Below are 141,949 nucleotides of genomic sequence, written 5' to 3'. Positions count from 1 at the left end.
TCCAGCCGCCCGATGACCTCGAAGGAGAAGTCCACGCCCCCGTCGGTCAGTTCGACCAGCACCTCCTGGATGGGTTTCTTGAAGTCCTGGGGGTTGACGCATTCGGTGGCTCCCAGCTCCTTGGCCTTGGCGAACTTGTCCTTGTTGATGTCCACGGCGATGATGCGGGCCGCCCCGGCCGCCCGGCACCCCATGATGACCGACAGACCCACCCCCCCGAGGCCGAAGACGGCGCAGGTCGAGCCGGGGGTCACCTGAAAGGAAAGAGGGCGCGGGATGGGAAGCGCGAGGGATCGCTCACTCACCCACAGCCCACGTCTCGCTATTATTACTACAGAGCCGTCCGCAGCTGCTATTTCTACCCTTCCCCTCTCGGGGTGGCACCCGGAGAGTTTCCGGTACTCTGCCAGTCTTGGGCTCCGAAAAGAGCATTCAGCGGGGATTTTACGGATCGGGGGTCGGGGGCCGGTGTCGTGAGCTGTGAGCTTTGCCCTCCTCTGGGGCCTGATTCTTCGGCTTCCTCCGACACAGAACCTCAAGCCCCCGGTCCGCGGCCTCGGGGGAGGGCCGAGTGTGAGATCGGGGCGGGGAGGGCGGGGGGAGCGGGCGGTCGCCCCCAGCTCCGACGCCCTCTCACCTTGGCCACTTTGATGGCGGAGCCGTAGCCGGTGGAGAAGCCACAGCCGATCAGGCAGACTTTCTCCAGCGGGGCGGCCGCGTCGATCTTGGCCACCGAGTGCTCGGGGACCACGGTGAACTCCGTGAAGGTGCTCGTGCCGATGAAGTGGTGGACGGCTTGGCCTCGACAGGTGAATCTGGTAGTGCCGTCCTGCATGACTCCATTCGGGGCTTCCAGACTATGCCGGCCGACATTCACGGGCACACGCACACAGACACACACGCGCGGAGGCCAGTGAGACAGAAATCTTGACCCGAGGTCAACTGCCGTCAGGGCTCGGGATGCTAACGGGAAGCAGCGTGGCCCAGAGGAAAGAACGTGGGGCTCGGAGTCAGACCTGGGTTCTCATCCCGGCTCCGCCGCTTGTCTGCCCTGTGATCTTGGGCAAGTCACTTCGCTTCTCTGGGCCCCAGTTTCCTCAATCGATCAATAGGGGTATCTACTCCTCCAAGAGGCTTTCCCAGACTGAGCTCCCCTTTTCCTTCTGCTCCCTCTACCCCCCCTTCACCCCTCCGCAGCTAAACCCTCTTCTCCCCCCTCTCCCTCCGCTCCTTCCCCTCTCCCGTCCCGTCCCCTCGGCGCTGTACCCGTCCGCTCGACTGTCTGTATCTTCATCACCCTATTTATTCTGTTAATGAGATGTACGTCGCCTTGATTCGATTTATCTGCTATTGTTTTAATGAGACGTCCTTCCCCTCGATTCTATTCACCGCCGTCGTTCTCGTCCGTCCGTCTCCCCCGATTAGACCGTGAGCCCGTCGAAGGGCAGGGACCGTCTCTATCTGTCGCCGATCTGTACGTTCCGAGCGCTTAGTACGGTGCTCTGCACATAGTAAGCGCTCAATAAATACTATTGCATGAACGAATGAATACCGAGCGCTGACTGTGTGCGGAACACTGTACTCGGTACTTGGAAGAGCATATCTGTAATTTATTCATTTATATTAATGTCTTTCTCCCCCGCAAGACTCTAAGTTAGTTGTGGGCAGGGGAATTTGTCCGTTTACTGTTATACTGTACTTTCCCGAGAGCTTATTGTAGTGTTCTGCACTCAGTGGGCGCTCCATAAATATGACCAAATGAATGAATATTACGGAGTTGGGAGACGTTCCCTGGCCACAGCGAGCTTACGGTCATCCGTAAAACGGGGATTCAATACACGCTCTCCTTCCCCCTAAGACTGCGAGTGACACGGGGGATGGGGACGATGTCCGACCTGATTATCTTGGATCTAACCCGGCGGCTCGGGACAGAGTAAGCTCTACACCTCGCCGGTATCGCAAGTGATTGAGACGAATGGTGGAAACGTACCCGCTTTTAAGGCAGAAGTTGCCCTCGGGATGCTTGCAAACGTTGCATTCTCTACATTGCGAAGTGAAGAGAGGAATTACTTTGTCTCCTAGAATTAAAAAAAGGCCCAGTTGAAAGTCTGAGTGTGGCCCGAGATAGATTATAAAAGCTTCAACATCAGTAATAATAATAATAATAATGTTGGTATCTGTTAAGCGCTTACTACGTGCAGAGCACTGTTCTAAGCGCTGGGGTAGACATAGGGGAATCAGGTTGTCCCACGTGGGGCTCAAAGTCTTCATCCCTATTTTACAGATGAGGGAACTGAGGCACAGAGAAGTGAAGTGACTTGCCCACAGTCACACAGCTGACGAGTGGCGGAGCCGGGATTCGAACTCATGACCTCTGACTCCAAAGCCCATGCTCTTTCCACCGAGCCACGCTGCTTCTCAGTAGAGTCGCTCTTCCAGCCAGAATCGTGAAGACACAACTCTCCGGGTCATTCATTCATTGGGTCGTATCGATCGAGCACTTACTCTGCGCAGAGCACTCTACTAAGTGCTCGGGAGAAGGCCAGACACATTTCCTGCCCACGGTTAGCTTCCAGTTTCTAGGTCTCATTCAACATCCTTATTTTATCGTGGGGCAGATTTCGTATTTTGGCAATTTTTAGGGAGCATTAGACCTTGAAAAGAGGAATTGAGGAGGGTAGACGTTTACCTCATTTACCTCATCTGGAAAATGGGGATGAAGACTGTGAGCCCACGTGGGACAACCTGATTACCTTATCTCTACCCCAGGGCTTAGAACAGCGCTTGGCACAGAGTAAGCGCTTAACAAATACCCTCGTTTTTACTAATAGTAGTAATAACAGTAGCAGTGGCACTCTTTGGGGGGGTCACCCACTTGGTGCTGTACACCGCACTAAGCACTTGGGAAGTACAGAATGATAAAGTAGCGCCTGCCCTGCCCACAAGAAGCCTCCACTCTGATAGGAAACAATCACAAACACGCTCACGACTAAAGCGATCTAAAGTAAATCAACGAAGATTCCCTTGATTTGTCTATGTCTCTTTCTATCATCGATCTAGGATGTATTTATGCGCCGAGGATGGCATAAATAAGTCCGTAAATCCTGGAGTTGGCCGAAAGAATGATATGGTTCAAGCTGCTGGGGAATAAGTGGGAAGGGCTGTTGGTTTGGGAAGGATCGGAAGGTGGGAGGGTTGTGGTGTCTCCGGTGTGGGGAGGGAGGGAGTTCCAGTCTGAGGGAAGAATGGAAGAGCGAGGAACAGCTATAGCAGGTTGGCTGAGGAGGAGCGGAGAAGGCAAGATGGGGAAGAGCGGGGGAAGAGAGAGGACAGGTAACGTAAGGCCGCGGCTGGGGTAGTCTGGAGGCCACCCGGGCGGGGTTTTCGTTCGATGAGAAGAGAGACCCCCCCCCCCCCAGGGAGCCGCCGGAGGGTTTGAGGAGAGGAGAGATACAGGGCGAGAGACGGTTCCTGAAGGTGATCGGGGCAGCGGCGGCCATCACGGGTCAGAGGGGGCAGAGGCCGGAGTCGGGAGACCCGTGAGGAGGCTGATGGAATATTCTAGCAAAACAAAGGACTCTGCTAGGACGCAGAATCCCTTGGCTTTGGTATGAGGAAATGGGGATTTTCCCCAGAATGACAGATGATTTTCAAGAGATGCCAAAGAAAAGAAACCTTTCTCTGGGTAAAAAACAAAACAAAACAAAAACCCCTCAAAATGAGAAGTGAATTTGGGCGGTTTGAGAGCCTGATCCCTGTGTGCTGGGTATTTGGGATGGACAGCGTTAAAGCTTCTGTCCTCTCCTCTCTCTCGCTCTTTCTCTCCATTTGGCCCATTTGATGTCGCCACCAGAATAAGAGAAAGATTACCTTCGCGAATGACTTTTTTATGGTATTTGTTTAGTGCTTACTATGTGCCGGGAATTATAATATGCACTGAGGAAGACACAAGATAATCAGGTTGGACACAGTCCATATCCCACATGGGCTTAATCCCCATTTACAGATGAGGTAAGCGAGGCCCAGAGAAGTGACATGACTGGCCCAAGGTCACACGGCAGATAAGTGGTGGAGCTGGGATTCGAACCCTTGACCTTCTGACTCCCAGGCTCGTGCTGAATCTGTGAAATGAGCATTCAATTTTTGTTTTCCCTTCCATTTAGACTGTGAGCCTTGGGTGAAGCTAGGTCTGTGTCCCCTCCGATTATCTCGAAGCTGCCCCAGTGCTTAGCAGAGTGCATGGTACACAGGAAGTGCTAAATAAATAGTATCGTCATTATTATTATGGGAACAGCCCGGTGTCCCTGTGGGAAACACAGTAACCCAAGAAATGGACCACGCCAACCAGGAACAACATTGCTTGTGCAGCAAGTCGCTTAAATTCTCTCTGCCTCAGTGGTCCCCATCTATAAATGGGAATTTAATACCTAGTCTCCCTCCTGCTTAGACAGAACGGCTTAGTGGAAAAAGAACAGCCTTGGGAGTCAGAGGACTGGGGTTCTAAATCCCGTCTCCCCCACTTTCCTGCTGTGTAGCCTTGGTCAAGTCAAGACTTCCCTGTGCCTTAGTTACCTCACCTGTAAAATGGGGATTGAGCCCAATGTGGCACAGCAACTGGGTCCAACTTGATTATCTTGTATTTACCCCAGTGTTTATTATAATGCCTGGCACATACTAAGCGCTTAACAAATACCATAAAAACAAAACAAAAACAAAACCCCGAGCTCAGTGTGGAACAGGGACTGAGTCCAATCTGATCGTGTTTTTTTTCTTAAATGGCATTTCTTAAGCGCTCACTTCGTGCCGAGCACTGTAAGAATAATAACCGCGGTCTTGGTTAAGCCCTTACTATTTGCCAATCACTGGGCTAAGTCCTGAGGTAGGTACAAGGTCAAGTGACTTTGGATACAAGCAAATTGGGTTGAACCCAGTCCCTGTCCCAGGTTGGGCTCACAGTTTCAATCCCCATTTTACAGATGAGGTAATTGAGGCACAAAGAAGTGGAGTGACTGGCCCAAGGTCACATAGAAGACAAATGGCAGAGCCAGGATTAGAACCCATGACCTACTGACTTTCAGTCCAGTGCTCTAACCACTCTGCCATACTGCTTCTTGACACTACATTGAACACTGGGGTAGATACAAGTTTATCAGGTCAGACGTAATCCCTGTCCCAAATAGAGCTCGTGAGCTTAGTCTCCATTTTACAGATGTGGTAACTGAGGCCCAGAGAAGTTAAATGGCTTGTCCAAAGTCTCAAAGCAGACAGATGGCAGAGCCGGGATTAGAATCCAAGTCCTCTGACTCCCAAGGCTGCTTTTTTTCCACTAAGCCACGCTGTCTAAGCGGGAAGGAGACTAGGTATTGAATCCCCCAAACCTCCTTCCTTCTAGGCCATGCCGCTTCACCGTACTTATTACCTTGTACCTACCAAGCACAGTGCTTGGCACAGAGTAAGGGCTTAACAAAGACCACGATTGCTCTTATTTTCCTTCTGAACCATCCGCTCCTGCGCGTGACGGCTTCCGCTCCCACGTACCCGGTTTCACACTGGTGACCCCTTCTCCGATACTCTCCACAATTCCAGCCGCTTCGTGGCCCAGGATCACCGGAAAGGGGACCTTCAGTGATTCAGTTACCACGTGGTCGTCCGAGCGGCAGATTCCCGAACTCACAATCTACGGATGAAGGAGGAGAGCTCAGCGAGCCGCAAGAAGGAGCGTGGTGGCCCGAGGGACCTGTCCAGTAGCTCTCCCTCCCCTCCTGCTAGGGAGTCCGGGGGCTTGGTTTCTTCTCCTTTCCCGCCGTGACTGGGGTAGCCAGTCGCCACGCCGCCAAACAGTCTCTCGGACGCTTCCTCTTGGACGCTTCCTCTCGGTCTCTCCCTTTCAGGGGGAACAGGAATGATTTCCGGCCACCTGCCTCCCACTCACCCAACGTGGTGGCCAAATTCGGCCGGGACTCTCGCCTGACCGCTTTTCTCAGGGTTGTGTGCAGTGACTGTGAGCCTCAGGCGGGATGCAGCTTGGCCTAACGGATAGAGCACGGGCCTGGAAGTCAGGAGGATCTGGGTTCTAATCCCGACCCCGCCACTGGTCTGCGGTGTGACCTCGGGCAACTCATTTCACTTCTCTGGGCCTCAGTTCCCTCATCTGAAAAATGGGGATTAAGACGATGAGAAACAAGGGCCATGTCCAACCTGATTATTTCGTGACCAGCCCAGCGCTTAGAACTGTGCCTGGCATATAACAAGTGCTTAATAAATACCATAAATATTATTATTTGTGATATTTGTTAGCGCTTACTATGTGCCAAGCACTGTACTAAGCTCTGGGGTAGATACAAGATCACCAGGTCCCCCATGGGGCTCAGAGTCTAAGTAGGAAGGGGAACACGTATTGAATCCCCGATTAAGACTACGAGCCCCACGTGGGCCAACCTGATCACCTCGTATCCTCCCCGGCGCTTAGAACAGTGCTTTGCACATAGTAAGCGCCTAACAAATGCCATCATCATTGTGCAGATGAGGGAACTGAGGCACTGAGAAGTGAAGTGACTCGCCCCAAGTCACACAGCAAACAAGTGAAGGAGGCACGATTAGAACCCTGGTCTTCTGACTCCCAGGCCCGTGCTCTTTCCACTAGGCCACACTGCTTCCTCTCATGCGACTTGGCTGCATTTTCCCCCAGAAGCTGGCTCTGAAGGGACCCGTCCAGCCTGGAAGTCCGGAAAATAATAATAATGATAATAATGTTTATTAAGTATTTACTATGTGCAAGGTACTATTCTAAGCACCAGGGTAGATCCAAGATAATCGGGTTGGACACGGTCCCTATCCCACACAAGGCTCACACGCTCAATCCCCATTTTCCAGATGAGTGAACTGAGGCCCAGAAAAATGAAGTGAGTTGCCCAAGGTCGCACAGCAGACAAGCGGCGGAGCCGGGATTAGAACCCAGGTCCTTCCGACTCCCACTCTAGCCACTGGGCTACGCCGCTTCTCTCCTTCGGTTCCTTCGGCTTCTCCGATGAGGATCTAATCATCCCGATCTCTGAGTTGTCCCCTTCTTCCCCCCTTCCCTCGCCGGCACCATCCCTCCCCACCCCTTCAACCGGGGCTCCCCCAGACCCCGTGAGCCGGAGCGGCTTTCTTGAAGAGTCAGCGGGGCAGCTCAGGATGGGCAGCGACGAGAGGCAGGGTGACCCTGTGGGAACCTCGAGGGCATTGGCCGCCGGGGAGGGCCAGAGGACTCTGACCTTCTGCAGTAGCAGGAGGGGAGAAATCTGCGTAATCCTGACTCCTCCTCTTGTGATTTTGGATGAGTCCCTTGGCCCCTCTGGGCCTCTGTTTCCTCATCTCTAAAACGGAGGATTCGATCCCCGTTCTCCCTGCCCCTTAGACCGTGAGTCCCAGGTGGGACCGGGGACTGGGCCGGACCCGATCGTCCCCTATCTACCCCAGAGCCCAGCACGGTGCTTGGCGCGTAGCTTAAAAGACGGAAAGCGTTTAGAGAATCCCGTCCAGATCGTTATTACTGAAGCCCCCCTTGAGAGGCTCCAGCCGGGGCGAGGGGACCGGCTGGTGGGGGCGGAGGACACGCTCACCTTGATGCGGACCTCCAAGGCCTTGGGGGGAGCGACTTCCACCTCCTCGATGGAGAAAGGCTTCTTGGGCTCCCAGAGCACGGCTGCCTTGCAGCGGATCACCTGGGGGCAGAGCACAGGCAAACCGGGGGGGGGTGACTCTTCTTCCACTCACCTCAGAGAAACACCGATTTCCAGGTGCGAGCCCATCCCTCCCCAGCCTACTTATTCCCCCTGTAGACCGCAAGCTCTCAGTGGGCAGGGATCGTGTCTGCCTTCTCCGTTGTATCGGAGTCAATCAGTCGATTGTATTCATCGAGTGCTTACTCTAGTAAAAATTGTGGTCTTTTTTAAGCGCTTACTATATGCCGGGCACTGTGATAAGCGCTGGGGTGGATACCAGCAAATCAGATTGGACACAGTCCCTGCCCACGTAGGGATCACGGTCTCTATCCTCATGTTTCAGATGAGGGAACTGAGGCCCAGAAAAGCGAAGTGACTTGCCCAAGGTCACACAGCAGACAAGTGTCGGAGCCGGGATTGGAACCCATGACTTTCTGCCTCCCTGGGCTTGGGCTTTATCCACTCTGCCATGCTGCACACGCTTATTGTGTGCAGAGCACTGTTCTAAGCCTTTGGGAGAGTACAATAGAACAATAAATGGACTTATTCCCTGTCCACGATGAGTTTGTGTTCTAGAGGGTCCTCTCCCAAGCGTATTGCGCAGTGCTCTGCCCACAGTAAGCCCTCGATAAATACCGCCGATTGTAAAATTCATTCATTCATTCAATCATATTTATTGAGCTCTGACTGTGTGCAGAGCACTGTACTAAGCGGTTGGAATGTACAACCGGGCAACAGAGAGAGACAATCCCTGCCCAACAGTGGGCTCACAAGCTAAAAGAGGGAGCCAGACAGCAAAACAAAATTCTATTGAACTCTCCCAAGCACTTAGTGCAGTGCTCAGGACACAGTAAGCGCTCAGCAAATACCATGCATTATAAGGTTCTTGAGGGCAGGGACCCTGTCGACTTATTCTGTTGTACTCTCCTAAGTGCTTAGCGCAGTGCTCTGCGTGCAGTAAGTGCTCAGTAATAAACACTGAGTGTAAGCTCCTTGGGGCAGGGATCAGGCCTATCAACTCTGTCGTATCTTACTCTCCCAAGCGCTTAGCACAGGGCTCCGCGGGCAGTAAGCGCTCGGTAAAATTCCACTGGCTGATTAGCAAAGCCACCTAGGTCATGGGCCTTATGCAAAACACGCTTAGGATATCGACGGCCAATTTTTCCTTTGGAAGAGAGTCAGTTCCTCAGAAATGTCAATACTTGGGACGATTCTTTGCCAGCCTCAACCCCGGCCCCATCCCAGCCCTCTGGCTCCTGGTGGCAAACAGAAAACTCTCCTTGACAGTGAGGTAGGAAGATAGCGGCTATCAACAAAGGCAGGCAGTCGGGCTTCTCATAAGGTTGCGAAAGCTTTTTCCTCCAGAGATGGCCCAGTTCCCAAGATTCCCAAAAGCCCTGCAGGACTTGGTTGTTCTGAAACCCATGCTCAAAAATAAATACCGATAACTTTTGTTGACAGATTCGCTGTTTGAGCTGCTGAGGTCCTGGAATCCTGATGCGACACATCCATTCTGCTCCCACCCTGGAGAAGAGGATCGTTCCGTCTTCCCTTCCCAATCGATCAATCAATCAGTGGTACTTATTGAACACCTACTCTTTGCAGAGAGCTTGGGAGAGTCCAGTGGAGTTAGAAAAGATCCCAGCGCTTGAGGAGAAGGAAGCTCCCTTTTCCCTTAGATTCTAACTCGAGAGCAACAGCTGCTCTATTGTATTTTCCCTAGAGTTTAGCTCAGGGCTTGGCTCACAGTAAGCGCTCAGTTAATACCCCGTTGAGTGATTCTAAGCCTGGGCCTCCATTCCGGATGGGTTAGGGATACCTCAGGTTCGGCCGAAAGGGGCATTTGGACCGGGGGAATCTCTTTTCTTTCATTCCTCCTTTCTCTAGAAACTTTCTGGGTAGGGGGAGGCCAAAGACAAGGGAGAGGGATGGGGAGAGGCCAGAGACGGAGAAGAGATTCTCGGATATTCCTCCTGGGCAGAGTAGTGAGTTTTGGTTGAGGTCAGAAAGGGGACCCCAACTTTTCTGAATTAGAAGGCGGCAACCGTCTGAAATTTGAGGGGGTTCCCCACCCTCGGGAACTCCCGTTCCTCAATTAATTGCCAACACTCCAGTAATGTCAACCGACCACCCACCCACTTATGTATCGGGAAACAGCGTGGCCTCGCGGGAAGAGCACAGAACTAGGGGTCGGGAGACTTGCGTTCTAATTCCAGCCCCACCACTCTCCTGCTGTGTGACTTTGGACAAGTCATGTAACTCCTCCACGCCTCCGCGCTCTCACCTGTAAATCGGAGATTGAATACGTTCTCTCCCTTAGCTTTGAGCCCCATGTGGGACAGGGACTGTATCCAACCTGACGATATTGTACCAATGATCTGTAATGTGCTTGGCTCAGAGAAAGCACCTAACAGATAGCATTATTATTATGATTAGCCTCAGCACTTATTTACCTGTGATTCAATGTGTGCATATCTTTATGCGTTTGATTATTTATTTTACTATTTCATCCTGAGGTATCTGCGGTTCTTCAAAATTTGTATTCTTCCTCCGGCTTCCAGCAACGTGAAATCATTTTTGTCGGTCTCTTTCGTTGAAATGCAAACTCCAAGGGCAGGAAACGTGTACCTGACTTCTGCTGTACTCTCCCAGTAGTGCTTTGCATTCAGTAGGTGCTCAATACATACCGTTAATCGACTGATTAACTGAGAGTTCTAATCTGCTCTGACTCAACATTTAAGTAAGAGGCTTCCATGTTTTTAATGGTATCTGTGAAGTGCTTCCTATGTGCCGAGCACTGTTCTAAGAGCTGGGGTAGATACAAGTTAATCACGCTGGACGCAGTCGCTGTCCCACAGTCTAAATAGAAGGGCGTACAGGTACTGAATCCTCATTAGAGAAGCAGTGTGGCTTAGTGGAAGACCGCGGGCTTGGGAATCAGAGGTCGTGGGTTCTAATCGTGGCTTCGTCTCTTGCCAGAGGGTCGTGTGTTCTAATCCCAGCTCTGCCGCCTGTCTGCTGTGTGACCTTGGGCAAATCATATCACTTCTCTGGGCCTCAGTTCCCTCATCTGCCAAATGGGGATTCGATACCCGTTCTCCCTCCTACTTAAATTGTTTGCCCCTCGTGGGACCTGATCACTTTGTGTCCAACACAGTGCTAGGCATCTAGTAAGCACTTAATAAATCCCATTCTTAAAGGGAAACAGCATGGCTTTTTTGAATGGGCACGCGCCTGGGAGTCAGGGGACCTGCATTCTAATCCGGGCTCCACCACTGGCCTGATGCGTGACCTTGCACAAGTCACTCTATTTCTCTGTGCCTCAGTTTCTTCATCTGGGACACAGCTGGTTCTAGGTCCCTTTTCTTTGGTCTCCCTCTCCTTTACCCTCTCCTTTACCCTCTCCTCTCTCTTTCCTTCTCATTCCCCTTCTCTGTCCTGCTTCCTCTCCCTCTCCATCTCTCCCTCAGATTTTCTCTCTCTCTCATTCTCCCTCTCTCCTGATTCCTCTCCTTCTTCCTCCCCTTTTCTATCTCCCTCGGTCTCTTTCCCTCCCACTCAGTCTCCTTCTCTCTCCTGTTTCCTCTCCCCTTCCCTCTCTATCTCTCTTGGTCTCTCTCTTTCTTTCCCTCTCCCTCCCTCTCTCAGTCTCTCTCTCCCTCTCAGCTCTCCCCTCTCAGTCTCCTCCCCTCTCCCTTCATTCATTCGATTGTATTCATTGAATGCTTACTGTGTACTAAGAGCTTGGAAAGTATAATTCCCTTCCCTCTCTCCGTGCTATCTCTCTCTTTCTCTCCACCTGCTTTTCTTTCTCCTTCTCCACTGCCCCATCCTGTCCATTTCAGCCTCCCTCTCCCTAATTAATTAATTTAATTATGGCATTTAAATTCTTACTTCACATTCAGAACTGTTTTAAGTGATGAAGTAGATGGGCAAGTCACTTAACTTCTCTGTGCCTCAGTTCCCTCATCTGTAAGATGGGGATTAAGATTGTGAGCCCCACGTGGGACAACCCGATTCCCCTGTGTTTACCCCAGCGCTTAGAACAGTGCTCTGCACATAGTAAGCGCTTAACAAATACCAACATTAAGTTAATCAGATCAGACACCACTCCGATCCCACCTGGGGCTCATAGTCTAAGTGGGAGGGAGAAGCGGTATTGAAGCCCCATTTTACAGATAAGGAAACAGAGGCAACGACACGTTAAGTGATTTGCCCAGGGTCACGCCATGCCAGAATTGGGACTCGGATCATTTGGCTTCCAGGCCCACACTCCTTTCACTATTCCATGCTGCTCTCCTTCTCCATCTCTCCCTCTCTGTCTCCTTCTCCCTCTCTTCCGCTCTCTTGCCTCTCTTCTATCTTCCCCTCTCTCTTTTCCCACTCCCTCTTCCCTCTCTCACCCCTCTTTTCCACCTCCCTCTCTCCCACCCTTACCTGTGATTTCCCCTTCCCTCTTTCCCTTCCCATCTATAGCACTCTATCTCCCCCCCCACCCACACTTCGTTTATAGCTAGATATAATAATAATAATTGTGGTATTTGTTAAGCGCTTACTTTGTGCCAGGCACTATACTAAGCGCTGAGGTGGATACAAGCACATGGGGTTGGACCCAGTCCCTGTCTCACGTGGGGCTCCCGGTCTCAATCCCCATTTTCCAGATGAGGTACCTGGAGGAGTGAAGTGACTTGCCCAGGGTCACCCAGCAGACAAATGGCAGGCTCAGAATTAGAACCCAGGTCCTTCTGACTCGCAGGCCCGGGCTCTATCCGCTAAGCCAGCTGCTTCACGCGGCTACTGCAGACTGCTCTATCTGCTCTGGGACCCTTCCGATCCTGGGCCAATGTCCTGACCTTTCTTTGAGCAAGCAAAGTGAGAGACAGATCCAGGACAGTTCAGGCAGGGTTAATCATCCCCCCACCCCCACCCCCCGCCGACCCCATTCCCCGCCTCGTGTCCCCCTTCCCCACCCTCGTCCTGGCTCGAAACCCAGGTCTCTCTCCTTCCTGACCGTTTATACGCTTTTAACTCTCCCCCGGATCATCTCGTCTCCTCTGTCCACCTAGGGAGGACTCGGCGGGACGAGGAAGCCTCACTCACTTTGCCTGCGGTGCTCATGCTCTCTCCGTCCCGTCTCCGGTGCTCCAAGCCTTGGAGGGGGAACTCCTTCGACGAAGCCCAGGTCCGTTGTGCAGGGATCCTGGCTGTTTTCCCGGTAATCCGGAGCTCCCAGCAAGTGACGCGGAGAGGGGCAGCCAGCCAGTCAGTCACGCCCACCCATTTATTACTCCTGTTCCTTGACCTGTGATCGGAGCCCGGTCGCCACCCGAGGACCGAGCAAAATAATCTCTGTGGGCACCTGAGAAGAAGGCAGGACTCTCCACCCCAGGCCCTCTGAATTTCCCGGGGCCTTCGTCTTCTCTTCTTCGGCCCCGGGAGAGTCACCTCCCCTTCTCCAGTCCTAGCCCGGCTGCTCTGCCTCAGACTGGAGTCTGCATCCGCTTGTATCCTCTGTTCGTCTCCCTGGTCGGAGGTGGAAGTTTTCTGCTGAGCCGGGAAAGCCAAGGGGGAGAGGGAATCTAGACCGGAAAGAAAGGAGAAGGGAGAGGGAGGAAGGAAGGGTGATAATAATAATAATCATTGTGGTATTTATTAATAATTATATTTGTTAAGCACTTGCTGGGTGCCAAGCACCGTTCTAAGCGCCGGGGTAGGTACAAGGTAATCAAGTTGTCTCATGTGGGGCTCACAGTCTTAATCCTCATTTTACAGATGAGGTAATTGAAGCACAGAGAAGTTAAGTGGCTTGCCCAAGGTCACGCAGCAGACAAGTGGCAGAGCCGGGATTAGAACCTACGTCCTCTGACTCCCAGGTCTGGGCTCTATCCACTAGACCGCACTGCTTCTCAGAAGGGCAGAAGTGTGGCCCAGAGGAAAGAGCTTGGGGCTGGTGGTCAAGAAACCTGGATTCCAGTCCCAGCTACATCACTAGCCCGCTGTGTGATCTTGGATAAGTCCTTTGACTTCTGGGTGTCCCCGAGTTCTCATTTGAAAAAAGGGGATGATAACACTAATAATTGTGGAATTTACTAAGCGCTTACCTCGTGTCAGGCACTGTACTAAGCGTTGGGGTGGTTACAAGCAAATCAGGTTGGACACAGTCCCTACCCCACGCGGGGCTCACAGTTTCAATCCGCATTTTATAGATGAGTTCTCTGCGGCCCAGAGAAGTGACATGACTTGCCCAGGGTCACCGAGCAGATAAGAGCGGAGATTAGAACCCATGAACTTCTGACTCCCAGGCCCATGTTCTATCCACTAAGTCAAGCTGTTTTTCCCTGATAGGGATGAGGAGCCTTATCCTGATAAATATAAGGATAAGCATAAGGATCCCCGATTTCTTAGCTAGCTTCCGAGCTGATTTTCTTGTAACTAACTACCGCAGCACTCAGTACGGAGCTCTGTCCCATAAGAAGGGCCTAATAAATAGCAGAAGAGGTATTATTCTTGGAAACTCTGAGCAGAGCGGGATGGCAAGGCCTTTCCCTGATCTCAATTTCGCCCGTCTGCCCCATTAATTAATTCTGATATTTCTTAAGCACTTGTTAAGCATGTGCCAGGCATGGTATGGATGCAAGCAAATCGGGTCGGACACAGTCCCCGCCCCACCTAGGACTCCCTGTTTTACAGATGAGGTAACTGAGGCTCAGGGAAATGAGGTGACTTGACTAAGGTCACACAGCAGACCAGGGGCGGAGCCGGGATTAGAACCCTTGACCTTCTGACTCCCAGGCCCGTGCTCTATCCGCTATCCCGTGCTGCTTCTCTAAGGGCATCCTCATGCCCTTCGTCCGCCCCCGGCCCGGATACGCTGTGTGGGCGGGAAAACCCCTTCCCAATGAGCTCTAGCAACACCTCCAAAATCTCTCGTGGCACACTCCCTTCTGGTACCACGAGAACACCAGCCTCTTCCTTTTCCTCCACTGCTCTATGAGCTCCTTTAGGGTAGGGATCATCATCAATCAGTCCTATTTATTGAGCACTCGTTGTGTGCAGAGCTCTGTAGTAAGCACTTGCTGCACAACACGACAGTTTCTTTTTTATTGGATTGGCTAAGGTCTACTATATGCCAGGCACTAAGTACTGAGTTAGATACAAGATAATCAGGTTGGACACAGTCCCTGGCCCACGTGCGGCTCGCGGTCTTAATCCCCATTTAACAGACGAAGTATCGGAGGCCCAGAGAAGCAAAGTGACTTGTTCTAGGTCACAGAGCAGACAAGTGGCAGAGCCGGAATTAGAACCCAGGACCTTCTGACTCCCAGGCCCGTGTTCTTTCGACTAGGCCACGCTGCTTCTCAGTGGCGGACATGTCCCCTACCTACAACGAGCTTACCATCTAGAGGAGGAGTTTTCAGTCTAGTCCATGCTCTGCACACTGTAAGTAATCAATAAGTACTATTGATTAATTTATTGCTTAGTCCTACTAGTATTCCTGGAGGGAAGCAGCATGGCTGAGGGGAAAGAACACAGGCCTGGGAATCAGAGGACCCGGGCTTTCGTCCTGGCTCCGTCACCTACTTGTCTGCTGTGCGATTTTGGGCAAGTCTCTTAACTACTCTGGGCCTCAGTTCCCTTCTCACGCTCTTGGAGAAGCGGTGTGGTTTAGTGGAAGGCGCACCGGCCTGGGAATCAGGAGACTTGGGTTCTATTCCTAGCTCTGCCATCTTCCATCTGTGTGGCTCTGGGCAAGTCACTTCACTTATCTGGGCCTCGGTTACCTCACCTGTAAAATGGGGATTGAGACTGTGAGCCCCACGTGGGACAATGGGCTGTAACCAGCCTGATTTCCTTCTATTCATTCATTCATTCATTCATTCGTACTTATTGAGCGCTTGCTGTGTGCAGAGCACTGTACTAAGCGCTTGGAAAGTACAATTCAGCAACAAAGAGAGACAATCTCTGCCCACAGCGTATTCACAGTCCACCCCAGTGCTTAGTACAGCAGAGAAAAACAAAGGTTGAGAGACAAAGAGTAGACAAGGGGAGAGGTAAAAACAGGCTGGAGGTGCAACTTCTGTGATTCTATTTATTTTATTAATAATGTGTATATAGCTATGATTCTATTTATCTATTTTGATGGTATCGATGCCTGACTGCTTGTTTTGTTTTGCTGTCTGGCTCCCCCTTTTAGACTGTGAACCCATTGTTGGGCAGGGATTGTCTCTATCTGTTGCCAAATTGTAAATTCCAAGCACTTAGTACAGTGTTCTGCACACAGTAAGCGCTCAATAAATATGACTGAATGAATGAATGGGGAGACACAGAGGGGAGAGGGAGAGATAGAGAGAAACTGAGGGAAAGACAAAGGAGGAGAGAGAGAAAATAAGGTTTAGGCAGAGAGAGACAGAGAGATGGAGATGGAGAGACAGCAGAAGAGGCAGAGACCGAAAACTAGCTAAAAAGAGATAGAGGAGAAAAAGATAGAGATGGTAGGGAGAGACAGCGGGAAAGAGGGAGAGACAGGGAGAGATTGAGAGACACAAAGCGGGGGAGAGAGCCAGAGAGGCAAAGGCTGAGACAGAGAGAGGCAGAGAACCAGAGCCAGAGAGGTAGAGGGAGACAGTACTGAGGCCCAGAGAAGGAAAGTGACTGGCCCAAGGTCACACAGCAGACAAGTAGCAGAGCCAGGATTAGAATTTATAGCCTTCTGACTCCCAGGCCCGTGGTCTATCCACTACACCAGGCTGCTTCTCCTCCACCTCCTCCTCCTCCTCCTCCTCCTCCTTTTTGTCCTCTTCCTCCTCTTCCTCATTCTCCTCCTCCTCCTCTTCTTTCTCTGCCTCACCCACCTCATCCTCCTCCTCCTCCTCCCCGTCCACCTCATCCAAAGTTGTCCCAACCGAACAGAAGTACATCCACGTCCTTTCTACATAGTTGGCTTGTCAGGGACTCCTGGTTCTCATTTCCTCGCTACACGCCACGAGACAGAGGTTGGAACGAGAGCTCTGATTCTCTGTCCTTGCTGCCACAGCCCCACGCATCAGTCACATCAAGCTTTAGGGAAGGAAGAGAGAGATGCAGAGCCAGAAATGGAAGAGACGGAGGGGGAGAGAGACAGAGAATGAGGCCAAGGGAAAGAGAGAGACAGAGAAAAAGAGAGAGACTGAAGGTGAGCCAAAGGAGTAGATAGAAACTGAGAGTGAGGCAGAGACAGAGAAGAGAGATAGTGACAGAGAGACGGGGAGATAAAAAGGGGAAGAGGGAGGGACATAGAGAAACTGAGGGAGAGAAAGGAGGAGGCCTCAGTATACTTACTTGTAAAATGGGGATTGGGACTGTGAGACATGGGACAGGGACTGCGTCCAACCTGATTTGCTTGTATCTACCCCAGTGTTTCGTACAGTGCCAGGCACATAGTAAGCACTTAACAAATGCCATCATTATTATTATAAGGAGGAGAAGGAGGATGAAGATGAGGAGGAGAAGGAAAAGGACGAGGAGGAAGAGAGGAGGATGAGGAGGAGAAGGAAGAGGAGAAGACTGTGGAGGAGAAGGTGGAGTTGAAGGAGAAGGAGGAGTAAAAGGAAAAGGAGTGGACGGAAAGGAGAAAGAGGAGGAGGAGAATGAAAAGGAAAAGGAGTGAACAAAAGGAGGAAGAGGAGGAGGAAGAGTTGTGATTTCAGAAAGGCTTCAAAGATAGGGTGAGCTGGAGTCCGTTGGATTTGAAAGGGGAGGAATTTCCAAGCGGGGGAGGGGTGCAACAAGAGGTCGGTGACAAGAGAGCCGAGAGGGAGGCTGCTGCGCTGTCGGATATGGGCACCCGGGGGTCTTTATCGTCCCACCCCACCACCTCCCACAAGGCTAGAAGATGTGGCCGCTTAAGCAGCTCACAGCCTTCCGGAGGCCGCGTCCACATCCGGAACCGTTTCCCTGTATTCCTGAGCCCGTCTGCCGTGTAGAATGACATTCCACATTTGAACCCTGTCCTCAAGTCAGATGACCCTGAATAACCAAGTGCGGTTGAGCCCGAAGAATGAGAAAGTGTTTGGACAACCACTCAGGGATGGATCAGGAGTTTGCCAGGCTTGTCAGCAATACCCCGAGGCACCCGTGAGCACATGAATGAATTTCGTCTGGTTTTAGGACTCGTGTTTTTACATGACGCCGATCATCAGTTTGGTATTAAGAGGACGCCCAGGTAAGCTCCAGATGAGGCACCTCGAAACTGGTTTATTGAAAAAAACCTGAGAAAACAAATAATTTCTTAGCGTGAGGCTGAAGAGGCCACTTGAGGAAACAAGTTGCGGTGAGTAAAGGGAAGAAGCTTGTGAAACGTTCTGGCGTTTGTCCCAAAGAACGAGTAATCTAACCCAGGCCAGGCTCAGGCACCCCTACCTGGTAACTAGGAATCTAGTCAGGTTTTTCTGTTGTTGTTATTTTGGGGTTCTTTTTCCAGTATTCGTTAAGCACTCACAATATGCGAGGTGGGGTAGATACGAGGTAATTGGGTTTAACACAGCCCCTGTCCCACACAGGGCTCACGGTCTTAATCCCTATGGTCATGGTTCGAATCCTGGCTCTGCCACTTGTCAGCTGTGTGACTGTGGGCAAGTCACTTCACTTCTCTGTGCCTGTTACCTCATCTGTAAAATGGGGATTAAGACTGTGAGCCTCCCATGGGTCAACCTGATTACCCTGTATCTACCCCGAGCGCTTAGAACAGTGCTCTGCACATACTAAGCATTTAACAAATACCAACATTATTATTATTATTATTACTATTTTAGAGATGAGGTAAGGAGGCCCAGAGAAGTTAAGTGACTTGGCCAATGTCACAGAGCAGGCAAGTGGAGGGACTGGGATTAGAATCCAGGTCCTCTAACTCCAAGGCCCGGGCTCTTGCCACTGAACCATACTGCTTCCCACTGGTCTGCTTTGGGAGATTATGGTATTTATTAAGTGCTTACTATGTGCCAAACACTGCATTAAACCTCTCTGGGCCTCTGTTTCCTCAATTTTTTTTTTAAAAATGATGTTTTTTAGGCACTTACTGTATTCCAGACACTGCACTGAGATAGGCACATGATAATCAAGTTTGATACAGTCCCTGTCCCATATAGGGCTCACAGTCTTAACCTCCATTTTTCAGATGAGGGAACTGAGGCACAGAGAAGTGAAGTGACTTGCCCAAGGTCCCAGAACAGACAAGTGGCAGAATCATAGAATCCAGAAAGCCAAGCTCCCCAGCTCACAGGAAACGTAGAGTCAACTAATTAATGGTATTCACTGAGCACTTACTGTGTGCAGAACACTGAGTCCTTGGGAGAATTCGATAGTTTGTAGACCCAACCCTTACCCACAAGGAAGTTATAGTCCAGAGGGAGAGAAATGGGTGTGGGAGAAGAGAAGAGCACCAGAGAAAAGGAATTAGAACTCTCTTTGAACATAATCCGTATTTAAGAAGTGACATTCAAGGTGCCTGTTTCCATAACTTGCAAAAACACCCTTGTAATTTTTTTTAGTTAATCCATTATTAGTTATTACTGGGCGTCCTGTTTGATCCTTCAGATTTGCTTCCCGTGACTAAAAGATTTGTTCGGAACAGCTGTTGACAGCACAAAATGTCGAGAAGAAATCCCAGAGTTTATCTAATCCCAAACAGGAAATCGATACTCAGGGAAAAACTCTGAAATCTGCTCTCTATTAGATTTCCAAGAAACCGAAACCCACCGAGGGGCCAGTGCTCTGGGGGAAAAAATAAAGCCAACAACCTTGGAAATTGGCTGAATTTCCATGTGTGGGCAGACCTGTTGGAGATGTGTCTGGTTGGGAGAAATCTAGGTAAAAAGCAAGGGCAGCAAGAGGATTACAGTGACCGTATTACAGATACGGCAGGTGAACGAGATCCTGGGAAGGATAATAACAATAATGATAAAAATAATGGCACTTGTGAAGCACTTACTATATGCCAGGCACTGTACTAAGCACGAGGGTGGTTACAAGCAAATCAGGTTGGACACAGTCCCTGTCCTACGTGAGGCTCACAGTCTTAATCTCCTTTTTACAGATAAGATAACCGAGGCCCAGAGAAGTGAAGTGACTTGCCAAAGGTCACAGAGCAGACATATGGCAGAGCCAGGACTAGAAACCATATCCTTCTGCCTCCCAGACCCGTGGACTATCCACTAGGCCACGCTGCTTCTCTCTGTTGTTCATTCAATCGTATTTGTTGAGTGCTTACTATGTGCAGAGCACTGTACTAAGCGCTTGGAATGTACAATTGGGCAACAGAGACAATCCCTGCCTAACAAAGGGCTCACATTAGCTCAGAGAAAACAGGCAACACCGGGCGAGGGATAGGGCAGTGACGTTTTCCTGAACACAAAATGGGATAGTGGGGAAGGCTTCCGGGCTATGTGACTTCCAGGGTGTGTGACTTCCGGCGTTGTGGCATCTAGGGGTGTGGTTTCCTAGAGATGTGGCTTCTGCGTTTTGTTTGTTTTCTTATGGAGTTCGATAAGTGTTTACTATGTGTCAGGCACTGCACTAAGTTCAGGAGTAGTTACGAGATAATCGGGTTGGATATAGTCCTTGTCCCACACGGGGCTCACAATCTTCATCCAAATTTTACAGATGAGGAAACCGAGGAACCGAGAAGTTAAGTGACTTGCCTAAGATGACTCAGCAGACAAGTGGTGGAGCTAGAATTAGAACCCAGGTCCTCTGAGCTGAGGTGTGGTTACCTGGGGGTATGAGTGCTCTATCTGCTAGGCAACTCTGTTTGTCTGTCCTGAGCTCATAGACAAGAGACAGGGCTTCCAGGCTATGGGACTCCCAGGGGTTCGGGGTTCTTGGTGTGTTGTTTTCTGGAGGTGTGGCTTCTGGGGTTTTTTATGATATTTGTTAAGTGCTTACTATGTACTAAGCGTTGGGGTAGATACGAGATACTTGTACGCTGGGGTAGATACTTGGGGTTCGTAGTCTTAATCCCCATTTTACAGATAAGGTAACGGAGGGCCAGAGAAGTTACGTGACTTGCTCAAGGTCACACAGCTGACAAATGACACAAGTGGAATTAGAACCCAGGACCTCTATCCTGAAGTGAGTGTGGCAACCTGGGGGTGGCTTATGGGGGTGTGGTCTCCTGAGGGTGTGGCTTCCGGGGACGTGGACCCCTGGGGATGTGGCTAACAGGGTGTATGGTTTTTCAGGGTCGTGGCTATCCTAGCAGTGTGGCCTAGTGGATAGATTCTGGGAATCAGAAGCACCTGGATTCTAATCCCGGCTCTGCCATTTGTCTGCTGGGTGACCTTGGACAAGTCACTTCACTTCTCTGGCCCTGTGTTACTTCATCTGTAAAATGGGGATTAAGACTGGGAGACCCATGTGGGACAGGGACTGTGTCCAACCCGATTTGCTTGTATTCGCCCCAGTGAATAATACAATGCCTGGCACATTGTAGGCGCTTAGCAAATACCGCTATTATCATTATTATTATGATTATCTCTGGGGGAGTGATTTCCAGAGGAAGGGGTTTTAAGGCTAGGACTGAAGCAGAGAAAGGAAGGAAAAGGTCCAGAGGGGTGGGGGGAGAGAGAGAAAGAGATCCAGTAGCGAATAACAACAATGTTGGTATTTGTTAAGCGCTTACTCTGTGCAGAGCACTGTTCTAAGCGCTGGGGTGGATACAGGGTCATCCGGTTGTCCCACGTGAGGCTCACAATCTAAATGCCCATTTTACAGATGAGGTAACTGAGGCCCAGAGAAATTAAGTGACTTGCCCACAGTCACACAGCTGACAAGTGGCAGAGGTAGGATTCGAACCCATGACCTCTGACTCCCAAGCCCGGGCTCTTTCCACTGAGCCACGCTGCTTGGCAGACACACTCACATCAACATATTCACCCCAGCATTTAGTACAGTGTTCAGCACATAGTAAGTGCTGAACGAATACCACAGTTTACAGCTCCTGTAATGGAGAGAGGAAAGGAGTGGGAATTTGTTTTGGAAAAAGCGGATTTCTGAAGTATCTCCTCAGGGGTTTTTCAGTGGGGCAAGAAGAGGTACTAAGGCACTTCCAAGGATCCCTCAGGATTATTTATTTCTTCAGATTTCACCACTCACAAATGATTCTATGACTCACTCTATTATTATTATTAAGTGTTCAACAAATACATTACATCATTATTTACATTAATAACAACAACACTAATAATAGAACATTTGTTAAGCACTCACCACGTGTCAAATAAATATGATTGAACGAATGATTGAAGCACTGTTTTTAAGCTCTGGGGCAGATTAAAGTCAATCCGGTTGGACATATAGAGCTCACAGTCTAAGGAGGAGACAGGGAGGATGGTGGCATTGTCTACGGTGAGGGGAAAGTTGTGAGGAGGAGAAGAGTTGGGTGGGAAAATGAGAAGTTTTGTTTTGGACATTTGCTCTGTTAGACTGAAAGTTCCTTGTGTTTCTGTTGTACTTTCCCAAATGCTCAGCTCAGTGCTGTGCACTCAAATGGTGCTCAATAAATTATTACCATTATCAAATGTCAAGTGGTTTCCGATTCACGGCGACCTTCTGGATACATTTACTTCAGAACGTCCTGTCTTCTGCTATAATCTGTAACCTTAATAATGTAATAATGATAATGTAATGTAATTATAATGTAATTATTAATGCAATTAATAATGTAATGCCGAATTGTACAGTCCAAGCGCTTAGTACGGTGCTCTGCACACAGTAAGCACTCAATAAATACCACTGAATGAATAAATGAATAGCGGTTCTTCCGTTAGCGTTACGTTCTCTATCCATCTAGCTGCCGGTCAGCCTCTTCCACATTTTCCCTGGACTTTTCCTAGCATCGGTGTCTTCTCCAACGAATTAGTCCTCCTGATGACGTGTCTGAAATACGCTAACCTAAGTCGAGTCATCTGGCTTTCCCAAGACCATCTTGGCTTCCTTTGCTCCAAAACCCATTTGCTTTTCAGGCAGTTCATGGGGTTGGCAAAAGCCTTCTTCAACACCGCGTTTCAGAAAAAGCAGATGCTCTTTCTACGTTTCGGATCCACACGCTGTCACTGGAATCATCATAGAATTGACAATTTGCATTTTCTGGCCATTGTTACATCAGCACAATTCATGTTTTTTTTCAGGCTCTTCATAGTAAATCCTCCTAACATTAATCTTGGGCATATTTCTTGACTCCTAGCTCCTTTCCTATTGATTATCGCTTCCAGGAGAGAAAAACTGTCAGCTATTTCAATCTTCTCTCCATCTGCTATAAAGGCGTTAAAACTTCTACTTCTCGTGATCTTTGTTTTCTTGACATTCAAATGCAGAGGAGTCTTTGTGCTCAGCTCCTTACCTTTTAATAATAATCTCTTCTTCACTTTCTAGTACTAGTAGGATAGTATCATCAGCACTACAGAGGTTATTTATATTCCTCCCTCCAATCTTTACTCCCCATTCATCTTCATCCAATCCGGCTTCTCTCGTACGTTTTCGGCATAAAGGATGAACAGATAAGGTGATAAGAGACATCTTTGTCTTACACCCTTACAATCACTTTGTCCGTATTCTGTTCTTATTGTAGCCTCCTGCCCGACATACAGGTTCCATATTAATGCATGTAATTGGTCCGGCATGCCCATTTTCCTTAATATGCTCCAGAGCATCTCATGATCCACTCAGCCAAATAATAATGTTGCTATTTGTTAAGCGCTTACTATGCGCAGAGCACTGTTCTAAGCGCTGGGGTAGATACAGGGTAATCAGGTTGTCCCTCGCGAGGCTCACGGTCTTAATCCCCATTTTACAGATGAGGTAACTGAGGCACAGAGAAGTTAAGAGACTTGCCCACAGTCACACAGCTGACAAGTGGCAGAGCTGGGATCCGAACCCATGACCCCTGACTCCCAAGCCCGTGCTCTTTCCACTGAGCCATGCTGCTTCTCTTCAGTCAAAGGCCTTACTGCAATCTATAAAGCCCATGCTGATTTCCTTTCGTTATTCTCTTGTCCTTTCAGTTATCCAACGGACATCAACAATAATATCTCACGTCCCTTGTCCTTTTGGGAATCCCGATTGAACATCGGTCAGTTCACATTCCACGCAGGCCTCCGTTCGATGCTGTTTAACTTTTCGCGATACCTTGCTGGTATGTGAGATCAAGGAAATCGTAGAGTAATTGTTGAATTCTTCCAATCAGATGGCCACCGAGTGGTTAGCCGTGCCTGTTGACATAATTTGGTAAGGACTTTAACCGATTCCTCTCCAGCTGCCTGAAACACCTCAGTAGGAGGCCTATCAGGTGCTTTGTCTTTGTCTAGACAGTACGAAGCTGATCTAACTTCGTTTTCCACGACGAGTGGCTCTGATTCATAAGGAACTTCTTCAAATACTTCTTGTACAGTGCTATCCTTCTGGTATGGTTCCTGGGTGTATTTCTTCCGTCTCTTTTTGATTCCACTGGGATTATTTATCATCAGTCCATCTTAGCTTTTAACAAAGCCGATGTAAGGATGAAATAATAATAATGGCATTTGTTAAGCGCTTACTATTCGCCAAGCACTCGTCTAAGCGCTGAGGTAGATACAAGGTAATCAGGTGGTTCCACGTGGGGCTCACAGCTTTAATCCCCATTTTACAGGTGAGGTAACTGAGGCACAGAGAAGTAAAGTGACTTGCCCAAAGTCACACGGCTGATAAGTGGCGGAGCGGGGATTAGAACCCACGACCTCTGACTCCCAAGCCCGGCCTCTTTCCGCTGAGCCAAGCTGCTTCTTCAGATGTTCCCTTAATTTCCTTAATCTTCTGAAATAGTGATCTTGGCCATCCACAGTTGTTATTGACGTCCATTTCCTTACATATGCTGGGATAATATTCCTGTTTGTCCTCTCCGGCAGAGCGCTGGAATTCTCAGCTCAGTCCTTTAACTAGGTTCTCTTGTCCTCTGCTTTTTTGCTTTCTTCCTTTTCCTGGATACTTCCAGAATTATGTTCGGTATCCATTTTGGCTTCTTCGGCTTCCTGACCTTTTGCAATGCTTTGTGGCTTTCTTCCTCGGTGACATTTTTGATCTCCATCCACATTTTCTCTGGCTCCTCGTCTTTGAGATTAAGTGCCTCTAGTTGGTTTTTCACATGATCCTTAAATGCAGGGGGAATATCCGGGCCACTCTAAGGCATGATTGATTTTCCTAACTTTTAGCCTGAGTTTACACATTAACAGCTCATGATCTGTTTCACGGTCAGCTCCGGGTCATGCTTTTGCTGCCAAAATAAGATTCCTCCATCTCATTCTACAAATGAAATAGTCTGATTTCTATATAGTCCAGCTGGTGAAATCCACGTGTACTGTCATTTAGGATTTTAGACTGTGAGCCCGTTTCTAGACTGTGAGCCTGCTGTTGGGTAGGGATTGTCTTTATTTGTTGCTGAATTGTACTTTCCAAGCGCTTAGTACAGTGCTCTGCACACAGTGAGCGCTCAATAAACACGATTGAATGGCAGGTTGTTAAAGAAGGTGTTGGCAATAAAAGAGATATTTGATTCACAGAAATCCATGTAGGTCTCCAGCTCGATTCTGATTTCCAAGGCCATATTTTCCAACAACCTTCATTTTTATTCCTTTACCAACTTTTGCTTTCTAGTCCCCACTGATAATCAACTCATCTCCCTTGCAAGTTTTACCTCTCTTTCTCTGCACTTCATCGTAAAAGCTATCTACTTCTTCTTGTTCTGCTTGTTGAGGTGGGTGCCTGAAGTATTGTCATGTGGGATATTTTTCCTCTGAATCCGACAGCTGTCTCTCGGCCTCTGACAGCATTACATCCGATAACTGCCTTAGCAATTTTGTCCATCACAGTTACCGCTCCACCATGTCTTCTTTTCTCGGAGCGTGCCGAGTAGCGGGGGATGTGCTCGCTCGATTGGAAATGGCCAATACCGGTCTTATTCCTAAGATGCCGATCTTCAATCGGTCCATTTCGTTCCTGACTACTTCCAGCTCTCCCTGGTTCGTACTCCGCATGGTCCGTGTTCCAGGAATCTATCTTTACGGCTTTGGATTCTCATTTCTTGCGTGGCAGCTAAGCAACCGGGGGTCCCAGAGGTTTTATTCTAGCCAAGTCATAAACACGCACGATACTCTGAGACATCATTGGCTCGTCTGCTCGGTAAATATCTCTATTTCTACTGCCGTTGCTTTCAGCTCCGCTCTGCTCCGGTGAGGATTTCTCAGTGTGCATGTGCGTATGCACTTGTGTGTATGTGTTTATGTGTGTGCATCTGTGGGTGGGGAAGACTGTGTGTCATTCGATTCATTCAATCGTATTTTTTGAGCACCTACTGTGTGCAGAGGACTGTACTAAGCACTTGGGAAAGTACAGAGGACTGTACTAAGCACATTCCCTGCCCACAATGACCTTACATTCTAGAGGGGGAGATAGACATTAATATTCATTCAATTGTATTTATTGAGTGCTTACTGTGTGCAGAGCACTGTGCTAAGCACTTGGGAGAGTAGAATACAACAATAAACACACACATTCCCTGCCCATAAAGAGCTTTCAGTCTAGAGAATAATCATGGTACTTGTTAAGCGCTTACTTATGTACACTATGTGCTAACTATGAACTAAGCCCTGGGGTGGATACAAGCAAATTGGGTTGGATACAGTCCCTGTCCCACGTAGGGCTCCCAGTCTCAATGTCCATTTTCCAGATGAGGGAACCTAGGCACAGAGAAGTGAAGTGACTTACCCAAGGTCACCCAGCAGACAAGTGGCAGAGCTGGGATTCAAACCCATGAGCTTCCGACTCCCAGATCCATAAATAAATGACAGATACATACATGCCACCGGTGCTTGCCAGATGGGAGTGGGGAGAGATGGAAAGATGGGGAACGAATTGGATGGTAAAGCTCCTTGAGCTGAAATCTGACACTCCTGACTCACAGTTTCCACAAAAAAGTCCAAAAACACCTTCGCTCCAGCTGACGAACGGATCGGATTCTTATCTGAGGATCAAGGGCACAGGTAACGGAAGAACGTGTTCCCTCTCGTAGGAAGAAGAGCACTGCACGCAGATTCAGGTCAGAGGTGGAAGGGTAGGCGGCCCCCCCGCCCCCGAGATACACGATCAGGGTTCTGTCCCGGATGGGTCACCCAGAAAGTGGGTCGGAAGGCGGGTCGAGCCTTGGGTGAGAGCGGAGAAGAAAGACTAAAGTGAAATGTCTGCAGGCACCTAGAGGCGCAAAACTGATTCCGTATTAAGGGCTGAGGGGAGAGCATCTGTAAAATGGGGATTGGAACTGTGAGCCCCACGTGGGACAGGTCTGTGTCCAACCCCATTTGCTCGTATCCACCCCAACACTTAGTACAGTGCCTGCCACATAGTAAGTACTTAAATACCGTAATTATCTCCAGACTGCGATCGCCTTGTGGGCAGGGAATGTGTCTGTCGCACTCTACTCTCCGAAACACTAAGTACAGTACTTTACACACAGTAGAGCTCAATAAATACAAGTGAGTGAATGAATGAAGTGCTTAACAAGTACCACTATTATTATTATTATTATTATTAATTATAATAATTAATGTCCAGGAGTGTGAGGCTTCCAAGAGGTGTGGTTTCCAGGGGGCATGCTTCCAGGATCGGCTGTCCATGAAGGTGCAGTTACTTCATGGACCCTCTAGACTGTCAGCTTGTTATGGGCAGGCAAGTTGCCTGCTAATTCTGTTAATAATAATAATAATTGGTATTTGTTAAGCACTTACTATGTGCAAAGCACTGTTCTAAGCGCTGGGGGATACAAGGTGATCAGGTTGACCCACGTGGGGCTCACAGTCTTCATCTCCATTTTACAGATGAGGTAACTGAGGCACAGAGAAGTTGTGACTCGCACAAGGTCACACAGCTGACAAGCGGCGGAGCCGGGATTAGAACCCAAAACCTCTGACTCCCAAGCCCAGGCTCTTTCCACTGAGCTGCTTCTGTTATATCAGGCTCACCCATGCCGTAGTACAGTGCAGAGGCACGTAGCAATTAATACCACTGATTGATGGATTGATTGACTCCTCCCCGACAGAAGTTGGCCTAGAATTTTAATAATATTTAATTTAATAAACGCCGAGGGTGTGGTTGAATAAATCAATACGGGCTAGAGACGGCTAGTGGATTTCTGCAGCTTGGGGGCCTGGGAGTTAATCAGAGAAGGCTGGTTAGAAGAGGGGGTTTCAGGAGGGATTTGAATTCAGGGCGAGCTGTGGTCTCTCCGGTGTGGAGAAGGAGGGAGTTCTACACTGGAGGACCAGAGTGGGTGAAGGAATGGATCAAGGTGAATGGAGAATGAGGAATAGCTATAATAATAATAATAATAAAATGAGGAATAGCTATAATAATAATAATAATAATTGTGGTGGTGTTAAGCACCTACTATGTGTCAAGCACTGTACTAAGTGCTGGGGTGGGTACAAGCAAATCGGGGTGAGCACAGTCCCTGTCCCTCATGGGGCTCCCTCAGAGTCTTAATCCCCATTTTACAGATGAGGTAAATGAGGTCCAGAGAAGTTAAAGGATCTTCCCAAGGTCACACAGCAGACAAGCGTAGGTTGGGAAGGAGAGGAGACAGCGGGCTGGGAGAAGAGAGAGGACAGGACAGGAGGGGCAGGAGACGGGCAGATCCTGAAAGTCGATCGGAAGGAGTCTTGGCGGGACGCCACGTCGACCGAGGGCTTTCGGTTTTCTCAGTGGCCAACCTGGGGCCCTCCCCGAGCTGAGTCCCAGAGACGGAGCAAACATTATTTTTCCATTCCCACCTCATCCCCAGGCTCAGAAAGCAGATAAAACCGAAGCCGTGCTCTTGTGTAACAGCTCTAATTGATTCACGAGTTGTTTGAAGGCATAAACCGGATCTTGGCCAGACTGGTAATATAACGCCCCTGCGTCCAAATACTCTGTCCCGAACTGGGCCTCCTCTTCTCCCTCCTCCTTCTCCTCTTCCCCCTCCTCTTCCCTCACCCCCCTCCTTCTCATTCCTCTCCCCCATCCTCCTCTCCTCCTCCTTCTTCTCTTCCTCCTCGCCTCCCCCTCCACCTCCTCTTCTTCCGCCTCATTCCTCTTCTTCCCCGTCCTAGTCCTTTTTCTCCTCCTCCTCTTATTTTTCCTCCTCCTCCTCTTCTTCTTTGTTCTCCTTCTCCTCATCGACCTCCTCCTCCTTGTTTTCCTCTTCATCCACCTCCTCATCTTCTTTCTCCTCACCCTCTCTTTCCTCCTCTTCCTCTCCTTCTTCATCCTCATTCTCCTCAAGCTTCTTTTCCTCCCCCTTGCTTTCCTCCTCTTCTTCTTCCCCATTCATCTTCTTGTTGTCCTCCACCTCCTCTTCATCTTCCTCCTCTTCCAACTCCTTATCCTCTACTTCTTCCTCCTCCTCCCGTCCTCATCCTCTTCCTCCTTCTCTTCCTCTTCATCCTCCTCCTCCTCCAACTCCTTGTCCTTTTCCTCTTCTCTTCCTTCTCATCCTCCTCCTCCCCATCCTCCTTCTCCTACTCTTTGTCCTCCTCCTTCAACTCCTCTTCCTCCTCCCTGTCCTTGTCATCCTTCTCTCCCTTCCTCCTTTTCTTCCTCTTCCTTTTCACCCTACTCTTCCACTTCCTCCTCCTCCAACTCCTCATCCTTCTTTTCCTCTTCATCCTCCTCCTCTTCACCCTCCTCCTCTAACTCTTTGTCCCCTTCCTCTCGCCTCCTTTTCCTCCTCCTCCTCGTCCTCCTGCTTCTCCTCCTTGTCCTCTTCCTCCTCCAACTCCCCGTCCTCTTCCTCCTCTTCATCCTCATCTTCCTCCTCGTCCTCATCCGCCTCCTCCCGCTCCTCTTCATCCTCTCCATTCTCCTCAGCCTGTCCTCCTCCTCCTTCTCAGCCAACTCATCCTCCTCCTCTTCTTCCTCCAACGCTCGGATCTCTCTCCCCCTTAGACCGTGAGCTCCATGTGAGGCAGGGACTGTCTGTCTTAATTGTCTTGTATCTGCCCCAGCGCTTAGAACAGTGCTTTATATATGGTAAGCGCTTATCAAAGCCTGTAAAAAAATGTGCTTCACAGAATGGCTAGTTATTATCGGGAGCTCATCCACCTCTATGGCTTCAGCTCCCTCCTCTCTGAGGATGACTGTCAAATCAACCTCTCTCCAGTCATCTTGGATGGCCACAGTGGCTCTCCACAACTCTACGCCTCCTTTTCCGTTTATTCATTCATTCGGTCGTATTTACTAAGCGCTTACTGGGTGCAGAGCACTGGACTAAGCGTTTGGGAAAATACGATACGGCAATATACGGTGACAGTTCCTGCCCACAGTGACCTCACAGTCTAGAGGAGGGGAGACAGACATCAGTACAAGTCAAGTCGTGGACTGTCAAGTGTAGATTGCCTAATTCACGAGAGGCAATCCGTTCTGTCTTCTAGTTTATTGGCTGCTGATTACCTTTTAATAACATGCTAAGCCCCTTCCCCTTCCCCTCCCCTTCCAAGCCCACCTCCTTCCCTGATCCAAGTCTCCCAGGGTGAACTGAGGCTCACAGAGGGAAAAGCTAAGTCCATGGACCGTATTTTGCATCGGGAGCGGCCAGGCAACCCAATGTAGTTAGGGATGTTTTGGGTTTCCAGTAGATAGCAAAAACTTTGACAGTAGATTTGGCTTCCTCTACAACGTGGTGACAGACGGGATTTGTAAAGTCTAGTCACAGCCCGATCGGCAATGGAGAAGGCAGGGCCGGCTAAAAGTAGTAAGAGAAGTTAGCCGTCACCTCAGGGTTGCCTGTGGCGGAAATAGTGTAACGCCCTTGGCCTAGCGGATAGACCACAGACCTGGGAGTCGGAAGGACCCGGGTTCTAATCCCTGCTCTGTCACTTGTCTGCTCTGTGGCCTTGGGCAAGTCACTTCTCTTCTCCGTGCCTCAGTTACCGCATCTGTAAAATGGGGAATTAAGCCTGGGAGTCCAATGTGGGACAGGGACTGTGTCCAAACCAATTACCTTCTATCTACTCCAGCACCTAGTACAGCGCCCGGCACATAGTAAGCGCTTAACAAATACCACAACTATTATTATTATTATTATTCCAACCCACCCAGGACGGCCACCACTACCGTTCAAGATGGCACCCGTATTCATTCATTCATTCAATCGTATTTATTGAGCGCTGACTGTGCGCAGAGCACTGTACTAAGCGCTTGGAAAGTACAATTCGGCAACAGGTAGAGACAATCCCTACCCAACAACGGGCTCACAGTTGGCCACCGCACATGTGTAGAATGACTTCTGCCTCCCCACCACCCCAGCCCACAAGTGTGGTAACCATCTTTAGCTTTGTTTTTACATAGATCAATCAGTCAATTATTCAATCAATTGCATCGTCATCCTCGTACTTAGATTTCTACCCTTTATTCACCCTTCCTTCAGCCCCCCGGCACTAACGCACATATCCGTAATTTTCTTATTCATATTTCCATCTGTCTCCCCACCCTTATATTGTAAGCTCATTGTGGGCAGGGAACATATCGGCCAACTCTGTTGTAGCGTACTCTCCCAAGCACTTAGCGTACAGTAAGCTCTCAATTAATTCAATTAATTAATTGACTGATATTTATTGAGCGCTTACTTTGGGCAGAGCATTGTATGTACATAGATCTTCTGTTTCCCCACCTTCAGGAATAAAGGAGTCTTTTTAAAAGGTGTGACTTTTTAAGTACTGGCAAGTTTTTCCATCCTTCGGTCTGTCTACCTTCCTATTTCCTTGGACCTCTGGGTGTTGGTTTATTTTATGGTACCTGTTAAGTGTTTACTATTTGTCCAACACTGTACTAAACGCTGAGGTAGGTACAAGTCAATTAGGTCAGATACAGTCTCTGAGAAGCGGCGTGGCTCAGTGGAAAGAGCACGGGCTTTGGAGTCAGAGTTCATGGGTTCATGGGTTCATGGGTTCGAATCTCGGCTCGGCCACTTGTCAGCTGTGTGACCTTGGGCAAGTCACTTAACTTCTCTGTGCCTCAGTTACCTCATCTGTCAAATGGGGATGAAGACTGGGAGCCCCACGTGGGACAACCTGATTCCCCTGTGTCTACCCCAGCGCTTAGAACAGTGCTCGGCACATAGTAAGCGCTTAACAAATACCAACATCATCATCTCGGTCCTGCATGGAGTTCATGGTCTTAAGTGGGAAGGAGAACAGTTATTGCATCTCCATTTTACAGTTGAGGAAACTGAGGCACAGAGAAGTTTAGGTTATTATCATTATCACTGTTATTACAGTACTCCCAGGCCTCATTTTTCTCTCAGGAGTGAGGTAGGGTCCGTCCTTTTTTCTTGAGCAAGGGATGATTCTGAGGTGTCCCGATCCCTGTCCCCCCTCCCACACACTCACACATTTTCCCCCTCTGATCTCCCATCCCCCCGTCTCAGCTCAGCACATTGCTCTGCACACAGTAAGCACTCAATTAATGTGATGGAGTGACTGAATCATCCATAAAGTGGGGGTTAAAAGTGTGAGAGCCACTTGGGACAGGGACTGTGTCCGAACTTGTTTTTACTGCGTGGAAGCAGGCCAAGGTAAACCACTTCCATTTGTTTACCGAGAACACTCTATGGATACGAATACCGTAATGACTTCATGGCAGAAGATGGGGTGTTCTGGAGAGGGGGTGTCCGTGGAGTCGCTATGGATCGGAAACGATCCGACGGCATTTGAAGAAGATCCCAGTGCTTAGAAGAGCGTCTGGCGCATACTAAGGGCTTAAGAAGTACAATTATTATCATTATTATCATTGTCATGATCACTGGCATGGACCAACTTATTATCCAGCTAATTCTCAGGGGCTTGGCAACTAGAAGTCAGTGGGAAGGCTGAGGTTGGGCACTTTTAGATAGAGTGGAGCCGGTGTCTGAGGAGTGTTTTGGGTGCTTCATCACAGGAAGCCATACAGCTGCAAATATAAAGAGCTTCAAGAGGGGTGGGATCCATTTCTGGACACGAGGGAAGCGTCGGGGCGGAGAGGGGAAAGTTCTAAGTGTTGGGTGACGCCTCCCTAGTCACGAGGAGGGGTGACCGAGGGGTCAACTGTCACATTGTTCCGGGGTTCTAATCCTGTCTCCACCATTTACCTGTTGTGCCACTGTAGGCGAGTGGACCTCAGTTCCTCATCTGTAAAATGGGGATTCAATACCTGTCCTCCCTGCCCCTCAGCCAGGAATGATGTCTGATCCGATTGTCTCGTCTCTACTTTATGGTGCAGTGGATAGAGAATGGACCTGGAACTCAGAAGGTCATGGGCTCTAATCCCAGCTCTGCCACTTGCCTGCTGTGTGACCTGGGGCAAGTCACTTCACTTCTCTGGGCCTCGGTTACCTCATCTGTAAAATGGGGATTGAGACCCTGAACCCCATGTGGAACAGGGGTTGTGTCCAACCTGATAACCTTGTATCTACCGCCGTGCTTAGAACAGTGCTTGGCACATAGTAAGCACTTAACACATACCATGCTCTGCCACTTGTCAGCTGTGTGACTGTGAGCAAGTCACTTCACTTCTCTGTGCCTCAATTACCTCATCTGTCAAATGGGGATTAAGATTGTGAGCCTCACGTGGGACAGCCTGATTTCCCTGTATCTACCCCGGCGCTTAGAACAGTGCTCTGCACATAGTAAGCGCTTAACAAATATCAACATTATTGTTATTATTATTATTATTACCTCAGCGCATAGCACAGTGCCATAGCACAGCGCTTGACACATAGTAAGGACGATTGAGATTGTGAGCCCCACATGGGACAGGGACTGTGTCCGACTAGATTTGCTTGTATCCATTCCCAGTGCTTAATTCAGTGCCTGGCACATAGTAAGTGCCCAAGAAATGCCATAATTATTATTATTACTATTAGTAAATGAACACTACAATCAATCAATAGATGGTCTTTATTGAACGTTTACTGTATGATTGTGATTATTAGTAATATTAGTCGTGGGGCTTCTTTTAGAGACAGTAACCTGGGGGTATGACCTAGATTGGGACTGCTGATAGTTTTACTCAATTAGGATCACTTCCTCCCACCTGCTTTCTGTCCCCAGATTGACTCTTGATAAAATCTCCCAGAGCATTAAGAACATATCCACCATTTATGTATTTATATTAATGTCTGCCTCCCCCTCTGGACTGTAAACTCCCTGTGGACAGGGAACACGCCTACCAACTCTGGTATATTGTACTCTCCCAAGCGCTAAATATAGTGCTTTGCTCCCAGTAAGCGCTCGGTAATGGATTAATCTGCACCCAGCAGGTTCAGTTAAGGCTCTTACTGTTGGTGCTCTGTCACCCCGGCAACTGTATAAATAGAGCAGTCCTGGCTCCGGGAGGTGGAATTTTCTGGTTTAAAAAGATGAGATATGTGGATAACGCCGGGTCTTGATCATTTTGCTCTTTTTAAGTTGTTGAAAATTGGGTGAAACGTTCGAAATTTGGCTCCGTTATTGTTTTTTGTTTACCTGATTCATAAACAGTGACATCTGCCCCATAAGGGTCTCTTTGGTGTCACTGCTCTTTCTCGCCATTTCCTAATGATGCAAATACTTAAAAAAAACCCTTGACATTCCAACAACTGTGAACCCAGATAGCAGTGCCGGGTGCCAAGTCTGAACCTCGAGAAACGGGCGTGGTCTAATGGTGAGAGTACGGGGCCGGACATCAGAAGGACCTGGGTTCTAATCCTGAATCTGCCACTCGTCTGTCATGTCACCTAGGACATGGTACTTCACTTCTCTGGGTTCAGTTCTTTCCTCTGTAAAATGGAGATTCATTCATTCAGCCGCATTTAGTAAGCGCTTACTGTGTGCAGAGCACTGGACTAAGATCTTGGGAAAGTATAATACGACAGTAAACATTCTCCTGCCCACAACGAGCTCGCAGTCTAGATGGGGGGAGGCAGACATCAATACAAATGAATAAAATGACAGATCGATAAGTGAGTTCTGTGGGTCTGGGAAAGGGTAAAAGAGCAAAGGGAGCAAGTCAGGGTGACACAGAAGGGGGTGGGAGATGAGGAAAAGTGGGGTTTAGTCTGGGGCGGCCTCTCGGAGGAGATGGGCCTTCGATAAGGCTTTGAACCGCGGGGCGAGTAATTGGTGGATCTGAGGAGGGAGGGCGTTCCGGGCCAGAGGTAGGACGTGGGCCAGGGGTCAGCGGCGAGACAGGCGAGATGGAGGCCCAGTGAGAAGGTGAGCGGCACCAGAGGAGTGGAGTGTGCGGGCTGGTTTGTAGAAGGGGAGAACTGAGGTGAGACAGGAGGGGGCAAGATTCTGGACTGCTTTAAAGCCAGTGACGAGAAGGTTTTGTTTGATACGGAGGTGGATGGGCAACCACTGGAGGTGTTTGAGGAGGGGGTGACATGTCCTGATCATTTTTGGAGAAAGATGATCCGGGCAACGGAGTAAAGTATGGACTGGATAGGTTAGAGACAGAAGATTAAGACTAAGAGCCCCCTGTGGAACATGGACTATGTTCAACCTGAGTAACTCGTATCTACCCCAGTACTTAGCCCAGTGCCTGGCCTACGGCCCTTAACAAATGACTTTATAAAGCATAAAAACAAAAAGGCTTCAGCCCCAAACCTAAACATAGCCAGAACCTTGGTGGGAGAACTTCACGAAGCTGACGGTGCCAGAAGAGATCAGCCAAAAAATTGGCAGAGGCCTCACCCAAGGAAATTCCAGACTCTTTTTGGAATGGGGACAGGAGAAGGTAATTAATGACTAATTAATTATTTCAAACAGAACATTAGGGCAGCTTCCAAGTTGACTAATAAATATGACTTCAGTAATGAGTTATCTTGGAAGATACCCCAGTGCAAAGTGCATCTTGGTTCTACGGGCTGAAGTCAAGCTAGGAAGAATTCATCTTGCCAGCGTAATCACGGACATAGGAATTAGAACAGTTTGTAAACATCGATGGAAAATGTTGAGAACAGCTAGCCAAACTGAGTTTTGTGGTTTAACTCTAATATTACAAAAATGATTTGGGAGATAAAAATGAGATCAAATGAGGGTAAAATCCTTCAAGTTCAGTCCCTGCTTATAAGTAGGGGGTAGGAGGGTTTGCAGCAATCTGGGCCTTTACTTCCTCTTTCTCTGCTGACCATAGCATATTATATGATTGTATATTATATACACTATTAAATATATTTATAACAATAATGATGATGATGACGCTGGGAATGCCGCTGTTAATTCTGTTGTCTGTGCTCTCCCAAGCGCTTAGTATGGCGCTCTCCGCATACTAAGCACTCAATAAATATCTTGTCTATCTCTCCGCCAACCTCTCGCCCGCATCCTACCTCTGACCTGGAATGCCCTCCCTCCTCATATCAGACAGATAATTGCTCTTCCCAGCTTCAAAACCTTATTGAAGGTCCATCTCCTCCAAGAAGCCTTCCCGGACTAAGCCCTCCTCTCCTCTTCTCCCGCTCCCTTCTGTGCCACTCTTGTTTGCTCCTTCATTCACCCACCTTCCCATCCCCACAGCACATATGTATATATCTGTAAGTTATTTATTTTTTTATTTCTATTAATGTCTGTCTCCCCCTTTAGACCGTGAGCTCGTTGTGGGCAGAAATGTGCTTAGAACATTGCTTTGCACACAGTCAGCGCTCAATAAACATGTTTGAATGAACGAATAAATACGACTGCATGATTGATTTATACCTCGTGAAATACTTACTCTGTGCTTAGTGCTGGGGTTGATGTAAGACAACCAGTAACTGTCCCTCACGGGTATCACAACCTAAGGGGGAGGGAAGATAGATTTTAAAGATGGAGAAACTGAGGCATAGGGAAGCAAAGTGACTTACCCGAGATCACACGGCAGGCAAGACAAGGCCTAGTGAATAGAGCACGGGCCTGGGAATCAGAAAGACCTGGGTTCTAATTCTGGCTCCGCCACTTGTTTGCAGTATGCCTCGGTGTCACAACCGGGGCAGGGTACGTCTGGGTATCGAGATGGCAGGAGCCAGGATAATGGAGGTCCGTGAGTGCCTGCAGATGCGGTAACAGCCACAGCAGCAAGTTGATTCGCAGTCAGTCGTATTTATTGAGCACCGTACTAAGCTCTCGAGAGAGGACAATATAACAATAAACAGACACTTTCCCTGCCCAAAGTGAGCTTACAGTCTGAGAAAAGCTTACGGTCTAGAGAATTTTCTTTGAACAAGTGTCAACAAAAAAACACACCCAGTAACCAATTAATCAAGGATCTCTGGGGAATTATGAGGACCTCCTGGTAAGTGTAACCCTAAGGCAATCTGTCAGGGGAAATCTCTCCAACCTCTGAAGATAGGAAACCACCAAACCTTATGCGGAAGATTCAGGGCAGGGGGAAGGGGAGTACTCACCAAAAAACCCACCAGAAGACGTCAAGCGGGAGTCCCTGAAGGTCCCGCATTCGGTCACGGAGTCCCACCGGCAGTCCCCGAGAGTCGAATCAGAGCCGACCGATCACCCAGGGGTGCCCAGGGCCGGCCCCGACATGAGTCTACAGGAGCCTTATAAACCCTTGAGAGGGAACCGGTCGTTGAGACTAAGAGTCGTGGTAGCTCCTAATTGGTTGGCCACCAAAGAGGTATCCCCGTTTTTGAGGAACTCAGAAGGTCCGTTCCTGCTGTTTCTAACTGCCAGGGAAGGAGGTTTAGCAAGCCCGGGGGACCGTGCCTGCCTTTCCTTCAGTCATTCATTCATTCAATCGTATACATTGAGCACTTACTGTGTGCAAAGCACTGTACTAAGCCATTGAGAAAGTACTACACGATAGTGAACAGATACAGAGACACATTCCCCGCCACAGGGAGCTTACAGTCTAGAGAGGGAGACGGACTCGAATATAAGTAAATAAATAAATTACAGATAGGTACGTAAGTGCCGTGGGACTGGGAGGGGGGATAAATATCTGTCCCTTATCGGGTCCTGAAATGGCAGCCTCTCTAAAATGGAGTCAGTCGTGTCAGACTAACACTTGGGCAAGCCACTTAACTTCTCCGTGACTGAGTAACCTCATCTGTAAAAGGAGAATCCCCCTCTCAGGGTGGCACCCGGAGAGTTTCCAGTCCTCTACCAGCCTCGGCTACGGGAGGGAGAGTCGAGCGGAGGCCTTTCCGTTCCGTTCCTAGTTTGGGCAATGGCTAGCCAGCGGAAGGCCATCTGCCTCTTGTCAAAACTCACCCGTCCCGGGCAGCGGTGGCTCGGGAGAGAGTCGAGGGAGGAGGCTCGAGTTTACCGTGCAGAAGGAGGGGATGGTAAACCTCTTCCAGATTACGACCAAGAAAACTCTACGGCTACATTTACCAGAATGATTGCAGATGGAGGTGGGGCGTTCTGGGAGAGATGTGTCCCACGGCATCGCTATGGGTCAGAGACGACTCGACGGCGTAAGACAAGACTTCCTTCCCTCCACTTCTTCAGCACAGGAAACCGTTCGGTCTTTGAGTTTTTATATTATTTTCTGTTCTTCGTCTGATGGTCTGTCCCCACTTCTGTCCTCCGGCCCTCCCTTTCCCTTTATTCTTAGATTTTTGAGTCCCTTGAAGGCCAGGGAGCCTATGTTTAATCCATGTATTTCTTCCCAGCACTCGAAACTGTGCTTCGCACTTTGTCTAGTGATTTCCTACTACAGCTCAGTCCTCACACATCGCTCCTCTATTACCAACCTTCTCACTGGACCTCGATCTCGTATATCTCTCCGCCGACCACTTGCCCACAACCTGCCTCTGACCTGGAACCCCGTCCCTCTTCATATCCCGCAAACAGTGACCCTCCTCTCTTTCAAAGCCTTAACGAAGGCACGTGTCCTCTGAGAGGCCTTCCCTAAGTCCTCACTTCCACTTCTCTCACTCCCTTCTATGTCACCCTTGTTCTTGGATCTCTTCATCTCACCCTCAGCCCCACAGCCCTTATGTTCAAGTACGGAATGCATTTTAATGTCTGTCCCCCCCTCTAAGCTGTAAGTTCCTCGTGGGCAGGGAACACGTCTACCAACTCTGTTTTGTTGTACTCTCCCGAGCACCGAGCGCAGTACTTGGCACATAGTAAATGTTTAATAAATAAGGTTGATCGAGTGCACGTTGCAAGCATTTAATAAACACCAAGGCTACCTGTATCAGTCGATCGATAGTATTTATTGAGCAATTACTCTGCTCGGAGCTCTGAATTAAGCCCTTGGGAGAGTACGACAGAGTTAATACTCCCTTGCTTACAATCTAGGGAGAGAGCAACAGTCATGAAATAAATTACAGGCAAGGCAAAATAACCAGGTTCAAAAATATGTAAATAAAGGCTGAGGGGGTGAAGGAACATCCAGTAACTAGAGGCTTAGATGATACTTAGTAAGAAGCAGCATGGCATAGTGAAGAGAGCACAGGCCTGGGAGCCAGAAGGTCACGGGTTTTAATTCTGGCTCTGCCACTTGTCCGCTGTGTGGCCTTGGCCGAGTCACTTCACTTCTCTGAGCCTCAGTTACCTCCTCTGGAAAACGGGGATTAAGACTGCGAGCCCTACGTGGGACAGGGACTATGTCCAATCCAACTTGCTTGTATCTACCCCAGCGCTTAGCAGAGTGTCTGGCACAAAGTAAGTGCTGAACAAATACCATAATTATTATTACTGTTACTTAATCCCTCCATATTGCTTGGGAGAGTTCAATAAACTAGACATGAAAATAATAATGATCATTGTGGCAGTTATTAAGCACTTACTATGTGCCAAACACTAAGTGCTGAGGTAGATACAAGATAAGCAGGCTGGGCATAGCTCACAGTCTAAGTAGGAGTCAAGCCAGTCAGTTAATTGTATTTATTAAATATTTACTGCATGCAGAGTACTGTGAGAGTAGAATAAACATAATAGACATAGTCCCTGCCCACAACGAGCTTACAGTATAGAGGGGGAGGCAGACATCAATAGAAATAAATTATGGATATGTACAGAAGTGCTGTGGGGGAGGGCAGGGGTCGGTGAATAAAGGGGGCAAGTCAGGGTGACGCAGAAGAGAGTGGGAGAAAAGGAAATGGTGGCTCAGAGGAGGCCTCTCGGAGGAGATGTGACTTCAGTATGGCTTTGAAGGAGGGGAGAGTCATTGTTGGTCGGCTAGGAAGAGGGAGGGCGTTCCAGGCCAGAAGCAGGACTCGGGTGAGAGGTCGGCAGCGAGATAGAGGAGATGGAGATAGAGGAGATGATGCTAACCTTCCCATTAGCATTGGAAGAGTGGAGTGGTCGGGCTGGGTTTGGGTAGGAGAGTAGTGAGGTGAGGGAGGAGGGGGCAAGGGGATTGAGGGTCTTAAAGCCGATGGCTAGGAGTTTCTGTTCGATGCGGACGTGGATAGGAAACCACCGGAGGTTCTCCGAGAGTGGGGAAAAGTGGCCTGAACGTTTTAGTAGAAAAAGGATCCAGGCAGGATAGTGAAGTATGGACTGGAATTGGGTGAGGCGGGAGGCCGGCAGGTCAGCAAGGAGGCTGTTACAATCATCAAGGCGGGATAAGGTAAGTGCTTGGAGGAGGGAGAACAGATATGGAATCTCCTTTCTGCAGTTGAGGGAACAGAGACACAGAGAAGTTAAATAAGTTTCCCGGGGTCACATAGCAGGGAGTCCAAAGGCCAGTTTACCCGTTTTAGAAAATGCTCGGGCTTTATTTAAACTTGATGCTATTATTCTTAAAGGGTTTGGGGTTTTTTTTTTAGCAAGCTCAAGAGCCTCTCTAGTGTGGCAGGGACACGTCTGAGGGAGCTGGCTATTTGCAAAATTTGCTTCAGCAAATATTTGTCTCAAGAGGAAATAAAAGAATGTCTCCACAGCAGTTTTCTCCTACTGCTTGCATAAGCCCTTACATCCATGGAGTCATCTCTGGTTTCGATAGGGTTTTGGTGTGCTGTTTACTAAAATACAGCTCCGTTGTGCAATCGGACCGACCCTTCTGGAAGACAAAAGCTCACCAATACAAACATTACGTGTTTACTGGTAAAATCCCAAGGGAGGCCCGGACATCCAACGGGCTTTCCTATGCGCTAGAAAAAGTGCCTGTCTCGAGCAACCCAGGAGATCACAATTCACCCAGTTCCTGTATCCCAACTGTATCCTCTTTTTGACTTTTCAATCTGCTTTCCTAAGAATCTTCCTTTGGCTTGTCAGTTACAGAAAGGAAGAGCTTTAAAGCAGGTGTGAAAATGGCAAACGAGAAGGCTGGTTTGGGAAGAGAATCGACTTACTTCTGAGTGAGGGGTTTCTCTCTCTCTCTCTTTCTCAAGGGCCCGGATAACCCTAGTTTCCATCCCAATGCCTAGGCAACCATGGAGATTTTCCCAAGTAAGGAGTCTTCGGGTAACCATGGCAATGGCAGCCTAGTCCGGGGATGCCCAGTTGTAGACACTCGCAAAGACAAGACCGGTTTCTGATGGGAAAAGTTCCGATTTTCACACCGCGCATTCAAAAACGAAATCACATCCTGGCCTAGCGGAAAGAACCCGGGCCTGGGAGTCAGAGGACCTGGGTTCTAGTCCTGGCTCCGCCACTTACCTGCTGCGTGTCCTTGGGTAAGTCACTTCACCTCTCCGTGCCTCAGTTCTCTCATCTCAACTAATCAATCGTATTTCTTGAGCTCTTACTGTGTGCTGAGCACTGCATTAAGCGCTTGGGAGAGTACAGTATAAAAGAGTTGGTAGACACGCTCCCTGTCGTAGGAAAACATCCTCCAGTTACTCTCCCTGCCTTCCTAACCTAATTTAAGACACATCTCCAAGAAGCCTTCCCTGACTAAGCTCTCCTTTCCTCTTCTCCCACTCCCTTCTGTGTCGCCCTGACTTTCTCCCTTCATTCATCCCCCCTCCCAGCTCCCACTTACGTATTTATCTGTAATTTTATTTACTGATCTATGTATCCACGTACATCAATGTCTTTCTCCCCCTTTAGACTGTGAGCTCGTTGTGGGCAGGGCATATTTCTGTTGATTGTTATATGGTACTCTCCCAAGCGCTTAGTACAGTGCATTGCACACAGAAAGCGCTCAGTAAATACAATTGAGTGAATGAATGAAACGAACAAGCTAACAGCTTGTCAGCTAAGCTACTACGTCAGTGAGTTCCATGTGGGAACTTATCTTGATTCTATCCCAGCGATTAGTATTTGACACAAACTAAGCACTTGATAAATGCCACAATAATAATAATGTTTATTATTGGGATACTTCTCAAGAGCAGATTTCAGAATGCCTTAGGTTATACCCACGCTCTATTCTGGATACCTCCCCTGAGCACTTCTCCCTGTACTTTTCTCCACTTAAGATTTGCTTACTTTAGCAATAAATGAATCACACCATACCGTCCTTTGGCCAAATATTCTGTGTCTATTCGCATAATTGCTTAATTCCGAACCCCACCCCCCAGATGGATTTTTGAGCAGGAAATAAAATATTTTTTATTTATGTAGGACATACTGTAAGCAGTGAGAGACGTGTGGGTCCGTTTAGGGAGCAAAGAAGGGTGAGTACAGAGAAATGGTCAAGAGGAGCATCTTCTTTAAAATGAGAGAGCTTCAGGGGAGGGAGAAGAGAGAGAAAGGGTTATTGTAATTCACGGAACATCTGTTGTGCTTAGCACTGGGAACAGAACAATAGAAGAAAGAGTAGCAGGTTCAAGAGTTCTCTTACCTTGTCTTTCTTACCCTCCTTTTTTTTCGTCTCCTCTTTTCTCCCGATCCCCTTTTTGCTAGGCTTAATTTCCAAGTTTTATCCCCTCCTTTCTTTGGGGTATTTATATTAATGCCCGTCTCCCGCTCTAGACCGTAAGCCCAATTTTTTTTAATGGTATTTGTTAAGTGCTTACTATATGCCAGGCACCGCGCTAAGCACCGGGGTGGATACAAGCTAAGCAGGTCGGACACAATCCGTGTCCCACACGGGGTTCACGGTCTTCATCCCTATTTTTCAGATGAAGTAACTGGGGCAGAGAGAAGTTAAATGACTTGCCCAAGGTCACACAGCAGAGAAGTGGGAGAGCCAGGATTAGAAGCAACATGGCCTAGTGGATCATTTAGACTGTGAGCCCATCGTTGGCCAGGGATTGTCTCTATCTGTTGCCGAATTGTACATTCCAAGCGCTTAGTACAGTGCTCTGCACATAGTAAGCTCTCAATAAATACGATTGAATGAATGAGTACAGGTCGGGAGTCAGTAGGACCTGGGTGGACAACCAAGTAGAAATGTTTGGAAGACAGGAGGAAATGTGAGACTGGAAAGAGGGAGAGAGATGAGGGCTGGAGATGTAGATTTGAGAATCACCCGCGTAGAGGTGGCAGTTGAAGCCATGGGAGCGAATGGGTTCTCCAAGGGAGCGGGCGTAGATGGAGAAGAGAAAGGGACCCAGAACTGAGCCTCGAGGAACCCCCACAGTTAGGGGGTGGGAGGCAGAGGCGGAGCCCGCGAAGGAGACTGAGAATGAACGGCCAGAGAGATAAGAGGAGAGCCAGAGATGGTGTCAATGAAGCCGAGGTTGGATAATGTTTCCAGGAGAAGGGGGTGGTCCACAGTGTTGAAGCCAGATGAGAGGTTGTTGGATTTGGCAAGAAGGAGATCATATGGGACCACTGAGAGAGCAGTTTCTGTGGAGAGAAGGGGGCGGAAGCCAGACTGGAGGGAGTCACGGAGAGAACTGGAGGAGAGGAACCTGATCAGAGGGTGGAGACGACGCGCTCAAGGAGTTTGGAGAGGAAGGGTAGGAGGAAATGGGGCAAAAACTGGAGGGAGCCGGGGGTTCAAGGGAGGGTTTTGGGGGGCTAGGGGAGACATGGGCACGTTTGAAAGCAGTGGGGAAGAAGCCACTGGATTGCAAACAGTTGAAGATGGAGGCCAGGGAGGGAAGAAAGTAGGGGGTAAGCGTTTTGTTAAGGTGCAAAGGGATGGGGTCGGACGCACAAGGTGGAGAGGGTGGATTTTGAGAGAAGGCAGGAGTCCTTCTCTTGGGATACTGCTGGGAAAGATGGGAGGGTTGAAGGAGGGGCAGGAAGGGGGAGGGATTGGGGATGGGCAGCAGAGATTTTAGGGAGATAATAATAGTAATAATAATGTCGGTATTTGTTAAGCGCTTACTATGTGCCGAGCACTGTTCTAAGCGCTGGGGTAGACACAGGGGAATCGGGTTGTCCCACGTGGGGCTCACGGTCTTAATCCCCATTTTACAGATGAGGTAACGGAGGCACCGAGAAGTGAAGTGACTCGCCCAAAGTCACACAGCTGACAAGTGGCCGAGCCGGGATTCGAACCCATGACCTCTGACTCCAAAGCCCGTGCTCTTTCCACCGAGCCACGCTGCTTCTCTGCTACTCAGATCACACCTGAGTTTCAATTTTCTCGATAAAGTAGGTGTCCAGCTCATTAGGGGCAAGAGATGGGGGAGGCAGGGAGTCAGGAAGTTTAAAGAGGGAGTTAAATGTCTGGAACAACTGGTGAGGGTGATGGGCTTGGGTGTCACTAAGGATGGAGAAATCATTTTGCCAGGCAGGAGAGAGCAGCAGAGTTAAATCACGTGAAGATAAAGTTGAAGTGGACGAGGTGGGCCCGATATCTAGATTTCTTCCAGCAGCGCTCTGCAGCTCGCGCAAGAGCGAAAGGAAGTAGACGGTGGGGGTGAGCCAGGGCTATAGGTTTTTGCAACCAGATCGACGAAGGGATAGGGAAATCACGTTCCCTGCCCATGACGAGCTTACAATCTAGAGGAATTGTAGGTAGATACTCCTGCAGGTAGTCACTCCTGTAGGTAGATACTGTATCGAGGCTGAGGCTTTTTCACACGCCAGAGTTCATTTTCCAATTTGGCCCGATCTTAATCACCAGGAGGAATCAGAAACACGGGCCTACTTTCCCTGCGGGGCTGAGCTTATGTCTCTCCCGTCTCTGAGGGTGAGCAGCTTGGTTCTTCTTGCCCTGCTTCTCTGCTGGAGGGTAAGCAGTGTGGCCTAGCGGCTAGAGTACGAGCCCGGGAGTCAGGAAGACCTGGGTTCTAATCCCAGCTCTGCCACTTGTCTGCTGTGTGACCTTGGGCGAGTCGCTTCACTTCTCTAGGTCCCAGTTCTCCCCTCTGTCATATGGTGATGAAAAACGTCAGCCTTATGTGGGACGGGGGCCGTGTCCAACCTGGTTGTCTTGTAACCACCCCAGTGCTTAGAACGGTACCTGGCACATAGTAAGTGCTTAACCGATACCACGATTATTATGATCGTTTTTATTATTATTAACTCGGCAATCCATACGTGTGGATAAATAGCCCCCCAGGAAAGCCTCGCCTTCTAAAGCAGGAGCCGAGAGTGTCCAGGGCCTTCTACAAATCTGCCAGCCCCCCGCCCCGGGGCTCTGGCAAAGCCGTGACGAGATGGAAAAGAACATCATGTCCTCCTGGGTGTATCCAGCAGGGCAGGGATGGGGCATGGGAAGCTTAATCGTGCCAAGGTGAATAAAGCATAGGGAAGCAGCGTGACCCAGTGAAAAGAGCATGGCTTAAGAGTCAGAGGCTCTGGGGTCTAATCCTGCCTCTATTACTTGCCTGCTGTGTGACCTGGGGCGAGTGACTTAACTTCTCTGGGCTTCAGTTTCCTCAAGTGAAACACGGGAATTCAATACTTAGACCGTGAGCCCCCTTCATTCAGGGGTATTTATTGAGCGCTTACTGGGTTCAAAGCACTGGGAGAGTACAGTATAACAACAAACAGACACATTCCCTGCCCAAGATGAGCTCACTGTCTAGAGGGGGAGGGCCATGTGGGACAGAGACTACGCCCTACCTGATCGGCTAATATCCTCACCAGCGTTTAGAACAGTGCTTGACACATAGTAAGCGGTTAACAAAAACCATTACGAAGACTAAAATAAAGGATACCTCTTCTCCTTCCTACTAGACTTCGAGCCTGTCGTCCTGTGTTTGACCCCATTATCATGTATCTATCCCAGAATTTAGTACAGTGCTTGGCACATAGTAGGCGCTTAACAGATATTACCGTTATTATCAGTAATTATCAGTATTATCCCTCCAAGACTGTAAGCTCATTGTGGACAGGAACACATCTATCGAGTCTGTTGTAATGTACTCTCCCAAGTGCTTAATACAGAGCTCTGCACCCAATAAACCCTAATAAACACCACTGATTTATGTCTGTAAAAAAAAAAAAGAAGGTACGTTAAGCACTTACTATATGCCGAGCACTGTACTAAGCTCTGGGATGGATACCAACAAATCAGGTTGGATACAGTTCCTGTCCCACGTGGGGCTCACAGTCTCAATCCCTATTTTACAGATGAGGTAACTCAGGCCCAGAGAAGTGACTCGCCCAAGGTCACGCAGCAGAATTATGGCAGAGCTGGGATTAGGAGCCGTGACCGTCTGAATTCCGGGCCCGTGTTCTACCCACTACACCGTGCTGCTTCAGTAGTTGTGGTAGAAATAGTCGTATTTACAGATGGATTGTTTCCCGCAGAGCCGTATCGCCTGCTGTGGGCATCCGGATACTTGGGGGCTTTCAGTGGCTGTGAGGAAACGGCAGAGTCCCCCCAACTTCCCGCCCTGGAGCCTGGAGGCAGGGGGCTGGACCAGATGATTTGGGGATGGGTCTCTCGGGTCTGGAATCGGTCATTCCGTGGAGTCGTTCATTCCCGGGAATGTGAATTCCGGGATCTCGTTCCGCTGTTGGGATGTGGAGGGCTGGTCCAGGGGGCTGGACCGGTTGATTTGGGGACGGATCTCTCGGGTCTGGAGTCAGGGAACCTGAATTCCGGGATCTCGTTCTGCCGTGGGATGTTGGGATGTGCAGCTGTTCTCCTTCGGGCGGGGATCTCCCGGCACCGTTCCCGTCCCCGTCTCCGGGCCCAAAGGGGAGAGTCCCAGAAGCCTTCAGCGGGAGGACTAATCGGGAGAAAGCTGAGCGCCGGGGTCCCCGCCCGCTCACCCACTCCGGCCCACCCATCCCTGGCCCAGTACCATGGTCCCTTCAAGGACCCTATATGACTACCCCTCCTCCCTGGATTTAGGAACAGGCTGAGGATTATGGACGGAGAAGAGCGGCAATGGGCGGTGTTTGTTAAACCCTCGCTGTGTGCCGGGCACCGTACTAAGCGCTGGACCAGATACAAGCTAACTGAACAATGTGCCTGCCCCGTGTGGGGCTCGCGATCTTAATCCCCATTTTACAGATGAGGGAACTGAGGCCCCCGAGAAGTGAAGCGACTCACCCGAGGTCACACAGAAGACGAGTGGCGGAGCCAGGATTAGAACCCAGGTCCTTCTGACTCCCGGGCCCGTGCGCTCTCCGCTAGGCCTCGCTCCTGGGGGCAGCTGGCTACTACGTACCTCCCCCTTCCCCCACAAAGCTTCTGCGTCTCCACAGAGGTCTGTTTGCTAAAACTGTCCTTTTCTCGTTATGGTATTTGTTCACACTCGATTGACTGACTGAAGTACAGCCACAGGCTACGCACATGATTTTCACCTTTTGCAAAGTCATCCTGCCCCTACAGACTGGTCGAAACCCTAAAGCGGGCGGGTTAGGTATCAACCACAAGGTCTTTCATCAGAAATACAGAGAAGAAACACGGCTTGATGGAAAGGGCAAAGGCTGGGGTCCGTGGGGTTGAGGCGGGAGGAGGGAGGGGTGGCGGGAGACCTGCATTCTAATCTCCACTCGGCTACTTGCCTCGGTTTCCTCAACTGTGAAATGGGTGAGCCGTCACCGGGCAGGGATCGTCTCTACCTGTTGCCGAATTGTACATTCCCAGCGCTCGGTACAGTGCTCTGCACATAGTAAGCGCTCAATAAATACTACTGAATGAGTGGATGAATACCTGTTATCCCTCCCGTTTTGACTGTGAGCCCAGGGTGAGCCAGAGACGGTGCCCAAGCAGATCGTATTGCATCTACCCCAAGGTTAGGATGGGGCTTGGCACATAACAAATCCCGCTATTAATCGATCCATGAATCGTATTTATCGAGTGCTAACTGTGAGCGGAGCGCTGTACTAAGCGCTTGGGCGAGTACAATATAACCGAGTTGGTAGTAGTATTACAAATGGCGCGGGTGGATTCTGTTATTCAGGCAGCACATTTTCCAGTCATTTTTTTGTGTGTTTGTTTATAATGATATTTATTACGAGCTTACTATGTGCCAGGCACCGTTCTAAGCGCTGGGTTAGATACAGGGTAATCAGCTTGGACTCTGTCCCTGTGTCATAAGGGGTCCACAGTCTTGATCCCCATTTCACAGTTGAGGAAACTGAGGCTTAGAGCAGTAAAGTGAGTCGCCCGAGGTCGCCCAGCGGACAAGTGGCGGTGCTGGGATTAGAACCCAGGTCCTTCTGACTCCCAGGCCCGGGCTCTAGCCACAGGGCCACGCCGAATAGTATTTATTGAGAGCCCCATGGGGGACGGGGACCCAGTCTAACTTGATCCCTTTCGTTTGAAGATCCTGAAGGGCAGAGAGCCTAACAACTCTATCGCTGTAAGCGCGTTGTGGGCAGGGAACGTGTCTGTTTATTGCTGTACTGTCCTCTCCCAAGCGCTCAGTACGGTGCTCTGCACACAGTGAGTGCTCAGTAATGAAGCAGTATGGCGTAGTGGATACCGCATGGGGTTGGGAGTCGGAAGGCCATGGGCTCTAATCCTGACTCTGCCACTTGTCTGCTGTGTGACCTTCTGCAAGTCGCCTAACTCTTCTGTACCTCAGTTCCCTCATCTGTAAAATGGGGATTTCAGCGTGGCTGGGGAAGCAGCGTGGCTCAGTGGGAAGAGCCCGGGCTTGGGACTCAGAGGTCGTGGGTTCCAATCCCGGCTCCGCCACTTGTCAGGTGTGTGACTTTGGGCAGGTCACTTAACTTCTCTGGGCCTCAGTTCCCTCAGCTGTAAAATGGGAATTAACTGTGAGGCTCACGTGGGACAACTTGATTAGCCTGTATCTACTTCAGCGCTTAGAACAGTGCCCTGCACATAGTAAGCGCTTAACAAATACCAGCATTATTATTAAGACCGCTAGCCCTGTGTGGGACAGGGACTGTGTCCCACCCAATTATCTTGTATCTGCCCCAGCACTTAGAAGAGTGCCTGGCACATAGAAAGAGCTTAACAAATGCCATAAGTATTATTATTATGATTAATAATAATAACAAATCCAATTGAATGAATGGATGTTGTTCCCTCCAAGTGTTTCGTACAGTGCTCTGCATCACAGAAGGCACTCAATAAATACAATTGATTGATTGACTGATTATCTCGTATATATACCAGTGCTTAAACGCAGCGCTTAGCATGTGGTAAGCACTTTCCTTGCTTAATAATACAGTCCTGTAATAATAATGTTGGTATTTGTTAAGCGCTTACTGTGTGCAGAGCGGTGTTCTAAGCGCTGGGGTGGATAGATACAGGGTCATCAGGTTGTCCCACGTGAGGCTCACAGTCTTCATCCCCATTTTCCAGATGAGGTAATTGAGGCCCAGAGAAGTGAAGTGACTTGCCCACAGTCACACAGCTGACGAGTGGCAGAGCCGGGATTCGAACCCATGACCTCTGACTCCAAAGCCCGGGCTCTTTCCACTGAGCCAAATGTCTCTACAGGATGTTGGGATAAAATGGGGAATAGAGGGTGGGGAGGAAGAAGAGGGGGGAAGAGCTCCCGGAAGCTACAACAGCGATTTCTCCAAACAGCTGGAGATGGTGGCTGATGGGCTGCGGTCTGGGTCGCTGCTGCCCAGAGTGCCCGGGCCTGGGGATCAGAAGGTCATGAGTTCTAATCCCGGCTCCACCGCTCGTCTGCTGTGTGACCTTGGGCAAGTCACTTCACTTCTCTGGGCCTCCGTTTCCTCATCTGTCAAATGAGGATTGAGACCGCGAGGCCCACGTGGGATAGTATCCTCAGCTCACAGAAGGGAAATCCAACCCGATCTGCTTGTATCCACCCCAGCGCTTAGAACAGTGCCTGGCACATAATAAGCGCTTAACAAATACCACTTGACTGGTCTCAGCTCCCTCCAACCCGGCCCCCTGGGGGGGGGGGGGGGGGGGGGCGGCGGGAAGGCCAGTGACGTTTCCTCTGGAACAGAAGGGATCCCTGACGGGGAAGAACCTGTGAGGGGAGAGGTCAAGCTTGAAGGAGGAGAATTCTGAGACTCCTGAAGTTTCAACGGGTTAATTCTGCCTTGGCAGGGAGACAAGTGGCCTGGAGCAAGGATTATCCACAGGGGCAAGGGCAATATTTCCCAGCATTTCTAGGGTTGGGAAAGAAAGAGTGTGTTAGGGCTTGCTCCGACTAGATCTAGATTTTGGGGGCAGGGATGCGAGACAGACTCCGCCTCCCTCTCCGTCTTCTGTTTACACTAACACGGGCACTTGAACCCTCCGGGAAGCCGCAAAAATCGACAGTGCCAAGCTGCGTGGTCCCATTAGTCGCTTGAACAACTTTCTATGAAAACATTCGGGACACGTCACACTCCCTTCCTCAGAAAACTCCAGCGGTGCCCATCCACCTCCGTATCGAACAAAAACGCCTCACCTTTGGTTTTAAAGCAGTCCATCACCTAGCCCCCTTCTACATCACCTCGCTTCTCTCCTGCTACATCCCAGCCCACACACTCCGCTCCTCTGGTGCCGCTAACCTCCTCACTGGGCCTCCATCTCGCCTGTCTCGCCTCCGGCCCGTGGCCCACATCCTTCCTCTGGCCCGGAAAGCCCTCCCTCCTCAAATCCGACAGACGACTCTCCCCTCCTTCAAAGACTTATTGAAGGCCCATCTCCCCCAACGGGTCTTCCCAGACTAAGCCCCTCCTTTCCTCCTCTCCCACTCCCTTCTGCGTCACCCTGACTTGCTCCCTTTGCTCTTCCCCCTCCCAGCCCCACAGCACTTATGTCCGTATCTGTCATTTTATTTATTTGTATCGATGTCTGTTTCCCCGACTCTAAACTGTGAGCTTATTATGGGCAGGGAATGTCACCATTTATTGTTGAACTGGACTTTCCCAAGCGCTTAGTTCAGCGCTTAATAAATACGATTGAATGAGTGAATGAATAAAGGATGATGATGACGACGTCGGTATTTGTTAAGCGCTTAAGACGTGCCAAACACCGGGGTAGACGCAAGGTAATCAGGTTAGACACAGTCCCTGTCTCACATGGGACTCGCGGTCTTAATCCCCGTTTTACAGATGAGGTAACTGAGGCCCACAGAAGTGAAGTGACTTGCCCAAGACCACCCAGTAGACAAGTGGCAGAGGCGGAATTAGAGCCCAGGTCCTTCTGCCTCCTAAGCCCCTGCTCTTTCCACGAGGCTTCTTCCACGGGAAAGCAGTGTGGTATAGTGGATAGTCACTTCACTTCTCTGGGCCTCGGTTACCGCCTCTGTAAAACGGGGATTGAGACCGTGATCTCCACGAGGGACAGAGACTGTGTCCAATCTGATTTGCCTGTATCTATCCCAGCGCTTAGTGCAGTGCCTGGAACATAGTAAGTATTTAATAAATACTATTCTTCTTCTTCTTCTTATTATGCTACACTGCTTGCGGTGGCTACATGAACTGGTGCTGTCCGTGGCCTCCTCGGGGGCTCTGGTCCCAACTCTGAAACATCCAGTCCTCATGGGTACAGTGGGATCAGTAAGTAGTATGTATGGAGCACCTACTCTATCCTCAAGCTCTTGCTCACACCCTCCCTTCTGCCTGAAACTCTGCTCTCCACTTCTTCAAGCGAGAAGCAGCACGCCCTAGTAGAACGAGCAAGGGCCTGGGAGGCAGGAGACCCGGGTTCTGCTCTCACCTCCACCGCTTGCCTGCCGTGTGACTTGAAGCAAGTCACTTAACCTCTCGGTGCTTCAGTTTCCTCATTTATAAAAATAGAGATGAGAGGCTTGTTCTTCCTTTCCCGTCGACCGTGACCTCAGGTGGGTTGGGGCTGTGATGAATCTGCTTACTGTATCTATCTCAGTGTTTAGTGCAATTCTTGGTGCGTAGCAAGAGCTTAACAAATACCATTATTTAAGCCCTTCAGAGTTACCATCTCCAGGAGGACTTTCCTGCTAAACTCTCATCTCTGCATCCTATTTCTCCACCATTTCAGCAGTTTTTCCTACACTTACTACTTATTTCAATGCTCAGTTGCTTCCTTCTACCGGTAATTGTTTTCTGTCAGTCTCTCCCACTAGACTACCAGCTCCCTAAGGGCGGGATCAGGTCTTCTAACTATTGTATCATCCCCATCACTTGGTACAATATTACGCATAGAGAAATATGTCCGAAAGAGAACTCCTCTTCTCATCCAAATTCCGGCCTTCCCATAACTCTCCCATCACTGTAAACAGCCCAGCTATCCTCTTTTTCTCACAGCCTGTAACTTGGGTGTTATCCTCCTCATCTTTCTCATTCAACCCGCGTACTGAATGTCACCCAATACTGTAGGCTCAACCTTCACAACGTTGCTAAAATCTGCCCTTTTCTCTCCGTCTACGCTGTTACCGCATTAATCCAAGCACTTATCCTACATCTCGATTGCTGCCCGTGCCAAGGTGGACCCGGGCACCGGCTACCCCAAGGTCAAAATGCCACCGGTGACGTAACCTCTCTGGCCAGAGGGGTGGGGCGGGAAGATAGGTGCCCTTCACCTCCGTGCCGACCCAATAAGGCGTGGAAGGGGACGGAGCGGAAGGGGCGGAGATCGAACGGGACGGGAGTTGGGACCACCCAAACCCCAGGTAATAAATACCTGTCGCCTCTGGTGCTCTGGTCTCTTGGAGGATCACAGCAGTAGCAACGGCCACCCACGTGTCTTTCACTGCCCAGAGCGCCGGACGCTCATTCTGCCACCGGGACCAACGCGAAGAGACGGGGTCGCGGGACGGGTGAGTGTAACGTATAACCGGGTTTAATGCATGAGTGGGTAACGTCTAAGTGAGTGTAACGCATATGTGAGCTCAGTGCATAAGTGGGTAATGTGTAAGTGAGTATAACGCACATGTGAGTTTAGGGGGTAGCGTATAAGCGAGTGTAGCGCACGAGTGAGTTTAACGCAGACGTGAGTGTAACGCACAAGTAAGCCTAAGGCATAAGCGGGTCCAGCGCATAAGTAGATTGAACGTTTAAATGGATTCCTCCCAAGTGGGTGCGCACACGGTGAGAGCCAGCCGCCTCACCACGTGCAAGCAGCGCATCCGCGAACTTAACGCATAAGTGGGTCTTAACGTGCAAGTGGGTTTAACGCCTAAGTGGGTTCCTCCTGAGTGGGTGCGCGCATGGTGGGAACTAGCCGCCTCACCACGCTGTGGGTAAACCATAAGCGAGCTCTGCCTGGGCGGGCCCTGGTGTCCGCCCACACGCGAGTAACACGCCAATGTAGTCTTCCCTTTAGGGAAGCTCTAACTCCATATTCCTCCCAAAAGGGAAGCTTTAACACCATATTTCCCCCCAAAGGGAAGGCCGATTGTCACGTCTAAATAATTAATTCATTCGGTTCGCCCCGCGGAAGAAATTCTATACAAAACTCAGGTTTTCCATCTCCGGCCTCTCTCTCTCTCGCCGCGCCGATTCCGAAAGAACCCGTCCCCGGCGACGGGTGACACTACATCAGCCACCTTGCCGATCTCCCTGTCTCCTGTCTCTCCCCACTTCAGTGCATACTTCACTCAGCTGTCTGGATGATTTTTCTACAAAAGCGTGCAATCCATGTTGCGCCACTCCTCAAGAACTTCAGGTGGTTGCCCGGCACACGGTAAGCGCTTAATAAATGTGATCGAATGAATGAATGAAGTAATTATGACGGGGGTATTTGTTCGGCTCTCACTAGTGCTAAACCGTGTCCGGAGTTAAGCACAGTACTCAAGTCAGACAGATTATCACCATCATCAGCATCATCATTATCGTTAATAATAATGATGGTATTTGTTAAGTGCTTACTATGTGGCAGGCACTCCACTAAGCTCTGCGGTGGAAACAAGCAGATGGAGTTGGACACAGTCCCTGTCCCACGTGGGGCTCACAGTCTCAATCCCCATTTTACAGATGAGGGAAGTGAGGCACAGAGAAGCGAAGTGACTTGCCCAAGGTCACACAGCAGACAAGTGGCAGAACCGGGATTAGAACCCATGACCTTCTGCCTTCCAGGTCCGTGTTCGATGCACTACGCCATGCTGCGTTTTGTTATTGTTATTGTCATTATTATTACACACTAGCCCCAATTCTCATGGGCTGGAAACAATAATAATCATGATATAATACTGGTTTCTATTAAGCATTTGCTAAACGCCAAGCACTGGGATAGATACAAAGTCCCACAGAGGGCTCCAGTTTAAGTAGGAGGGAGAGCAGGTATTGAATCCCCATTTCGCAGGTGAAGGAAGTGAGGCGCGCAGAAGTGAATCGACTTGACCGAGGTCCCACAGCAGATATATGGTGGAGCCGGGATTAGAACCCAGGTCCTCTGATTCCCGGGCCCGTGCTCTTTTCACTAGGCCACATTGCTATGGCCTAGTGGAAAGAGCACGGGCCCGGGAATCAGAAGGACCTGCGTTCTAATCCCGGCTCCGCCACTAGACAGCTGTGTGACTTTGGACAAGTCACTTCCCTTCCCTGTGCCTCAGTTAGCTCATCTGCAAAATGGGGATTTAGATCGGGTGCTCCATGTGGGACAGGGACTGAGTCCAACCTGATTAACTCGTATCTACTTCAACACTTAGTACACAGCCTGGCACTTAGTAAGCACTTAACATATACCATAAAAGAAAACAAAACACCTATCCTCCTTACTATCCTCAGCTCTCAGAAGGCAAAATCCCACGTGGGACAGGGACTGGTCCAACCGCAGGGCTTTGACGTACAGGAAGCGCTTCATAAATGTTCTTGTTATTCAGAGATGCCCAAAGACTTTATTCTTACACTTTGTTCTCGGGTCCAGATAGCTGTGACTTTACAGAAGTGGAAGGGCTGAGATATTCAGGCTTTGGAATGATCACTCTCTTCTCCGCCACCCCTTGCCTTGCGGTTTGGAATAATTTCTTCATAAATCATCTTCCCACCCAACTCCGGATCCACTGGGTGGTTTGAGCAGGAACACGGAGAGACCGTTTCCCGAAATTGGTTTCTGAGGACTGCTGGGAGACGAGGCTGACATCAACCGCCCAGTCAGGAGTCTGGGCTCAGATGGGGCCTCAGAATAACAGGATACTGCGGATGCTGGAAAATAAAATACGAACGGTCAGTGAAAGTTCCCAAGGACCTCCAGGGTCACACCGAGAGAACTCTTGGGTAGAAGCAGGGCAGCCTGGTGGAAAGCGCCCAGGCCTGGGAGTCGGGGGGACAGAGTTTATTATTATGATATTTGTTAAGCGCGTACTCTTTGCCAAGCACTCTTCTAAGGAAATCAGGTTGTGCCACGTGAGGCTCACGGTCTTAATCTCCATTTTACAGATGAGGCAAATGAGGTCCAGAGAAGTTAAGTGGCTTGCCCAAGGTCACACAGCAGACAGCTGGAGGAGCCAGGATTAGAACCTACCTCCTCTGATTCCCAAGTCTGTGCTCTTGTCACTAAGCCACGCTGCTTCACCTGATCCCGGCTCTGCCACCTGTCTGCTGGATGACCTTAGGCAAGTCACTTGACTTCCCTGTGCCTCAGTTTCTTCATCTATCAAATGGGGCTTCCATACCTGTTCTCCCTCCTGCTTACCATGAGGGACAGAGGCTGTGTCTGACCTGATTATCTTGCGTGTACTCCAGTGCTTGGCACATAGTAGGATTTAACCAGTATCACTATCGTTATTATTATTATCATCGTTAATAATAAGCCGTCTAGTCCTCGGTCCAAGTCACTGGCCGAGGGGACCCCAGGTTTTGTGGTAGGAGAAGAAGTTAACATGAAACAGGGGTCAGGAAGGTGTCACAGAGGACTTCACTCTGGTATCGGCACAACTTCCCGACAGGCTACAAAAACTCCCGTCACCGGCAGAATCGGGAGAAGCAAACCGGGCGCTAAGTAGGTCCTAAGGGTCTCCTGCAATATGTACAGACATGTTCATTCAATAGTATTTATTGAGCGCTTACTATGTGCAGAGCACTGTACTAAGCGCTTGGGATGAACAAGTCGGCAACAGATAGAGACGGTCCCTGCCGTTTGACGGGCTTACAGTCTAATCATACGTACAGCTAATCCATATCTGTAACCTATTTATTTATATTAATGTCTGTCTCCCCTCCCCAGACTGTAAGTTCGTTGTGGGCAGGGAATGAGTCTGTTATATTGTACTCTCCCAAGTGCTTAGTACAGTGCTTTGCATGCAATAAGTGCTCAAAAAATATATTTGCTTATATATAAATACCTATCTCTCCCTCTAGACTGTGAGCTCGTTGTGGGCAGGGACTATGTCTGATTGTTGTTATATTGTATTCTCCCAAGACCTTAGTCCGATGTTTTACCCACAGGAAGCGCTCAGTAAATACGATTGAATGAATAAATTCGATGGACTGCCGTACTGATTGACTGGGGGATCCGGTTGGCCTGAGAAATGAGAGGGGAAGCGGCTTCTCTCTGGCACTCCCCTCGTTCTCGCCACGGCCAGGAGCGTCCACCCCCAGGTACGGACAGAGACAGAGAGAAGCAGCGAGGCCTGGTGGTTCCGGGCGTCAGAAAGATCTGGGTTCAGCTGTGTGACCTTAGGCAAGTCACTTCATTTCTCCGTATGCTGAGGATTAAGACTGTGAGTTTCAGGTGGCACAGTGGATTGGGTCCAACCTGATTATCTTATATCTACTCCAGCGCTTAGTACAGTGCCTGGCACATAGTACGTGCTTAACAAATACCATTTGTTAAAAAAAAAAGAAAGAGAGATTTTCCCCTCTAGCTCCAACACGGCCGGTGCTTGAGATCTTATTCATTCATTCAATAGTATTTATTGAGTGCTTACTATGTGCAGAGCACTGTACTAAGCGCTTGGAATGTACAAATCGGTAACAGATAGAGACAGTCCCTGCCCTTTGACGGGCTTACAGTAGAACTCTTAGAAATTGCCAAGAACCTCTCCTGGGCAACGGAAGGGTCTTGGAAACATGGGAATCTGAGGGACCTTAAGTAATAATAATTGCAGTATTTGCTATGATCTTACTCTGGTCCAAGCCGGGTAATTGGATCCGACACAGTCCCTGCCTGACATGGGGCTCACAGTCTGCGTTGGGGGGAGAACAGGGATTTTCTCCCCATTATCCCCATTTCAGAGATGAGAACACTGAGGCACAGGGAAGCTAAGTGGCTTGCTCAAGATCACACAGCGGGCAAATGGCAAACGGGAACTAGAATCCTGGCTCCTTGCCTTCTCAGTGCTGTGCTCTTTCCACTACACCCCTACTTAACTGTTCCCTGAGCGGGAAAAAAAAAATATTTCCGCCAAGACATTTCTTATAAACCCAAAGTGAGATGACACATTATTATTTTGGTAATTTCTCAGAGCATGAGGATGGTGCCTTGAAGAATTAGGGAGTTCGGGCCATCCCATTGACCACTTGAGACTTGACAGATTCTTTCCAGATGATAAATTGAAATTTCCCAGCTGGTATTTTTTGTTTTATTCTAGTCTAACGCTCTGTCTCCCTTCCTTTCAGACGTTGAGTTATCGCCTACTCTGAATTTCCCTAGGGCGCCATTCATTCACGGTCTATTCCGTACAGTCACATTCCTCCCTGTTTTCATCTGTCCCAAAATCTCCACGCTTTTCTCCATCGTCTTTCCAAGGACCCTGAGGGCCCTCCAGACTGTCAGCCTGTTGAGGGCGGGGAATGTGTCTGCTAATCCTTTTGTGCTCCCCAAGCTCTTCAAATAGCGCTCGGCATACAGGAAGGGCTCAATAAATTCCATCGATCGAAATCCGGAACGTGTGCAAATCGTGGCTGGGTGATCCCCTTCCTCTAGACCGTAAGCTCATATGGGCAGGGAATGTGTCTGTTCACTGTTATTGTACTCTCCCAAGCACTTAGTACAGTGCTCTGCACACAGTAAGCCCTCAATAAATAGGACTGAATGAATGATCATAAGCTAAATCCCCCCCGACCCACAGATTTATATTAATATTTATATCGATGCCTCTTTATTTGTTTTGATGTCTGTGTCCCCCCAACCCCCAGACTGTAAGCCCGCTGTGGGCAGGGATTGTCTCCATTATTGTATTGTACTTTCCAAGCGCTTAGTACAGTGCTCTGCACACAGTAAGCACTCAATAAATACGATCGCATGAATGAATGATCTGTTCTCTCTGAAGTCCCGAGGAGCACTGGAAACCTTAAGGCCCAAAACGGCCGCCACTGTTCCAGCCCAGACCGCTAATTATGCCGGGATTGCCGACTTGAAAGACTCCTCAAATAAACTTCCGGCTGCTAAACCCCACTTGCTCCCCAAGAACTTTGTGGAACGGCAACACTTTGCCTCTTAAACATCCTGAAAGACAGTCGTAAGGAGCAGTGAAGTGGATTTTGGGCCTACGGTTGAACTCACCGGTGTCACGTCCCCAGTGTCTCCGCCGAGATTTTTAACCGGGGGCAAGAAGACTTTCCTAGGAGACTTTACCTCTACACGCGGGTCTGAAAAAAGACACCGTTTTTCACAGGTGCCAATAATATCCCCACTTCCAAGAGGAAAGCGGGGAGGAGAGCTTGTGGTCGGAACGCCGGTGGCTACTCGCCCCTCCGCGGGGCCGGCCGGATCCCAGTCGGGTCCTGTGAGCGGGCCCTGGGAGCCACGCCCTCGGCCATCGGGCTCTCCCCAGAGTAAAGGAAGAGGCTGGAGGCCAGGGTGACCGTTGCCAGCAGCCTGACCTCGAGGACCGAGCTGGAGCTCAGCGGACAACAGCGGGAGCATCCCCCCGGTGAGCCCGTCTTGCGGCGCCCGATGCCGGGGCGGGAGCTGGGACAGGATAGGGACAGGGCAGGGTCAAGGGTTGGAACGGGGCAGGGGCTGGGACACCCTGACTCGAGAACCTCCAATGGTTGCCCATCCATCTCTGTAACAAAAAGAAACTCCTCACCACTGGCTTTAAAGCACTCAATCACCCTGTCCACTCCTATCTCATCCCACTAATCTCCTACTAATGAGCCCTCTCCTCTCCATCTAAAATGCCACCATGTTAATGCAATCTTCCTATCCCGCCTGGATTAATGCATCAGCCTCCTCACTGGCCTCCCAGCCGCCCGTCTCTCCCCACACCAGTCGGTACTTCACCCGGATCATTTTTCTTCAAAAACGTTCAGGACGTGTCACCCTCCCTTTCTCAAAAAAACTCCACCGGTTGCCCATCCACCTCTGTATCAAACGAAACCTCCTCTCCATTGGCTTTAAAGCAGACCATCCCCTCGCCCCCTCCTACCTCCCCTCCCTTCTCTCCTTCTACCCCCCGGCCCGCACACTCCGCTCCTCTGGTGCCGCCAACCTCCTCACCGGGCCTCCATCTCTCCCGTCTCTCCTCCGACCCCTGGCCCACGTCCTGCCTCCGGCCCGGAACGCCGTCTCTCCTCAAATCTGACAATGACTCTCCCCCCCTTCAAAGCCTTATTGAAGGCCCATCTCCTCCAAGAGGCCTTCGCAGACTAAGCCCCGCTTTTCCTCATCTCCCACTCCCATCTGAGTCGCCCTGATTTGCTCCCTTTGCTCTCCCCCTCCCAGCCCCACAGCATTTATGTACATATCTGTCATTTTATTGATTTGTATTGATGTCCGGCTCTTCACCCTCTAGACTGTTAGCTCATTGTGGGCCGGGAATGTATCTGTTCACTGTTGCATTGTACTTTCCCAAGCGCCAAGTACAGTGCTCTGCCCACAGATAAATACAATTGAATGAATGAATCGAATGAATGAATACTAGAACCCAGCCCACACGGGGCAGGGGCTGGGAATAGGCCGGTCGCCTCCAGACCTAGAGCGATTGATCATTCTCAGTGGCTTCCCCTGAGGCGAGTCGGGGGGACCAGCCTCCCGACTTCCCTCTCAGCGCCCCTTCCTGGATCCCGCCTGCCCTGCCGTCCAGCAGACCCAGATGGCACCTGTTGGCAGCCCCCCAGATGGGCGAGCGGGGCCTCCCCGCTTGCCCCTGGCCCTCCGAAGCCCCTCCGTCCTCCCGCTGGCCCGACGGGGTCCTCGATGTCAAGCATCAACCCCCGAGCCCCGCCCCTCACCTCTTTCCCTCCCGCAGCAGCTCGAAGCCTTCGTTGATCTGATCGAAACGGAGCCTGTGGGTTATCAACGGTTCCACATTGAATTCCTTCTTCATGAGACGGGACACTAGCTTAGGGACAGAATCTTTGCTCTTCCAGCCTGTAAAGTAAAACGGGTAGAGTTATGCGCCATGAGCCCCTTCTCCAGCCGCGTCCCGCGTCACCTTGGCCACACAATTCTGCACCCCGTTCCCCAGGATTCATTCATTCATTCATTCATTTATTCGATCACATTTATTGAATGCTCACTGTGTGCAGAGCACTGAACTTCCTTGTGGGCAGAGAACATGTCCACCAACTCTATATAACGGACTCTCCCACGACCTTCTTCCAGGTCGTGCCCTATCCACTATGCCCTGTTGCTAGTTTAGGTTGATTCTTTCACTCTTCGAACCATCATGTACATGGCATTCGCTTCCCTATTTGAGCATAAGCTTCTTGAAGGCAGGGGGTCACTGTGAGCTCCCTAAGCTCGTAGCACAATGCTCTGCACACAGTAAGTGGTCAGTCACTATCACAGACACTGATTCTAATGCTCTGTCAGAAGAACAACCCGATCTTTCCGAATCCCCAAGGTAGTGGCCCTTCTGGGGACCATTTTAATTGTAAGTGGCTTTATGTTCGTCTCCCCTGTTGGAATGGAAGATTCTTGCGGGCAGGGAACGTGTCATTTCTCTATTCTGAACTTCCCAAGCATCTAGTACAGAGCATCGTACCAAGGTAGGTACTCATTAAATAGCCTCCCACCTCCTCTTTTTTCTCCTTCTTCCCTTCCTCCTTCTTCACCTCCTCCTCTTCCATTCATCGAATGAAGGCTGCAGTTGCCCAGTTTGAGAAGGATGATAACCGTGACATTTGTTAAGCATTTCCTGTGTTCCCAGCACTCTGCTTAGGTGCTGGGGTAGATAAAGGACAATCGGGTCAGAGAGAGTATTGGATTCCCGTTTTACAGATGGGGAAACTGAGGCCTCCTCACCGTTGGCTTTAAAGCCCCCTCGCCCTCTCCTACCTCACCTCGCTACTCTCCCACAACAATCCAGCCCACACACTTCACTTCTCTAATGCCGACATTCCCACTGTCCCTCCATCTCTTCTATCTCGCTGCCAACCCCTTGCCCACGTCCCGCCTCTGGCCTAGAACGCCCTCCCTCCTTATATATCCGACAGACCATTACTCTGCCCCACTTCAAAGCCTTATTGAGGGCCCATCTCCTCCAAGAGGCCTTCCCTGACTAAGCCCTCTTTTCCTTTTCTTCCGTCCCCTTCTGCTTCCCCCTGACTTGCTCCCTTTATTCATCCCGTCCCGGCCCCACATCACTTCTATAATATCTTAATTTATTAATTTATCTCAATGTCTGTCTCCCCCTCTAGACCGAAAGCTCGTGGGCAGGGAATGTGTTTATTATACTATTATATTGTACTCTCCCAAGTGCTTAGTAGAGCGTGCTGCTCGCAGTAAGCTCTCATTAAATACGACTGACTGTTTAACCGACTGAGGCCCAGAGAAGCCAAGCGACTTTCCCGGTCCCGTCCGGCGGGCAGACGTGGAGCCGGGATTAGAACCCCGGTCTCCTGACTTCCAGTCCAGAGCTCCTTCCCGCTAGCCTCGCCGGTATCCGGCTCAGGAAGATGACCTGTTTTCATTGGCCTCGCCCATCCTCTCTTACCTCCAAACAGACACCCTTTCCACGTCCGTCCACTGAGGAGCAGCATGGGGTGGAAGGCGAGTTCTTGTTGGGGAGGGGGCAGTCCAACCAACACGCTGATTCCGTAAGAGGGGTTAGAGGTCATCAGGGCTGATATCTGGTTTCCAAATCAAATTGATATCAGTCTCACCCCTCGCCATCACCCACCCACACCCCCGTCCGTCCCTCCCCCGGAGGACCCGGCCCGCTCCTATGCAGCTGCCCCTTCTTCCACCGAAGTCATCCTTTCTCTTAATCCTTGGGACTATGGCTTCCAAAAGGAGATGCTCATCTCCCAGACCTGTCAAAGCCCGGCTGGCCCCGCCGGATTTCCGGGATTGGCTCGCGTCTACTCTCTTGCCGGGGGAAGACTGGGTCCTTCAGTTAACCTGTCGAGAAGCAGTGTGGCCTAATGAAGAGGGCACAGGCCTGAGAGACGGAAGGACCTGGGTTCTAACCCTGCTGTGTGACCTTTGGGCAGGTCACGTCATTCCTCAGGGCCTCAGTTCCCTCATATCTAACGTGGAGATTAAGGATGGGAGCCCTGTGTGGGACAGGGGTGGGGACTGTCTCTCTTCATTGTTGTTTTGTACTATCCAAGCACTTAGTACAGTGCTCTGCACACAGTAAGTGCTCAATATATATGACTGATTGAATGAATGAATGACAGGGACCGTGTCCAAACTGATCAGCTTGTATCTACTATATCTGGCACATAGTAAGGGCTTAAGAAGCATCATAAAATAAGAGAAACAACAACAAAACCCCCCCAAACTTCTCGCTTTGAGAGGAAAAACCAGTTGAGTGGAAATCTGCGTTTTAGCTTATTGTGATAGGGAATGTGTCTGCTAAATCTATTGTATTGTACTCTCCCAAGTACTTAGTACAGTGCTTTGCATAGAGTAAGCACTCAATAAATGCCATTGATTGATTGATTGGTTTACTTGCTATGCCTCGAATACAATACAGAACTCTTTTAAAAATATGCTACACCTTAACATGGAGAAATAGCACCAGAGCTTCCATTATTATTCAAATCAGAAACATCTGATCTTACCCTTGACTCTCTTACCGTAAGCGGTAAAACTGAGCAGGGTCCCCCAGGAACAATAATTATAATAATAATAATAACCGTGGGTTTTGTTCAGCATTTACTATGTGCCAAGCAGTGCTCTAAGCCCTAGGGTAGATACAGGCCAATCAGGTTGGACAAAGTCCCCGTCCCACATGGGGCTCACAGTCTTTATCCCCATTTTCCTGTTGAGGGAACTGAGGCCCAGAGAAGTGAAGTGACCTGTCCAAGGTGACACAGAAGACACGTGGCTGAGTGGGAATTAGAACCCACATCCTCTGCCTCCCAGGACCATGCTCTTTCCACTAGACCACACATTCGACTGTAAAGTGGAGTCTGCCTTTCAGCCTAGCCAAGACCCCTAGATCTTCTAGAGAAGAGCCTGGGCTTAGGAGTCAGAGGTCGTGGGTTCTAATCACGGCTCCACCACTAAACAGCTGTTTGACTTTGGGCAAGTCACTTCACTTCTCTGGGCCTCAGTTATCTCATCTGTAAAATGGGCATTAAGACTGTGAGCTCCACGTGGACAACCTAATTACCTTGTGTCTACCCCAGTGCTCAGAACACTGCTCGGCACATAGTAAGCACTTAACAAATACTATTGTTATTATTATTACTATTAGCTTCTGCCCCAATTCAGCCTAGCCAGACCCCTAGATCTTCTGCCCTAATCAGGGATTTTTCTTTCCCTGTCAATCACGTACCTGGTTAATAATGGAGGTATTTGGTAAGCCCTTAATATGTGCCAAGCACTCTACTAAGCGCTGGGGTAGATATGAGACAGTCGGATCCCATATGGGGCTCACAGTCGAAGGACGAGGGAGAATCTTTGAATCTTCCTTTTACAGTTGAGGAAACTGAGGCACCGAGAAGTTGTGACTTGTTCAAGGTTGCACAACAGGGAAATTGGTGGTGCTTTGACTCTGGCAGGTCCGTTCTCCCCGAATACGCCCCGGGTCGGCACCCTTTCGCGGTGGCAGAGAACCAGCCGCAGAGACACGTGAACAGGCTAACGCACTCGCCCACGTCGGTTGAGAACGTACCATGGTATCCAGTCGCCCGATGACTTCGAAAGAGAAATCCACGCCATTAGCGGTCATCTCGATCAACACCTCGTGGATCGGCTTTTCGAAATCCTGCGGGCAGACGCACTCGGTGGCGCCCAGAGACTTTGCGATGGCGAATTTGTTTTTGTTGATGTCCACCCCGATGATCCGGGCGGCCCCGGCCACTTTGCAGCCGATGACGACAGAAAGGCCGACCCCTCCCAGACCGAAGACCACGCAGGTGGAACCCGGGGACACCTGAAAGGGGGGAGGAGGAGGAGGATGGTATTTGTTAAGCGCTTACTGTGTGGCAAGCACTGTTCTAAGCGCTGGGGTAGATCCAAGCTAATCAGGTTGGACCCGGTCCCTACCGCACAACCGGGCTCACGGTCTTAATTCCCATTTTACAGATGAGGGAACTGAGGCACAGAGAAGCAAAGTGACTCGCCCGAAGTCACACAGCCGGCAAGTGGCAGAGCCGGGATCAGAACCCGTGACCGTGCGTCGGTCCGGCGATGACTGTGTGGTTGATTGTGGATGCCCTTTTAGCTCTGGGGAGGTAGTTAGTTACCTAGCCTCTAAGACAGCTAATTATAATAATAATAATGACGGTATTTGTTAAGAGCTTACCGTGTTCAAGGCACCGTATTAAGCGCTGAGGTGAATTCCAGCAAATCGGGTTGGACACCGTCCCTGTCCCACACGGGGCTCACAGTCTCGATCCCCATTTTACAGATGAGGTAACTGAGGCACAGAGCAGTGCCCAAGGCCACACAGCAGACTAGTGGAAGAGCTGGATCAGAACCCAAGACCTTCTGACTCCCAGACCTGTGCTCTATCCACTAGGCCACGCTGCTAGTGAGTTATGAAATTTCTTCAAAGCCTTCCGGCACTTCCCTACTCTCCCACTACATCCCAGCCCGCCTACTTCACTCCTCTAATGCCAACCTTCTCCCGGCACCTCGATCTCGTCTATCTCGCCGCCGAGCCCTCGCCCACATCCCGCCTCGGGCCTGGAACTCCCTCCCTCTTCATATCCGACCATCGATTTCCCCACTTCAAAGTCTTATTTAGGGTCACACCTCCTCCAAGAGGCCTTCCCTGACTAAGCCCTCTCGTCCCTTACTCCCTCTCCCTTCTGTGTCCTCTATGCACCTACGGTACCCTCTCGACATTTGCTATTCACCCCACCTTCAGCCCCAAAGTACTTCGGGACATACCCATAATTTATTCTTTTATATTAAAGTCTGTCGTCCCCTCCAGACTGCAAGCTCTTTTTGGGCAGGGAGCTTTTCTACCAAGCCAGTGAAGTGTACTGTCCCCAGCGCTTAGAGCGCTGTTCTGGACACAGTAAGTGCTCAATAAATACCACTGATTGAACAGATAGCACAATCAGCCGATCGATGGCATTTATCGAGCGCTTTCGGAATGCAGAGCATTCGACTACATCTAATAATAGTAATCATGACACCCGTTAAGCGCTTACTATGTGCCAAACTATGTTTTAAGCGCTGGGGTAGACGGGCGCCCACCAGGTTGGACACAGTCCGTTTCCCGAGTCGGGCCCGAAGCCTTAATCCCCATTTTACAGATGCGGGAACTGAGGCCCAGACACACGAAGCAGCGTGGCTCAGTGGAAAGAGCCTGGACTTGGGAGTCCGAGGTCATGGGTTCGAATCCCAGCTCTCCCACTTGCCAGCTGTGTGACTGTGGGCAGGTCACTCAACTTCTCTGGGCCTCGGTTCCCTCATCTGTAAAATGGGGATTAACTGTGAGCCTCACGTGGGACAACCTGATTACCCTGTAACTACCCCAGCACTTAGAACAGTGCCCTGCACATAGTAAGCGCTTAACAAATAGCAAAATTATTATGAAGTGACTTGCCGGAGTTCACGCAGCGGCGCTCGTCAGTGAAATATTACCTCCGTAGTCGTTAATGGTTAATCAGTCACCTAACCGGATCAATAGCTAGGTTATCTCAGACGTCAGAATTCCCCAAGCCTCACCTCGGCAGAGTTGATAGCAGCTCCAAAACCGGTGGAAAACCCACAGCCGATGAGACAGGACCTCTCCACGGGGGCCCCAGCGTCCACCTTGACGACCGAAGCTTCGTTTACCACCGTGTACTCGGCGAAGGTGCTCGTGTTGCAGAAGTGGTGAATTTGCCTCCCTCTGCAAGTGAATCGGGTCGTGCCGTCCACCATCAACCCCTGGCTGAAGTTCCTGTCCGAACAAGACAGCGGTCCCCACGTCAGCGGCCTCTCGCCGTCGACGCCGGCGGGGACGAAGAGGAATCTCGGCTCCCAACCGAAACTCACCTTGAGTTGTCGCAGACGTTACAGTTGGGGTTTAAGCAGGACTTGCATTTTCCACACTGGGGCATAAAGAGTGGGATCACCTTATCTCCTATTAGGAAAAACGATCTGTATTCAACACGCTTTCCTCGTGCCCCTGAAGAACGTCGTCTGGGGCCGAAGAGGTGCCAAGACCCAAGCCAACTCTACAACGTTTTATCTCAGTGGCTCACTGGTACCCAAGGCGACCATCTCCCCGTTGATTCCGACGAGTACAATCCCCTGTCCGAAGCTTGCAACATACGAAGGGATGGCAAATCTAAAATATCGACTTCATTTTTCCTTGCATAACTGAAAGGGCAGGCCCAGGGATGCCAGGGCTTTGAACTCCCAATTTCAGAGGTGCCGGGGCTATGAGCTACTAATTCTCTCACTATGTGCCGAGCACTGTTCTAAGCGCTGGGGTAGATACAGAAGCAGCGTGAAGAGGCGAGAAGATACGAGAAGCAGCGTGGCTCAGTGGAAAGAGCCTGGGCTTCGGAGTCAGAGGTCGTGGGTTCGACTCCCGGCTCTGCCACTTGTCGGCTGTGTGACTGTGGGCGAGTCACTTCACTTCTCTGGGCCTCAGTTCCCTCATCTGTCAAATGGGGACTAACTGTCAGCCTCACGTGGGACGACCTAATGACCCTGTATCTCCCCCAGCGCTTAGAACAGTGCTCTGCACATAGTAAGCGCTTAACAAATGCCAATATTATTATACAGATTTATCGGGTCAGACTCAGCCCCGACCCACATTAGGCTCACAATCTAAGTAGGGGGGAGTAGGATTGAATCCCCATTTTTCAGCTGAAGTCCAGAGAAGATGAGTGACCCGCACAAGGTCACGCAGCAGGTTCATGGCAGAGCCGGGGTTAAAACCCAGATCCCCCGACTCCCAAGCCCGTGTTATTTCCGCTCCTTCTTGAGAGGCGGCGCGGCTTAATGGACAGAGGACGGGATTCAGGAAGTCCTGGGTTCTAATCCTGATTCTGCCACTTGTCTGTTGGGAGACCTTGGGCAAGTCACTTGGCTACTCTGGGCCTCAGTCAACTCATCTGTAAAATGGGGATTAATAATAATGTTGGTATTTGTTAAGCGCTTACTATGTGCCGAGCACTGTTCTAAGCGCTGGGGTAGACATAGGGGAATCAGGTTGTCCCACGTGGGGCTCACGGTCTTAATCCCCATTTTACAGATGAGGGAACTGAGGCCCAGAGAAGTTAAGTGACTCGCCCACAGTCACACAGCCGACGAGTGGCAGAGCTGGGATTCGAACTCATGAGCCCTGACTCCAAAGCCCGTGCTCTTTCCACTGAGCCACGCTGCTTCTCTAAGCTTAAGACTATGAGCCCCATGTAGGACAGGGACTGTGTCCAACTCGATTAACTTGTATCTTCCCCAGTGCTTAGAACAATGCTAGGCACCTAGTAAACGCTTCCCGAGTACCATGATTATTACCATTATTACTAGGCCAGGCTGTTTCCTGAGGCCCAACGACCGGCAGTTTCCAGCGCATTAACGTTTCGGATCATCGGAACCTGCTCGCTGAAACCCGAGTGACGGAAGAGCCTCGGCGAGGCTCGGGAATGAACAAAATGAGTTGGTAAATGGGGCTCTTGCTTTCTCCTCTCGTCTCCTCTTTCGGACACATAAAGAAAGGCCGGTCGTAAACGAGGCTGAGATCTCCTAATCGCCCTTGGGACACCAGGAAAAATCGCACAGGTTTTGCCAGACTCGGTTTGAACCCAAAGCAGTGGGATTAGAAGCTAGACTGTGAGCTCCTTAGGATCTCTTTATTTTTTTAAATGGACATTTGTCCACCGCTTACTACGTGCCAGGCACCGCACTAAGCGTGGGGGTCGACACGAGATGAACGGGTTCGACGCGGTCCGTGACCCACGTGGGGCTCACAGTCTTAATCCCCATTTTAAAGATGAGGGAACTGAGCCCAGATAAGTGAATTGACTCTTCCAAGGTCACCCACCAGACAAGTGGCAGAGCCGGGGTTAGACCCCAGGTCCTTCTGACTTCCAGGCCCGGGATCTTCCCGCTTCTTCTCTACCAAGTCTACTGTTCTGTGCTCTCCCAAGTGCTTAGTACAGAGTAAGTACTCATCGGGGCTGTTCAACCAATACCACCGATCGATGGACTGACTGAGGTTCCCTCCCGTCAGACTAGATGAAGACCTGTGGCCTCCCAGCCGAGATGACCATTCGTCCGATTATAGAGCCGACAGTCTGTTTCTCAGCGGGTCTTGTCCAGCGCAGATATTGGATGCCTTCATATCCGTTCCTCGAATTTTCAGCGCCCGTCCTCCCTTCCCGACGGCTCATTCATTCATTCAACGGTATTTATGGAGCGCTTACTACGTGCAGAGCGCTGTATTAAGCACCGGGGAGAGTACAGTAGAACGATATCAGAGACACATTCCCTGCCCACGATGAGCTTACGGTCCGGCGTGCCTGACGCCGAGCTCCACGGCTCGGACGAGGCATCCAAATTCGCGTAGACCCAGGAGCCAGAGATGCAGAGGCCAGAAAGCTAGAGATTGAGGCCACTGGGAGGATCAGGAAACCCCGGAGGGTGCCCTTTATTCATTGAATCGTATTTATCGGGCCCCTATTGTGTGCAAAGCACTGTACTAAAGCGTTTATGTGGGTCACCGGGGCTGAATCGGGCATAAAAATGTGGAGACTAGGAGGTCGCCACATCCCGCAGGTGTGTCATGTGATTTGGAGGGCTGCGGCTGTCCGCCCTGCTCCCGGATTTCCCCGCCGCCCCCCAAGGGCTGTGGAATCTCGTCCCCGAACCCCCGGCCGCCCCCAGCCCTCGGCCCGGCCACGCCATCGTCCCGCCCCACCGGGAGAAGGGGACCTCCGCCCAGAGGGCAACGACCTGTCCGCTCGGCAGGCCGCAGAGCCGGGGGCAAGGATGGACCCCCGGGAAGACTGGGTGGCGGAGGGGCGCTGGTGACGGCGATCGCGATGGCCGGGGGGATGGCGAAGGTGGCGGCGGGGGGGGCGACGGGGTGGTGGTTGTGATGACGAGGGCCTCGAGAGTGGTGACGGGGGTGAGGGTGCGGGCCCAAATCATTTCGGGGGATTTCCGATCTCGGCCCCAGAGTGCAGTCTCCTACCTGGTTTCACACAGCTCACCCCTTCTCCCACGCTTTCCACGACCCCGATTCCTTCGTGGCCAATGATGGAGGGGATCGAAGACACCAGCATCCCTTGTATCATGTGCTCATCGGAATGACAGATTCCCGTAGCCAAGATCTGCCCGGAGAACGGAGCGGAGCTGAGCCGGGGGAGGGAGTGAGAGGACTATCCGGAGGTGGAAGTCATACAAAGGGAGGAAGGGCGTCCCGTCCTGCCCTGGAGAAGAAGGAACTGCTTCCTTCCAAATTCTTTCCTACTTATCCTCATTCGGGGGCCTGGTTTTTCCCCCTTGGAATGAACCGGGAAGGACCTGGAAGTCAGTAGTCTCTTATCTGGAATTTATTTTAACGTTTGTCTCCCCTGTTAGGCTGTCAGCTCCTTGTTCTCCCAAGTGTTTGGCACAGTGCTCTGCGCACGCTAAGTGCTCAATAAATACCGATGGATTGCTCGAGGGCACTGTATTGCATCTCTAATTATAGCAATAATAATTGATAATAGTGATATCTGTTAAGTGCTTCTTATGGGACTATCACTGGGGTAGATACAGGCTAGTCTCACGGAGACTCCCACTCTGAAGAGGAAAGAGAGCAACCGTTTTAATAATAATCATAACAATGATGGTATTTGATAAGCGCTTACTCTGTGCCAAGCACTATTCTAAGCGCTGGGATGGATGCAAGGTAATCAGGTTGTCCCACGTGGGGCTCGGAGTCTTAATCCCCATTTTCCAGATGAGGGAACCGAGGCCCAGAAAAGTGAAATGACTGGCCCAAAGTCTCCCGGCTGCCAAGCGGTGGGGCCGGGATTCGAACCCATGACCTCTGACTCCCAAACCCGGCCTCTAACCTCCAGGCCACGCTGCAGCAGGAATCGTAGCCTCAGCAGCAGCGGTATCACATTATTTCTAGTAATGTCTGTCTCCCCCTCTAGCCTGTGAGCTCGTCGAGAGCAGGGAACGCATCTGTTATACTGTACTATCCATTGGACTCTCTCAAGCGCTTAGTACAGTGCTCTGCACACAGTAAAAACTTAATAAATATAATTGACTGACTGAGAGTAGCTGCGGCGGCGGCAGCAGTAACATTTAGTACAGTGCTTGCACCCAGGAAGCGCTCAATAAATATGACTGAGAGAATGAATGTATGGCACCATACGAGTCTCCATATAATAATAATAATGGCATTTGTTAAGCACTTACTATGTGCAAAGCACTGTTCTGAGCGCTGGGGGGATACAAGGTGAACAGGTTGTCCTACTTGGGGCTCACACTTTTTTTATCCCCATTTTACAGATGAGGTCACCGAGGCACAGAGAAGTGAAGTGACTTGCCCAAAGTCACACACCTGGCAAGAGGCGGAGCCGGAATTCGAACCCATGACCCCTGACTCCCAAGCCCGGGCTCTTTCCACTGAGCCACGCTGCTTCTCTGTATATTCTCTCCATATTTGTCTCTGATTCTTTCTTATCTTGAACTACCCCAACCCTTAGTACAGTGATTAACACAAAAGAAGTGCTCAGCAAATGCCACAATTATTATGATGGTGATGACGATGGTATTTCCTTCGATCGTATCTATTGAGCGCTTACTGTGTGCAGAGCACTGTACTAAGCACTTCGAAAGTACAATTCGGCAACAGATAGAGACAATCCCTAACCGTATTCGTTAAGCACTTACAGTGGGCCAGGCCCCGTACGAAGCACTGGGGTGGATACAAGCAAATCGGGTTGGAAGCGGTCCCTGTCCCTCATGGGACTCATAGTCGTCATCCCCATTTTCCAGATGAGGTAGCTGAGGCCCAGAAGAGTGCAGTGACTCGCTCAAGGTCACACACCGTAAAAGTCCGCTCCATACGGGGGAGGGGGCTGCTGGGGGAGGGTCCGGGGGGAGGCCAGAGGTGGTGGTGGGAAGGAGCTGGAGAGGGAGGGGAGCCAGCGGAAGGAAGGGAATGGGAAGGGGTGGGAGAGGGATGGAATTGGGGCTGAAGGGAGAAGGGGAATGGGAAGGGGCGGAGGGCTGAGGGAGGAAGGGAATGGGAGGAGGCTTGAAGAGACAGGGAGGGGAGCCAGAGTGGGGAGAGGGTGGAAAGCAGAGGGGGGTCTGAGGGGATGGAAGTTTATGGGGAGGGGTCCGGAGCAGGGCGGGCTTTTACCGCAGGCTCAGAGCAGGCTGGAGGCCGGGAAGGCCCACCGGGTTCAGGGACCCCCGGCCTGGCCCGGCCTGGCCCGGTCGGGTCCATCGGGGCCCGCCCCATCCCACCCCATCCCGGCCCGGCCGCCGGACGTCTCCTCACCTTGATGCGGACCTCTCCGGCCTTGGGAGGGGCCACCTCCACCTCCTCCAGGGACAAGGGTTTCCCCACCTCCCACAGCACGGCCGCTCGGCACCGGATGACCTAGGAGGGCAGAGGATGCACGTCTCGGGGGACGGTCAATAAGCCGGGACGGGGAGGGGGAACAGGAGTGGGGGGACGGCCGGGCTCTTTGAGGCCTCTGCGGTTAAAGGTGGGGGGCCGGGGAAGGGGAGAGCCATAGGGGTTAACGTTAGGAGGCCATAGGACCGAAACGGGGAAGGAAATGATAATGATAAAGGTTAAGCGCCTCCTACACCAAGCACTGTACTAAACACTGGGGTAGATACAAGATAATCAGGTGGGACACTGGTGAAGCATTTCCTACTGACCAAGCACCGTACTGAGCACTGGGGTAGATGCAAGATAATCGGGTGGATTACCGTCCCTGCCTGGATCTCACCGTCTAAGGGGTAGGTGGAACGGGTATTTCATCCCCATTTTACAGAGGAGGAAACTGAGGCAAGGAGAAGTGAAGGCACTAGCCCGAGATCACGCAGGAGACAAGCGGCGGTGAGGGAATTCGAATCCAGGTCCTCTGGCTCCCTGGCTCTTTCCTAGGCTGCGCTGATTCTTATTTTGCATTTAGCCCAGCCCTTAGTAGAGTGCTTAGCACAAAGTAAGTGCTCAGCAAATATCACAGTTATTACGCCGGTGATGATGACGGTATTTTTTTAAGCACTTACAGTGTACCATGCTCTGTACTAAGCACCCGGGTGGATACAAGGAAATCGGATTGGGCACAGTCCCTGTTCCACATGGGGCTCACAGTCTTCATCCCCATTTTCCCAGACGAGGTAACTGAGGCGCAGAGGAGTGAAGTGACTCGCCCAAGGTCACGCAGCAGACAGGCGGCAGAGTCGGGATGAGAACCCAGGTCCTTCTGACTCCCAGGCCGGGGCTCTGGGGATGGTTAAGGTTTGAACAGATGTCTCAGTTTTCTCATCTGGAAAACAGGGATTCAAAAACGCTCGTTCTCCCTTCTCCTTAGACTACCAGGCCCATGTGGAACAGAGACTGTGTCCGACCTCCTTATCCTGTTTCTACCCCAGCGTTTAGTACAGTGCTAGGTATACAGTAAGTGCTGACCAAATGCTACATTTATAAGTCTTTATCAAAGCCTCTAGAGACAGCTCTCTTGAGGCACCGTTGCTCCGGGCTTTCCAGGCTCAGATCTTTGACATTCACCCACCTCCCACCCCCTCCCACCACGCCACCTTCCCCGCCAATTTCCCAGGAGCTTCAAGGAAAACCACAATATTTTCTCAGGCTAAGAAAAGGGAGATTTTCAGGTACACATTGCGCACAAATCGGAAATGAACTCAAGGTTTCCTGGTTCCTAAACAAGGCGGAGAGCTGTCGGAATTAGACAGCCCGAACTTTCAAGGGAACAAACTGAAAAACTGTGTGTACCCTCCTTTTCCTGTCACCAAACCTCTCTCCAAAAAGTCTCCCCCACAGTTGTTTTTTAAATTTTTTTGTGTGGTATTTACTAAGCGTTTACTAAGTGCTTGGCACTGGGCTAGATTATTATTCTGGTATTCCTTAAACACTCACGAATGATAATAACGATAACTGTGGCATCTGTGGAGCGTGATCTACGTTCCAGGCACTGTACTAAGCGCTGGGGTGGATACGAGCAAATCGGGTCAGACGCAATCCCTGTCCCACATGGGGCCCACGGTCTCAATCACCATTTTACAGACGAGGTAACCGAGGCACAGAGAAGTGAAGCGACTTGCCCAAGGTCACCCAGCAGAAAAAGGGCAGAGCCGCGATTAGAACCCAGGTCCTCTGACTCCCAGGGCTCCTTCCCTATCCTCTGTTTCTCTCCTATTTAGTCTCTCCCCTTTAAGATGGCCTGGTTATTTCCTTCCACGAAAGCCCACGCCGTTCTCTCAGTGCCGTCCCCCAAGTAGATCAACAGCACAGAGAGGAGCCCTTGCTGAGGAATGCGTGTGCTGGATTAAATCTCCTCAATCCTGGAGCTAAATCAATCCATCGACGGCATTTATTGAGCGCTCGCTCTACGGAGAGCAAGGGGCCGAGCCACTGTGGGAGAGCAGCGGAGTTGGAAGACTCATTCCCTGCCCGCAGTGAATTTAATCGAGGAATTAAGATTATAGGTGCCGTTCCAGCCCGCAGCCCGGACTTGGATCACCGTCTAGGATATGAATTCTGATCTTACTTTTCCTGCCGTGTCCATCCCGAAGTTTTCTTGCTTCTGGAGGTAGAGGAGACGGAGGGATCCTTGGGTGTTTTCACTGCTGGGTAGTGTCCTGCTCACTGGGGTGGCTTTCAGTCACTTCAGCCTTCCCAACTCCTCTCCTCCCCTCGGCCCCATTAGCCACACCCATTTTGTTCCAGTGACAAAACCAAAATGACTTGCAGCGTTATTAAAGGTCAGATAACGCTGGAAGTCCTGCCAACCAGAAATCCCCAGGGAGAAGCAAAAAACCTTAGAAAACTGCAAGTTTCTTTGGTTTGGGTTTCTTTTTATGCTCTTATTATGTGCCAGTCACAGTTTTAAGCACTGGGGTGGATAGAAGCTAATCAGGTGGGACGCCGTCCCTGTCCCACACGGGGCTCACGCTCACGATCCTCATTTTACAACGAGGTAACTGAGGCACGGAGAAGTGAAGTGACTTGCCCAAGGTCTCAAAGAGGGCAAGCGGGACTAGAACCCGGGTCCTTCTGACTCCTGGGCCCAAGCTCTATCCACTAGGCTACGATGTATGGACGGTCTGTGGAGACAAGAACCCCGAACACCAACTTTAACCCACTCTGATTTCTGAGAAATTACCTCAATCTGGTTGGGTTGTGTTCCTAGCCCGGGGATAATAAGTAATCTTTAAATCTCTGAATTTCGGGTGAACAGCTGCAGACCTCTGCAAGCCAACCTTGCTTTCCTTTCAGCCGAGTCCAAAGAGCTAAACTCGTTCTTGCTCCTCCTGGAACTCTCTGATATTTTGATATTGATATTTTAGATACTGTGGTTCCCATGCTCCTCCTCCACACGTATCTTGGCTCAGTCGTATCTTGGCTCAGTTTCCCCAGTTCAGTCACCCCTCGTTTTTTCCTCCCACTTCTCCTCCGGCACCTTCTGCTTAGTAATACTAATACTAATAATGGTATTTGTTAAGCGCTTACCCTTTGTTACCATTTGTTAATTACCATTTCATTTGTTAATTACCGTTACCATTTGTTAATGGTATGAAGAAGCAGCGTGGCTCAGTGGAAAGAGCCCGGGCTTGGGAGTCGGAGGGCATGGGTTCTAATCCCGGCTCTGCCACTTATCAGCTGTGTGACTCTGGGCAAGTGACTTAACTTCTCTGTGCCTCAGTTACCTCATCTGTAAAATAGGGATTAAGAGTGAGCCCCACGTGGGACAACCTGCTTATCTTATATCTGCAGCGCTTAGAACAGTGCTTCGCACATAATAAGTGCTTAACAAATACCAAAATTATTATTATTATTTGTTAAGCCAAGTACTGTTCCAAGGGCTGGGGTAGCAATCGGATCGTTCCACGTGGGGCTCACAGTCTTAATCCCCATTTTACAGATAAGGTAACTGAGGCACAGAGAAGTTCAGTGCCACGCCCACAGTTACGCAGCTGACAAGCGGTGGAGCCGGGATTAGAATCCACAACCTCTGACTCCCAAGTCCGGGCTCTTTCCACTAAGCCCCGCTTCCCTGTACGGTACGGTGCTTGACACACAGTAAGCACTTAACAAAAACCCACAATTATTATTATTTTGCTTGCTGGCTCCCCTCTTCCATTCATTCATTCAATCATATTTATTGAGTACTTACAGTGTGCAAAGCACTGTACTAAATGTTTGCCACTGTCCGTGAGGCTGGCAAAGTTTCTGCAGTGGATGTCCTTCCCTCCTTATACTCACCCTCTTGGGCCGTGCGGCCCCTAACATGATTTTGGCTCCCGCCTCTTTTATACTGATCCTCCCAAACTCCCCTCTAGCTCTAACCTCTCATCGACCCTGCAATCCTGCATCCCCCTCTTGCCTCCAGGCCCGCCCCATTTAGATTGATCAATCGATTATATTTTTTTACTGGTATTTGTTGGACGTTTACAATATGTCAAGAACTGTTCTAAGCGCCGGGGTAGACACTGATCGGGTTGGACACTGTCCCCAGTGATGGTGATATTTGTTAAGTGCTTACTATGTGCCAGGCACTGTACTAAGTACTAACAGTGAGGAGGGGGCAGAATGCAAGCAAATGGGGTTGGACACGGTCCCTGTCCCAATTGTGGCACCCAGTCTCAATCCTCATTTGACAGATGAGGTAACTGAGGCACAGAGAAGTGAAGTGACTTGCCCAAGATCACCCAGCAGACAAGTGGTGAAGCTGCGATTAGAACACAAGACCTTCCGGCTCCCAGGCCATGTCCCTGTCCCACATGGGGCTTAGGGTCTAAGTAGGAGAGAAAACAGGGACTGAATCTCAATTCTACAGCTAAAGAAACTGAGGCACGGAGAAGTGAAGTGACTTAACCGAGATCACACGGCAGGCAAGGGGCAGAGCCAGGATTAGAACCTAGATCTCTGACTCCCAGGCCCATTGTTTTTTCCACCAGGCCACAGGGCTTCTCATTTATCGAGCGCTTACTACGTACTGAACACCGCACTGAGCACACGCTCAGCGGATAGAGCACTAAGAGTTGGTTGATACGATTCCTGCCCACAAAGAGTTTACAGTGAGATGGGCTGACAGACACTTTAAAAAATTACACATAGGAGAAATTGCAGAATGAAAGATACCACTATTATTATTACGGTGTTTGTTAAGTGCTTCTCTGGGCCTCAGTTCCCTCCTCTGTAAAATGGGGATTGAGACTGTGAGCCCCACACGGGACAAGGACCGTGTCCAACCCGATTTTCCTGTATCCATCCCGGACCTTAGTACAGTGCCCGGCACAGAGTAAGCGCTTAACAAACACCACGATTCTTGTTATCATGATTATTCCGCAGTTCTTTCAGGCCTACAGCAAAATACCCCACGGAGAGGAGTCGCACAACCGATGCATCTCAATAATAGGATTTCATAATAATAGAGCAGCAGCATGGCCTAGTGGATAGAGCAAGGGCCTGGGACTCATTAGGATTTGGGTTCTAATTCCGGTGCCATCATTTGCCTGCTGTGTGACCTCGGTCAAGTCACTTCACTTCTGAGGACCTCATTTCCCTCATCTGTAAAACGGGGAGTAACACCATGAGCCCCAAATGGGAGGGGGACCGTGTCCAACCTGATTAGCGTGTTTCTACTCAACGTTTAGTACAGTGCCTGGCACACGGTAAACACTTAACATATACCACAAAAAAAGGATTTACCTACAGAGTGCAAAGCACTGTACTAAGCACTCGGCAAAAATAGAAGAGTGGGTCAGGCACATTTCCTGGCTCTTGAGGGGCTCCCGTTTTCCTGATTTCCTGTTATAATTAATTGCCTATGAGCCCATTAGCCCTCCCTTTGCCCCTATGCGTTGGCTCAGTACCCCTTAAATATTTTAATAATAATAATAACGTTGGTATTTGTTAAATGCTAACTACGTGCAGAGCACCGTTCTAAGAGCTGGGGTAGATACAGGGTAATCAGGCTGTCCCACGTGAGGCTCACAGTCTTAATCCCCACTTTACAGATGAGGGAACTGAGGCCCAGAGAAGTGAAGTGACTTGCTCACAGTCACACAGCTGACGAGTGGTGGATTCGGGATTTTGACACTCACCCCACCCTAGCCCCACAGCACTTATGTACACATCCTTGTCATTCATTCAGACGTATTTATTGAGCTCTAACTGTATGCAGAACACTGCACTAAACACTTGGGGAGAGCAATATAACAATAAACAGGCACATCCTCCGCCTGGAACGAAATTACAATCTAGAAGATGAGCTTACAGTCTCAACGGTCTACTCCGCCGCTTCCCCTAGCTATAATTTAGGGGACGTTCCTTGAAGGCAGGGATCGTATTTACCAAATCTACTGCCCTATATTTTCCTAAGTTCTTAATACAGTGTGCTGCACGCAGTGAGTGCTCATTCATTCATTCAATAGTATTTATTGAGCGCTTACTATGTGCAGAGCACTGTACTAAGGGCTTGGAATGGACAAGCCGGCGACAGATAGAGACAGTCCCCGCCCTTTGAGGGGCTTACGGTCTAATCCGGGGAGACGGGCAGACGAGAACAATGGCGATAAATAGAGTCGAGGGGAAGAACATCTCGTAAAAACAACGGCAACTAAATAGAATCAGGGTGATGTACATCTCATTAAACAAAATGAACAAAATAAATAGGGTGATAAAGGTATATACAGTCGAGCGGACGAGTACAGCGCCGAGGGGGTGGGAAGGGAGAGGGGAGGAGGAGAGGGAAAGGGGGAGAAGAGGGTTTAGCTGTGGAGAGGTGGGGGGGGTAGAGGGAGCAGAGAGGGAAAAAGGGTCTGGGAAGGCCTCTTGGAGGAGGTGAGCTTTAAGTAGGGATTTGAAGAAGGGAAGAGAATTAGATTGTCTGAGGTGAGGAGGGGGGGCGTTCCGGGACCGCGGGAGAAAGCGGCCCGGGGGTCGACGGCGGGACGGGCGAGACCGAGGGACGGTGAGGAGGTGGGCGGCGGAGGAGCGGAGCGGGGTGGGCGGTGGAAAGAGAGAATTCATTCATTCAATAGTATTTATTGAGCGCTTACTATGTGCAGAGCACTGTACTAAGCGCTTGGGATGAACAAGTCGGCAACAGATAGAGACGGTCCCTGCCGTTTGACGGGCTTACGGTCTAATCGGGGGAGACGGACGGACGAGAACGATGGCACTAAACAGCGTCGAGGGGAAGAACATCTCGTAAAAACCGATGGCAAGTAAATAGAATCGAGGCGATGTACAATTCATTAACAAAATAAATAGGGTAACGAAAATATATACAGTCGAGCAGACGAGTACGGTGCCGTGGGGATGGGAAGGGAGAGGTGGAGGAGCAGAGGGAAAAGGGGAAAATGAGGCTTTAGCTGCGGAGAGGTAAAGGGGGGATGGCAGAGGGAGTAGAGGGGGAAGAGGAGCTCAGTCTGGGAACGCCTCTTGGAGGAGGTGATTTTTAAGTAAGGTTTTGAAGAGGGAAAGAGAATCGGTTTGGCGGAGGTGAGGAGGGAGGGCGTTCCAGGACCGCGGGAGGACGTGACCCGGGGGTCGACGGCGGGATGGGCGAGACCGAGGGACGGCGAGGAGGTGGGCGGCGGAGGAGCGGAGCGTGCGGGGTGGGCGGTAGAAAGAGAGAAGGGAGGAGAGGTAGGAAGGGGCAAGGTGATGGAGAGCCTCGAAGCCTAGAGTGAGGAGTTTTTGTTCGGAGCGGAGGTCGATAGGCAACCACTGGAGTTGTTTAAGAAGGGGAGTGACATGCCCAGATCGTTTCTGCGGGAAGATGAGCCGGGCGGCGGAGTGAAGAATAGACCGGAGCGGGGCGAGAGAGGAGGAAGGGAGGTCAGAGAGAAGGCCGACACGGTAGTCTAGCCGGGATATAACGAGAGCCCGCAATAGTAAGGTAGCCGTCTGGGTGGAGAGGAAAGGGCGGATCTTGGCGATATCGTAGAGGTGAGACCGGCAGGTCTCGGTAACGGATAGGATGTGTGGGGTGAACGAGAGGGACGAGTCAAGGATGACACCGAGATCGCGGGCCCGCGGGACGGGAAGGATGGTCGTGCCATCCACGGTGACGGAGAAGTCTGGGAGCGGACCGGGCTTGGGAGGGAAGATGAGGAGCTCAGTCTCGCTCATGTTGAGTTTTAGGTGGCGGGCCGACATCCAGGTGGAGACGTCCCGGAGGCGGGAGGAGATGCGAGCCTGAAGGGAGGGGGAGAGGACAGGGGCGGAGATGTAGATCTGCGTGTCATCCGCGTAGAGATGGTAGTTGAAGCTGTGAGAGCGGATGAGTTCACCGAGGGAGTGAGTGTAAATGGAGAACAGAAGAGGGCCAAGAACTGACCCTTGAGGAACTCCAACAGTTAAAGGATGGGAGGGGGAGGAGGCTCCAGCGTAGGAGACCGAGAATGATCGGCCAGAGAGGTAAGAGGAGAACCGGGAGAGGACAGAGTCCGTGAAGCCGAGGTGAGATAAGGTATGGAGGAGGAGGGGATGGTCGACAGTGTCAAAGGCAGCAGAGAGGTCAAGGAGGATCAGAATGGAGTAGGAGCCATTGGATTTGGCAAGAAGGAGGTCACGGGTGACCTTAGAGAGAGCAGTCTCGGTAGAGTGGAGGGGACGGAAGCCAGATCGGAGGGGGTCTAGGAGAGAATGGGAGTTAAGGAATTCTAGGCATCGATTGTAGACGACTCGTTCTAGGATTTTGGAAAGGAAGGGTAGTAGGGAGATAGGACGATAACTGGAGGGGGAAGTGGGGTCAAGAGCGGGTTTTTTTAGGATGGGGGAGACGTGGGCGTGTTTGAAGGCAGAGGGGAAGGAGCCCTTGGAGATCGAGTGGTTAAAAATAGAAGTTAAGGAAGGGAGGAGGGCAGGGGCGATGGAGAGAAGGGAGGAGAGGTAGGAAGGGGCAAGGGGATGGACAGCCTCCAAGCCTAGAGTGAGGAGTTTTTGTTACCCTACTACCCTTCCTTTCCAAAATCCTAGAACGAGTCGTCTACACTCGCTGCTAAGAATTCCTCAACTCCCATTCTCTCCCGGACCCCCTCCGATCTGGCTTCCGTCCCCTCCGCTCTACCGAGACTGCTCTCGCTAAGGTCACCCGTGACCTCCTTCTTGCCAAATCCAATGGCTCCTACTCCATCCTGATCCTCCTCGACCTCTCAGCTGCCTTGGACACCGTCGACCACCCCCTCCTCCTCCACACCTTATCTCACCTTGGCTTCACCGACTCGTTCCTCTCCCGGTTCTCCTCTTATCTCTCTGGCCGGTCATCCTCGGTCTCCTTGCTCAATAAATACCACCGATGGATTGATTAAAGGGATATGATTCCTGCCCCGAGGAGTTTACAGTTCACAGGGAGAGACAGAGGTCCTCGATTGCCAGTCATACACTAGGTTAAAGATCAATGGAAGCCGTGAAGTGAATCAGCGAGGTGGCCAGGGACCAAAGGTGAGGCGGAATCAGGGAACGCCGCGTGAGAAGCAGCGTGAAGCATTCGTATTCAATCGCATTTACTGAGCGCTTACTGTGCGCAGAGGACTGTACTAAGTGCTTGGAAAGTACAATTCGGGGCCAAATAGAGAAAATCCCTGCCCACAGAGGGCTCACAGTCTAGAAGCGGGGAGACAGGTATCGAAACAAGTAAACAGGCAGTATAAATGGAATTATAGATATATACACATTATTAATATAAATAGAATTATAAATATGTATATATACACATACGTGTTGCGATGCGGGGAGGAGGGTAGAGCAAAGGGAGTGAGTTGGGTGATGGGGAGGAGAGGGGGAGCTGAGGAAAAGGGGGGCTTAGTCTGGGAGCAGTGAGAAGCAGCGTGGCCCAGTGGAGAGAACACGGGGCCTGGGAGTCAGAGGACCTGGGTTCTAAACCCGGCGTCCCCACTTGTCTGCAGTGTGACACAGGGCAAGTCACTTAACTTCTCTGGGCCTCAGTTACCTCATCAGCAAAATGGAGATTAAGACTGTGAGCCTTGCGTTGGGACAGGGACTATGTCCAAACTGATTAGCTTGTATCTACTTCAGCTCTCAGTACAGTGCCTGGCACATAGTGAGCGCTAACAAATAACATATTAAAAAAAAAAAAGAACGTGTCTTGGAGGAGGCGGCTGCTTATCCTACAGGTCAGGCAGTCCAGGCTCCGGTCCAGGTGTCAGAGATCAGAAGAGAGGGCAGAACCCAGCCAGCATGGCCTCATGGCCTGGGAGTCGGAGGACCTGGGTTCTAATCTCCACTCCGTCATCACTTGCTTGCTGGGTGACCTTGGATAAGTCACTTAACTTTTCTGTGCCTCCTTTCCCTCGTCCGTTCAATGGAATAGGAGCCCCACACTGGATTTGATTATCTTGTATCTCCCCCACCACTTAGTCCAGCGCCTGGCGCATAGTAAGGGCCGAACGACAACAAAAAACGAAAAAGCCAACACCGAAAAAAAAAAAAGGGAAGGGACCTGAGATTCTAGAACGCATGACTCTCGTGGGAATGTTAGCCCGTTGCTAGGAACTAGACGAAATTCCGGGAGCCTTTGGGAAGAGACAGGATGAGGCCGAGGCTCTGGAGAGCCCCTGATCCCGAACCACCTCGACCGAGAAACAGATCGGCCCGAAGGGAATCCAACCTGGGGCCTGAGCTCGAGTAAGAGAGACCTGGAGCCCTCGAACCCGTCTCCTGGCCAGCTTGTGCTGAGGTACTGACTTCGTGTCCTGCTCACAAAAAGTTCTGAAAAGTTCGGAAAAGTTTCTTGGTTAAAGTTCGTTCGTTCATTCATTCAATCGTATTTATTGAGCGCTCACTGTGGGCAGAGCCCTAAGCTACGCACTTGAAAGGATAATTCAGCAAAAATTAGAGACAATCCCTACTCAACAATGGGCTTCGCTGCTCATCATGTCTTTCACTCAGGGGGACAGGGAAAAGTTACCCAGCTTCTTACGAGCAGGGAACGAATCTCCTAATTAATAATAATGTTGGTATTTGTTGGTATTTGTTAAGCGCTTACTATGTGCAGAGCACTGTTCTAAGAGCTGGGGTAGACACAGGGGAATCAGGTTGTCCCACGTGGGGCTCACAGTCTCAATCCCCATTTTACAGATGAGGTAACTGAGGCACAGAGAAGTGAAGGGACTTGCCCACAGTCACACAGCTGCCAAGTGGCAGATCCGGCATTCGAACCCATGACCTCTGACTCCAAAGCCCGTGCCCTTGCCACTAAGCCATGCTGCTTCTAATTATGTCAGAGCGAACTCTCCCCGGCGCTCAGTTCGGTGCTCTGCACATAGTAAGCGCTCAGTAAAACCACTGATGGATTGATAGTTTGATTATGCCATCTGTCAAGTGCTTTCTAGGTGTCAAGCACTGTACTAAGCGCTGGGGTAGATACAAGTTAATCGTGTAGGACAGAGTCCCTGTCCCACCCAGGACTCAGAAGAATGGGGAGAACATAATCAATCAATTAATCAATCAATCAATGGTGTTGATTGAGCACTCACTGTGTGCAGAGCACTGTTCCAAATGCTTGGGAGAGTACAACATAGTCCCTCTAGACTGTGAGCCCGCTGTGGGCAGGGAATGTGACTGTTTACTGCTGTACTGTCCTCTCCCAAGCGCTTAGTACAGTGCTCTGCACTCATTAAGGGCTCGATAAATTCGATTGAATGAATGAATGAACAAGTTGGAGGACATGTTCCCTGCCCGTGATAAGCTTACAGTCTAGAAGGGGAGACAGGCATTAATATAAGTAAATTCTAAATAAATACATGAGTGCTGACAGGCTCAGTGTGAGGTGAATAAAGTGTGCAAATAATAAGCACTTAAATAAATGCCGTTATTACTTCAAGGAGTTCACAACCTAATGAGAGACATTTAAAATATTTACCAATAGCGGAATCGGAACGAAAGACGGTCCCGCTAGAGAATGGACGAATCAATCCATCAGTGGTATCTATTGAGCCCTTACTGTGTGCAGAGCACTGTACTAAGCGCTTGGGAGAGGACGATACAGCATTAAACAGACACCTTCCCCGCCCACGATACACATATATTCACAAGCCCTGAGACGGGGCAGAGATGCAGTTGGATTTGTACCCTTTACGCACATGAGAAGCAGAGTGGCCTAGCGGAAAGACCGCAGGCCCGGAAATCCGAGGACGTGGGTTCTAGCCCTGCCTCCACCTCATGTCTGCTATGTGACCTTGTCCAGTCACTTAAATTCTCTGTGCCTCAGTTCCCTCCTCTGTAAAATGGGGATTAAGCCTGGGAGCCCCGTGTGGGACAGGGACTGTGTCCAACCTGATTACCTTTATCTACCATAGCACTCAGAACAGCGTTCGGCACGTAGGAAGCGCTTAACGAAGACCACAGTTATTATCATTATTATATTCACCCCACGCTCAGCCCCACGGGACCTATGCACGTATCCTTAATTCATTTATATTCATATTAATATCTCACTCCCCTTCTGGACCGTAAGCTTGTCTGGGCAGGGAATACATCTCCCGACTCTCTCGTACCGCCCTCTCCAAAGAGCTCGGCCTAGTGCTCTGCGCACAGTGAGCGCTCGATAAATACCACTGATTGGTGACATAAATGTTAGAGGCGTCTCTAACATTCCCTGTGTGTTGGGAACTAGGCGGGGAAGGCTTATGGGAGGAGGCGGCGTCTTAGGAGGGCTCTGAAGGTGGACGGGACTGAGGTCGGACGGATCGGAGGGGAAAGGGGGTGTCAGACCCGAGGGACCCCTGGAGAGAGGGGTCGGAGGAAGGACAGGCAAGTTTACTGTTTGCTGAGCACTGTGCTAATCACCTGGGAAAGTACGAGACCACCGGTGGTATTTACCGAGTGCCTGCTGTGTGACGGACACTGTACTGAGCGTTTGCGAAAGTGCATCCAAGTTGATTAATCCCAGCGCTTAGTACGGTGCCTGGCATGCAGTCAGCGCTTAATGAATACCATTTAAAAAGAAAATCTACAGGATGCACCTCTTCCCCCCGCCCCCCCAAACAATACACACACACACATACACACTCTTAATCAGGAGAAAGTGGAGGAGATGTGATTGCAGAAGGCCTTTGAAGATGGGGAAAACAGTGGTCTGCTAGATGTCGAGGGGGAGGGAGTTCCGGGCAGGAGGGAGAGTGTGAGCAAGGGGACAAGGGTGAGGCAAATGAGAAGGAGGCCCAGGGAATAGACTGGCCGGGGAGGAGCAGAGAGCGCGAGCTGGGGTGGAGTGAGAGAGGAGAGTGGATGAGTAGCAAGGGGAGATATGACGGTCTTTTCGACAATAGGAGGTTCCCCCCGACGCGGAGAGGATGGCCACCTTGGGAGATTTCTAGAGGAGTAAGGAGACGTGTGGAGGATGACATTTTCGAAACACAATCCAGGTACCCAAACCAAGTAGAGAACAGGGAAAGAACAAAATCTGAGGTGAACTTTGATCCGGCTGGATGTATTTGCCCATGGGGAGCCACAGATTGTTTAGTAAGAGTGGTTGAAGGTTAAAGTCCATGGGGTAGGAATCCTTGTTATTTACCAAGTCCTGCCAAGGACTCTGAAATTAAGGTCAAAGCCTTAGCAGAGGCCAAATTCCGTGTAGAACAGAGACACCATTATTCCGGTTTTAATTTCTTTGAGAAGCAGCACGGCCCAGTAGATAGAGCACAGGGCAACGAGACAGAAGGTCACGGGTTCTAATCCCAGCTCCTCCACTTGTCTGCTGTGTCACAGGTCACTTTACTTCTCTGTGCCTCAGTTACCTCATCTGTAAAATGGGGATTAAGACCGTGAGCCCCACGTGGGACAGGGACTGCGTCCAACCCAATTATCTTCTATCGACCCCAGCTCTTAGAACAGTGCCTGGCACATAGTAAGCACTTAACAAATGCCATTATTATTATTATTTTATGAGAAGTAGAGTTGCCTCGGGGAAAAAGCAAGGGCCTGGGCATCAGAGGACCTGGGTTCTAATCCCGGCCCCGCCACTTATCTGCTGCGTGACCTTGGACAAGTCCCTTAATTTCTCTGTGCCTCAGTTCCCTCATCTGTGAGATGGGGGTTCAAATACCTACTTTGAATGTGAGCCCCACATGGGACTTGACTATCTTGCATCTACCCCAGCATTTAGTAGGGTGTTTGTCACGTTATAAATGCTTAACAAATACTATCATGATATTATTATTGTTCTCTGCCAAACAGTGGGGTAGATTCCAGAGAATCAGATCAGACTCCTTGTAGACTGTACACTCCCTGGAAACTGAAAGCTCCCTGTGGACGGGAATTGAGTCTATAGGATGTCTCCACGTGGATGTCGGCCCGCCACCTAAAACTCAACAGGAACAAGACCGAGCTCCTCATCTTCCCTCCCGAGCCCGGTCCTCTCCCAGACTTCCCTATCAACGTGGACGGCGCGACCGTCCTTCCCGTCTCTCGGGCCCGCGATCCCGGTGTCATCCTTGACTCGTCTCTCTCGTTCACCCCGCACATCCTACCCGTTACCGAGACCTGCCGGTCTCACCTCTACAATATCGCCAAGATCCGCCCTTTCCTCTCCACCCAAACGGCTACCTTACCGCTACGGGCTCTCGTTCTATCCCGGCTAGACTACCGTGTCTGCCTTCTCTCCGATCTCCCTTCCTCCTCTCTCGTCCCGCTCCGGTCTATTCTTCGCTCCGCCGCCCGGCTCATCTTCCCGCAGAAACGCTCTGGGCACGGCACTCCCCTTCTTAAACACCTCCAGTGGTCGCCTATCGACCTCCGCTCCAAACAAAAACTCCTCACTCTAGGCTTCGAGGCTCTCCGTCACCTCGCCCCTTCCTACCTCTCTTCCCTTCTCTCTTTCCACCGCCCACCCCGCACGCTCCGCTCCTCCGCCGCCCACCTCCTCGCCGTCCCTCGGGCCGCGTCCTCCCGCGGTCCCGGAACGGCCTCCCTCCTCGCCTCCGCCAAGCTGATTCTCTTCCCTTCTTCAAAACCCTACTTAAAACTCACTTCCTCCAAGAGGCCTTCCCAGACTGAGCTCCCCTTCTCCCTCTACTCCCTCTACCGCCCCCCCTTCACCTCTCCGCAGCTTATCCCTCTTTTCCCCCCATCTCCCTCCGCTCCTCCCCCTCTCCCTTCCCATCCCCTCGGCACCGTACTCGTCCGCCCGACTGTATATATTTTCGTCACCCTATTTATTCTGTTAATGAGATGTCCATCGCCTCGATTCTATTTAGTCGCCATCGGTTTTTACGAGACGTCCTTCCCCTCGACTCTATTTATCACCATCGTTCTCGTCCGTCCGTCTCCCCCGATCAGACCGTGAGCCCGTCTAACGGCAGGGACCGTCTCTATCTGTTGCCGACTTGTTCATTCCAAGCGCTTAGTACGGTGCTCTGCACATAGTAAGCGCTCAATAAATACTATTGAATGAATGAATGAACTCTGTGATAGGGTACTCTCCCAAGCTCTTAGTACAAATATTTTGCGCACAGTAAATAAATACCACTGATGGATTGACTCCATGTAAACTCTATGTGGGGAGGGAATTTGTTTACCGACTCTATTCATCGAGCTCTGCTTTCAGTAAGCGCTAATAAACATCAACATCTACTTGTTTTGTTTTGCTGTCCGTCTCCCCCTTTTAGACTGTGAGCCCGTTGTTGGGCAGGGATTTTCTCTATCTGTTGCCGAATTGTACATTCCAAGCGCTTAGCGCAGTGCTCTGCACACAGTAAGCGCTCAATAAATATGATCGAATGAAGGAATGAATCAGTGATTGATCCCTGTCTCACTCCGGGCTCCCAATCTAAGATGGCGGGAGAACAGGGAGCACAGCTTCCTCTTTCCTTCCCCGGCGAGCTCATTCCAGGCAGGAAGTCGATTCATCTATTCATTCGATCGTATTTATTGAGCACTTACTATGTGCAGAGCACTGAAAACGCTTGGGAGAGTTCAGTACAACAATAAACAGTGACACTTGCTGACCGTAGTGAGTTTACAGTCTAGAACGGGGAAGACAGACATGAATACAAATTAATAAAATGACAGATCTGTACATAAGTGTGGTGGGGCTGGGAGAAGACCAAAGGGAACCAGTCAGGGCGACACGGAAGGGAGTGAGAGATGAGGAGAGGAAAGTCTCAGTCAGGGAAGCCCTTTGGAGGAGATGGGCCTTCAATAAAGCTTTGAAAGCGGGGAGAGTGATTGGTGGATTTGAGGAGGAGGGGTGATCCAGGCCGGAGGCAGGACGTGGGCCAGGGGTCGGTGGAGAGACGGGCGAGATGGAGGCCCGGTGAGAAGCAGAGGAGCGGAGTGTGCGGGCCAGGGCGTAGAAGGAGAGAAGGGAGGTAAGGTAGGAGGGGGCGAGGGGATGGACAGCTTTAAAGCCAATGGGGAGGAGTTTTTGTTAGATGCGGAGGTGCGTGGGCAGCCAACGGAGTTTTTCCGGGAGGGGGGTAACATGTCCTGAATGTTTTTGTAGAAAAGTGATCTGAGCAGCAGACTGAAGTATGGACTGGAGTGGGGAGAGACAGCAGGCTGGGAGGCTGATGTAGTAATCCAGGAAGGAAAGGATGAGTGCTCTATACTGTCGTAGCAGTTTGAATGGAGAGGAAGGGTGGATTTTAGGGATGATGTGAAGGTGGGAACGAGAGGATTTAGTGATGGATTGAAAAGGTGGGTTGAACGACAGAGAGGAGTCCAGGATAATGCCAAAGTTAAGGGCTTATGAGACAGGAAGGCTGGTGGTGCTCTCTACAGTAATGGGAAAGTCAGGGGGAGAACAGGGTTTGGGTGGGAAGATAAGGAGCTCTGTTTTAGACATCTTAAGTTTGAGGTGACAGGAGATCATCCAAGAAGAGCCGTCTTGAAGGCAGGAGGAAACGCAAGATTGGAAAGAGGGAGCGAGATCAGGGATGGAGATCTGGATTTGGGAATCACCCGCATAGATGCGTTGAAGACCTGGGAGCGAATGAGTTCTCCAAGGGAGAGGGTGTAGATGGAGAAGAGAAAGGGACCCAGAACTGAACCTAGAGGGACCACCCCCCGTTAGGGGTGGGAGACAGAAGAGGAGCCTGCAAAGGACCCTGAGAATGAAGGGGTAGAGGGTTAAAAGGAGAACCGGGAAAGGACAAAGTCAGTGAAGTCAGGGTTGAGTAACATTTCCAGGGAAAGGGCGTGGCCCACGGTGTCGGAGGCAGCCGAGAGGTCGAGGAGGATTAGGGTGGAATAGAAGCCATTTTATTTGGCAAGAAGGAGAGTACTGGTCACCTGTGAGAGGGCAGTTTCTGTGGAGTGAAGGGGGTGGAAGCCACATCGGAGGGGGTCAAGGAGAGGAATTTGAGACAGCGGTTGTAGACGACTCGCTCAAGGAGTCTGGAGGGGAATGGCAGGAGGGAGATATGGGGCGATAGCTGGCAGGAGCTGGGGGATCAGGGGAGGGTTTTTTAGGATGGGGAGACGTGGGCATGTTTGAAAGCAGTGGGGAAGAAACCACTGGAGAGCGAACGGCTGAAGATGGCTGTGAGGAAGGAAAGAAGGGAAGGGGAGAGAGTTTTGATAAGGTCGATAGCTCCAGTACCTGCTCGGTATATTTATTGGCCACTTGAACCACTCCCTCCCCTTCTCCATCTTCAATCGGTATTTAGCAGTTGCAGGTAGAGTCATTATCATCAATACCAATACCAATTCAATACCATCAATGGTATTAATTGAGCAACTACTGTGTGCTGAGCATTGTACTGAGTGCTTGGGAGAGGGCAACAGAATTGGTAGATGTGTTCCGTGCCCACAAGGAGCTTACAGTCCCCAGATAATTCCGGGTTACGCTACCAAAAGAGATTCCAAAGTAAAACGGTTCTCCTGCCTTAACTAGAAGATAGTTCCCTAAGGTTTTCCTGGAGGTTTCCAGATGGCCGGATGGAAGATCTCCAGTCCAGCCGTCAAACCGGGCCCTGCTCTGTAAAGAAAACTTCCTTTCGCTTCAGAGGCCTGATCTGTAGGGTGACCTTGACTAAGACATGTGTTCCTTGCATTTTTCTCCTTGAAAAGTTGCTAAGTTCCGGAACCCCGCTGGCCAGAAGGGAGACCTTCTTCAACCCAGCAGTCAAAGCCAGCCCTGTTCCTTGAAGAAGACTCCCTTTCATTTCAGAGACCTAGTCCGCAAGGTGGCTGCTTTGGCGTTTGAAAAGGAAGCAATCTCTCCGCTGATATGGCAGAGAACCCGTGAGACGGGAATAAGAATTACAATTAATAATTACTGTTAAGCGCTTACCGTGCGACAAGCACCATTCTAAGCACTGGGTTAAATACAAGTTAATCCCGTCAGCCACGGTCCCTGTTTCAGGTGGAGCTCGCGGTCAAGGTAGGATTTAATTCCCATTTTATAGGTGAGGAAACTGAGGCTCAAAGAAGTTAAACGATTTGCCCGAGGTCACGCGGCCTAATGGATAGGGCACGGACCGGGGAGTCAGGAAGATCTGGGTTCTAATCCCGGCTCGGCCGCTTGTCTGCTGTGTGTGACCTTGGTCGAGTCACTTCACTTCTGTGTATCTCTGTAATTGATCGATTTATTTAATCTCTTTATTTATATTAACCTCTATCTCCCCCTTCAGACTGTGAGCTCGTCGTGGCCAGGAATGTGTCGGTAATGTTGTTGTATTGTACTTTCCCAAGCGCTTAGTACAGAGCTCTGCACACAGTAAGAGCTCAATAAATACAATCGAATGAATGGAATGAACGAACGAGCTTCTCTGGGTCTCAGTTACCTCATCTGCAAAATGGGGATTAAGACCGTGAGCCCCAAGTGGGACACGAACTGGGTCCCATCTGATGATCTCGTATCTACCCCAGCGTTTAGTACGGTGCCTGGCACAGAGTAACTGCTTAAGAATTACCAGAAAAAAAACCCCAAAAACTTTGAATATGGGAAGAGTGGAGGTCCGCCCGATGTGAAGGGGGAGGGAGTTCGGGCAGGAGGGAGGATACGAATGAGGGGTCGACAGGGAGAGAGATGGAATCGAGGTACGTCGAGTAAGTTGGCACGAGTGGAGCAAAGTGTGAGGGCTGGGTTGTAGTGGGAGTGGAATGAGGATAATTAGTGAGGAGGGAGCCTCAATCAATCATTCAATCACTGAGCACTTACAGTATGCGGAGCAGAGAACTGGGCGCTTGGACGAGTCTGGTACATCAGAGTTGGTAAAAATAATAATAATAATAATGATAATGTTGGTATTTGTTAAGCGCTTACTATGTGCAGAGCACTGATCTAAGCGCCGGGGGAGATACAGGGTGATCAGGTTGTCCCACGTGAGGCTCACAGTTAATCTCCATTTTACAGATGAGGGAACTGAGGCACAGAGAAGTGAAGCGACTTGCCCACGGTCACACAGCCGACAGGTGGCGGAGCCGGGATTAGAACCCACGACCTCGGACTCCCAAACCCGGGCTCTTGCCACCGAGCCACGCTGCTTCTCTGTGCACGAGGAGCTTTGAAGTCGAAGACGAGGGGTTTCCGTTGGAGGCGGAGTGGGATTGGAAACCGTTGAAAGTTTTTGAGAAGTGGGGAGACATTCACCAAATGACGTTTTCAGAAAAATCATCCGGGCAGCAGACGGAAGCTTGGGGTGGAGTGGGGAGAGACTGCAGGCAGGGAATCTTGGAGAACATCCAACCGTCCCCCGTTCTTGACCGGGCCCCCGAGGAAACGGGACCGTGACCGTCTTGCTTCTCTCCTTGCAGCCTCAGAGGTCAAGGAGGTGGAAGGAATTTCTTTCCGGGGAGGACCGTGGGTCCGTTCCGGCCACTGGAGGAAGAGGAAAGTCATGGAATACGAACAACAACTCCCGAGCCCGGCCGGACCCGCGGGCTATCGGCAGGGTTCCCGACTGACCCGCCTCGACCCCGCGAAATAGGAGCCGTCTGCTGGTCAGGAGACCCGGGGTGGCCCGTCGCCCTAAAGTTGAGGGGCGAGTGAACCGTGGAAGAGCCAGGCACCCCCCTCCCCGCCGAGCCTGAGGAATTCAGGGAGGGCACCAATAAATTCAGGCCCTTCCCTGTGATTACTAGGGTACGTGCTGGGCGCTTACCATGGTTTTTGTGAAGTGCTTTCTACAATAATAATAATAATGATGATGGTATTGTTAAGCGCTTACTAGGAGCCAAACACTGTTCTAAGAACTGGGGTAGATGCAAGGTAATCAGGTTGTCCCACGTGGGGCTCACAGTGTTCATCTCCATTTTACAGATGAGGTAACCGGGGCCCAGAGAAATCAAGTGACTTGCCCCAAACCACGCAGCTGACAAGCGGCCGAGTCGGGATTAGAATCCATGACGTCTGACTCCCAAATCCGGGCTCTTTCCGCTATGCCACACGGCTTCTCTGTTGCTTTTCTACTCCTACGACTTCCAATGGTATTTGTGAAGCGCTGACTGTGCGCCAAGCACTGTTCTAAACACTGGGGTAGACGAGCCGTGTCTGTTTAGTGTTATACTGTGCTCCCCCGAGTGCTTAGTACAGCGCTCTGCACGCAATAAGCGCTCAATAAATACGATTGAATGAATACAAGGTAGTCGGGTTGGACACAGTCCCCGTCCCACATGGGACTCCCGGTCTTCGTCCCCCTTTTACCGATGAGGGAACCGAGGCACAGAGAAGTGAAGTGACTCGACCTGGGTCACACAGCCGACAAATGGTGGAGCGGGAATTAGAACGCACGACCTCTGACTCCCGAGACCGGGCTTTTGCCACTATGTCTTACTGTTCCTCTATGTGCCAGGCACTGTGCTATGTACCGAGCGCTATGCTAAGCTCTGGGATGTATACAGTCAGGAAAAACCCAGAGCTCTAAAGGACAGGCGAACGGGGACTGTGTCTGACTTCATTAACTTGTCTCTACCCCGGCGCTTAGAACAGTATTTGATATGTCATAAGCACTTAAAAAGTACCCTAAAACAAACAAGGACAGGGATTGAATCCCCATTTTATTCATTCGTTCATTCATTCGCATTTACTGAGCGCTTACTATGTGCAGAGCACTGTACGAAGCCCTTGGAATGTACCATTCGCCAACAGCCAGAGAAAATCCCCACCCAATGACGGGCTCACGGCCCAAACGGGGGAGACGGCAAAGCGAAACAGAACAAAACAAATACAAGACACTTTTACAGTCGAGGAAACTGAGGCCCAGAGAAGTCAGATGATTTACCCAAAGTCACACAGCGGGCAAGTGGCGGGGACTAGAACCCAGATCCTCCGGCTCCCCGTCCGGCGCTCTTTCTACCGGGCCATGCTGCCGCCTGAACCGGAGTGAAGGAGAAAGGTGAAATCAGATGTTCTGAATCCGAGGAAGGATTTCTTAGGTTAGTGATTTGGTTTCCCATTTGGCATTCAGAAAAACAATTCCTTTCGCCTCGGAGCGGGATCGGGATCTAGAAATTCTTTGCCTTTTGTGTGCGGGAAAAGCTTGCCCTCTGCTGTCTGGTTTTAGCTGTAACCCTCAGGGTTGGAGGCTGTTCTAATAATAGTGATATTAATATTACTATTAATAATAATTGTAGTATTTGTTAAACACTTACTAGGTGCCGGTCACTGTAGTAAGCGCTGGGTTGGACCCAAGCAAATCGGGTTGGACGCAGTCCCCGTCCCATATGGGGCTCACAATCTTTCATTTCTCTCTCTCTCTCGGGGTCACTATCTTTCTAAAACCCAAGTCGGTCCATCATTTCTGTTCTCTGCCCTCTGGCTGCTTTGAAGGAGGTGGGGGTGGGGGGGTGGGGAGAGCTGCCTGCCACCCTGCGGACCAGCCCCTTCTCCCGGAAACATTATCCGACCTCGGCTTCACCCACGCCACCCTAGCGCTTAGCGTAGTGTTTGACACGTTGCCCGTTCACAAATACCAGTTTCCAGTGCTGAGTTCAGGCGGGTTCTGGTTTCCCAACTGCACTTATTTGCAACTGGATTCTCCCAGAGCCAATCTGACGGAAGCCAATCTGGCTCCCGTCCACTGCGCAGAAACCGTCCTCTCAAAGGTCACCGATGATCGCCTCCTTGCCCGCTCCGGGGGCTTCTACTCCACCCTAATCCTCCTCAACCCCTCAGCTGTCTTGGACACTGTCTACGATCCTCTTCTCCTGGAAACGTTATCCAACCTCAGCTTCACTGATACTGCCCTCTCCTCTTTCTCCTCTTCTCTCTCTGGTCGCTCACTCTCAGTCTCCTTCGCGGGCTCCTCCTCTGCCTCCCACCCCCTGAGTGTGGGGGTCCCTCAAGGTTCAGTTCTGGGTCCCCTTCTATCCTCCGTCTACACCCGCTCCCTTGGAGAACTCGTTCGCTTCCCTGGCTTCGACTACACCTCTACGCGGATGATTCCCAAATCTCCATCCCCCTCTCTCCGGACTCGCGTCTCCTCCTGCCTTCAAGACGTCTCCGCTTGGAGGTCCTGCCGTCACCTCAAACTTAACGTGCCATACAGCGTTCCTTATCTTCCCACCCAAACCCTGTTCTTCCCCTGACCCATCACTGCAGGGGTATGACGATGAGGAAGCCTCCCGTCGGGGCATAGGAAGGGGAGATGAGGCATTCATCCAGGAGATCCTCCCGGAGAAGGTGTGAGTGTCGAAGGCCTTCCAGGTAGAAGGGAGAGTGGGGGCGAGCGTTCGGAAGTGGGCGAGGCGAGGACGAGGCCCGCTGCCCTCGGCGCTTCTGCGATGGACTTCCGAGATCCGGTCCTCCGTGCCACTCTGTGCCCTGAAGGCCCTGTGTGATTCCAGGCACGTCCAGGGGACAGAGAATGATAATTAATAATTATGGTATTTGCTGAGCATTTAGTATGTGGCAAGCGCTGTTCTAAACGCTGGGCTAGATAGAAGCTAATCAGGTCAGACACAGTCCCTGTCCCGCGTGGGGCTGGCGGTCCGAGTAGGAGGGAGAGCAGGTAGTTGAGCCCCATTTACAAGCGGAGGAAATGAGAGATTAATCGGGGAAGGCTTCCTGGAGGAGATACGATTTCACCGTAGACCTTGAGTTTGGTTTGAGACGTAACGTCGTGCGCGTCTCTCCCCTCGAGCCCCTAATTCCCCGCCACCATTCTCTGACGATCTCACAAAGGCTCTTCTGGACTTCTCGATTCCATTCTTCACTTCCTCGTCCATCCCTGTAATGATGGACAAGAGTGCTCCCTGGGTAACAGCAATTCCCTATTGCCCAGAAAATTCTGTGATTATTCGATTAATCAATCAATTGTGCTTATTGAGTGCTTACTGTGTGCAGAGCACTGTACTAAGCACGTGGGAGGGTACGGTATAACAGAGTTGGTAGACATGTCCCCTTCCCTCCAACACGCACACAGTCTTGAGGGGGAAACAGACGTTAATATAGGTAAATGGATTACAGGTGTGTAATAATAATCATGGTATTTGTTAAGTGCTTACTATGTTCCAAGCACTGTAATAATCATAATACTGATAAGGGCAGGTGTTAAGCGCTTACTATAGTGCCAAGCACCGTTCTAAGCGCTGGCGGGGTACAAGGTAATCAGGTTGTCCCACATGGGGTTCACAGTCTTAGTCCCCATTTCACAGATGAGGGAACTGAGGCACAGAGAAGTTCAGTGACTCGCCCATAGTCACACAGCCGACGAGTGGCGGAGCCGGGATTAGAACGCGTGACCTCTGACCCCCAAGCCCGGGCTCTTTCCACTGAGGCACGCTGCTTCTCTCCTGGTATTAATTAAGCTCCTACTCTATTTATTAAGCTCTTACTACGTGTCAAACACCGTTCTGGGTGCTGTGGGGCTGAGGGTGGGGTGAACAATGAATGGGAACAGGTCCATGTGCAAGGGCGATTCAGGGGAAATGCGGGCTTAGTTGAGAAAACCCTCTTGGAGGGGATGTAATTTTAATAAGGTGGGGAGAGTGATGGCCTGTCGGTTTTGAAGGGGGAGGAAGTTCCAGGCCAGAGGCAGGACGTGGGCCAGGGGTCAGCGGCGAGATAGAAGAGATTGAGGTACAGTGAGGAGGTTGGCATTAGAGGGGCGAAGTGTGCGGGCTGGGTTGCGATAGGAGAGCAGCGAGGTGAGGAAGGAGGGGGGCAAGTTAACTGAGTGCTTTAAAGCCGAGGGCGAGGAGTTTCTATTCGTTGCGGAGATGGATGGGCAACCACTGGAGGTTCTTGAGGAGAGGGGAGACGTGGACTGAACGTTCTTTTAGAAAAACGATGCAGGCGGCAGAGTAAAATATGGACTGGGCTGGGGAGAGACAGGAGGTAGGGAGGTAGGCAAGGATGCCGATACAGTAGCCGAGGTGGAGAAGTGCTTGGATCAATGTATTGGAAATTTGGATGGGGATGAAAAGATGAATTTCAGCAACGTTGTGAGGGATTCGGTGACAGACTGAACGGGAGGGCTAAATGAGCGACAGGAGTCGGGGTCAATGCCACGGTTACGGGTGTACGAGGTAGGGAGGATGAAGGTGTCGTCTACGGTGAAAGGGAATAGAGGGGGAGGACAGGGTTGGGGTGGGAAGATGAGGAGGTCTGTCAAGTTTGATGGTCAACGGGACATAGAGATGACCTAAAGGGAGGAGGAAATGCAAGACGGCAGAGGGAGGGAGACCAGGGCTGGAGATGCAGATTTGGGAATCACCCTCATAGAGGTGGCAGTTGAAGCCATGGGAGTAAATGGGTTCTCCAAGGGAGTGGGTGCTGATGGAGAACAGAAAGGGACCCAGAACTGAGCCTTGAGGGACCCCCACATTTAGAGGGTGGGAGGCAGAGGAGGAGCCTGAAAAATACAGAGATTGAGCAGCCGGAGAGATAGGAGGAGAACAGAGAGAGGACAGCGTCAGTGAAGCCCAAGTTGGACAACGTCTCCAGGAGAAGGGGGTGGCCGACGGTGTGGAAGGCAGCTGAGAGGTCGTTAGATTCGGCAAGAAGGAGATCATCGGTGACCTCGAGGGGGCCGTTTCTGTGGAGTGAAGGGGACGGGACCCAGATTGGAGGCGGCCCGGGAGAGAACCGGAGCAGCGGGTGTAGACAACATCCTCAAGGAGTTTGGAGAGGAATGACAGGAGGGAGATGGGGCGATAGCCGGAGGGAGCCGTGGGGTCACGAGAGGGTGTCTTATGTGTACGATTTCTTCGGTACTACCGGGACGCCGCCTCGGATTTCTTCAGCCTTGTTAGCGATCCACAGGCTACCCGTCCCTCTCTCCATCGAGCAGAAATTTCCAGAGTTCTCTCCCCGCTATTTCACCTCACTCCGCTCTCACCGCGCCCCAGCTCACACCGTTCCCTTCTTTCTTACCAACCGCCTCCCCGCGCTCCGTTCTCATCCCGCGATGGTGACCCCCTTCCTCACGCCCTCCCTCCGGGCTGGAAGTGCCCCCTTTACATTCGGCAGACCACCTCTCTCCCCAACTTAGAGCTCTTCCGAAATCGCATCTCCTCCAGGAAGGCTTCCCAGACTAATCTATTTCTCCCCGCAGCTACTGCATCGTCTATGTGTCTGAGTCCTCACTCCATCCCCTCCCAGCACACGCTTAATGTACCTAGCTTTAAACTCAGTCGCCTCCTGCCATCTATATTAGCGTCTTCCTCCCCAGACTGTAAGCCAACCCACCCTAGAGTACTTCGCACAGCGCTTCGCACAGCAGCACCGAGAAGCGGCATGGCCCGGTGGATAGACCGAGGGCCCGGGAGTCGGAAGGACCTAAGTTCTAATCCCAACTCTGCCTCTTGCCCGCTGTGAGACCTTGGGCAAGTCACTTCACTTCCCTGGGCCTCGGTTCATCTGTAAAATGGGGGATGAAGACTGTGAGCCCCAAGTGGGACGGGGATTGTGTCCAACCTGATTACCTTGTGTTTACCTCAGCGCTTAGAACAGGGCCTGGCATATAGTAAGCACTTAACGAACGGCATAAAGAAGTACATTCTAAACAAACACCACTGATTGATTGATTTGAGGCTTAAGCCAAAGCCCAGGGCCACCAGATTAAGTAGCCATCGCAGCCCCAAGGCCCACACGCACACCTTCCAATAAGGGTGGCCAGTTGCGGTCCGACTTCGGGCTAGGCCGACCGTTTTTCGGCTGAACCGCACCCCGTCTGGTACCGCTAGGGAACTGGACATTGAGTCATTCAGTCGAGTGTATTTATCGAGCACTCCCCGTGTGCAGAACGCTCTACTAAGCACTTGGGAGAGTATACTACAACAATATAACAGACACAGCCCCCGCCCACAACGAGCTGTCTACGGCTCACCCTTCTTCCCGTTTTCTCATTTCAGGCTCCGAGCCGCCACCCCCGCGAGAGGACACCCCGGCTGGGACGCAGCCACAGTCGCCGGCGACCTGGGAGGAGAAGCCAAGTGTTCCCGATGGAGCGGACGCCTCAGATATCACCCGGAGCCCGGGTTCTTCCCCAAAATGGGGCCTGCGACGCCAACCCATCGTACCCGTGGGGGGTGACGATACGCGTGACGATTCGTGCGTGACTTCATCCGGGATTGGTTGGGGGTTGCTCTCCCTCTGGGGTCGGGGCGAGGTCTGCGATTTGCGGGGGGAGGTGTCAGGGGCTGGCCCTTAGTAGAGGGCCTGCCTCAGAGAAAACCCTTAAAGAATACCATTAAAAAAAGCGCTAAACGCAAGCCATAATTACGATTACGAAGATGACGAGAGGGAGGCGGAGGCTTGGCCTTCCTGAGGTTTCTCTTTTGTTCAGAATTTCATGAACCATCTTTCTTTTGGGTGGGAATTCAACCTTGAACCCTCTAAACTGTACACTTGTTGTGGGCAGGGTACGTGTCTATCAGCTTGGTCGTACTGTACTCTCCCAAACACTTAGTACGGCAGTCTGCAGTTAGAGGCCAGTCCTGGGAGTCAGAAAGTCATGGGTTCTAATCCCAGCTCCGCCACTTGCCTGCTGTGTGATTTGGGCAAGTCATTTCTCTTCTCTGTGCCTCCGTTACCTCATCTGTAAAATGGGGATTGAGACTGCGAGGCCCACAAGGGACAGACACTGCATCCTGTATCCACCTCAGCGCTTGGGACGGTGTCTGGCAAATTCCATCAGCAGCAGCGCTCGACAAATATCATTATCATTACAGCAAGCGCTCGATAAATACCACTGATTGCAAATGGATGGATTGATTTGATTGAGGCTGACTCCTTTGCCCATTTTGGCATCTCCATTTAGGAAGAGTTTCCAAAAAGGACCCCCAAGGACCCTCCGTGGACGAGTGTCAGTGGCCGCCCGCCTCCTCCCAAGCCCACCCTTGTCGGGAGGAATCAAAGCCAGAACAGATGTCCTCTCCCCCGCCGTTCGGAGCAGGAAATGAAAGTAAGGACGCGTGTCTTATGCCGTCGAGTCGCTCCGACCCGTAGCGACTCCACGGGCACGTCTCTCCCAGAAAGCCCCACCTCCACATGCCATCGTTCCGGTGGTGGATCCGTAGAGTTTTCTTGGTCAAAATCCGGCAGGGGTTTACCGTCGCCGCCTTCCACGCGGTAAACTCGAATCTCCGCCCTCGACCCTCCCCCGTGCCGCCGCTGCCCGGCACGGGGGAGTTTCGGCTTGTGGCAGATGGCCCGCCGGCCGCCGGCCAAGCCAGGGACGGACCGGACAGGCCTCCGCTCGACTCTCCCTCCCGTAGCCGACGCTGGTAGGCGACTGGAAACTCTCCGGGTGCGACCGTGAGATGGGGTAAAGACACTAGTCAAGGCTACATCCTCACACCAGCTCTGAGCACCTCTGACCAGCTTGCACCACAAACCTTAATAATAATAATAATGATGATGACGATGGCATTTGTTAAGCACTTTATATGTGCCAGGCACTGTACTAAGCGCTGGGGAGGACGCAAGCAAGTCGGGTCCCACGTGGGGCTCTTCTTTATATTAACGTCCGTCTCCCCCTCTAGACTGTAAGCTCACTGTGGGCGGGGAATGTGTCTACCGACTCTGTTATATTGTTCTACTATAGTAATAATAATAATAATGTTATGTGTTAAGCGCTTACTATGCGCCTAGCACTGTTCTAAGCACTGGGGTAGATACAAGGTAATCAGGTTGTCCCACGTGGGGCTCACAGTCTTTCATCCCCATTTTCCAGATGAGGTAACTGAGGCACAGAGAAGTTAAGCGGCTTGTCCAGAGTCGCACAGCTCACAGGCGGCGGAGCCCGGATTAGAATCCACGACCTCTGACTCCCGAGCCCGGGCTCTTCCCACTATAAGCTACGCTACTTCTCCGAGGGCTCTCCCGAGTGTTTTAGAACAGTGCTCCGCGCCGGGTAGGTGCTCTGTAAGTTCATTCAATTGCATTTATTGAGCGCTTACTGTGTGCGGAGCACTGTACTAAGCGCTTGGGAAAGTACAATACATATTCCCCGCCCACAGCGAGCTTACAGTCTCTAAATAGCGCTGATTGATTTGGGAGGCTTGAGAGGCAGAGGAAGCCTGGGTCCTATTTCTCACCTGGAGGGGGAGTCTGGTGTGGGGGAAGTGAAGACCCCCTTCCCCGCATTAGGGTCTCGGTGCCCTCCCCGCCCTCCCTCACGCAGAGAGGTGCTGCTTATTCTTATATTGTCCTTTCCCAAACGCTTAGGACAGTGCTCTGCACACAGTGAGCGCTCAGTAACTACGACCGAGTGAATTCTGGACCGCCGGGGGCCGGGGGCCACTTCAGCTTGCGTCCCCTCACGCAGGGAAGCACTGGATGGCGGCTCTGGATCGAAGTCAGCTGACCGGCCGGGACCTGCTCGACTACCGGGGCGACGCCGGACGGGCCGCGGGCCGAGAGGACGGGAGACCGGGCCGCGTCGACGCGGCCTTGACCCTTTTCCTGACGTCGACCGGCTCCGGGTGAGGCCCGGCTCCATCCTCCTCTCTACCGTACGGACCGGGCGGGCCACAGGATTTCTTCTCTCCGAACGGGCCGCGTCGGGGCTCTTCCTGAGCGTGGCACGAAGCCCGAGAGCCCTACCGAAAGCTCACCTCCTCCGGGAGGCCTTCCCAGACTGAGCCCCCCATTTCCTCTGCTCCTCCTCCCCTCTCCGTCGCCCCGACTCCCTCTCCTCTACCCCCCTCCCCGCCCCACGGCGCCTGTGCGTATATGCACATATCTATTTTTTTATTAATGACGTGTAGATATCTCTAATTCTCTTTATCTCTTTTGATGCTATCGATGCCTGTCTACTCGTTTCGTTTCGTTATCCGGCTCCCCCCTTCTAGACTGTGAGCCCGTTGTTGGGTAGGGATTGTCTCTATCTGTTGCCCAACTTTCCAAGCGCTTACTACAGTGCTCCGCGCTCAGTCGGCGCTCAATAAATGCGATCGAATGAGTGAAGCCCGGGAAAGAGGAAGAAGGACACCCCCATCGTCCTGCGTCGGAAACGGGTCTTTCCCACCCCAACGAGAATGCACCGCCGCCAAAAACCCTCTCTCCCACCATAATAGTACTACTAATAATGGTATTGGTTAAGCGCTCACTGCGGGCCGAACACCGTTCTAAGCGCCGGGGTGGATACCAGGTAATCAGGTCGTCCCCCGTGGGGCTCACGGTCTCAATCCCCATTTGACAGATGAGGTAACTGAGGCCCAGAGAAGTGACTTCCCCCAGGTCCCACGGCAGATAAGCGGCGGAGCCGGGATTAGAACCTACGACCTCTGAGTCCCCAGCCCGGGCTCTTGCCACTAGGCCATGCCGCTTCACGCCCGGGCCGGAGGTCAGAGCCGCTCGGGTCCGATCCCTGCCCCGCTCCCTCTGCCGACAAAAGCGCCGCGGTGACCTCTGTCAGCGAGGGTCGCGGCTCCGGGCCCGGTCCTACGGTCCGGAGTTCAAGAGTGTGTCTCCCCCACTTCCCTTTCCCCTTTCTCGCTGCCCTGCCTGGGCATGAACCTCCCGGGGGGGTGACCCCCAGTCCCCCCAGACTTCTGCACCCCCAGACCCTCTGCCCTCCGCCCCCCGCTAAAGGGAGGTTTTCAAAGACTCCTGAAAACCACCTCCACCGAGGGACCTTCCCAGATTATTCCCCGCTTTTACTGGACGTGGCTAAGATCCCCGAGAACGGGGATCAAGTCTCCCCCCTCTACTGGGTCGTACTCCCCCAGGTGCTGAGCCGAGTGCTCCGCACAGAGTAAGCACTCAATACTGTTTAGAGAAGCAGCGTGGCTCAGTGGCAGGAGCCCGGGCTTGGGAGTCGGCGGTCATGGGTTCTCATCCCGGCTCTGCCACCTGTCAGCTGTGTGACTGTGGGCGAGTCACTTCACTTCTCTGGGCCTCAGTTCCCTCATCTGTAAAACGGGGATGAAGACTGTGAGCCTCACGTGGGACAACCTGATGACCCTGTATCTCCCCCAGCGCTTAGAACAGTGCTCTGCGCGTAGGAAGCGCTTAACAAATACCAACATTATTATTACTGTTGATTGGATAGTCGCTTGATAAGCGCTTAGTACAGCGCTCCGCACACAGCAAGCGCTCAGTAAATATGACAATGAATGGTCACTTGGCCACTTTAGCACTCCCCGGGGTGGGATGTGTCTGCTCATTCTGTTGTCCTGTCCTCTCCCGAGCGTTTTGTACAGTGCTCTGCACGTGGGAAGCGCTCAACAAATACCATCGATCGATTGGTCTTGAAGCTCGGTTAAATTCTGGTATTTTTGACATTAATCCCATTCACTCCTTGTCATCCCTTTCCTACTCAGGATTCCGAATCATCAGTCGAAAGAAAGGAAACCTAAAAAAGGTTAGTATAAGTATCGCAACGATTTCTAATTTGTTAGTAATGGCGATGGTTACTAAAACGCATTTTTCTAGGACCCTGAATAAATTATTATTATTATTAGGCACTTAATAATGTTGGTGCTGGTTAAGCGCTTACTGTGCGCAGAGCACTGTTCTAAGCGCTGGGGTAGATACAGGGTAATCGGGTTGTCCCAAGTGAGGCTCACAGTTAATCCTCATTTTCCAGATGAGGTGACCGAGGCCCAGAGACGTGAAGTGACTCGCCCACAGTCACACAGCTGACAAGCGGCAGAGCCGGGAGCCGAACCCACGGCCGGCGACTCCCAAGCCCGGGCTCTTGCCACTGAGCCACGTTGCCAAGCGCCGTGCGAAATGAAAGATAACCAGATGGGACCGATCCCCGTCTTAGTCTAAGGGGGGGAAGGGTTGAATCTCCACTTTGCCAGTGAGGAAACCGAGGCACAGCGGGGTTAAGTGACCTGACTTAAGGTCACGCAGCGGGTAAATGGCGGCGCTGGGGCCACCATTTGTAAGCGCTCAAGCGATACGATTGAATGAATTAATTAATGAGCCATGTTAAACGCCCCACCTCCCGACTTCAACTCAGGGGGTTAGGGGATGTTCGGAGAAAAAGGGCAGAGACACTGGGTTCAGCGTCGGCGTTGAGGAACCACCCGCCCAACCGATCGGGAACAGAAAGCAATGTGGCCTAGTGGCTAGAGCACAGGCCCGAGAGTCGGGAGGTCATGGGTTCCAATCCCGGATCCAGCACTTTTCTGCCGTGTGACCCTGGGCGAGTCACTTCACTTCTCTGGGCCTGTTACGCCATCTGTAAAATGGGGATTCATTCAATAGTATTTATTTATAGCATTTATTGAGCGCTGACTATGCGCAGAGCACCGTACTAAGCGCTTGGAATGAACAAGTCGGCAACAGATAGAGACGGTCCCTGCCGTTTGACGGGCTCACGGTCTAATAATACGACTACTTGTGAAGCACTTACTCTGCGTCAAGCTCTATTCTAATAATAATGAGAGGCGGCGTGGCTCAGTGGAAAGAGCCCGGGCTTGGGAGTCAGAGGTCATGGGTTCGAATCCCAGCTCTGCCACGTGTCAGCTGTGTGACTGTGGGCGAGTCACTTCACTTCTCTGGGCCTCAGTTCCCTCATCTGTAAAATGGGGATTAACTGTGAGACTCACGTGGGACAACCCGATTCCCCTGTATCTCCCCCAGCGATTAGAACAGTGCTCTGCACATAGTAAGCGCTTAACAAATACCGACATTATTATTATTAAGCACTTACTCTGTGTCAAGCTCTATTCTAAGCACTGGGGGGAGATACCAGTTAACGAGATTGGACACAGTCCCGTTCCCCAGTGGGGCTAATAATCCTAACCCCCCCATTTTACAGATGAGGCTACGAAGCGCAGAGAAGCGAAGTGACTTCCCCAAGGTCACGCGGCAGACGAATAGTGGAGCCAGAATTAGAACCCAGGTCCTTCTGACTCCCAGGCCCGCGCTCTGTCCACTAGGCCGTCTGAGCCCCACGTGGGACAAGGACTGTGTCCAAACCCGATGATCTGGTAACTATCCCAGCGCTCAGTACAGTGTCTGGCTTACGGTAAGCGCTTAACAAATACAAAAAAAAAAGAGAGAGATTCTTGGCGGGGAACAAGCTACCAACTCCATTGCTTCGTGCTCTCTCCAAATGCTTAGTACAGTGCTCTGTACACAGAAAATACTTGATAAAAGACCACTCTCGGGGCGGCACCCGGAGAGTTTCCAGTCGCCTACCAGTCTCGGCTGCGGGAGGGAGGGTCGAGCGGAGGCCTGTCCGTTCCGTTCTTAGCTTGGCCGGCGGCTGGCGGGCGGCGGGCCGGCGGCTGCAGGGCCAAACTCCCCCGTGCCGGGCAGCGGCGGCCGGGGAGAGGGTCGAGGGCGGAGACTCGAGTTTACTTAACGGAAGGCGGCGGCGGAGAACCGCGGCCGGATTTTTCCCAAGAAAAGTCCGCGGATCCACCGCCGGAACGACGGCAGACGGAGGGATCTCTCCTTCTGGGAGAGATGCGTCCGCGGTGTCGCTACGGGCCGGAGACGCCTCGACGGCACGAGACGGGATTGAACTCCGGGAGAGCGGAGATCAGCGGATTCATCATCAGTGGGGTTTACTGAGTACTTCCTCCGTGCGGAGCGCTGGACGAAGCGCTTGGGAGAGTACAGTGCATCAGAGTTGGTTAGACGCGTTCCCTGCCCCGAAATGAGCTTAGATTCTAGGTCCCTCGCTAAGCGGCTTAAGCTCCAAGGCCGCCTAGGTAGTAGAGTCCAGGTTGAGAAGCAGCGAGGCCTAGTGGAAAGAGCATGGGCCCGGGAGTCGGGAGACCCGAGTTCTAATTCCGCTCTGCCCCTTGCCTGCCGTGTATCCTTGAGTAAGCCGCTTCTCTAGGCCTCGGTTTCCTCATCTGCAAAATGGGGATTCAATCCCTGTTCTCCCTCCCCTCAAGACTGTGAGCCCTGTGTCGGGCAGGGACTGCGTCTGAGTTGATAGAGCCCGGGCCTGGGCGTCGGAAGACCTGGGTTCGAATCCCGACTCCGCCACTTGCCAGCTGTGTGATCTTGGGCAAGTCACTTCACTTTTCTGGGCCTCAGTTACCTCCTCTGTAAAATGGGGATTAAGAATGAGAGTCCCACGTGGGACGGGGACTGTGTCCGACCCAATTAATTTGTATCCATCCCAGCACTTGGAACATAGAAAGCGCTTAACAAATGCCATCATTATTATACTCCTCACTTCACAGCTGACACGTGGCGGAGCCGGGACTAGAACCCAGGGCCTTCGGACTCCCGGGCCCGCGCTCTATCCACTAGGCCACGCTGCCTCTGTCTAACGATAATAATAATTTGGTATTTGTTAAGCGCTTACTATGTGCAGAGCACTGTTCTAAGCGCTGGGGGAGATACAGAGTAATCAGTAACACGAGACTCACAGTAATCCCCATTTTCCAGATGAGGTAACTGAGGCACAGAGAAGTGAGGTGACTTGCCCACAGTCACACAGCTGACAAGGGGCAGAGGCGGCATTCGAACCCATGACCTCTGACTCCCAAGCCCGGGTTCTTTCCACTGAGCCACGCTGTCTGCGGACAAGGCTGCGGGACTGGGGAGGGAGAAAGCTTCCGGTGAAACTGCAATGGGGCAGAGACAGTGTCTACAGATGGTTTAAAATTTTGCCTTTCGGAATTACCCCTTAGGCAGGGATCATGCCTACAAACTCTCCCAAGGACCACTCAGTACGGTGCTCGGTACCGAGAATGCGCTCAATAAGTACCACTGCTTGACTGATTAAAAACCTACTCGGCCCTCCCACACGCCCCACTAGTTCCGCAACAAACTGGAGAGGAGCCAGTAAGAAAATTGGAAGCTCATTCCGGGTAGGGAATAGTCACCCATTCAATAGTATTTATTGAGGGCTTACTATGTGCAGAGCACTGTACTGAGCGCTTGGAATGGACAAATCGGCAGCAGATAGAGACAGTCCCTGCCCACTGACGGGCTTCCAGTCTAATCGGGGGAGACGGACAAAAACAATAGCAATAAATAGAATTAAGAATAGAATACTGTCTACTAACTGTCGTATTGCACTCTCTGAAGCGCTTAGCACAGTGTTCTGCACACAGACAGCCTTATCGAAGAGGCTTCCCTGATTTAAACCGCCCCTTTCCTCTTCTCCCTCTCCCTTCTGCGTCACCCTGACTTGCTCCCTTTATTCATCCCCCTTCCAGCCTCACGCACCTAAGTACAAATCTGTCATTTATATTAATGTCCGTCTCCCCCTCTAGACTGTCAGCTCCTCGTGGGCAGGGAATGGGTCTATCGCACTCCCAAGCGCTCAGTTCAGTGCTCTGCACACAGTAAGCGCTCAATACATCCGACTGAATGGTTGAATGAAGCTCGGTGCCCAATAGATAGCACTGACTGATTGAAAGGGGATCCCCCACCTGACCCCCAAAACCCGGGGGGCGGCTCGGCAGGCAGGCTTCTCTTTCAGGGCTTGGCGGTCGCTCCCGTTGTTTCGCAAAGACAGCCGGGGTTGAGATGCCTCGGCCGGGAAGCTACCGCAAGACGAAGTTTGCCAGCAGGACAGAGAAGGAGGAGAGAAGCCCCGGCCCCGCCCCACGGGGCAGATTTCAACTCCGCTACCGAAAATTAGACGGCAGGAAGGATCGTGGTCCCGGGGAACAGCTTTCTCCCAACCAGGGCCTCTAAGCCATCTCTCTATTTTAAATCCAAGAAACTCGACCCCAGCACGTGCCAGGAGCAAAAAAAAAACCCAACAAAAACCACTAGTCTAGCTTTCCCTGCTAATAAACTTCACGGTCTCTCCAGATCAACCTCTCTCGATTCCTAATCGCCTTAAAAGCAGCACGGCACCCAAGACTGTCCGAGTTCCTGCGGGAAGATAAATCCCGTCCAAACCTTGGAGTTTTTCACCAGGTTCCCTCTGGATCGTCAGCTTCCGGTGGATAGAGAATGCCCCCGTCGACTCTGTTGCGTCCTCCTCTCCCGACCACTCAGCACAAGCGCTCCGCACGTGGTGAGCGCTCGATAAATATCACCGATCGATGGACTGATTTGTTTTATTCTACTAGATGAAGTTAATGCAGGGTATTGCTACTGTCCTTGTCCGTCCGTCTCCCCCGATTAGACTGTAAGCCCGTCAGAGGGCAGGGACTTACCGATTTGTCCATTCCAAGCGCTTGGTCCAGGCTCTGCACGTAGTAAGCGCTCAATAGATACTACTGAATGAATGAATGAATACATCCTGTTGAGGAACTGCATTTCATTCCTTGTTCGCTTTGGGCACCTTGTAAATCGGTGTGGCCTAATGGCTACGGCCTGGGCCTGGGTTCTAATCCCAACTCTGCCATTTACCTTCTGTTTGACCTTGGACAAGTCACTTCACTTCTCTTGGCCTCAGTTACTTCGCCTGCAAAATGAGGACTCATTACCTGTCCTCCTTCCCACTTAAACTACGAGCCCCGTGTGGGGCCTGATTATCTGGTATCTGCCCCATGGCTTAGCACGGGAGCCTAACAGATAACTCAGGGACTACTATCCAAGCTTTTATTATTTCAGATGGAACAGCTTTGTTTCAAAGTTGAAAACGATTTCCTCTCCCAGCACAAAACGAGCGGAATAAAATACGGTCGCTCGTCTCCGTTACATCGTGCTCTCCGAAGCGCTTAGTACACAGTCAGCGCTCAGTAAATGCGACCGATCGGTCGACCGAACCCTACTTTAACCGAGACTGTGTTCTCGAGGAACGAAGCGCAAATAGCAATTGTGGAAATGGACGTTAGGAGACACAAAGGTTCTTCGGTCACAGTGACGACTCCTCGACCAGCTTTCACGCGGGTTTCTTCTTATTACGACTTCAACTGGCTTCTAACTTCCACCGATGTGGAGAGCGAGTGGCAGTGTGGCTTAGCGGGCGGAGCACGGGCCTGGGAGTCAGGGGGCCCTGGGTCCTACTCCCGGCTCCACCGGATGTCTGCTGCGTGACCTTGGGTAAGTCATTTCACTTCCCTGTACCTCGGTTCCCTCATCTGTAAAATGGGGATTAAGACTGTGAGCCCCACGCGGGACAGGGACTGGGTCCGACCCGATTAACATCAATCTACCCCAGCGCTTAGAACAGTGCTTGACTCATAGGCTTAATAAGCACCGTAGTTATTATTATTATTCTCCGATTTACTGGCCATCCCTGAACCCCGAGGCTACCCGTCACAGACGACAGATATCTGGACGCACGGAACCATCGTCCAATTTATTATCAGACATAACATGAGGTGAGAAGCGGCCCGTACGTCCCCCACCATGTTTTGCGTGACTCTGGCATGCCGAAACGGGCGGAACCATCTCCGTCCAACCGCCGAGCTCTTAGCTGATACCTAAATACACATCAGATGTACACGGAGCAGTCCAGGTACCGGCAGATACGCTCCTCACTTCCACCGGTCCGCCGACACCGTTCAACGGGACGGCGGGGGCCTTTATCTGGCTGACCCGGTTCCCAGAGGGGCCGAGGTGCGCAAGAGATCATGGCAACGGAGCTCGGAAAATGAGACGGCCCTTCGGGCCAACAGCGGCAACTTTCTGGGGGAAGCGGTATGCTCAAAAAGCGGGCCAACCCGGGAATAAGCGGACAGGCCCCTGCCCCACGGAAATCTGGAAATCCGGTGGAAGAAACGAGATGAGGGTCGTCTCGATTTAGTGGCAGGGCAGTAACCACCCCGGCGGTGAGGACCGAGGTCGTCCGTCACGCCGCACAGACAAGTCCGCCCAGGCCCCCGAGCCTCTCCGGGCGACGGCCCGCTCGGGGTTGGGGCTGGAAGTCACCGGCTGGGGAAAAGCCGACGGCAGTCCCGGCCACCGAAAGCGAGCGGGACTTCGGCGGCCCTTGAGGGGGCCGCCCCACTTGGCTGCGGCCGCTCACCTTCTTCCTTTCTCCTCTTCCTCGGGGCGGTCCCGTCCGGTCCAGTAGCCGGACGGGATTTTGGTCGCCGGGCGGAAGATCCAGAGAGGGTTCCCGTTAAGTCAGCGGCCGCACCTTCGCCGCCGTGACTCCGAAGTCCGACGAAGCACCCGAAGCGTCGATTACAGGATGGGGCGATTCCCCGCAAGCTTCTGTCCGAAGCCTGCAGGGCGAAGAAACCTCGCTTTTGGAACACATAATGGAATGATTAAAAAAACTGACAACCTGCTTTCCTTCGGCGAGCCAAAGGACTTGACCAGGGTCTTCCATTCAGTCTGTAAAAAGAATAAAATTAAATAACTTACATGGAGCAAAAGGAGGGGTTTCATAGCTCTCACCCCTCTGGTTTAAAAGTGAACCTAGTGGGTGGGGAAATTCTCCGTTTGGGTATCGTTCTCTTTATCCGGTTTCCGTTCTCCGCGGGCTCGGTCCGGCGGATCCCCGTTGAGTTTTTCAGAGCTGGAGACGTCGCTGTCCGAGCCACCCTCCGGATCGGGCGGAGAGGCGTCCGGGGCCTGGTCTGCGGGCACAGCCCCTTTCCGCTGCGGGAGGATGGTGAAAAACGCTTCCTGCCAATCGCGGGTCTCCAGGTACTCCAGGATGATCTCGAACACTGTAACCGAGACAACCCCACAGAATTCCTCAACGGAGGAGCCGGGCCCCGAGTCGGAGAAGTGTGTTTCGGCTGTTTGCACCTCTCCGGCTCTAAGGGGAAAAACGAAGAGGGAGAGGAGGACCCTTGCAAAGGTGATGCTAGGCCGTGGGGAGGTCGTTTAAATCGAGAAACGATATTTAGGAAGTGCTTACCTTGGGTAGACCGCTGTACTAAGCGCTTGGAAAACAACGGGGCAACAGAGTTGGTCGACACATTCCCTTCCCACAGGGAGTTTACAGTCTAGAGGGGGAGATGGACATTCAACTAAATCTGGGCCTTGGGTTCCTCATCTGTACAATGGGGACGGGCCTCCTAATTTCTCTCCCTATTAGACTCTAAGCCCCGAGTTCAGGGGGAGACCGTATCCGAGCCAAATATCCTGGATCTACCTCAGTGCTTAACGTACTACTTGGTACATAGTAAGTGCTCAATCGACACCATCAGCATCACTGATATCAACACGTCTTCTCCAAGAGGCCTTCCCTAAGTCCTCATTTCTTCTTCTAGTCCCTTCTGCGTCGTCCCGGCACTTGAATTTTCACCTTCAATCACCCAGCCCTCAGTCCCACAGCACTCGTGTACACAGCCATAATTTAATTTATTTATCTTAATGTCTGTTTCCCCCCTAGACTGTAAGCTCGTTGTCGGCAGGGAACGTGTCTACCAATTCTGTTGTATTGCAGTCTCCTAAGCACCTAGTACAGTGTTCCGCAAACAGTAAGCGCTTAATAAACAGAAAAGCGGCACGGCCTAGCGGAGAGAGCACGGGCCCAGGGGTCGGAAGGACCTGGATTCTGATCCCGGCTCTGCCACTTGTCTGCTGTGTGACCTCGGGCAAGTCACTTCACTTCTCTGGGTCTCAGTTACCACATCTGTAAAACGGGGGTGAAGACTGTGAGGTCTACGCGGGGCAAGGACCGTGTCCAATCTGGTTACCGTGTATTCGTCTTAGCACAAAGTACGGCGCCTGGCACGTAGCAGGGGCTCAACAAACACCATAAAAGAAAAATACCATTGAATGATGAGGGTTAGGCCAACTTCATTCAACACACCAACGGGAAGTGGGAGTGGAAGCATAACGGTCAAGCTCCTGCATTTGTCCCCTTCTCTCTTAGTTTCAGCTGTAGGTTTGCCTCCGGTTACCAAGGCAATCCAGTTTCACTTTGTTCTCCTGGAAAAGCTGAAAACAAGATGAAGCTACTCCTTTAGTGGGGTTTGTGTTTTTGTTCTCCTAGAAATCCTTCACAACCAAAGTTTGGTTCCCCCTTCCCCTCTCCCCCCCTCAAAAAAAAGTACTTTTACATGATTTTTAGGAGAAGCACGACAACAGCAGTGCCGTTCCTTTCCCACTCAAAAATCTCTCCTTAGGAAACTAACAGGGGAGAGAAAAATTGCTACAAGCGAAATGAGCTCAGCCCGATGACTGGTGGTGTTGGTTATTTTCTAAAATCATGAAGGTAAAGAAAAAGAAAGGAAAAGAGATGGCTTAAGCTTCCTCAAAGGCCTCCGCTGAAAATCTGCACCGAGAACGAATCCCGCCTCTTCACTGCACGGATATTCTTTGGCCGCTGCTGGGGCTGTTTCCCTCATGTCCGCTCACCTCATCGTCGCTTACCGTGATTGACCGCCAAAACCTTCCGGCTATTCATTCTCACAAAGTCTCCCAGGGGCAGCTGAGCGTGACTGATTCCTTGTTCTAAAGCTTGCTTGTAAGTGACTCCCTGTAACACAGTTATTAGAAAGCACGTCGAGGGAACGTCTACCGTCTCTCGTCAACTCCAAGATAACGCCATCACGACCCCTCGGCCAGGAAACGAGATTTGGTGGGGCTCGGAAGAAAACTTCACTAAATCTGGGAATTTTCGTAAACGTTTGGAGGAATCTCCGTGGGTGAACACAATGCTTTTCCAAAATCCTTCTTCTTTGTAAAGGCAAGTTTCTGAAGAAGCCGTCCTCCGAGCTGGGGAAAAGCCTTTCCTTCCATCCCCTGGACTTCCTAGTTTCCGTTGTTGGGTAGGGACTGTCTCTGTTGCCGAATTGTACTTTCCAAGCGCTTAGCACAGTGCTCTGCACGCAATAAGCGCTCAATAAATACGACCGAACGAATGAATGAGCCATGAGTTATCATCATGATAATCATGATTATTATTTCGATAAGTGTCAAGCCGGGGCGTCAGAAGGACCTGGATTCTCATCCCCGTTCCGCCACTTGTGCTGGGTGACCTTGGGCAAGTCACTCACTTCTTTATGCATCAGTTACCCCGTCTGTAAAACGGGGAATGAGACTGGGAATCCCAAGTGGGACAGGGACTGTGTCCAACCTTAGTTGTGAATCTACCCCGACGCTTACGACGACGCCTGTCACACAGTAAACACTTAAATGCAATAAAGTAAAATAAAATAAAAAAAGTGACTCTGAGCCTTTCCCCCTCGAGGCAGTTCAGAGCCAGACACCGGCCACACCTAGTGTCACGAGTGCCTGTCCAGTGGGATTTTCCCACACCCCCCCGAGCCAGTCCAGTTCCTAACACTGCGGAGGCCAATGGCCAAAAGACAGGTCGATTCTATTCGTTTCTCTCCCATTTCCAAAGAGACAGGGGGCTGAGTTGAAGACCGAGCCCCGGCAGGAAGAGAAACCCAAGTCCGGAAGCACCTTGTGATGATTGTGATCCACCAGCCCTCCGATCACGTAGGCTTTCGACTCATCGAGCTCCTTCAGCACATTAGGGGAGTCCGACGTGAGGTAGACCAGTTCTTCTTTCGCCACGAACTCAGTATAATGCTCCGGTTTGATATGGATATCCTTCAAGACACACAACGGGGGGGGGGGGGGATCGCTTTTTAAGGAGAATTTATCAGGAGTGAAGAGTCTCCACTCCCCCACAACACTTTAAGCTTCTGATCACCCTATAGGAAATGAAAGTTTTAGGACATCTTCTCTCAAGGGATAAGTCTTTGGCGGAGAGATATAGCTCACGGGAAGGGGAAGCTCACTGATTTTCGGGTTTTTTTACTCCCAACTGATTTATTATGGTCGATTACAAACGATTCCCTAGTTGCTACCTTGGAGACTGTTCCCTTGAGTGGAGAAATTCCAGGACAGGGATACACACCATTTCCCATCCAGGAGCGTGGCCTAGTAGACAGTCAACAGGTCTGAAAGTCAGAAGGACCTGGGTTCTGATCCCGGGTCCGTCACCCGTCGGCTGTGTGACCCCGGGCGGGACACTTCACTTCTCTGGGCCTCGGTGACCTCAACTGTAAAATGGGGGGATTGATGACCGTGAGCCCCACGTGGGACGTGGACCGTGTCCAACCTGATGAGTTCGTATCTACCTCAGGTCTTCAGACAGTAACTGTATTAACTGCTTAACAAGTTCCATTTAAAAAAAAAGTTCTCCCCTCGGCAAAGCAGCAGAGAGCTTTCCCACAACCGTACGTCTCCATCAAATGATACGAAAAACGCTTTGGGGGTTCATTTAATGATATCTGTTAAGTGCTTAGGGCATCTTACGTCCTCTCCATGACTCTCTCTTTCGCTCCCTAAACGGGAACTGGGCCGCTTCTCTCCGCAGCCAGAAATAACGTCAGCGACTCGCTGTCCTCGGCAGCACACAGCCGGCCTCAAACCCAAGTGTGCCGCTTTTTTCGCTTTTTAATAGTATTTGTTAAGTGCTTATTATGTGCCAGACACCCAACTAAGCACTGGGGTAGATCTAAGCTAATCAGACTGGACACAGTCCGTCCCACAAGGGGCTTCCAGTCTCGATCCGCCACTTGTCTTTGTGATCTTGGGCAAGTCATTTTGTTTCTCTTTGCCTCAGTTCCCTCATCTGGAAAATGGGGACTGTGAGCCCCTGATGGGACAGGGACTGGGTCCGACCTGATCAGCTTCTATCGACCCCAGCGCTTAGTACAGTGCCTGGCGCATAGTAAGAGCTGAACGAGTACCATAAAAACACACAAAAAAGGGACGGCCCTCACATGCCAACACAACAAGGGACGGCTCTTTTGTGTGTCCAACGGGCTGAGGCTGTGGGTCCCGCATTGGCCTTTTCAGCTCCTCAGGGGCTCAGTAGAGTGCTCTGCACATTGCAAGCGCTCAGCCAATACCATTGCTGATGACGGTGTCCCGATGGCATGCGAAGGAGCATCTACAGCCCAGACGGAGGTCACACCTCGCTTCCCTTTTGGCAACCTCCTGCTCCCCGCTCCCCCGGCCTCCTCCCCGAGCCCGGAGGCGGCAGAGGCCGGGCCCAACCTTCCATCCACCCCGGGGCCCTCTGACCTTTCCACCCTTCTCCCCGTCGCCACATCCTCCCGCGGTTTCCCATCAGAACGCCCGGTGGGCCTGAGATACACCCATCAGCCTCTCTAGTCGAGGCCCCGTCGGAGGCGTCCTCGGACGCACTCACCCCTCACCCTCTCGGTTCTCTCCACGTCCTCCCGACTCCGAGCTGGGCCAGAATCCCTCCCCCTTCCATCGAAGAAGCCCCGACTCGCCCCAGGCTCGCCACCACGAGCTGGTGAAGAAGTGACTTCTCCACCCTGCCTCCTCTGGACACGGAATCCGGTGGCCTCCCAAGGAGATCCTTTCGCGCGTCTGTGGCGGAAGGCGGGGCCTCCGAGGTGAAGAACGGGGACGACGAAGCCGACCCAGAGGTGGGACAGCCGCGCTCCGCCCCCGAGGCCTCTGGGCTCGAAGCACGTGGTCCGGGGAAAGGTTGGGGTTCCGGCCCGGCCCAAGCCGGAACGCTGCTTCTTTAACCGGACGATCGTTACCTTCCAATTCACCCATCCTTTGTCATTTTCGTCCATGTTCTTTTTCAACTGGCCTCCGTGACTGGTCAAATAGAACTGAGTGGGGAGAGACAAGAGGAGTAGCATGATTCGTTCATTCAATCGTACTTATTGAGCGCTTACCGTGTGCACGGCACTATACTGAGTGCTTAACACGAGACGACAATATGACCATCTCTGTGGTATCTGCTAAGCCCTTACGATGTGCCGAGCACGGTCCTAAGTCCTGGGGAAGATACAATACGGATGAGACAGAATCCCAAATAATAATACCTGTGGTATTCGTTAAGCACTTGCTATGTGCCAAGCGTTCATTCATTCAATCGTATTTACCGAGCCCTCCTGTGTGCAGAGCACTGAACTAAGCACTCGGGAGAGTACAAAACAACAACAAAAAGGCACATTCCCTGCCTACAACGAGCTCACAGTCTCGACCACTGTATTAAGCCCTGGGACGGATTCGGGATAATCACAGTTTAGGCAGGGGGAGGAAAAACATGTACTGAATCCCCATTTTTGCCAGTGAGGAAAGTGAGGCACAGAAAACCCGGGATTAGAAATCAGGTTTCCTGCTACCTGGACTCATGGTCTAACCATCAGACCATGACGCTGCTTCATCATCACCACTGGTGGTATTTCCGGATGCCTACCGTGTGCAAAACACTGAGCTAGTTACCTCGGGGGATACAATACACCCTAGCTAGATCCCAAGCCCCTAGATGCTAAAATGAGAAAAAAAAAATCCAAAAAATCTTGGTTCAGAACACTTCCATCCCTCTACAAATCCCCCCTGCTCCCTTCTAATATTTCCTTGTCTGTGGCCTAGCGGAAAGAAGCCGGGGCTGGGAATCAGAGGAGTTGGGTTCTAATCCTGGCTCCACCACTTGTCCGCTGGGTGACCTCGGGCATGTCACATAATGACTCTGTGCCTTCGTTTCCTCATCTCTTACATGGGGATCGAATCCTTAGACCGTGAGCCCCGACTGTGAAACGGGGATTGCGTCTGACCCGATGATCTCCTATCTACCTTCTACAAGGTTTAGAACAGGGTTTGATGCGATGCGAGGGCTTCACAGATCCTTTTAACGATTCTGAATTATTGGGCTCCCAAATTCACAGGAGCCACTAAAGAGCCTGAAATGAAAAGGTCGCCCCGGGCCTGGGGTTCTCCCCGGCCCCCTTGAGCCGCCCCGAGGAGATGGGGGAGCGGCATGGCCTAGTAGTGGCTAGAGCCCGGGGCCGGAGGTCAGAAGGACCTGGGTTCTAATCCCGGCTCCTCCGCTTGACTGCTGTGTGACCCTGGGCAAGTCACTTCACTTCTCTGAGCCTCAGTTCCCTCATCTGGAAAATGGGGATTAAGACCGAGCCCCACGTGGGACAGCGCCCGTGTCCAACCCCATTACCTTGAATCTAACCCAGAGCTTAGGACGGTGCGTGGCACAGAGTCAGCGCTTAACAGATCCCACAATTATTATTATCATTATTTCTGTTGAGGTGGGGCACCCTGGGGTTTCGGGTCTCAGAACGTACCTGCACCGGATGCAGGGCCCGGCGGTTCTCGGAGTAGCATCTCTGGATTTGCTTGTGAAGCTTCTTAACGTCCTAGGGGAAGAGAAGAGCGGCATTTGAGCGTGGAAGCCCGCATTCTCCCCGTCCCCGGGGCGACCCTCACGGTGACCCCCTTCGCCCCGGGACCCGGGAGCCCCCGTCCCACCCGAGGGTGTGGCCCTCCCCCTCCACTCACCATTGCCATTTGCCAGGAACCTCCAGTGGTTGCCCTTCCACCTCCGCATCAAACAAACTCCTCACCATCGGCTTTAAAGCGGTCCACTACATTCCCCCCTCCTACCTCACCTCACTTCTCCCCTTCTACAACCCAGCCCGCACACTTGGCTCCGCTAATCCCACTCTACTCGCTCTACCTAGATCTCCTTGACAGATCCCTCGCCCACGTCCTGCTCCGGCCTGGAACAGAAAATGACTCTCCTCACCTTCTTCCTCAGTCTTCCTAGACTAAGCCCCCCTTTCCTCTTCTCCCACTCCCCTCTGCGTCACCTTGACTCGCTCCCTTTATTCACCCCCCTTCCCAGTCCCACGGCACTTATGCACACATCTGTAATATTTTGATTTCTATTCATGTCTGTCTCTCCCCTCGGGACTGTCAGCTCGTGGAGGGCAGGGAACGCGTCTGTTATATTGTGGTACTGTCCTCTCCCAGGCGCTCAGTACGGGACTCTCCACACAGTAAACGCTCAATAAATACGACCGCCTGACTGACCGAGTCCCTAAGAGGTGAGGCATAGGGGACGGAGTGGGTGCCAAGAGGAGAAATCAGAGTGGGGAGAGGAGAGGATAGTCAGGGAAGGCTTCCCGGAGGAGATGGGCTTTTGGTAGGGAGATGGGGAGAGCGGGCGGACGTTACCGCGTCCCGTCGCTCCGCCCACCCTGGGGCGAGGCCCGACGGGGAGGGGGCTCCCCGGTCCCGCCAGGGCCGGCGGACGATACCTTTAAGGCCATGAGGTGGTCGAAGGCGCAGTCGACGATGAGGCGCAGGGGGCTGGGGACCGCGGCCCGGCGAATCCGCTTCCTGGAGTCCCCGCCGCCGCCGCCGGCGTCCGCCTCCCCGGGCTCCTGCCGCCCCAGCTTCCGCTTCTGACGCTTCTCTTTCCGTTTCTGCCTACGGCGGGGGAAGCGGGGAGGGGCACGCTGGTCGTCGCCAGGCTGCACCGGTTCTCAGCGGACGGCGAGTGGACCCCCGCCGCCACCCCTCCCTCCTCACACACACGGCACGGGCCTGACGGTCGGGAAACCTGGCTTCTACCCCCGCCGTGTGACCTCAGTAAAGTCGCTTCGCTTCTCCGAGCCTCCGGTCCCCGCAGGCGTCAAACGGAGACGGACCACCTGTTCTCCTTCCCTCTTAGGCCGCGAGCCCCACGGGAGGCAGGAATTGTGCCTGACCCGACCGTACACTGTTTCTACGCCAGCGCTTCGCAGCTGGGAAGTGGGGTGCCAAAAGAGAGCTGGATGTTTTCTACCCTCATGTCAGCTGAGTTACCGGCCCTACTTGAAAACTGGTCGTTGGCAAGGGAACGTGTCCGCGGACTCTGTTGGCCTGTACTCCCCCAAACGCTCAGTACGGTGCTCTGCGCACAGTAAAAAGTGATACCACTGACGATAAGGGGAAGGGAACGTGTCTACCAACTCTGTTATACTGCAACTCTCCCAAGCGCTTAGCACATTGCTCTGCACACAGTAAACCCTCAATAAATCTGACCGATTGCTTCTTTTTTTTTTCCTGGTATTTATTAAGCGCTTACAATGCGCCAGACACTCTTCTAAGCGCTGGGGTAGATACAAGTTAATCAGGCTGGCCCCAATCCCTGTCCCACATGGGGCTCGTACTCTTAATTCCCATTTTACGGATGAAGGACCTGAGATCCGGAGAAGTGAAGTCACTTGACCAAGGTCATACGGCGGACAAGTGGCGGAGCCGGGATTAGAACCCAGGTCGTTCTGACTCCCAGGTCTTCCACTAGGCCATGCTGTTTCTCTATTCATTTATTCTGGGGCCTCCCTACCGACACGCTACCTCTTGAGAAGCTGCCTATCTTTACGGAGAAAACTCTACGGATACTCCTACCAGACCGGCTTTATGACAGAAGGTGGGTCGTTCTGAAGAGGGGGCGTCCGCGGAGTCGCTACGGGTCGGGAACGACTCGACGGCATTCGAAGATTATTATTTTAAAGATTCCCTGGGAATTCTGCCTGAGACCTTACCCTTCCCAGTCCTCGCCTAACAGCTTACACTACAACGACAAAGAAAAAGCCGGAAATTCAAATCGGAGACCATTTCTTATCTTTCTTTCCTTCTTACCGGTAGATTTCAGAACCCTTACACAGGTCTCAGTCGGGGACAAAAGTCAGGGGTCTGTACCATCCGACCTCCCGCACTTTCGGCGTGGCCTCCTGAAAAAGGCACGGGCCTGGAAATCAGAGGACCCGGATTCTAATTCCAGCTCCGCCAATATCCACTGTGTAACCCGGGGCAAGCCACAGCCCTTCTCCGGGCCTCAGTTCTCTCGTCTGTAAAATGATTAAATCCCTCCAGGTTAGACTGTGAGCCCCATGTGGGACAGGGACTGTGACTAACTTGATTATCGTGGATCTACCTGAGTGCTTAGAACAGCGCCTGACACGTAATAAGTGTTTAACAAATATACTGCTACTAATAACAATCCTCGTACACAGAGCAAGAGAGGGCATATTCATTCACTTCATCTGCCGTTCTCCCTGATGAGAAGGACTAAAGGGAAAAGCTCGTCCCCCGGCCAGCATGTCTACGCCCGTCGAGCCCCGGCAGTTTCCATCTCGGGTACCATTTTGCAGAAGTACACTGTGGGAATTCCCTCCAGGACGCGGAGGAGAGACCAAGGCCCCCCGGGATGACATACTTGCGAAGTTCTCTTTGGTCTTCCCACTGCTTCTGCCTCATCAGCTTCTTCATTTGCCTCTTGGACATGGGTCCGAGCCCTTCCGCCTCACCCGATCCCTGGTTTTCCGCCGGATCCTGGCTCGGGTTCGGCGTTCCCTCCTCGGCCCAAGGGGCGCTGGCTGGGGGCGTTTCCGACGACATGCCTGGGGCCTCTGTGAAGGGAAGAGGCGGCGGGGGCTAGCCGGTCTTTCCGGAAGGCTACGGAAACACAAGATGTGGAGCTTGATTTAGGGGCATCGAGGCCCAGTGGAAAGAGCACGAGATTTTAACACTATTTTATAGTGGAGAAAACTGAGGCTCAGAGAAGCAACGTGACCTAGTGAAAAGAGCCACGTTAATAATAACGATGATGGCATTTGTTAAGCGCTTACTATGTGTAAAGCACTGTTTTAAGCGCCCTGACTACTGCATCGGCCTCCTCACTGACCTCCCTGCCTCCTGTCTTTTCCCATTCCAATCTATATATCATTTATTTTTCTAAAAAGAAATCATTCAGTCCACATCTCCCCCTAGTCTGGAACTCCCTCCTTCTTCATATCCAGCAGACCATCACTCTCCCTACCTTCAAAACCTTATTAAAATCACATCTCTTCCAAGAGGCCTGGGGCAGCGGCTAGAGCACGGGCCTGGGAGTCGGAAGGTCATGGGTTCTAATCCTGCCTCTGCCACCTGTCTGCTGTGTCACCTTGGGCAACTCACTTCACGTCTCTGGGCCTCAGCTACCTCATCTGGAAAAAGGGGATTGAGATTGTGAGCCCCACGTGGGACAGGGTCTGTTCACAACTAGCCCAGCGCTTAGAAGAATGTCTGGCACAGAGTGAGCACTTAAATACCGCTAGAAAAAAAAAATAGTTTGCCGGATACCATCCAGATGCCCTTGTTGACGGCAAAAACAGCCAGTGACCCAGTGTCCAGAGAGGGGCTCCACCTTTTGGCTTAGTGTTCTTAATTGGTTCCCACCCAGAGTCTACACACGGCGAGAAGCAGCGTGGCTTAGCGGAAAGAGCCCCGGCTTGGGAGTGAGAGGTGTTGGGTTCTAATCCCGCCTCCGCCACTTGTCAACTGTGTGACGTTGGGCAAGTCGCTTCGCTTCTCTGAGCCTCATCTGGAACATCTGGGAGACTGTGAGCCCCACGTGGGACAACCTGATTACCTCATATCTGTCGGCGCTTAGAACTGTGCTTGGCGCAGAGAAAGCACTAAACAAATATCATTATTATTCAATCATATTTATTAAAGCGCTTACTACGTGCAGAACACTGTACTGACCGCTTGGGAAAGGACAGTACGACAATAAACAGTGACAATCCCCTCCCCCAGTGAGCACACAGTCTAGAGGAGGGGGACTCAGACAACCCTCCCTGGGGCTTCCTGACCGCCCCCCTCCCGACTAGAGAGAGAACAGGGGGTCAAGAGAGCTGGGTCTTAATTTCAGCTTTCCTACTTGCTTACTGGTGACCTCGGGCGAGTCACTTCGCTTCTCTGGGAGCCAGTTTCCTCATCTGTAAAATGGGGATTCAATACCCGTCCTCCCTCCCGTCCTAGATTGCAAGCCCCATGCGGGACAGGGATCTTGCCGGACCTGATTCACTTGCATCTCCCAGCACGAAAGCATATGATACACGCTGAACAAATACCACAGCTGTTATTATTTTTATTATTAATAAAGCACCTGCTGACCTAGGGTGCTACGGCGCCAAACTGCCTCCATCCCGTGGTCACTTAGGCCACAGGAAGCTGCACGGCCCGGAGCATCGGCCTGGGAGTCGGAAGGATCTGGGTTCTAATCCCGGCTCCGCCGCTTGTCTGCTGTGTGACCTTGGGCGAGTCATCAAGCGCTTAGTACAATGCTCTGCACACAGTAAGCGCTCAATAAATACGACTGAATGAATCTAACTTCTCTGGGCCTCAGTTACCTCGTCTGTGAAATAGGGGTTGACAATAAGCCCCATAGGGGACAGGGACTGTGTCCAACCAGATTACCTCGTATGTATCCCAGAGTTTAGAACGGTGCTTGGCACACGGTAAGCGCTTAACAAATACCAAAATTATTTTTATATTATTATTCACGGGTCCTAAATGGAAAGTTTTTGCGCGTCCTTCTCAATGTGTCGCTCTCTTGCCTTTAAACTCCTTCCTGCCCCTCTCCCGCACCTCGCCCTCCCACCCGGCTCCAGCGGGAACAAGACCGGCAAGGGACGAGGTGAAGTCGGCGGCGCGTTCAGAACCTCGGGCTCAGAAAACGGGAGGCGTGGGCCGGGTGAGGCCCCGAGGCCGACCCGCTCCCAGCCCCAGAGGAAAAGCGACCACCACGGCCCTCCCTGGGAATGCCGGAGGTCTGAAACACGGTTCCCTCAACCTGAAGCCACCTGGGTTGGCCCTGGGCTCTTGGCCCACCTTGGGTGGTCTTAGAGAGGACCGCGATGGGCTCTTTTGGGGCAGCCGGACCCTCGGGGGATGTTCGCAGCTAATTCTAGTCCATTTTCGGCGGGGAGGTCCACCCGGATGGGAGACTATAGCAACCTCCTGAGGTGAACGAGTCCCTTTTCCTCTGGGGGCGGGGATGAACTGGACTTGGCCCGGATATCCCAGGACGGCTCGGCCCCTCTCCACCTCCCCCCTTTCACTTCCAGGGCCATCCCAGTTTGCACCGGCAGAGACCAGTGACCTCCAAACACGCCTCCCGGCAGCTGACCATTTGCCCCAACATTCTGGACGCTCTGTCGGCTGGCGGAAGACGGACATCTCGGCATAACTAACGGAGCTCTGTGGGCTGTTGAAGAAGCGATCTTACTAACTAGCATCCTGAGGATAAAAGGACGATACGGGCCGAGGCCTTCTCTCAGAAGGTTTCAATTAGCCACAATTGCCCTCTGGATTGCCACCCAAAACCCTGACAGAGATCCATTAACGGATTAAAAATAACCACGCTGTATAAATAGGTGAACTTTTCCGGCAGGAATCTCTTTTCTCACATATCCTGTTTCGGATTCCACGTGAAAAGCCACTTGCACTGGTGGCATTAATGGGTCACCACGTGCACGGATGCACACACACATTCATTCAATAGTATTTATTAATAACTATAATAATGGTGGTATTTGTTAAGCACTTACTATGTGCAAAGCGGGGGGCGGGGGATACAAGGTGATCAGGTTGTCCCACGTGGGGCTCACAGTTTTTAATCCCCATTTTCCAGATGAGGGAACTGAGGCCCAGAGAAGTGAAGTGACTTGCCCACAGTCACACAGATGGCAAGCGGCGGAGCTGGGATTAGAACCCATGGCCTCTGACTCCCAAGCCCGGGCTCTTTCCACTGAGCCACGCTAGCACTTACTATGGACAGAGCACTGTACTAAGCGCTTGGAATGGACAATTCGGCACACACACACACCTGCCCCCTGACTCGGTCTCCCCTGGGAGTGGTCCACCTTGGCTGGTCCACCTTGGCCCCACAGGAGGAAACTGAGGCAGCAGAAGGTGGAGGATGGCGACAGGGCGGCGTTCACAACGGAAGAGGGAAATGGGGACCCTGGGATAGGGTGGTTGGACCGCCAGTCAACTGTATTTATTGAGCGCTTACTGTGTGCAGAGCACTGTACTAAGCGCTTGGGAGAGGATGAGAATAAACAACACATTCCCTGGCCACCAGGAGGTTACGGCTAGAGAAGCAGCGTGGCTTAGCGGAAAGAGGCCGGGCTTAGGAGTCAGAGGCCATGGGTTCAAATCCTGACTCTGCCACTTGTCAGCTGTGTGACTGTGGGCGAGTCACTTCACTTCTCTGGGCCTCAGTGACCTCATCTGTCAAAGGGGGATGAAGGCTGTGCGCCCCAGGTGGGGCAACCCGATCACCCTGTACCTCCCCCAGTGCTTCGAACAGTGCTCTGCACATAGTAACCGCTTAACAAATACCAACATTATTATTATTATTACAGGGGAGGGGAGACAGAGATTACTAGAAGTGGGGAAATTAGCATTGACTTTAGGCCCCTTGGCCGAACGACGCACGACGTGGCCCCGCCCACTGACGTACGACGTGGCCCCGCCCCCTCGGCGGGCTGATGGACGTGCGGAGGGGCGGGGCCACGTGACGCAGCCGTCCAATGGGGCTCGGCCATTCACCCCTCCCCGTCCGGACGGCCTGGCCCGCGGCCGGCCTTCCCCCCCCGAGGCGGCCATCGGCGGCCCGCTTACCGGCCCGAGGCGCGGCTGGCGGCGGGCAGGGCGGCTCCTCTTCCTCCTCCTCTCGTCCTTCCCCAACTCCAATTCCCGGAGGGCGGGGGAGGCCGGTAGCCGCACGCAGGGGCGGCTTCCGGCGGGCGCGCGAGGGCGACGTCATCACGGCGCGACGCCTCCTTCCCCCCCCGCCTCCCGGGTGGTGACGGGTAATGGCGGCCCCATGGCCAAGGAGGGCCTTCCCCTGCCCTGTCCTGTTAGAGGCTACAGCCACGGGCCCCTTCATAATAATAATAATCATCGTATTTGTTAAGCGCTTACCATGTACCAAGCACTGTTCTAAGCGCTGGGGGGATCCAAGGTGATCAGGTTGTCCCACGTGGGGCTCCCAGTCTTCATCCCCATTTTACAGAGGGGGTCACTGAGGCCTACAGAAAAACAATAACGATGGTATTTGTTCAGCACTTTTACTATGTGTCAAGCACTGTTCTAAGCGCAGGGGCGGATACGAGGTCATCAGGTTGTCCCACATGGGGCTCACAGTTTTCATCCCCATTTTACAGAGGAGGTCACAAGAGGCCTAGAGAATAATAATAATAATGATGGTATTTTTAAGCACTTACTATGTGCCAAGCACTGTTCTAAGCGCGGGGGGGGGGGATACAAGGTCATCAGGTGGTCCCACGTGAGGCTCAGTCTTCATCCCCACTTTACAGATGAGGGAATTGAGGCTCAGAGAAGTGAAGTGACTTACCTAAGGTCATCCAGCAGACAAATGGCGGAGGCAGGACCGGAACCCATGACCTCCTGACGCCCAGGCTGTAGACGCTACACCATGCTGCGGCTCCGCCATCACTTCTAGGCCAAATTCAGCTGCTTCAAGTCCGACAGTGACTCTCCCCCTCTTCAAAGCCTCACTGAAGGCCCATTCCCTCCAAGAAGCCTTCCCTGACTAAGCCCCACTTTTCCTCAGCTTCCACCCCCTTCTGCGTCGCCCTGACTTCCTCCCTGTATTCATCCTCCATCCCAACCCCACCGCTCTCATATAAGCATCGTGGCTTAGTGGAAAGAGCCCGGGCGTGGGAGTCAGAGGTCGTGGGTTCTAATCCCTACTCCACCACTTAGCTGTGTGATTTTGGGCCAGTCACTTGATTTCTCTGGTCTAAAATGGGGATTAAGACTGTGAACCCCCCCGGGACGACCTGATTACCTTGTATCTACAGTGTTTGGTTCATAGTAAGTGGTTTAACAAATACCATTATTATTCAGCACCGTGCTCATTTGTATATATTTTATTACCCTATTTAGTTAACGAGGTGTCCATCCCCTTGATTCTATTTATCGTGATCAAGTTGTCTTGTTTTTGTCCGTCTGTCTCCCCGATTAGACTGTGAGCCCATCAATGGGCAGGGATTGTCTCTATCTGTTGCCGAATTGTACATTCCAAGTGCTTAGTACAGTGCTCTGCATATAGTAAGCCCTCAATAAATACTACTGAATGAATTTATTTCTATTAATGTCTGTCTCCCCCTCTAGACTGTGAGCTCGTTGTGGGCAGGAATGCATCTGTTGTTCTATTGTACTCTCCCAATCGCTCACTACAGTGCTCTACACACAGAAAGTGATCAATAAATGCGACTGTATGAACGAATAAACTCTAGACTTTAAGCTCTTTGTGGGCAGGGAATGAATCTGTGTACTGTATTGTACTCTCCCAAGCACTCAGTACAGTGCTCTGCACACAATAAGTGCTCAATAAATACATCTGTATGAATGAATAACCTAGACTTTAAGCTCATTGTCAGCAGGGAACAAATGTATCTGTTTATTGCATTGTATTCTCCCAAGCGCTTAGTACAATGCTCTGCACCCAGAAAGCACTCAATAAATACAATTGAATGAATGAATAAGCTCCTCTAGACTTTAATCTCGTCGTGGGTAGGAAATGCATCTGTTTATTGTATCTTACTCTCCCAAGCGCTCAGTACAGTGCCCAGCTCAGTAAATACAATCGAATGAATTTGAAAAACAAGCAGAAGTCTCAATCAGCGATAACGCTGTGAACACCACAGGCCTAAATCCAATCTAGGTGTCGTCGTCAGGTCTCGGGGCCCATCCGCCGCAGAGCCTTCCTGCCTTTCCGCCCCCACCTTCAGCTGCAATTCCTATGGATTTTAAAGTCAGAAGAAAAATGTTAATTGCCCCAAATGGAGAAGAAAGTATAAGCGCCAGATGTAGGAATTGCAATTGACTATTTTAGTTTACCAAGCACAGTGGTCTGCACACAGTAGGCACACAATAGATACCATTCATTGATTCTTTTGGCCACGCATTCCCAACAGACCCAAAGCATTCACTTGAATGTGGTCTGGGGCTCTGGAATAGAAAGCATCTGTGCGTTGAAGGATGAGGTATACGTTAGAGAATTTTTGCATGGAAAAGAGTGAAATTTCAGGTGTCATATTATGTTATTAATAATAATAATGGTATTTGTTAAGCACCAAGCACTGTTCTAAGCACTGGGGTAGATGCAAGGTAATCAGGTTGTCCCATGTGGGGTTCACAGGCTTAATCCCCATTTTCCAGATGAGGTAACTGAGGCACAGAGAAGTAAAGCGGATTGCCCAGGTCACACAGCTGACTAGTGGCGGATCAGGGATTAGAACCCAAGTCTTCTGATTCCCAAGCTCCTATCTAGAGAGAGTTTACCTTCTCTGCTGCTTTCTCCGCCTGGGTCTAGCTCCAAAAAGGGACCCCCTTCCACCCTTTGCCCCCCAGGTCTCTTTTGTACCTAGGCTTAGCCCTTAGAGTCCATCAACTATCCCTAAGGGGCGAACCAGCTGAAAACCAGGTGTTAACCTCCTAACGACAGCTCCATCATCCCTCTCACCCCTCGCTTAGAACAGTGCTCTGCACATAGTAAGCGCTTAACAAATACCAACATTATTATTATTTCATGTTAATCAGGTTGGAAACAGTCCCTGTAATAATAATAATAATAATGTCGGTATTGGTTAAGTGCTTACTATGTGCCAAGCACTGTTGTAAGCACTGGGGTAGATACAAGGTAATCAGGTTGTCCCACATAGGGCTCACAGTCTTCAGCCCCATTTTACAGATGAGGTAACTGAGGCCCAGAGAAGTGAAGTGACTTACCCAAGGTCACCCAGAAGACAAATAGCAGAGGCAGGATTAGAACACAGGTCCTTCTGACTCCCAGGTCCATGCTTTATCCACTAGGCCACGCTGCTTTTCTCTGAGAGCACAGACCACCGCACCAAAAACTGCTTTCTAAACCCCCCAAATGCCTGAAGGAAATACCCTGGGACAAGGAAGACAATACTGCCGTTAACATAACTGCCCTGCTGGAAAAAGATCAAACCTCAAATGAGCTATGGGCATTTTTCTCTGGGAGCCATCTTGTCCCCCTGAGCCCAACCACACCCTCTGTGAAATGGCCGATAATAACTATTATCATTATTATGGTATTTATTATGCACTTACTATGTGCTAGGCACTGTACTAAGTGCTGGGATGGATAGGAGCAAATCGGGTTGGACACAGTCCCTGTTCATTCTTTCAATAGTATTTACTGAGTGCTTACGATGTGCAGAGCACTGTACTAAGCGCTTGGAATGTACAAATCGGTAACAGATAGAGACAGTCCCTGCCCTTTGATGGGTTTACAGTCTAATCCCATATGGGGTTCACACTCTTAATCCCCATTTTGCAGATGAGGGAATTTAGGCCCAGAGAGGTGAAGTCACTTGCTCGAGGTCACACAGCAGACACGTGGCAGAGCTGGGACTAGAACCCAGGACCTTCTGACTCCCAGACCCGTGCTCTATCCACCACACTGCACTGTCTTTCAGGAATAGCAATGCAGCGTGGCTCAGTGGAAAGAGCCTGGGTTTCGGAGTCAGAGGTCATGGGTTCGACTCCCAGCTCTGCTACCTGTCAGCTGTGTGACTGTGGGCAAGTCACTTAACTTCTCTGTGCCTCAGTTACCTCATCTGTAAAATGGGGATTAACTGTGAGCCTCACGTGGGACAACCTGATGACCCCGTATCTCCCCCAGCACTTAGAACAGTGCTCTGCACATAGGAAGCGTTTAATACCAACATTATTATTATTATTATTATTCCTGACACACTCCACTAAAACAGAGATAGTTGGGGTTATCGATTCAGACGCAATCCCTTCCCCTCCTCCTTTCTCTCCTGCAGTTTTCCCACATCTCCTCTCCTCAGGCAACCTAATTGCGGATTTGCTAGCCACTAAGCAGCTCAAACACTTCTTTGCTGGGATCAAAGCCCGTCTTCCCTGGGGAGCAAAGAGGACAAAGGGTGAGAGCAGGTGGTAGCCCATATCTGCCAAGTTTATTTGAGAAGTATCTTATAAAGTTCCATCGATCCATGGTATTTACTGAGCGCTTATTATGTGCAGAGTACGGTGGAGGGCTTGGGAGAATAGGATAGGACAGAATTAGCAACAGAAGTTCGAATGAATGAGGTCTGGTTATATTTCTAAAGGGAGTTATGACCAGCGTAAAGTTAAAAAAAAATTCTAACCAGAAGGCCATTATCATCCCAGCAGGTATCAGTTATTATTATTAATGGCATCATTATTAACGATTAATAGTAATGATGGTATTTGGTAAGCGTTTACTATGTGCCAAGCACTGTTCTAAGCACTAGGGTAGATACAAGGTAATCAAGTTGTCCCACGTGGGATTCACAGTCTTAATCCCCATTTTCCCAATGAGGAAACTGAAGCCCAGAGAAGTGAAGTGACTCGCCCAAAGATATGCAGCTGACAAGTTGTGGAGCCGAGATTAGAACCCACGACCTCTGACTCCCAAGCCCCCGTTCTTTCCACTGAGCCGCGCTGCTTCTCTATAATATGTTCTCTAATAATAATGGAAATAATGGAATCTGTTAAGAGCTTACGAGGTGTCAGGCACTGTGCAAAACCCTGGGGTCAACACAGTACAATTAGGGCAGATACAGTCAGCCCCCAGTGTAAACCAGCATGGCCTAGGGGAAAGAATACAGGCCTAGGAGTTAGAAGACCTGGGTTCTAATTCCGCCTCTGGCACTTGCTCTGTGATGTGGGGGCAAAAATCACTAAATTTCTCGGGGGCTCCTCTTCCTCATCTGTAAAAAGGCAAATCCCTCCTACGAAGACTGTGAGTCCCATCTGGGATATGGACTGTGTCTAATCTGATTCACTTGTATCTACCCTAGCGCTTAGAATAGTGTTCGACACATATTAAGTGGTTCACAAATCGTGTAATAATTATACTTGTTACCAGAGCCAAGTTCAGGTGGGTTCTGGCTTCCCAGCAGCATTGCTCTGGACCTGGATTCTCCCAGAGCCAATCTGATAATCTGATGGAAGCCAAAATGCCTTTTGTCCTCTTCACGCCACAGAAACCGCCCTCTCAAAGGTCACCAGTGATCTCCTCCTTGCCAAATCCAACGGCCTCTACTCCATCCTAATCCTCCTCGACCTCTCAGCTGCCTTTCACACTGCTACCGCGCTAATCCAATCATTTATCCTACCCAGCTTTGATTACAGAATCGGCCTCCTTTGCCGACCTCCCTGCCTCCTGTCTCTCCCCACTCCAGTCCATACTTCACTCTGCTGCCCGGATCATTTTTCTATAAAAACCTTCAGGCCACGTTTCCCCAGTTCTCGAAAACTCCAGCGGTCGCCCGTCCACCGCCGCATCAAACCAAAGCTCCCCACCACTGGCTTTGAAACACGCAAACACCTTGCCCCTTCCTACCTCACCTTACTACTCTCTTACTACAAGCCAGCCCCCACACTTCGCTCCTCTAATGCTACCTTTCTTCAATCTCATCTGTCTCACTGCCGACCTCTCACCCACAACCTTCCTCTGGCCTGGAGCACCGTCCTTCCTGAACTCCAACAGTCAATTACTCTCTCCCCCGTCAAAGCCTTTTTGAAGGCACACCTCCTCCAAGAGGCCTTCCCTGACTAAGCCCCACTTTTCCTTTTTTCTCTCTCCCTTCTGCATCACCTTTACTTGCCCCTTTCATTCATCTCCTCCATCCCAGCCCCACAGCATTTATGTCCACATCCGTAATTTCTTTATTAATGTCTGCCTCACCCTCTAGGCTGTAGACTCACTGTGGCCAGGGAATGTGTCCCTTATATTGTCGTCTCGTACATTCCCAAGTGGTTAGTACAGTGCTCTGCACACAGCAAGCGCTCAAGAAATCCGATTGAATGAATGAACGAAGTGTTCAATAAATACAGTGGAATGAATGAAAGAATGAGTTTACCAACCACTTCTCCTGGAAACATTCCCCAACGTCGGCTTCACTGATACTGTCCTCTTCTGGTTCTCCTCCTATCTCTGCGGCCACTTTTTCTCAGTCTCTTTCACGGTCGCCTCCTCTGCCTCCCACCTCCTAACTAGGGGGACCCTCAAGGTTCAGTTCCCGGTTCCCTTCTATTCTCCATCTACACTCGTTCCCTTGAAGAAGTCATTCACTTCCACGGCTTCAACTACACCTCTATGCGGATGATAAGCAAATCTACATCTCTCTCTCTCTGTGGTTTCCCATTGGATGTCGTGCCTAAAATTTAACCTCAAACTTAACAAGTCCAAAACAGAAGTCCTTATCTTCCAAACCAAACCCCACCCTTCCCCTGACTTTCCCGTCACTGTGGCCGGCACCACCGTCTTTCTTGTCTCACAAACCCGAATCCTTGACTTTTCTCTCATTCAAATCACTTGTTCAATCTATCACTAAATCCTGTCAGTTCGACCTTCACAACATTGTTAAAATCTGCCCTTTCCTCTCCATCCAAACCTCTACCATGGGAATCCAAGCTCTATCCTGTCCCACTTTGATGACCGTATCAGTCTCCTTGCTGACCTCCCTGCCTCTTGTCTCTCCCCACTCCAGTCCATACTTCACTCTGCTGCCGGATCATTTTTCTACAAAACTGTTCCGTTCATGTTTCCCCTCTCCTCAAGAACTTCCAGCGGTTGCCCATCCATCTCCGCGTCAAACTGAAACTCCTCACCGTCGGCTTTAAAGCCGTCCATCACCTTGCCCCCTCTTACCTCCCCTCGCTGCTTTCCTACTACAGCCCAGCCCGCACACTTCACTGCTTTAATGCCAACTTACTTACTGTACCACGATCTCACTATGGGCCCCTCACCCCCATCCTGTCTCTGGCCTGGAACACCCTCCCTCTTCATATCCAATAGACAATGACCCTCCCTCGCTTCAAAGCCTTCTTGAAGGCCCATCTCCTCCAAGAGGCCTTCCCAGATTAAGCCCCACTTTTCCTCATCTCCCATTCCCTTCTGCATCGCCCTGGCTGCTCCCTTTATTCATCTCCCCTCCCAGCCCGCAGAACTTATGTACATATCTATAACTTATTTATTAATATTAATGTCTGTCTCCCCTTCTAGACTGTAAGCTCGCTGTGGGCAGGGAATGTGTCTGCTATATTGTTGTATTTTCCCATCTTAAGTACTTAGTACAGTACTCTGCACATAACGAGCGGTCAATAAATACCACTGATTGGCGGACAGTGTCTGTGTCCTGTGTCTGTGACCGATTCTTCTCAGTCTCTTTTACAAGTCCACCGGCTTATTCTCCCCCTCCCACTCCTCATCAATCAATCAATCAACTGTATCTACTCAGTGGTCATTGTGTGCAGAGCACTGTACTAAGCGCTTGGGAGAGAGTTGGTAGACATGCACCCTGCCCACAAGAAGCTGGAACTCGCCTACCAACTCTGTTACACTGTACCCTCCCAAGTGCTTAGTACAGTGCTCTTCACACGTTAAGCTCCCAATAAATACCACGGAAGCGCTTAACAATTTTTATAATTATTATTATTACAGTCTAGATGGGTAGACAGGCACCCTGTCTACTAAGGAGAGAGGCGGGACTATGGTTACTGGCCACCAAAGAGGTAGAGAGACGGGAGAAGCCTGACCCTCCCTGACCCAGAGCCCACCACAGCCAGACACCGAATCTCTAGACTTTGAACTCCTTGAGGTCATGGGTTCTAATCCTGGCTCCGCCACTTGTCTGCTGTGTGGCCTTGGAAAGTCACTTCACCTCTCTGTGCCACGGTTACCTCATCTGTAAAATGGGGATCGAGATCGTGAGCCCCAAGTGGGACAGGGACTGTGTCCAACCCAATTTGCTTGTATCCACCCCAGTGCTTAGTACAGTGCCTGGAACATAGTAAGCACTTAACAAATAATATAATTATTATTGAGGGCAGGTGTCACAGCAATGAACTCTGTTTCATAATAATAGTAATTATAATGGTATTTGTTAAGCGCTTAATATGTGCCAGGCATTATGATAACAATAATAATGTTGATATTTGTTAAGCGTTTACTATGTGCAGAGCACTGTTCTAAGTGCTGGGGTAGATACAGGGTCATCAGGTTGTCCCACGTGAGGCTCACAGTCTTCATCCCCATTTTGCAGATGAGGTAACTGAGGCACAGAGAAGTTAAGTGACTTGCCCACAGTCACACAGCTGACAAGGGGCAGAGCCGATATTCGAACCCATGACCTCTGACTCCCAAGCCCGGGCTCTTTCCACTGAGCCACGCTGCTTCACTATACTAGGATGGATAAAAGCAAATCGGGTTGGACGCAGTCCCTATCCCATGTGGGGCTCACACTCTCAATCCCCATTTTACAGATGAGCTACCTGAGGCCCAGAGGAGTGACTTGACTTGCCCAAGGTCAAACAACAGACAAGTGGCAGAACCGGGATTAGAACCCAGGTCCTTCTGACTCCTAGTTCTATGCTCTAGCCACTACGCCACGCTGCTTCTCTCATACTTCTCCCAGTGCTAGGTCCAGTATTCTGCACATAATAATCATTCAGTAAAAACCATTGATTGATTGACTGTTTGTCCCAAAACTCTCTGGGCCTTTTACTCCTATCAGGGCAGAATTTTGCTGCGAATAAACCAGAGAATAAAGCCGTCCTTTAGCTGTTATGAATAATAATAATTGTGCTTACTATGTGACAAGAACTGGGGTAGATAGAAAATAATCAGATCAAACAACAATCAGGGAGCAGGTGGAACTGGTATTCTAGAGAGGAGAGAGAACGGGTATTCATTCATTCAATTCATTCAATAGTATTTATTGAGCACTTACTATGTGCAGAGCACTGTACTAAGCGCTTAGAATGAAGAAGTCGGCAACAGATAGTGACGGTCCCTGCCGTTTGACGGGCTCACGGTATAATGGGGGAGACGGACAGACGAGAACGATGGCGATAGATAGAGTCGAGGGGAAGGACATCTCGTAAAAACCGATGGCGACTAAATAGAATCGAGGCGATGTACATTTCATTAACAGAATAAATAGGGTAATGAAAATATATGCAGTTGAGCGGACGAGTACAGTGCTGAGGGGATGGGAAGGGAGAGGGGGAGGAGCAGAGGGAAATGGGGGGAAAAGAGGGTTAAGCTGCGGAGAGGTGAAGGGGGGTGGTAGAGGGAGTAGAGGGAGAAGAGGAGCTCAGTCTGGGAACGCCTCTTGGAGGAGGTGAGTTTTAAGTAAGGTTTCGAAGAGCGAAAGAGAATCAGTTTGGCGGAGGTGAGGAGGGACGGCCTTCCGGGACCGCGGGAAGACGTGGCCCGGGGGTCGACATGGGCGAGACCGAGGGACGGCGAGGAGGTGGGCGGCGGAGGAGCGGAGCGTGCGGGGTGGGCGGTGGAAAGAGAGAAGGGAGGAGAGGTAGGAAGGGGCGAGGTGACGGAGAGCCTCGAAGCCTAGAGTGAGGAGTTTTTGTTTGGAGAGGAGGTCGATAGGCAACCACTGGAGTTGTTTAAGAAGGGGAGTGACATGCTCAGATCGTTTCTGCAGGAAGATGAGCCGGACAGCGGAGTGAAGAATAGACCGGAGCGGGGTGAGAGAGGAGGAAGGGAGGTCGGAGAGAAGGCCGACACGGTAGTCTAGCCGGGATATAACGAGAGCCCATAGCGGTAAGGTAGCCCTTTGGGTGGAGAGGAAAGGGCGGATCTTGGGGATATTGTAGAGGTGAGACCGGCAGGTCTCGGTAACGGATAGGATGTGTGGGGTGAACGAGAGAGACGAGTCAAGGATGACACCGGGATCGCGGGCCCGAGAGTCGGGAAGGACGGTCGTGCCGTCCACGGTGATAGGGAAGTCTGGGAGAGGACCGGGTTTGGGAGGGAAGATGAGGAGCTCAGTCTTGCTCATGTTGAAGGGTAATGAATCTTCATTTTAATGGAGGAGGAAATTGAGGCACAGAGAAGTTTAAGTGGCTTAAGAAGTCACACAGCAGTCAATTGGCAGAGCCAGGATTAGAACCAGGGTCTTCTGTGGCCTGTGAGCTTTCCACTGCACCACCCTGCTGCCCCCAGCTAATCTCTCCCTTTTGGACAGGAGAAGGACATGTCCAGTTCCAGGTCCTGGAGAACAGGAAACAGACAAAGGTGAAATTTATTCACTGAAGTCAGACCCTCTGGATGAGCCACTCCATCACGAGTCAGTCAGTCAATCAGTGGTATTTATTGAACGCTTCCTTTCTTTTTTTTTTTTGAGTGGCATTTGTTAAGAGCTTATTGTGTATCAAGCACTATTCTAAGCACTGGGATAGATACAAATCAGTTAACTGGGACACGGTCCCTGCCCCACGTGGAATTCATAATCCAAGTAGAGGGAGAACAGGTATTCAACCCTCATTTTACCGATGAGGCAACTGAGGCACTGAGAAGCTAAGTGACATGCCCAAGGTCACATGGCAGACACGCAGCGGAGCTGGGATTAGAACTCTGGTCTTCGGAGTCCTAGGCCCATGCTCTTTTCATGCTGCTTCCACTTGGGAAAGTACAACACAACTGGTAGATTCAATCATTCATTCATTCCATCGATTTATTGAGCAAAAGAGTAAATCTCCTTGGTGTGGTGCTGTGATTTCTTCCAAGATTCACCCCCTCTTAGGGGTGAAGTTCATTCAGTTTCTAATTAAGTAAAGTGTGTGTTTTTTCTCCTGGACCTCAGGAAATAGTTGTCACAGGGGCGCAAATGTGTTGTGGAATCCGTCCGCTATCTTGATTTCGCTGTCTCCTGACTTATTTCCCCACAAGGTCTTATTTGAAATCACCAGTCATAATTCTGAAAAGAGACCAAAGATTTGAGCAAGACTTTGTAAGAAATTCTCTGGAAGCAGTGTGGCCTACTGGAAAGTGCATAGGCCTGAATCTGGACCTCCGGGCCTCGGTTTCCTCACCTGTTAAATGGGGATAGAGGAGACTGGGAGCCCCATGGGGGACTTGGATGGTATCCAACCTTATTAACTTGCATTCATTCAATCAATTGTATTCACTGAGCGCTTATTGTGTGCAGAGCACTAAACTAAGCACTTGGGAGAGTACAGTATAACAGTGAACAGACACATTCCCTGCCCACAGTGAGCTTACTGGCTGGAGGGGGAGACCGACATTAATATAAATAAATAAATTGCAGTTATGTCTATAAGTGCTGTGGGGCTGGGAGGTAAAGGGTGGAAGCGAGGGTGATGCAGAAGGGAGTGGGAGAAGAGGGAAGGAGGGCTTAGGCAGGGAAGGCTTCCTGGAGGAGCTGCCCCCTCAACAAGGCTTTAATAATGTTGGGATTTGTTAAACGCTTACTCTGTGAAGAGCACTGTTCTAAGCACTGGGGGAGATACAGGGTAATCAGGTTGTCCCACGTGAGGCTCACAGTCTTAATCCCCATTTTACAGATGAAGGAACTGAGGCACAGAGAAGTGAAGTGACTTGCCCACAGTCACACAGCTGACAAGTGGCAGACCTGGGATTCGAACCTGTGACCTCTGACTCCCAAGCCCGTGCTCATCCCACTGAGCCACGCTGAAGCGGGGAGAGTAACTGTCTGTTTGGATTTGAGGAGGGAGGGTGTTCCAGGCCAGAGGCGGGACTCGGGTGAGAGGTCCGTGGTGAGAAAGACGAGATGGAGGTACAGTGAGAAGGTTGGACATTAGAGGAGTGAAGTGTGTGGGCTGGAGGAGAGTAGCTAGGCAAGGTAGGAGGAAGCAAGATGATTGCTTTAAAGCCATTCATAAGGAGTATTTACCCCAGCGCTTAGTACAGTGCCTGGTACATAGAAGGTGCTTAACAAATACCAATAAAAGGAACCACCGCCCCCCCCCAACCCAGGTCTTCCAGAAAAGATCAGACAATCTAGTTATTTCTTCACCCCAGGAGGGATAACACCACAATAACAAAGCTTCCTGTGAGATAGCTTATCATCAAAATGCTAAGCCCCCCTGACTGTGTGGGATTTGAAGGTAGTCCAAAAGAAAGGCAGCCGGGAGGAAAAGCACTCTTTGGCCTAAGCTTTAGAATCAACAGTTTGTCTGAATTCTCCCTCAGGACCTTTTCCATTCTGGGAAAATAGAACCGATCCAATGAGGTGTATGTAATAATAATAATAATAATAATAATGTTGGTATTTGTTAAGCGCTTACTATGTGCCGAGCACTGTTCTAAGCGCTGGGGTAGACATAGGGGAATCAGGTTGTCCCACGTGGGGCTCACAGTCTTCATCCCCATTTTACAGATGAGGGAACTGAGGTACCGAGAAGTGAAGCGACTTGCCCACAGTCACACAGCCGACAAGTGGCAGAGCTGGGATTCGAACTCATGAGCCCTGACTCCAAAGCCCGTGCTCTTTCCACTGAGCCACGCTGCTTCTCACGTATTATGTGAGGGTGAGACTGTGCTTCCTACATTTTCCCCTGACTCCTCCCTGATTCCAGTTTTATTTAGGCCATTTTTAAAAATGATATTTGCTAAATACCTACTAGGTGCTAGGCACTGTACTAAAGGTTGGGGCAGATACAAGCTAATCAAGTTGGACACAGTTGGTGTCCCTCAAGAGGCTCACAGTCTTAATCCTCCTTTTACAGATGTGGGAACTGAGGCCCGGAGAGGTGAATTGTCCAAGGTCCCACAGCAGGTAAGTGGCAAAGCTGGGACTAGAACGCAGGTCCTTCTGATTCCCAGGCCCGTGCTCTATCCACTAGACTACGCTGCTTCTTATTTTCATACATTTTCATTTACCACACTGGATGTACCTATCTTTTAAGCGTGAGCCTAACCCCTAAGAGCGAAGGGAGAGCAAGACAGATAATCATTCTCTCCTCCTCTACCCCTTCTTCTTCTTTCCTCTCTCCCACCCTGTCTCAAAGAGATGGTTGGGTTTTTTTTTTAATGGTACTTGCTTAGTGTTTTTTATGTACTGGATCTGTATTAAGCACTGGGATAGATACAAGGCTTTAAAGCACTCAATCCCCTTGCCCCCTCCTACCTCCATCTCGCTACTCTTCTACTACAACTCAGCCCGCACACTTTGCTCCTCTAAAGCCAATCTACTCACTGTAGCTCCATCTCATCTATCTCGCCACCAACCTCTCACCCACGTCCTAGAGAGCAGCGTGGCTCACTGGAAAGAGCACGGGCTTTGGAGTCAGAGGTCATGGGTTCGAACCCCAGCTCTGCCACTTGCCAGCTGTGTGACTTTGGGCAAGTCACTTCACTTCTCGGTGCCTCAGTTCCCTCATCTGTAAAATGGGACTGTGAGCCCCACGTGGGACAACCTGATTCCGCTGTGTCTACCCCAGCGCTTAGAACAGTGCTCGGCACATAGTAAGCGCTTAACAAATACCAACATTATTATTATTATTACGTCCTGCCTCTGGCTGGAAAGTCCTCCCTCTTCCTATCCGAGGGACAAGTACTCTCCTCGCTTTCAAAGCCTTATCGAAGGCCCATCTCCTCCAAGAGGCCTTCCCTGACCAAGCCACACTTGTCCTCTTCTCCCACTCCCTTCTGTGTCCCCTGACTTGCTCCCTTTATTCATCTCCCCTTCCCAGCTCCACAGCACTTATGTACATATCTGTCATTTATTTACTTATATTAATATCTGTCTCCCCCTCTAGACTGTAAACTCACTGTGGGCATGGAATGTGTGTGCCTTACTGATTTATTGCACTTTCCCAAGGGTTTAGTACAGTGGTCTCCACACAGTAAGCGCTCAATAAATAGGACTGACTGACCGACTAATCAGGTTGGACGCAACCTTGTCCCACATGGGGCTCACAGAAGGGTGTAGGATTTAGTCTCCGTTTCACTGATGAGGTGACGGAAGCATGGAGGCACAGCTTGCCCGAGCTCACATGGCAGGCAAGTGGCAGAGGTGGGATTAGAACCCAAGGCCTCTGACTCCCAGGCCCGTGTTGTTTCCACTAGGCCACGCTGCTTCCAGATGTTTTCCTTAGCTGTTGCCCATTGTGGTGAGAAGTCAGAGAAGGGGCCAGGAAGGCATGATCGTTTGGTCTCCACACACACGCCTCACCGATGACCGCGATGATCCCAAAGTCCTTTGGGAGTTGCTCTGAGGAAGCGATGTAGCGAAAAGAGCGCTGGCTTCAGAGTCAGGAGACCTGGGTTCTAATCAAGAAGCGGCATGGCGTAGTGGACAGAGCATGGGCCTGGGAGTCAGAAGGATGTTCTTCCCCTTGACTCTATTTATTGCTATTGTTCTTGTCTGTCCGTCTCCCCCGATTAGACCGTAAACCTGTCAAACGGCAGGGACTGTCTCTATCTGTTGCTGACTTGTTCATTCCAAGCGCTTAGTACAGTGTTCTGCACATAGTAAGCGCTCAATAAATACTATTGAATGAATGAATGATCCCGGCTCTGCCACTTGTCTGCTCTGTGACCCTGGACAAGTCACTTCACTTCTCTGGGCCTCAGTTCCCTCATCTGTAAAATGGGGATTTAGACTATGAGCCCCACGTGGGACAGGAACTGTGTCCAACCCGATTTGCTTGTATCCACCCCAGCGCTTAGTACAGTGCCTCGCATACAGTAAGTGCTTAACAAATACCATTATTATTATTATTGTTAATCCCAGTTCTTCCACTTGCCTGCTGTGTGACATTGGGCGAGTCACTTAACTTCTCCATACCCCAGTTTACTCGTCCGTAAAGTGGGGATTCAATAGCTGTTCTCCCTCACACTTACACTGTGAGCCCCTTGTGGGACAAGGACTGCGTCCAGTCTGCTTATATTGTATCTAGCCCAGCGCTTAGGACAGGGCTTGGCACACAGCGAGCTCTTAGCCGATATTATTAGTGGGATCTCTGGTCTCTGGGTCAAGGCCCTGCCATCTGTATATCATTTAACAAACACTAAATTGTGTCATGAGCTCAACCCCCCCTTCCCTCCACACACACTCCGACCCCCCAGAATTAGTTGGCCACGTACCAGGTAGAAACAGCCCTGACTATCTTCCTCTGAAATATGCCTCTCTCCTTAACAGTGACTAACAGGAGTCCTATTAGCGAGCAAATGTTCTCTAGAGGCATCGGTTTTTTATTAGGCAATAATGATATGTCTTTTATTGTTTGGACTCTGGAAAATGCATGACAACCCGCAGTACTTTAACCCCGTTGACACGTAGTCTCCTCCACGTGGTCTAGTCAAGGTGGGCATTGCAGGTGTGGGCTTCTGGGAGTTTCAAAAGGGAAGATATCCATCAGAGACGCAGCGAGGCATGGGGGAAACAGCACAGGTCTGGGAGTCAGAGGACCTGGGTTCTAATCCTGGCTCTGCCACTTGCCAGTTGGGTCACTTCGCCACTTTGTCCCTCAGTTTCCTTATCGGTAAAATGGGAGTTCAATGTCTGTTCTCCTGCCTCCTTAGGCTGTGAGCCCCAGATGGGACAGCTCGTACCTAACTCGGTACTCGGCACCTAGCAAGCACATAACAAATATTATTATTATTACTGTTAGCCTAAAAGATCTCCTACTGGATCAAATAGGCTGTGTCTGTAACCAGATTTTCCAGAAGTTAAGTGAGTGAAGTTCTGTACATCTGGAGACCACAGGGAGTATGTCAACTGAGAGCTAAAAATAGACCTCTTCTTACTATATAATTCACATTTATATGTTGGCATTTGTTAAGCGCTTACTATGTGCAGAGCACTGTTCTAAGCGCTGGGGTAGACACAGGGGAATCAGATTGTCCCACGTGGGGCTCACAGTCTTAATCCCCATTTTCCAGATGAGGTAACTGAGGCACAGAGAAGTGAAGTGACTTGCCCACAGTCACACAGCTGCCAAGTGGCAGATCCGAGATTTGAACCCATGACCTCTGACTCCAAAGCCCGTGCCCTTTCCACTGAGCCACGCTGCTTCTCTTGGCAAAAGAAACTGAAGCTCAAATGCTCTAGGGAAAAATGATCGAATCTGCTGGATCGTTTGGTTCCCACCCAGCTATCCTCTTGTCAATACCTTTATGAAGCAATCATAGGACTTAATTTATAAAATAATAGTAATTATAATAATTATTACTGTGGCATTTGTTAAGGGCTTACTATATGCCAAGCTCTGTATCAAGTACTGGGGTAGATACAAGTTAATCAAGTCCCACATGGAGCTCACGGTTTAAGTAGAAGGGACAAATAGGCAATAATGATAATAATAATTGTGGTATTTGTTAAGCACTTACTATGTGCCAAGCACTGTACTAAGCACTGAGGTGGTACGAGCAAATCGGGGTGGACAAAGCCCCCGTCCCACATGGGGCTCACAGTCCCAATCCCCATTTTACAGAGGAGGTAACTGAGGCCCAGAGAAGTAAAGTGACTTGCCCAAGTTCACACAGCAGACAAGTGGCAGAGCCGGGATTAAAACCCATGACTTTCTGACTCCCAGACCTCTACTTTATCCACTGTGCCATGCTGCCTATTTTGCAGATGAGGGAACGGAGGCACAGAGAAGTGAAATGACTTACCCAAGGATTTGGTTTCCATTTTCCCATGCCAGCTGGCCCTGTGATAAAACTGATTTGTAAAAGTCTAGATATCCTAACCTAAGCAGGGAGAAAGACAGGACCAAATATCATCCTTTTGTACCACTAATAATAATGAGAAGCAGTGTGGCTGGGTGGCAAAAGCCTGGGCTTGGGAGTCAGAGGTCATGAGTTCTAATCCCGGCTCCACTTGTCAGCTGTGTGACTTTGGGCAAGTCACTTCACTTCTCTGGGCCTCCGTTACCTCCTCTGTAAAATGGGGTTTAAGACTGTGAGCCCCACGTGGGACAAACTCATCACCTTGTATTTCCCCCCAGCCCTTAGAACAGTGCTTTGTACATAGTAAGCACTTAACAAATACCATTATTATTATTAGTTATTACAAATAGACAGGATAATCAGATAAGGTGTATTCCCTGGCCCACATGGGGCTCCAGTGTTTAAGAGGAATTGATATTTATTCCACATTCTTCATATGAAGAAGGTGAGCCACAAAGAATAATAATAATAAAAATTATGGTATTTGTTAACTGCTTACCGGCTTAGATATGAGAAAATCAGGTCCCACATAGGGCTCACAGTGTACATAGGAGGGAGAGCAGGTATTGAATCCCCATTTTGCAGATGAAGAAACTGAGGAACAGAAAAGTTAAGCGACTTGCTCAAGGTATTACACGAGGCAAGTGGCAGAGACAGAATTATCCATCAATCGATGGTATTTATTGAGTGTGTACTCTATGCAGAGCACTGTACTAAGCGCTTGGGAGGGTCCAAAGCAACAGATGGGTAGATGTGAACCCTGCCTACAGAGACCTTACGGTCTACAGGAATTAGAACCCCAGATCCTCAAAATCCCAGGCTCAGGCTCTTTCCACTAGTTTACGCTGCTTCTGAGGGGAGGTAGTTCAGTAACCTTTGTGTTACATTGTAGAAAAGTCAAATTCAGAGAAAGATCCTGCTTTCCTCCATTCTTAGACTGTGAGCTCATTGTGGGCACGAATGTGTCTGTTTGTGGCTATATTGTACTCCCCCAAGTGCGTGGTACAGTGCTTTGCACACAACAAGCGCTCGATAACGACGATTGATTGACTGGATGAGCACTTTGTGGGACAGAGACTGTGTCTGACCTGATGATCTTGTGTCCGCCCCAGCTTTGGTATAGTGCTTGGTACATAGTGAGTGCTGAACAGATATTATTATTACTATTATTGTTATCATTATTATCAGTCCATCGTTTATGGGACAGAAATTGTGTTCATTCTGACTATCTTGTGTCTACCCCAGCTCTTGAAACAGTGTCTGGTACATAGTACATGCTTAACATCTATTATTATTATTGTCATGTCATGATTTATGGACCAGATCATTAATATGTGGAGTGAAAAGTTATACCTATTTAAATTTATGCATGTTGTAAAATCTGTCTTTCTCCCTGTAGGTTTAGGGGTGTAGGCAGAGAGGCGGGGGTCAGCCTTAAGGACTTTGAACTGGGATTCCCAGTTCATTCATTAATTCAATCGTTTTTGATGAGAGCTTACTGTGTGCAAAGCACTGTAGTAAGCACTCGGGAGAGCACAAGAGAGTACAATAAAACATTAAATAGACACCTTCCCTGCCCACAGTGAGTTTACAGTCTAAAGGGGGGAAACAGACATTAATATAAATAGATGAATGACAGATATGTACAAAAGTGCTGTGGGGTTGAGAGGGGGGATGAATAAAGGGCATGAATGAATGATGAATGAAGTCAGGGCAACGCAGAAGAAGGGTGTGGAAGAAGAAGAAAGGAGGGTTCAATCAGGGAAGGCTTCTTGGAGGACATGGGCCTATTCTGTGACCAGGGAAGCAGCATTGCCTAGTGGATAGAGCCTGGGCCTGGGAGTCAGAGGACCTGGCTTCTATTCCCGGCTCCGCGACTCATCTGCGGTGTGACTTTGGACGAGTCATTCTACTTCTCCGTGCCTCAATTCCCTCACCTGTAAAATGGGGATTAAGACTGTAAACCCCTTTTGGGACCTGGACTGTCTGTAATTTATTTATTTCTATTAATGTCTGTCTTCCCTTCTAGACTATAATCACATTGTGGGCAGGGAATGTGTCTGTTATATTGTTATATTGTACTCTCCCAAGTACTTAGTAGAGTGCTCTCCACAGTAAATATGATTGACTGGCTGACCTGATTGGCTTGTATCTACCCCAGCGCTTAACACAGAGCCTGGCCCGGAGTAAGAGCTTAACAAATACCATAAAAAACAACCCCCCCCAAAAAAAAACCAGAGCTGGCACCCCCAGAGAGTCCTGTGGAGGCAGAGTTTGGGGGCCAGTGGACTTTGAGATGGTGAGAAATCAAAGATTTGCCTAACTGTTTCAGGTAATCTGGCTGAGGGAAGATGAAAGAAGCAGGGACTGTGTGATATTGTCCACAGAATTCATTGTGT

At 50.8% G+C, this 141,949-nt stretch overlaps 4 protein-coding genes across 7 annotated transcripts in view; 1 reads left to right on the top strand and 3 right to left on the bottom strand.

The window, feature by feature from the left end:
* LOC100088518 (alcohol dehydrogenase E chain-like) overlaps positions 1 to 13,264 on the bottom strand; it is an 18,871-nt gene extending 5,607 nt beyond the window's left edge. Inside the window, exons 1-6 of the mRNA XM_029076848.2 lie at positions 12,807 to 13,264; positions 7,605 to 7,706; positions 5,539 to 5,677; positions 1,991 to 2,078; positions 638 to 857; positions 1 to 254 (exon numbers count right to left, since the gene is read on the bottom strand). The exon at positions 1 to 254 is cut by the window's left edge and continues 7 nt beyond it. Of these exons, the coding sequence (XP_028932681.1) occupies positions 1 to 254; positions 638 to 857; positions 1,991 to 2,078; positions 5,539 to 5,677; positions 7,605 to 7,706; positions 12,807 to 12,824 (821 nt within the window). The 5' untranslated portion in view covers positions 12,825 to 13,264. The remainder of the gene's footprint in view (positions 255 to 637; positions 858 to 1,990; positions 2,079 to 5,538; positions 5,678 to 7,604; positions 7,707 to 12,806) is intronic.
* Positions 13,265 to 54,625: 41,361 nt separating this feature from the next.
* Positions 54,626 to 74,140, bottom strand: LOC100086684 (alcohol dehydrogenase S chain-like). The gene is made up of 9 exons (XM_029076864.2): positions 73,802 to 74,140; positions 71,557 to 71,658; positions 69,244 to 69,382; positions 66,093 to 66,180; positions 65,781 to 65,997; positions 63,772 to 64,032; positions 61,639 to 61,774; positions 59,933 to 60,071; positions 54,626 to 54,958 (listed from the first exon to the last, which is right to left on the bottom strand). The coding sequence occupies exons 1-9, from the start codon at positions 73,817 to 73,819 to the stop codon at positions 54,934 to 54,936; spliced, it is 1,125 nt and encodes a 374-aa protein (XP_028932697.1). The 5' UTR covers positions 73,820 to 74,140; the 3' UTR covers positions 54,626 to 54,933.
* A 7,363-nt stretch (positions 74,141 to 81,503) lies between these two features.
* Positions 81,504 to 106,664, top strand: LOC114815445. 4 transcript variants are annotated; one of them, XM_029076454.2, is made up of 8 exons: positions 81,504 to 81,964; positions 84,558 to 84,653; positions 90,988 to 91,315; positions 97,528 to 97,726; positions 98,436 to 98,579; positions 99,945 to 100,101; positions 101,944 to 101,984; positions 106,029 to 106,664. In XM_029076454.2, exons 4-8 carry the CDS (start codon positions 97,618 to 97,620, stop codon positions 106,244 to 106,246), a joined length of 669 nt encoding a protein of 222 aa, XP_028932287.1. In that variant the 5' UTR covers positions 81,504 to 81,964; positions 84,558 to 84,653; positions 90,988 to 91,315; positions 97,528 to 97,617; the 3' UTR covers positions 106,247 to 106,664. The 4 variants fall into 4 exon arrangements, with proteins under 4 accessions (XP_028932287.1, XP_039769604.1, XP_028932288.1 ...); XM_039913670.1 differs by lacking the exon at positions 84,558 to 84,653; XM_029076455.2 differs by lacking the exons at positions 84,558 to 84,653; positions 90,988 to 91,315.
* A 1,124-nt stretch (positions 106,665 to 107,788) lies between these two features.
* On the bottom strand, positions 107,789 to 122,776 carry TRMT10A (tRNA methyltransferase 10A). Its single transcript, XM_029077156.2, has 8 exons — positions 122,657 to 122,776; positions 118,422 to 118,660; positions 116,476 to 116,647; positions 115,501 to 115,572; positions 113,953 to 114,027; positions 111,824 to 111,973; positions 110,786 to 110,891; positions 107,789 to 109,128 (listed from the first exon to the last, which is right to left on the bottom strand). Exons 2-8 carry the CDS (start codon positions 118,601 to 118,603, stop codon positions 108,875 to 108,877), a joined length of 1,011 nt encoding a protein of 336 aa, XP_028932989.1. The 5' UTR covers positions 118,604 to 118,660; positions 122,657 to 122,776; the 3' UTR covers positions 107,789 to 108,874.
* Positions 122,777 to 141,949: the final 19,173 nt, after the last annotated feature.

The sequence above is a fragment of the Ornithorhynchus anatinus genome, chromosome 12 (assembly GCF_004115215.2).
Source record: "Ornithorhynchus anatinus isolate Pmale09 chromosome 12, mOrnAna1.pri.v4, whole genome shotgun sequence".
In the NCBI taxonomy this organism is placed as follows: Eukaryota; Metazoa; Chordata; class Mammalia; order Monotremata; family Ornithorhynchidae; genus Ornithorhynchus; species Ornithorhynchus anatinus.
This window is presented reverse-complemented; position numbering and strand designations above follow the sequence as displayed.

Bases quoted from the DNA above. Each gene is read 5' to 3' on its own strand.
- LOC114815445 (XM_029076455.2), top strand. From the start codon at position 97,618: ATGGAGCGGACGCCTCAGATATCACCCGGAGCCCGGGTTCTTCCCCAA. The intron at 97,727-98,435 runs GTGCGTGACTTC...ATCTCCATTTAG, and splicing joins GACGATACGCGTGACGATTC to GAAGAGTTTCCAAAAAGGAC. The intron at 101,985-106,028 runs GTTAGTATAAGT...CTTCTCTTTCAG, and splicing joins AGAAAGGAAACCTAAAAAAG to GGCTTGGCGGTCGCTCCCGT.
- LOC100086684 (XM_029076864.2), bottom strand. The intron at 60,072-61,638 runs GTAAGAGAGGAT...TTTACTTTACAG, and splicing joins GAAAGGGTGTCTGTTTGGAG to GCTGGAAGAGCAAAGATTCT. The intron at 54,959-59,932 runs GTGAGGGGCGGG...TTTATTTTCCAG, and splicing joins CTGCTGCGGGAGGGAAAGAG to CATCCGCAGTATCCTGTTAT.
- TRMT10A (XM_029077156.2), bottom strand. From the start codon at position 118,603: ATGTCGTCGGAAACGCCCCCAGCCAGCGCCCCTTGGGCCGAGGAGGGA. The intron at 110,892-111,823 runs GTGCTTCCGGAC...ACTGTGTTACAG, and splicing joins TGGATCACAATCATCACAAG to GGAGTCACTTACAAGCAAGC. The intron at 109,129-110,785 runs GTAAGCGACGAT...TCTCGGTTACAG, and splicing joins GGTTTTGGCGGTCAATCACG to TGTTCGAGATCATCCTGGAG.